General features: G+C 45.3%; 2 protein-coding genes and 1 long non-coding RNA gene across 24 annotated transcripts; 2 read left to right on the top strand and 1 right to left on the bottom strand.

Annotated features, from left to right (window-relative positions):
* The first annotated feature begins 27,613 nt into the window (after positions 1-27,613).
* LOC120842834 lies at positions 27,614-30,077 on the top strand. Its single transcript, XM_040214022.1, has one exon. The coding sequence runs from the start codon at positions 27,615-27,617 to the stop codon at positions 30,075-30,077; it is 2,463 nt and encodes an 820-aa protein (XP_040069956.1). The 5' UTR covers position 27,614.
* Positions 30,078-40,902: 10,825 nt separating this feature from the next.
* LOC115318937 lies at positions 40,903-107,684 on the bottom strand. Of its 11 annotated transcripts, none has more exons than XR_005716033.3 (6): positions 99,760-99,973; positions 77,140-77,772; positions 73,094-73,165; positions 71,051-71,289; positions 48,130-48,228; positions 40,903-41,134 (listed from the first exon to the last, which is right to left on the bottom strand). It is a non-coding gene; the product is annotated as an uncharacterized LOC115318937 (long non-coding RNA). The 11 variants fall into 11 exon arrangements; XR_006078370.1 differs by lacking the exon at positions 40,903-41,134 and adding an exon at positions 107,335-107,684 and having other exon boundaries at positions 47,522-48,228; positions 99,760-99,875; XR_005716032.2 differs by lacking the exon at positions 40,903-41,134 and having other exon boundaries at positions 47,522-48,228; positions 99,760-99,875; positions 99,940-99,965.
* Positions 101,558-115,897, top strand: LOC121837959. Of its 12 annotated transcripts, none has more exons than XM_042293894.1 (6): positions 101,571-101,812; positions 103,494-103,589; positions 105,540-105,734; positions 108,745-108,797; positions 109,735-109,857; positions 115,654-115,897. In XM_042293894.1, exons 2-6 carry the CDS (start codon positions 103,522-103,524, stop codon positions 115,740-115,742), a joined length of 528 nt encoding a protein of 175 aa, XP_042149828.1. In that variant the 5' UTR covers positions 101,571-101,812; positions 103,494-103,521; the 3' UTR covers positions 115,743-115,897. The 12 variants fall into 12 exon arrangements, 2 of the variants coding, with proteins under 2 accessions (XP_042149828.1, XP_042149827.1); XM_042293893.1 differs by having other exon boundaries at positions 101,576-101,812; positions 109,699-109,857; XR_006078366.1 differs by lacking the exon at positions 103,494-103,589 and having other exon boundaries at positions 101,575-101,812; positions 108,745-108,793; positions 109,699-109,857.
* Positions 115,898-144,179: the final 28,282 nt, after the last annotated feature.

Below are 144,179 nucleotides of genomic sequence, written 5' to 3'. Positions count from 1 at the left end.
TCTGTACGCTATGACTATACCAACCGCGGTCGCCGAGTGCGACTCACGCAGTCCCAAGCGGGCGGCGGGCGTCGAAGACGCGATCAACGGACTGTCGTGGGCGCCGCCATTTGCGGTATCCACGATATTTCCGAGAAATAACGGGCCCCAAAGCCCAAGGCCCAATGCTCGTTTTGGGTCTGCACATTCGCACTAGCGACGACTTTATTTATTCGAGATTGCGGACGTCATTCTAAAACTCCCTAATGTTCAAACTTCCACGCGTCTACAATAAACAAAGACCAAAGGCATGCTTACCAACTGTGTTCAGGTGCTCGCTAGACTGTCGCGTCGTGGGTCTTCCAAGCTCTTCTTGACCATAATCAACATAAGAGGAGACTTCACAGATAGGTAAACTTGAATAAATGAGCACATTTCCATGTCTAAATGCATTTTCGTCCCTTGACAGAAACACACCCGACGCACGACAAGACAATGTCGGGGGAAAAAAAAGTGTGGTGTCGCTAGCGATGGGGAGCTGTAACTAGTACGAGCTCGATAGGAATAGATAACTGGGCAAGTTGGTGAGAATTCATGTTGAGAGACAGCGCGAGCGGGACGAAGACAAAAAGACGGAGAGAACACAGGACGGGCGTTGTCCTGTGTTCTCTTCGTCTTTTTGTCCTCGTCCCAGCCGTGCTGTTTTTCAACAATATGAGCTCCTAACAAAATCGAAACAGAAACTGGCCGAATCGCGATGGAGGGATGCCATAAAAATGTCTTTACAAACTTAAGAATAAAAGAAGGTGAATACAACTATTGTTATAAGCGCATTAAATAAATGTGTAAATCATGACTAGTACCGACTTGCCATTTGTTTTGGGTGAAATGGAGTAGGAAGTAGATTTCTTCGTTTCAACCCATCAAGATATTTTCTTTATTTTTCGTGGAGATTACTTTTATTTACACTTTCCTTACAGTATTTTATGAGTAAATTATTTTGACGCACCATGCTCCCAAGTTTTATTTAGAATAATGCCCTAAAATTCATTCAGAAAAGCAAGCATTTTATTATGCAATTTTCCTCTAAATTGTGACTGTGTGTAAGTGTCTTATTCTAGCATATTATTTCAAGCTACAAAACTATATGAATTTTTATAACCCATTGATTTACAATGATGGTGTGTTATGTAACCTGGGCTTAAACCATTTTTGCCATTCGAAAATATTGAGGAAAAAAAGCGTAACATTGTCGCATAATTAACTTGACTGATGTACTTTTATGCATGCTGTTCTAGTGTGGACACATTTTGTGCATTTGGAATAGATATTTGCATTACACAGCTCAGGTTACATAACACATGCATCAAATGGGCCGGTGTATTTCTGACACGGACCATTCTGACAGACATATGTCTAATTTATTCCTATTGCTCAAATATAGACATGCACAATTGGTACATTCCTATTGAATGATTCAAGGTTTCCACTAGTCAAGGAAGCATTCCTATTTGGCGAACAAAACTTTTGATTTGACATGAAGATTCCTAACCGTCCGATAAAGTCCTTATGGAACCAGTCTAAGTTTCTACAATAGGAATGCCTATTGGACCGATCAAAATTTCTATATGCCCAATAGGCATTCCAATGGGACCAATACACACTCCTATGGGACCGATACACACTCTTATGGGACCGATACACACTCCTATGGGATTGATACACACTCCTATGGGACCGATACACAGTCCTATGGGACCGATACACACTCTTATGGGACTGATACACACTCCTATGGGACCGATACACATTCCTATGGGACCAATAAAACTTCCTATGGGACCGATACACACTCCTATGGGACCGATACGCACTCCTATGGGACCGATACACATTTCCTCTGGGACCAATAGAAATTCCTATCGGACCGATAGAAATTTCTATTGGTCTGATACAAATCTCTATCGCTCCTTGGGAGTGCGTAGCACCCATAATCAATTTTAGTCTGATCAAATATAATAAGCGGTAAACTCCTGTTGCTGCCCTGCAGCAGGAGTTTTCCCAGGTTGCTTATACGTCCAGTGACTGTAGGAGTTTCTTCACAGATAGTACTAAGAGTGACTCTGTTGTTGGTTGTGCTGTTATAAGCGAGACACGGAAGGTTGTTAAGCGTCTTGATGCCAGAGCCTCAATATTTACTGCAGAATTATATGCTTCAATTTTAGCTGTTGAATTCATCATAGAAAACGCTATCCAACATTCTGTTATCTACTCTGACTCTCGCAGCGCTTTAAAGGCACCTGCTTCTTTGGGAGTACCGAAGAATACCTTGGTTACTAGGCTCCGGAAAATTGTGCACACTGCAGCAAAATCAGATTTACACATCAGTTTCTGTTGGGGGCCTAGTCACGTCGGTATTCAGGGAAATGAGGATGCTGATAGAGCTGCCAGTACGTGCATTGAGAGGCAAGTGGATATCAAGTGCATTCCGTACACTGATTACAAACACAGTCTTAAAAGAGCAATCCAGAAAAAGTGGCCGTTAGAGTGGGACACGGAAATACACAACAAGCTTCATTGTGTGAAATCTACCCTGCGGGAATGGGCAAGTTGGCGACACAGGGAGCGCTTCTTTGAGGTTGTGCTCTGTCGTCTGAGACTGGGACACACCCATCTCACGCATGGGTTCCTCCTACGGGCAGAGGCAGCTCCGAAATGCGAACACTGTAACGAGTCTTTGAGTGTCTTACATATTCTTATCGTATGTCCTAAGTACCATCACGAACACACCACTTTTTTCTCTACCTTTTTCCGGAATCGCGTCCCGTTCCACCCGGCAATATTATTGGGTGACGAACCTCTTGTGCCGCACCGTCAAGTTTTTAAGTTTTTAGATAACATTGGCATCCTACATCGGCTATGAATTTTAGTTTGTTTTCTTTTCTATTACGTTTGCCTGAAAATTAGCGGTGGCAGAGAGCCGGCGATCTAGTATCATCAGCACATTTTCCATACTTCCTTGCGTGATTGAAATTCCTTTAGAGTGCCTCTGGTTAGTGGAGCATTGGTCAAAATTTCTGGAGGCCTTAATAGAACGTTCCATTAGGGTCATAGCAGAGAGGGTAAAAGAGAAAAAAATGCAATCCCCCTCTCACCCCGCGTGCCCTGCGCTCCGCCGAGTGGGCTGTAGCTAGCGTCCGGCTGGCGTGCAAACTCTGTTGAAAATCGCGTCAATTTGGAACTTTCTAGCGCAGATGCGCAGATTTTGGTATGCCAGTTGTCGTGTAACATTATGCTAGATAACGAGACTCACAGGGTCCGATTGCGCTGTTACCAGCGTGCAAATAAAAGAAAAAATAGGGAAAACTGTGTCAGATTGGCCGATCTCTTTGGCGAAAAGTAAATCCGGTTGCTGTATTTTTTTTTATTGCACAAAGTTCGTACTGGTGTAGGCCTTTAGCGACCATGAGTGGAAGTCTGAAATAATGAATAAAACGTGCTCTCCTGCCGCAATACACGCAATAGTTGAGGGTAATACTGCCGGCTGACTCAACTGCTATTTAAGTAACGGAAAAAAGATATGCTAGTTGATAATTTCGCAAAATATAACAACAGAGAGCTATAGGCTGATTTTGGAGTAGCCACAACTATTCTAAGAACGCGAACCACTTCACAACGGCAGCCACGAACGAGAGTTCGATGTTCGGTAGAGCCCGCCGATACAGCCCAAAGATGGAGAAAGGCAACATCCCGGTTTGTCGTCTGCTAGCGGAGTCTGGCGCGTGCCCTCTCTCTCGTTTTACCCCGCCGAACCCGCTGAACTTCCCGGATGTGTGGAGAGGGCGCTGCGGGCGAACAAAATGGTGCCGCCCAGAGAGCGCTAAATGGAATGGTCTATAGGCCTGTATCTTTTAAGGTTTTAATCATTCATTTTCTACAGTTTTAAGATGGAACTACCTACTATAGGTCTTTACAGTATTGCCTTCAACTTACCTTGTGTTTGGCACACTATGGCCTTAGTTGCCGCTGTGCCATTAAACACCTAAGTTTCTTCTTCTTCCAGAAAACCATCTTTGATAACATGTTTAGTGAAGTTAAAGTTATGTGAATCCAGCTCCTACCATTCGCTGACGCGAAGGTAGGGATGGAGCAGCTGTTGTTTAAAGCTGCCAAGTTATTAGTTCTAATTACAATAGCACATAACGGGTGCATTTTTGCAGCAAAAATAGTGTCATTAATTGAGCATTCCATAATATTATTATTGGTAGTATAGTAAGGTTCTTAAATTAGAAGGATGTCTGGTTGAAGATCGTAGACAACCTTGGAAAGATTATCCGCTGCTGCTTTTGAGTGAGCCAAGTTTATTTGTAAAATCTTTATATTTGATGCCATTTAAAATTAAAGGTTTTTTTAGGGGTATGCAGTTTGCATTCTACGTTTTTTATTTGTTGTTTGTAGAGAGGACAAGCTAAGTCATAAATAGTATGGTTGACTGGCAGAGATGTGTCTTGCCTTTTATTTGACTTACTACATGTCGCACATTTTTTGTCCCTGTTGCATCTGCCTTCATGTACTGAGCTGCATCGGCCACGCACTGCGCCATCTGCCTGACAGAACCGGGGTGTGTGACCGTCCTGGCAGCATTTAGAGCATCTCACTACATGGAAGAACTCGGAAATAGGGCATCGAGTCCAACCAAGTGTGAGGAAGGCCTCTTGTTCAAGTATTTTGTAAACTTCCTGATCCACCTCAAGAATGAACATCTGGGTCCCGCTGAATCTATCCTGAAAGATGGACTGGACGGTGAGCTGCTCCTCGGTGATTTCCATGCCATTCTGCTCTGTGACGGGTGACCGAAGGATCGACCCCCGTGACTCGAAACTGAGGCTTGAAACGCACCGGGAACTTCGGCGTCGGGATGTCCTTCACCGTTTCATCCCTCTCAATAGCCGATTTCAGCCTGTGGAGGCCTTCCTTGTTTGATGTCTGGACACTGACGCCATTTGAGGCGATGTTTCTCACCGACACATTTTGGATGTTTAAAGCAACGGGATTAAATCGCGTGGTCAGGGTTGCCCAGGTGTTCACATCCGGCTTGCCATAAACCAGAAGTGTTTCCCTGTGTTCCTGAACTGGTTCTGGAGGCATGCGCGTATCAGCCGCTCCCGGGGGGCGGGGCGGGGGGGGGGGAGGGGAGCTGCAGTGCCGGTGAGGGCGCCGGGGGCGGCGAGAACTGAGGCATATCTCGCCGGCCCTCCCGGTCCCCTCCGCTCCTGCAGCTCCTGCACCTGATTTACCTTTCTCTGGAGGTGGGCGACCTCTATGGAAACAAGGGTCAACGCATCTCCAATATCGTTCACGTTTTTTTTTTTGAGGTCAGTTCACGTTTCGTGCGGCAGGCTCTTGGCATGTCGCTTCATTAACGTGATTATGGAATCTTTTATCGCCGCGTAATGCTTCAGCGCGGACGCCACGACAGGATTTACATCCGGCGTGGCGTCCAACTGCGAAGGCACCGCCACCGACTCATTCTGGGATTCGCGCTCCGCTGGACCTGATGCTACTTCACTCGTTTCAAATCTTAAAATTAAAGTTTTCTCTTATTCTGAAGGTCACTCTATTTCTTTCGGTCAAAATATCAGCGAGGGGACGAGAGCGGCAGATCGAAATGTGCTCTTTTTCGGACGACACTCCCGTTCAGTGAGAAGAGAAAGACGAGGTGCACTATTTCAATGTAAATGTTTCATTCTAAGTTCCTTTTACGTTCTCAAATATAAACCACGATGGTATAAGCTCAAGAGTGTTGTCTTAATGTTGTTATTTATCCGAGTTTATGTTTTAGAGTCTAGTTTTTACATCAATGAAGTGATTGACACACGAAAGACACCCGTCGCGGGGCAATGATCAAAAATGTAAAATTACCAAATTATGTTGATTCTTTTCATGAAAGAAAGGTATCTCCGGAATCGCTAGCGATTCTGCTACCAGTTAGAGTAGCTTAAATAGATTTCAAGCCAAAATATTAGAATCTTCAGTTGGAAATTCGGACGAGCTCTTTTCTTACTCACTGTGGGTACGAACTTCTTCCTCCTTTTTCTTTTTTTTTCATGAAATTGTTAGAACAGGGTTGTACAAAATATCACAGCAGAACATGTTTGCACTCTCAACAACACGTGCCGTACACTAAACTTGTAAAAAAGCGTTGAGATCATTTCTCAATAAAAAAGGAACACAAAAGGTTTAAACATATCTCAGTTGCTTCCAATCTTTGGCTAGGGGAGGCTTTCCTCTGTAGGCACAGCTAAAGTTGCACTCATGCAATTCATGGTTTTGTGTAGTCCTTGTCTTTTGCAGCTTTAGGAGGGTTGGGGTCCGATCTCAGGAGTTGAGTATGCGTCCAAGGACAACTTGATCTTCCCAACAGAGCCTTCTCTTAGCCCTGTGATGCCACTCATTGACCGGTAAAAGAACTGGTCGATGAAGGTTGGGAGTTAAAAGCCCTTCTCGGCAAGCCACGCAAACCAGTCAGCCACATCGATGGCTGTAGGCATGCCAGACACCTCAACGTCTCTGGCTTAGCAAGGAGCTCTCCCTCGGCGTCAGCTTTCACTTGAGTACTTGCGAACGACGTGACAAATCCTGTCGATCGGTGCCTCACGAAAGGTAGCATGGCGGCGTTTGCAAAGATTTGATTAAAGTTGTTATCACTGAAGTGACGTGCATTCAGGGATCGCTCGGACAACAAAAGGCTGCCTACTGCATGGAGCCACTGGTGCACACGTAGATAGGACACAGCTGAGTAAGGCGACTTGTTCACAAGCCGCAAGTCTGCCAAATATGCGGAGTATGAAAACTCCTTTTCCAACTCTTCTGTCGGTCTCATCATTTCTATAGCTTCTTCGGCTACCTCTCTTACGATCATCCATCTGTACAAAGCTGAAACTGGAATGCCAGTGAGGGCGATGATCTGGCCGAGGGCTGTAAAAGCACCCCTTACACCTTCCAACACTCCCGAAGAGACATGTTGGAAGGTGTAAGAGGGCACGTGCCAGAAGGAGGGAGAGTGCATGCTCCAAAGCATGGCGGCAGACGACAAACGGAACGTTTGCCGTTAGCCCGCTTCAGCACTGCTATAATTTTTACTAAACGTTTTGCGGTTTAGAGAGCCTTGTCCGTTATGCTTAAGACTTTTCGAGTAATCACACATTGCTGGCAAGAATTAGAAGTAGAGCTGATTAAGTGAGCATGTTGAAATTTAGATACGTAAAATTGAAAGAATAAAATCACAAAGGACGAAAAAATACACTCATTTAGCTACAATGTCTAATTATGGAAATAAAAATTTGCGCTGTGCCCGAGATCACATAAGACTGTGAACATTATTTCCAGTTCTGGCCTGAGAAATTTCACTTCACGTCTTGATAGATTTAAGGATGTTGATGAGATATTGTTTTGCATTCTTGATGAGGAATGACTCTGATTTCGCGTCCATAGTGGTCTTGGTCTTGCTTCTTTATCTGTGCCGGTGGAGTCCGGTCGGCATCCGAAGCCCTTTTTTTGCGTGAACTGCAGTTGAATGAATTGGGTGCTCTGCTCTTGATGTGGCCTTGTTTTGATGTGCACAATGGATGGTCGTTTATCCACCTTCCCGTCTGTTTAATCTATTCGGCTTTGCACTTGAGGGGGACGGAGTAGACATTTTCGTGCCAGATGACCAGAATTGTGTGGCGTGCTTCTCGCATGGCAGCTTGGTCTCTTTCCTGTTGGTCATGTTGCAACTTGCTTGCCAATTTAAACCGGCAGGAAAAGAACTCGTGTCAAAGCAGGAGGCGATAAACCTGATGCAGTGGGATGCATTGTGGATGTAAGAAATGCAGGCGATCCTTCATCATGTGAAAGGTGGGTTTCTTGTAGTTTCGGGGGCGATGAGCTGGTGAAAACTTGATATGAGTGGTTTCACAGGAAATTCAGATTTTAGCGGTCGTTTGATGTCTAGACTACTTTATCCCATGCCTCGTTTGCTTTAACCTTCTCCGTCTATCATTTATCGAGCTGCATATGTTGATTTTGTTAACTACCCTCTTGGGAAGCACATATTTTGATTAGATACCTCTGCAGTTAAAAATAACCATTGGGTCCAATTAGCTATTTACAGTTAGAACAAATGGGGAATGTTATCTGATTTCAGAATCCTAGTAAGAAAAAAATCAATTGGTTCCAATTAGTGAAAAATTGGAATCATTGAAGAATCCAATCTGTGATATTGGACTCTTGGTTAGAAAAAAATCAATTGTTTCCAATTGTCGAAAACTAATTGAGCATCACCAATTGGAAACAATTGTTCACTGCCCATTGAATCGAGCCAATTAGGCATTGCCAATTAGATGCAACTAATTAGGCATGGCCAATTGGATGTAACCAATTAGGCATGGCCAATTTGATGTAACCGATTAGGCATGGCCAGTTGGATGTAACCAATTAGGCATGGCCAACTAGATGTAACCAATTGGTAAAATCTGTGTTTTCGGAATCCCACGGACTCCCAACTGGAAAAAAGCATTGGTCCTGACTGTTCAAATCTAATTGGCAGATACCAGCTGGGACATTCACTATACCAGTCTTTATATATCTCCAGCTAGAAAAAGTTGTAACTGGATCTAAAGGTAGATAATTATTACAGTTTTTATTTAACTAATCTAAAATCATTCAAAGCATTTAGGCATCTTCATCCAGGATTACAGCAGCTGCGGCTCTTCTAAAACAAATAAATACATAATTATATGTTAAATGACTTATGGGACTACATAAATGATAAAATTAAGCTTAGAGATGTATTAGAAAAACTTTTTTACTGCAAAGAGATTAGCTGTGATGGTAAAAACGTGCAGGCCTTGTGTTAAAAGAAAACATCCCTGGGCGGATGGAACAGTTTGGTAAGATATTATGAGACAGAGCTTTTACCCAGATTGGTAGCTTGCATGGGGGATGCTTTAAGGGTACCAAATTTCATTTGAGCCTTTGAGATATATTCTCTGCTACAAGGAGAAATGCTTAAAGTGTGCGCAAGCCAGCACTGAAAAAAGTTAATAGAAGGATGAACATAGATAATGAAACCAGAATGTGCCTTTGTGTTTCCAGCCTCCTCAAGTCGTCATTTCTTTTCATTAACAAGCTTTGTGACGTCCTTGGCCAAGGGCTTGGCAAATCTCATGGGCATGCCGCTGGAAGCAAGCCTGGCCATGTAAAAATCTAAAAATATGAGCTCTTTTACTCAAAACTGTCTACGAGCCCTGTCATCAACACGCATAGATGGGTGACTAACATGATTGAAGGTTGACTACATTGACGAAGTACATTACTATCAGATACATTCTAGCAAATATGCTCTGCACTGCAGACAGCAATCTGAATTGAAAAAGAATGTTGAACTGAAACTGAAAAAGGACCCTAAACTGACTGAAAAAGAAGAAAGGTGAACATCCATTGGAGATCAGTAGCCGAGTGGCTAGCACACCTTAGCTCGGAGCACGTGGAGTAAAAACTTGCACTGCAGAACCCGGGAATCGGATTCAATCACCACTTATGGCCCTGGTTCAATCTGTATGAGCTACATACTGGTGTGTGGTCGTGTATTACAACTGCATGTTAAATGTCACAGGGTTGTAGCCATACTGCACTTAGCAAATTTCTGATCTATATCGTAAAGCAGAGGTGCAAAACGTGGAGGTCGCAACCCCGAGGGGATTGCGGGGAAATGGCGGAGTCTTGGACAGCTCCCGAAAAAGTGTATATGCCAAACTAGCGCACGAATTGGGTGGCAAGGGATTGTCGGCTGGCATTCAGGTGGCTTTGGGGCTGCATACCGAAAACACTTCTGCACACGTCTTGCAGACATGTCACTTTTCCGGATGGCTGACAAATATGAAAGACTATTCTTTGAGAGAAGTCATCGTGCTGCAGTTAAGTCAGTCATACGGACACAATGATTCGCCACCAAGGACACAGGTTCAATCAGTCAGTAACGTGTAAAGTGTATAGGTATATTGGGCAAAAATGCCAAGTGGGGACAGATCACATTCGCCTTCATTGTTTATGAGAAATGTCAGATGTGATAATATCCTCGCCCCTCCTTCCTCTTCGAATGTCATTTCCATAAATATATATCACCCAATCCCAGCAAAAGCAAACAGCTGAGCAAGCAATAAAGAAATAGTAACTGAAAAGGTTCCTAAGCAAAAAAGGGCACCACATTCTGTCAGTGATGTTTACAGTGCATCAGCAGATTAGTATACACCTTTTCTATATGGGTACCACCATGCTGAATTTTTTAACTTCCAGTATGCAAGAAAACATTGATTTCTTCTCAATCACCAGTGGGACGTATTGTTTAAATTCCAATCGTCACTCATTCTTGTTATGCCGGCTTGTAATCGCTTCCTTATTTCGGCATATATGCCTGATATGGGGACAGTGTGGCTGGCTATGAGGCTAAGCGAACAGATGTATTGCAAAAATTACATTTAACTGTCACACTAAGTTGCAATGCATTTCACTACTTTTGTGCACCTGCTTAACTTAAAAAAAGCCGTCCAAACTCAATGCACAATAGAAACAAAAACTACTAACCTTTCAGTACACTGAACTTGAGGGGACAGAGGGGCTGCTGCTTCTCGTGGCCAGGAAACTTTGGGCAATGACGTCCTTGAAAAAATCAAAAACATCCAATGAGATTTTGTTACGTTACACATCTATATATATGTTTAATCACTAAGTAATGCAGTGCAATGTACTGTGAGCATTAAAAGCGTCTGTAGTTACATAGCACCGAGGTTTCCAAGAGGACCTTAGATCCGTGTATAGCCATGGCCACATCCTTCACGAATACTGTATCTCTCGCTTTTGCCTGCAGCCATGCGGTGCAGTCAATTAGGACTCCTTTTCCGATGTCCACCTGAAAATTAAGAGAGTTAAAGTCACGAGAGGAATATAATGACTAGATTAAAAATCGATAGTGTTAGATTACATCAGAGGTATGCCAACGTTTTGGCCTCGGGACCCTGAAAAAATAAAAAAAAAAAGTCAGGTGACCCTTACCCATGTGCCAGTTCCAGGCATATTTATTTTTTCGAAATTTTCAGGTTCTTAGTCATCACTCTGCAATACCTCGGAAGGCTGCGACACCAAGTTTGCGCATCTGTAGAGTAGATCACTGGCACTAAAAAACTACAAACTCCAACTTGACACCAGCAAGGACAAAGCTGTTAGGAAGAATGGGAAAAAGCTTCCTGGCCTTAGAGCAGCATGCCAGAGTTCCACCATGGCCTGAGCCAAGTGCCTTGGCAAAATGTAAATGGACTACTTTGATGCCTAGTGGAAGCTCCTTTTCCTTTACTTGCGAATTAGGCTAATATGCCTGTATGGGATGTCAGCAATAAGCATAATGCTATTCTATGAGCTTATTGCAATGATTAATCAGTTTCCTCTACAGTGATGAATACACACAGCCATGGGTGCCATTTATATTTCCATAAGCACTGCCGTACATTGGGATACCATGTGCTGTAGTAAATAGAAAAGACGCATCATGGAAAAGAGAGATCCACTACTGTGTACATTCCGTATGCCGGTAAGCTAAAGCAGTGGTTCTTAATCCGTGTAGTCATTTGTCAGGTCCACAAACCCCAACTCATTAGTAAAGCGTGGCAATAAGACTTCTATATAGCGGGTCAATAAAGTTTCTTTTGAAATATTATTTACATTTTTTATTTCTTTCGTAATAATGTGCCAGTCCAGAAGAGGGGTCCTCGATACGTAGTTGGCTGTGAACCACTGTGCCAGGGTTTAGTTTATATTGTAAAAGGAATTTTGCCTGTTGCAGCAGCACAAGGTTAGAGACTGTGAATGATGTTTGCTTGCACACCTAAAAAATACTGTTTTTTCACACATGTCGCAATTGTCTTTACATTTTAGTATAATTTTTTGTATTCGTCACAGCATACGTACCATCTCCTGAAAATTTTCTGACACTTCGGCATTCTACAAAACAGACAGTGCTGGAGTTTCAAGGTCAGCATCAGGGCATGGACAGCGGGGGAGGCGGGGCAAGTGGCAGGGGACGACCACAGGCCAGGGCAGGTGCAGCTGCCAGGGACAGCAGCCACCTTAGGAAGGACCGCGCCCAGGGGAGGAGCAGCAACCAGGGTAGGGCGGCCACGACTTGAGCGGCACCATGGGTAGGGGCAGCACCCAGGGCAAGTAAGGCATCGACATGGCACCTACAGTTCCTTTCATCAGCTGCAGAAGGCATCAAACAATGAATAAGCCCTTTGTTCTTATATAAGCGTATATAGCACCATAATGTGCTTCAGGAATTTCACTTTCTTTATGACTATCTCTTGTAGGTTGAGGTTCGTCTGCTTCAGTTGACGAGCTTCCTTTTCCAACAGCAACACTCGCCTCTGTGCATGCTCATACTTCTCTTGGACAAGTTCTAACTCGCTGTTCTCCGAGTGCTTTGCACTCATTTTCTTTTTTTTCATCTCCAGGATCTTCATCAGGTCGGGCTTGCTTGCTGTGGTTTTCCTCTCTTTGTTCATTATGAAATAAAACAGCATAAATATATAAAAAGGAAGAGACAAACCAGACAGGACAGACTGCTGACTCGCAACTAAAGCTTCTTTACTGAAAGAGAAAAAAATACACACCTTACTCCACGCAATCGCACGTGCACCTTTCACCCATAGTAGCGGACTACGGCATACGCTGGACCCTCATTGTCAACTTCAGGAATTCCACCTTCTTGCCAGACACTGCCACTGATGCTGCTGCACTGATACACTTTTTCCTCTACTCTGTATGTGGGAGGCCTCCAGCACTCCGCGTGTCACTTTTTCCCTGTGTCGTCCCAAGATGGTAGTGGCACTAAAAAACGGCTCGTACGGGCACTCTTTGCAGTGAACCGATCGGTGTCTTCCCACTGTCGCTCCGAGGGAGTACCGGTGTTCGCAAAGCCTTTCATTTAGGCAGTGTCCCGTTTGTCCCACGTAAGTGCGGCCGCACAAGAGGGGGATGCTATAGACTACTCCCTTGACACATGGGATGAACGCCCTGACATGTTTCTTACTACACTTGCTTCTTGCGATTCCCGCTGCTTTTGCATTAACTCTGGGGCAGGTCTGGCTTTTTTTGTTGTGCTGAGAAAATCACTGGGATTCCATATCGGTTTTCAACGTTTTTTGAATTGTGGGAAATCCTGTGTAAGTACGGGATAACTACAGGTCGCTTGCGTTCCTCATCCCGTTGTGTAGACTGGCTACCTTTCACTTTCTTCAGCAGTTTGCTTGCGATGTCTGAAAGTAGTGTCGTTGGATAGCCAGCATTCCACAGTCTGTCAGTCTGTAGCCTGAAGCTGTCCCCCCGAGTGTGGAGGCATGATTTTTGAGCGCTGAGCTCAGACACGATAGAACAACTTTCACAACTTTCGAGTGGGCCGACCTCCAGTCGTGGATGCTTCTTGGATCATGGACGGTAGGCCCAGCAGACATGCGAGTCTCCTAGGCACAAAGAAACGTCCAGGTACTGGAGTTCCTCGAACGTAAACCTAAGGCCTCCCCCACACTTCTTGAATACCGCCACAACTTTCTCGACCAGCTTTTCCAATAATCCAGATCTTCTGAAAAACACCAAAAAGTCGTCTATGTAGCAGATTATCTTAATAGCACTCATGCCACCTAGCTACCTTTCAGTAACACAGTCCACTTTGCCTAGGTAAATGTCACTTAAGATGGGGGCTATGCACGAGCCGATACACAAACCTGACTTTTCCCAGTAGCACCCTTCCTTCCACCCAACTACCATTGACTGCAGATAGAATAACAACAATTCCAATAAAGCTTTCCAGGTATACTCTATTAGAAATTCTGATAAGCCAGCTCTCGATTAGCCTCAATGCCGCTTTCACTGATTCCAGCAGTCTGTTGTGTGGCAAGGAGTAAAAAATATCTTCCATGTCTACACTGCAAGCGTCTCTTATCTATGGAGCCCTTCCCTGGAGGTACTCCACAAGCTCCAAAGATTTGAAAACCCTAAAAGGGTCCTTGATATTGAGTGATGACAACTCTTTTTTTAGGTAGGAGGCCAATTGCTTTTGCTACGATCCCTTTTTTGTGACTGGTTCGAAAAGGGCACCCTTCTTTATGCGTTGTGATGCTGAAATACACTTGGGAGATGTACATTCTCCGCTTTTCCTACTCTCCCCGCCAGCTGGGTTAAGGCCAGGCGATCACAAAGTGCTTTTGCCCTGTGTCGAAGTTTCTTAGATGCACATTGACTGGTCTAAAATTTTTTCAATGGCCGTGTTTGCCTTTTTATTGAACATGCACTTTGGTTACACAAAAAATTGATCCTCCTTGTCTTATAACGTGACACATAGTTCATTATACCTACCATAAAATCCACCAAAGTGGTAATTGGACAAACCTGTCTTCTTGGTGGTTGAAGGACGTCCACACACTGGGAGATCCACTTTGGCCTGTCCCTTCCACTACCTTTTCCGCTACGTTCTTGGCCACTGTCACCAACTCGGGAGGGCTTAGGACAGACTTTAAGCAGAACTTGGGACCCAGCTCTAAGGGCTTGCCGATTTCTGGAAGAATCTTGCCATCCCTTAATGTTGTATATCCGTCCGTGGACGGATACATCAGTTCTTCTTTGAAAGTTGCGGCCGGATCTGCTGCCACGGGAACTCCATGGCATCCCTCGCTCTCTTGTTCATCTCACGGTAGAGCCTTCGTGGATGGTCAGGGTTTTCCTTTGCAGAGGCACAGGCTACTCTCAGACACTCTCTGAAGAATCTCTCCTGGCGCCAGTATTTGAATCTTCAAACACGACACACCCTTTTTGCGTGTCCTTCCGACAGAGCTAGGAGGCCGAATATTTCTTTCAGTTCCACAGGAGACGTACCACGTCGAATGTGCCTAGACAAAACTCTTGCACTACACTTACACTGGGCTATCAAGCTAATGAGGACGCAAGGATTAGGAAAAGGAACGTTAGAGCTGACAAGAGAAGGGTCCGACGGAAAAGAAATAAACTGTAATAAGGTTGATAGTTGGGCTATTTGGTAATCCTTGTTCATAATAGAATAAAACAGTGCAAAAATACAAAAAGGAAGAGACAAACCAAGCAGGACAGAGCGCTGACTCGCAACTAAAGCTTCTTGACTCAAAGAAAAAAGAAGAAAGAAAAAACACACATTATGTTTCACCCATGGTAGCAGACTATGGCATGCACTGAACCCTCTTTGTCAACTTCAGGAATTCCAGCTTCTTGCCAGACATCGCCACTGATGCTGCACTTATACAGTTCTCTCCTCTACTCTGGATGTGGGAGGCCTGCAGCACTTCGCGTGTCACTTTGGCCCTGTGTTTCTGATGCATTTCTGAAATTGAGCAGCTGTTTCTCATTTGTTTCATACACGCATATTTGCATTGAGCAACATGGCAATATAGCTACCTTCTGCACCTGGACATTTTCCTCCTCTGTGGTTGAAGAGAGCTTCTCACAATAGTCGGATCCATCTATAACCTTCCGGACACGGAGCCGTCCCCCCTGTGGAGACCATGCAGGGCAAGAAGGTTCGTCTGAACACGGTTGTGCCAGAACCAGAAGTGACTTTATTCTTTAGAAAATAACATACGCAGCTGAGTCGCGGTGGCACAGGGTTGCCTGCGGCACTCACGCACCCAAGGGTTGCGCCCTCTACATCTCCCCCCTCAGAATCACACTAAAGGTTCAATTTCTTGGGACACACCACCCGTCTGCCACACCTGGTTCTTTGTACAGGTGAGTTATCCAAGTCGGGTTCGTTGCGCCGGAGGTTGTGCCTCGCAGGCGAAGGTGGCTGTTGAGGTTGAGCCGATCGTTGAGCTGCAGGCACAGGCGGTTGTCGAGGTGAAGCCCGTTTCTGCGCAGCAGGTGCCGCCAGCTCTTGAGAAGGAGCCTGTCCTTCAGCTGCAGGTGGTTGTTGAGGTGAAGCCTGTTCCTGCGCTGCAGGTGCCGCCGGCTCTTGAGAAGGAGCCAGTCCTTGAGCCTCTTCTCTCGCGTTTGGGTCTTCACTGCCTATTCTAAAAGGCACCAAGTTTCTCCGGTTGCGCTGCCAGATTGCTCCCTCGTCGGTTTCCACCACGTACGACCTGGGACGTTGCGCTGGACTGAGGACAGTGGCCTTTACTCGTTCTGGACGAACCCAGACGCGGGTACCGTCTTCCAGTGGCGAAAGGCTTCTAGCCCGATGACGGCGATCGAAGTCGGTGACTCGCCGATGTTAGAGCTTTGCGGCCTTGGTGGCCACCTCCTCCTGCGGCTTGCTACCTGGCACCAGCAATCTCCCCTCGGGAAGTCGAGTGCGGAGTCGGCGCCCCATCAACAATTGTGCTGGACTGAAACCCGAGGGTCCCGGGGTATCTCGGTAGTTAAGCAAAGCCAGGCACGGATTGTGCGCCTTGCGTAGCAAGTTCTTCACCGTGCGCACCATGCACTCTGCCTGCCCGTTGGACTGTGGGAAGTTGGGGCTGCTTGTCTGGTGTGAGATTCCGTAAGATGCCATGAACCGAGCGAACTCGTGGGACTGGAAGGGTGGTCTGTTGTCTGAACGCAGAGTGGATGAGATGCCGTGACGAGCGAAAATGCTCTTGAGTACCTGGATGACGTGCCCAGCTGTTGCAGAGTTGAGTTAGACCACTTCCGGGTAACTGGAATAATAGTCGATCACGAGGAGGTAAGTCTGTCGGTTCAGGTGAAACAAGTCAGCGCGCAGAAAGTCCCAAGGTAGACTTGGAAGCTGCGTGCTCTGAAGTGGCTCTGCTGGATTGTCTCTGTACGACGTGCACTGTTCACATTGTGCCACGAGTGCCGCTATATCAGCGTTGATACTTAGTTACATACTGATTCCCGTTCCCGACCCCGCAGGGGGCACCTGTGAAAACAGGTGTTTGGAGAGTGGCGTCTCCACGGACCCCGAGCCATGCGGGTTCGCCCGCCCACGTCTGGCTGTACGTGGCTTTCCCGTGTCCGGGGAAAAGGGCATCCTGGTGGTTGAGTCGAACCCGGGGTAGGTTTGGACCCTTCGGGGCCCCCCGGGTGAGGCATAAACCACTTCGGCCCCCGCTTCCCGTAGACGGGTGTCCTGGCTTGGCCCGACCAGGATGATTCAGTCAGTTGCCACTTCTACTATCCCCTCCCTTCTTTTACCTTTGTCTTCTCCTTCTTTTCACTCTTCTCATTTTCTCTTCTTTCCTTTTTTCATTTTCTTTGGCGGCAAGGGCTAACCTTGGGTGGCGACAGACTCCTCGTCCAAAACCACTCTTGGTTATAGTACCTGGGCAGTGCTAATAGTCTAACGGTTCCAGCAAACCCCTTTTTGTTATGGTCCGTTAACTATTCCCTTGTTGGGCTCCGTGGTGGGCGGCACACCACAGGTTCTGAACACGTTCCGCCTCTTATGGCTCCCTCTTTCTCTAAACCCGGTTCCAGGCAGGCATCCAAACGGCCCTGTCCGGAACAAGTCATCGCCAAAGCACCAGAAACAGAACACTTTGTTAAGTTTTTTGTAGTTCACTCTGAAGACAATCAACGCCCTGCCGCCAAGCTGTCTCCGTTCATTGTTGCCAAGGTTCTTGAGCATTTGATCGGACACTCCTACCAAGCAAAAAAGTTGCATTCTGGGGACCTCCTGGTTGAGGTCATCACACAAGAGCAAAGTGTGGCCATTCAGAAGATGAAGAGCATCGTGGAGACCTCAGTCACGGTAACACCGCACAGGACTTTGAACACTGTGCGTGGTGTCATCTCCGAAGAGGACCTGCTAGATGTAAGTGAGGATGAGATCCTTGAAGGCCTACGAAACTCGGGTGTCATTGCAGTAAAGCGGATTATACTTCGCCGCGAGGGTGAGGAGATTCCCTCAAAACATCTTATTCTTTCTTTTGAACGGCACTGTCTCCCAGCAACAGTAAAGGCAGGCTATCTGAATTGCCGTGTCCGTCCTTATGTGCTGAACCCCCAAAGGTGTTTCAGGTGCCAAAGGTTCGGGCATGGGTCCAGGAGCTGCCGTGGAAGAGAGATCTGCGCCAAGTGTGGCAGCAACGAACATGTCGCAGACGTCTGTGAAAGCACTGTGTGCTGCTCCAACTGCAAAGGCACCCATGCAGCGTACTCCCGTGCCTGTCCCCTGTGGAAGCAGGAAAAGGAGGTACTGAGTTTAAAGGCTAAAGAGAACATTACATACTTTGAGGCCAAGAAACGCTGGTCATTCCTTGCACAAGGCTCGTATGCCGACGTGGCGCGCCGGAGTCCTGCGCCGCGTATGGAGTCGAGGGCAACCCAGGTCTTGCTCGAAGACCTGGCTGCCGCCCTCAGGACCCCAAAGCCTACCCAGGGGCAGCAGGCTCCCTCTCTTCGCGGAGAGGGTTCGCGGGCTGCTCCCACATCCCAAGACAGGCCAGCGCCTGCTGCGCCTGTACAGTCTGCACGGTCTCCTACCAGGGAGAAAAAGCGAGGCCCTCGGCCTCACTCCCTGGAGAGACCGCCTGCAACCAAGGAGCTGCATGGCCCTCATGCAGCTTCTGTAACACAGAAGGAGGTGGAGAAGATGGACGGGGTTGAATCCCGCCCCAGTACATCTGCCACCCTCCCGTCAGGTTCTGGGCGTGGCCGCAGGTTAGGATCTCGCAGCTCCGACCCTCCCAAGTCGGCAGGCAAGCCTGCTTGCGGAGCTCAGGAGAGCGGTGCTCCTGCCCTATCCACCCCCCCCCCCCCCCCATCTACCCCTGAGTCTGACCAGGAGGAGATGGAGTGGCAGAATCCGAAAACCAAGCAAAAAACTAAAAAACCTGTGATACCTCCGAAGGGATGATTTTTTTTTACTGTTCATCCGTGTGCTCATAATTTCATATCTTAATAATGGTTTCAGTGCTAATGCAGTGGAACTGTCGAGGGCTACTACATAACCTGGACGATGTGGAGTTTTTGCTGGAGGAACACAAGCCACGTGTGCTTTGCTTACAGGAGACTCATCTAAATCCCAGCCATACCAACTTCCTCAGACGGTACCAGGTATTCCGAAAGGATCGTCCGTGCTCTGTCAGTTCTTCTGGAGGAGTTGCGGTGGTTCTCCCGAGAGAAGTGCCCTGCGTACAGGTCCCACTGTCCACCTCACTGGAAGCAGTGGCTGTACGGTTCATGCTTCACAAAGCTCTGACAGTGTGCTCTTTGTATCTACCACCATCCTTTACTTTGAAATCCTCAGATTTTAATTCGTTTTTAGACCAGCTTCCTGAGCCATTCCTTTTGATGGGTGATTTTAATTGTCACAACCCTCTATGGAGGAGTACACGTCGTGACATCCGAGGAAAAATTATTGAGTCTGTGTTATTCTCTCGAACACTTTGTCTTTTTTAACACTGGTGAGCCTACCTTTTTTAGCTGTCAACACCTTTCTTCATCATGCATTGATCTCTCCATTGGGACTGCCACACTTTTCCCTAACTTCTCATGGCATGTGCATCCTAACCCATATGGTAGCGACCATTTCCCCATTATTTTAAAGTGCACTGCTCCTTCATGCTCTCTCATGACACGTTCACCACGCTGGAAAGTAGACCAGGCAGACTGGGCCATGTTTGAAAGTGCATCTGAGATTAACCCTGAAACTTTAGTTGCCTTGGATGTAAATGATGCCTGCAAATGCCTTACTGCCTCTATAATTGAGGCAGCTCATAAAGCTATTCCGCAGTCTTCTACACGCCTTCCTGCTAAGCCAAAACCTTGGTGGACTAAGGAGTGCACTGAGACTCGAAAAAAACAAAATTGTTCATGGGATGTTCTACGCCGGTACCCGACCCCTCCAAATGTTTAGCCTTCAAACAGGCTCGGGCGAAGGCTCGATATGTCCGTCGTCAATCAAAAAAGACGACATGGAAGAAATACACCTCCTCCGTTAATAGTCACACCAGTGTAAAAGTTGTCTGGGAAAAAGTGCACAAGATTAATGGGGATTATCGAGCCTTCTCCATACCGCTTTTTGTTCTGCCAGGTGGTGTACTGCCTAGTCTTGAGCAGCTGGCCAATATTCTAGGGGAGCACTTCGCATCAGTTTCAGGTTCATCGCATTACTCGGCTGCATTTTTAAAGCATAAAAGTGTTATAGAGAAGAAGAGAATAAATTGCTCTGGAGGACTACGAGAACCATAATAGACCTTTTACTTTTCGAGAGTTACAGGCAGCATTAAATAAAAGTAAAAATACGTCTCCGGGACCAGATCGAATTCACTACTGTATGCTCAAGCATTTGCATTCCAATACCCTGCAGGCGCTTTTAAGCTTTTTTAACCAGATCTGGAGAGAAGGGGTCTTCCCAGATTCTTGGAAAAGAGCTGAGGTTATCCCGCTCCTCAAGCAAGGAAAAGATCCTTCATTACCCTCAAGTTACCGGCCCATAGCCCTCACAAGTTCCTTAGGGAAAACCTTTGAACGAATGGTAAACTCAAGATTGGTCCATTTTTTAGAGGAAAATAACCCCCTCGACAAGTTTCAGTGCGGTTCCCGTGCCCACAGATCAACGGTGGACCACCTCGTACGACTTGAGAAAACTATTCGTGAGGCTTTTGTTAATAGACAGCATTGTGTTTCTGTCTTTGATATAGAGAAGGCTTATGACACAACATGGAGGTATGGAAATTTGAACGATCTTGTCTCGTGCGGAATTCGTGGCCGAATGCTCTACTCATCAAAAGCTTTTTGGAAGACAGATGCTTTCATGTCAAGCTTAGTACAACCTTCTCTCGTAGTTTCGTCCAAGAGAATGGAGTTCCACAAGGTGGTGTTCTTAGCGTAACACTATTTTTAATAAAAATGAACTCTATTGGAAAGTATATCCCACAATCACTTTCCTATTCTGTTTACGTGGATGACTTGCAGATCTCTTGCTGTTCGTGTAACATTTCGGTCTGCGAGAGACAACTTCAGCTGGGAATTAATAGTCTGATGAGGTGGGCTGATGCCAATGGGTTTAGTTTTTCACCAGAGAAGTCAGTATGTGTCAACTTTTCTTTACGTAGGGGCATGATCCTAGAGCCTAGTCTGACCTTAAGGGGGCAGGCAATTCCTGTTCGTAATGAACACAAGTTTCTAGGAGTGATATTTGATAAAAAGTTGAATTTCCGCAGTCATGGACTTTACCTGAAACAGAAATGCTCAAGGTCAATGAACCTCCTAAAGGTGCTTTCACACAAGTCTTGGGGTAGCGATCGGGAATGTCTCCTTCGTCTCTATCGCTGCTTGGTTCTTTCAAAATTGGATTATGGATGCGTAGTGTATGGATCCGCACGTCAGTCTACCCTTCACGTGTTGGACCCGATCCACCATCAAGGTCTGAGGCTTTCCACTGGTGCTTTTCGGACGTCCCCTATTCCTAGCCTATATGCTGAGAGTAATGAATATTCACTTGAAAAAAGACGGTTTTATTTAGGCTTCCAGTATGCATTAAGAATTCGCTCTGTCCCTTCTCATCCGATCCAGGAAGCAATTCAGGATTTTCGCTATGAAACTACATTCCAGAACAAGCCATCTGTCGTACCCCCTTTTACGCAGAGAATTAAAACATATTCACAGGCTTACAGCCTTGACAGTTTCAGCCTAGTTGCCCAACTTTTACTGGCAGTGGCTCCTTGGGAGTGCGTAGCACCCATAATCAATTTTACTCTGATCAAATATAATAAGCGGCAAACTCCTGTTGCTGCCCTGCAGCAGGAGTTTTCCCAGGTTGCTTATACGTACAGTGTCTGTAGGAGTTTCTTCACAGATGGTACTAAGAGTGACTCTGCTGTTGGTTGTGCTGTTATAAGCGAGACATGGAAGGTTGCTAGGCGTCTTGATGCCAGAGCCTCAATATTTACTGCAGAATTATGTGCTTTAATTTTAGCTGTTGAATTCATTATAGAAAACGCTATCCAGCATTCTGTTATCTACTCTGATTCTCTCAGCGCTTTAAAGGCACTTGCTTCTTTGGAAGTACCAAAGAATACCTTCGTTACTAGGCTCCGGAACATTGTGCACACTGCAGCAAAATCAGATTTACACATCAATATCTGTTGGGTGCCTAGTCATGTCGGTATTCAGGGAAATGAGGATGCTGATAGAGCTGCCAGGACGTGCATTGAGAGGCAAGTGGATATCAAGGAGATTCCGTACACTGATTACAAACACAGTCTTAAAAAAGCAATCCAGAAAAAGTGGCAGTTAGAATGGGACACGGAAATACACAACAAGCTTCATTGTGTGAAACCTACCCTGCGGGAATGGGCAAGTTACCGACACAGGGAGCGCTTCTTTGAGGTTGTGCTCTGTCGTCTGAGACTGGGGCACACCCATCTCACGCATGGGTACCTCCTACGAGCAGAGGCAGCTCCGAAATGTGAACACTGTAGCGAGTCTTTGAGTGTCTTGCATATTCTTTTCGTATGTCCTAAGTACCATCACGAACGCACCACTTTTTTCTCTACCTTTTTCCGGAATCGCGTCCCGTTCCACCCTGCATTATTATTGGGTGACGAACCTCTTGTGCCGCACCGTCAAGTTTTTAAGTTTTTAGATCGCATTGGCATCCTACATCGGCTATGAAATTTAGTTTGTTTTCTTTTCTATTACGTTTACCTGAGAATTAGTGGTGGCAGAGAGCCGGCGATTTTGTATCGTCGGCACATTTTCCATACTTCCTTGCGTGAATGAAATTCCTTTAGAGTGCCTCTCGTTAGTGGAGCATTGGTCAAAATTTCTGGAGGCCTTAATAGGCCTGTATCTTGTAAGGTTTTAATCATTCATTTTCCATAGTTTTAAGATGGAACTACCTACTATAGGTCTTCAGTATTGCCTTTAACTTACCTTGTGTTTGGCACACTATGGCCTTAGTTGCCGCTGTGCCATTAAACACCTAAGTTTCTTCTTCTTCTATTCCCGTGCCCGAGCCTTGCATCAATTAATGCCTTGGTGACCTTAATGAATCAAAGTCAGCGCTGTCGCAGGTTGCAAAGTTGGTCCTACGATGCGAGTGCCTTTTAGAAGTAAACCATCACAAACCTAAAGTTCGTCCAACACGCTTGCATACTTCGTCAGGTGAAGTGGCAACTTTGACCTAGGAGGGAACTCGTTGTGGCACATTGACGTGAGTGGGCGACACTCCCCGTTGTTTGCCTGAGCAGTTCGAAGGTCCTCCAGCTGTAGGGATGCTGCTTCTGATGAGCTCTGAAGGGCTTGCGCAGCAAACACTTCGATTGTGTCTAGAGGACGAGACGAATCGGCAGGTTCCGTGGGGACGCGAGACAGGGTGTCCGCTGTTGCGAGAAGCTTCCCAGGGACGTACGACATTGTGAACTGGTACTGCATCACCTTCAGTCGAAGGCGCTGAATACGTGGAGGTACCACGTCCAAGTCCATCTTACCAAACAGTGAAACCAGTGGCACGTGATCTGTCTCTTCGTCAAATACCAGCCCACGGAGAGACTCGTCGAACCGTTGAATAGCCCACACAGCTGCCAGGGCTTTCTTCTCCGTCTGGCTATATCGTAGTTAGTCGCTGTAAGGGACCTCGACGCGAAAGCAACGGGTCCTCTTTCGCCGGAAGGCTGAGTTTGTAGAAGGACCGCCCCCAAGCCGAATGAACTGGCATCTGCTGAGACGACTGTTGGGTACACCGGATGACACTTCGCCATACTGCGGTCCGAGACGTGCATTAGCTTGAGCTTGGTGAATGCTGTTTCTTGTTTGTGGGACCAGTTCCACGCAGCATTCTTGCCGAGGAGCACTCTGATAGGAGCTGCAATGTCAGATACGCGCGGAACGAAACGCCTGAGGTGGTTCACCATGCCAAGGAGGCGTCTTACACCTGCTAGGTCAGTTAGCGCACTCATCTCCTTGATCGCTTGGAGCTTGCTTGGGTCCGGACGGATGCCCCTTGCAGATAAAATCACCCCCAGGAAGGAAACCTCGTTCTAGCGGAAGCAGCACTTCTCATTCAAGGTGATGCCTGCCCGAGATAGTCGCATCAGGACTTGCTGCAGGCGGGAGTTGTGTTCTTCGAGAGTGCATCCGAAGATCATGCACACAGTGCCTTCCAGGCCTTCCAAAATCCTGTACATCTGCTTCTGGAAAACTTCCGGCGCAGAGGTGATGCCGAAGGGCATCCGACGGAAGCAGTAGCGTCCGAAAAGCGTGATAAATGTGGTGAGTTCTTGCGAATCTTCCGCAAACTTCACCTGGTAGAAACCTGATTTAGCGTCCAACTTTGAGAACACCGGTGCGTCTCCCAGCAGGCCGAGGACCTGGTCGACCGTGGGAAGGACGTGGCGTTCTCGCAGGACCACCCGGTTTAACTTCGTAAGGTCCACACACAACCTGTGGCCCCCAGTGGCTTTCTGGACGACCACCAGTCCGCCGAACCATGGTGTTGGCGTGTTGCGTGTCAACTCGGCGAATGACACCTTCTTGTTTCATCTTCTGCAGTTCCTTGAGGACGACTTCACGCAACGGGATGGGGATGCGCCTTGCCACGCTAAGAAAAAATGGAACAGCGTCTGGCTGGAGGCGGATCTTGTATTCTTCAGAGAGAGATCCGAGGCCATTAAACAGCTTGTCACGAGTCTGAGAAGAGACTTTGACGGTAGGAAGGTCCTTTTCTTTCGATGAGACGCCGTCGATGAATTTGGCGACTTGAAGTGCCTGGATGACTGGAAAGCCCAAAAGGAACACGGAGAGGAAATTTACTACGTACAGTCTTTGCTAAGTTGACTTGCTGCCTCTCCACAGCAGAGTGGCCATGAAGGACCCGAGAACGTTGAGTGACTGCTGCCCTGGCCCAAAGAGAGTGTTGTCCACCTTGTCGAGGGACGGCGGCAGGTTGGGGAAGGTGTTCGAGACGGCTGATACTTCGGCTCTCGAGTCAATCTTGAATACTTCCGTGTAGTCTTTGACAGTGACTTCCACGAACTTGCCTTGGTCAGTGTTGCGAACGGCGTACAATCCCAGCGCTGCCACCTGGGTCGACCGTTTCTTTCGGGAAGGGCAGACATCCGCGAAATGACCTTTTTACTGGCAGTGGTTGCACAACGAGTTGCGGGCGGGGCATTCCGAGCGAGCGTGTGAAGCGCGGCCGCAGTAGCCGCACGAGCTAGAGCTTGAGGTGCGCTTGTCGCGTGCTGAGCTGTGTTTGACGTGTCCAGCTTGTGGCTGCCGAGACTTGGCAGCGTCGAGGCTCACCGGTCGAGACTGCGTGTCGTGGCCTGCGAGCTGGTCTCTCTGCCTTTGGGCGTGTTCTGCTTGTCTCGCCTGCACCCATGCTTCTTTGAGGGTCAACTTGCACACTTAACTTTTTTACACCCTTTTAGGGTGCTACAGCACCCTTTAGGGGTGCTGCAAAGGGTTTGCACCTTTCACTTAGCCGTCTAGCACACTTTTTTTTGCAGGGTTAGCACCCCTCACGACGAGCGCGAGGGTGCATTGGCGCGAGCACCCTTCCGATTCATTGTGAGGGGTGCTGAGTGCTGGAAGGGTGTTGGAAGGGTGCTCAGTTATTCGGACAAGGGTGAAGATATTTAGTTTTAACAGCATAATTTAGAAAAAAAAAGGAAGCGATAGATACCTGTATGTCGTCTTCAGTGTATATAAGTGGGCTCAGCGTACATCAGATGAATCGATAAACGCCACAGAATATTTTTCATTTATCTTATTTTTATTTTATTTTTATTTATGACTAATTAACCATAATTTGTTATTTTTTTATTATTTTAATGGCCGATATTGCAATTTCAGCTTCAAATGAAGCCATTATTAAAGTCTAACTCATTTGAAACAATGCGTGAAAATGGAACAAGTGTTGAAATAGCCATCGGCCTTTCCATCACAATTCAAAAACTGGAGCGTCTGATGTTGTGCTGATATACTTATGTGACGTAGTCGTTTCTGTCTCAGTGAAAACGAGCGGAATAAAAGTATAGTCAACATATACTTGTAGTGTACTGTATGGCAGGGAGTGTAATAGAATATTACAAAACGTGGAGTAGTAGTATATGGCATGCGGGAGCCCTTCCATGATCCAAGTATACTTGCCAGGTATATTTAGATCATATAACTACTAGCCTACTCGAAGTACGCTCTAAGCAACCGTAGACACTTCAAGTACAATTTAGGCGCGCCATTATTATTATTTAGGATTGTAGAAGTGGCGCACTCCCGGCAAACACGGAAGCGTCTTCAACGGACCTTCAAAGCATGAGGCATCTATACATTCTTAATCTTGTTCCACTCAGGTTCCAGTTAAATTTTGCATAAGGCTGGCGTTCCACAAATTTTGACTAAGCCGTGACAATTCTTTAGCGGATCAAAGGATTTTAAGTGGAACGCTTGTTTCTTTTTTTTTTCTTTTTAATAATTCGAGATACAATAGTAAGGGTGCAGGCGAGCTGGTGGATGTTAACCATGTTGAATATACCTGAGACTGGGGTAGAAAAACGTAAAAGTCGAAGAAACAGAACGGGACAGGACGACGTCTCAAACTCAGCTACCAGGTTTATTCAGTCCTCCTCCTTATATAGTCCACAAACAGCCCACCACCAACACAAAGGGGCAACTCTAACCAGTTCAACCGCCAAACCCTCCAGACAGTCACTACCAACACAAAGGGACAACCTCTAAACAGTCCAAACGCCAAACCCTGTAATTCCAAACTAGCGCTATGGACGGCCTTCATGCCGATTCACAAAGATAATTCAGCAATCTCCCCCAAAATATAACAAAAGGACCATTAGCGTTATGGACGGCCTTCATGCCGATTCACAAAGATAATTCAGCAATCTCCCCCAAAATATAACAAAAGGACCATCAGTCCTCCTCCTTATATAGTCCACAAACAGCCCACCACCAACACAAAGGGGCAACTCTAACCAGTTCAACCGCCAAACCCTCCAGACAGTCACTACCAACACAAAGGGACAACCTCTAAACAGTCCAAACGCCAAACCCTGTAATTCCAAACTAGCGCTATGGACGGCCTTCATGCCGATTCACAAAGATAATTCAGCGATCTCCCCCAAAATATAACAAAAGGACCACTAGCGCTATGGACGGCCTTCATGCCGATTCACAAAGATAATTCAGCAATCTCCCCCAAAATATAACAAAAGGACCATTACCTCTTCCAAAGTAACAAGGATCCACAAACACATTGTCTTTGTGAATCGGCATGAAGGCCGTCCATAACGCTAATGGTCCTTTTGTTATATTTTGGGGGAGATTGCTGAATTATCTTTGTGAATCGGCATGAAGGCCGTCCATAGCGCTAGTTTGGAATTACAGGGTTTGGCGTTTGGACTGTTTAGAGGTTGTCCCTTTGTGTTGGTAGTGACTGTCTGGAGGGTTTGGCGGTTGAACTGGTTAGAGTTGCCCCTTTGTGTTGGTGGTGGGCTGTTTGTGGATTATATAAGGAGGAGGACTGAATAAACCTGGTAGCTGAGTTTGAGACGTCGTCCTGTCCCGTTCTGTTTCTTCGACTTTTATGTTTTTCTACCCCAGTCTCAGGTATATTCAACATGGTTAACATCCACCAGCTCGCCTGCACCCTTACTATTGTATCTCTGATCATCCCAGAGGCAGGCTTAGTCGCCTTTTCTTATGGTTCAACATTCGCACCTCCACCCAACACGTTAATCCTCCAAGCTATTACGGTTTTGGACAAGCTGGGCCGTCGTTTGGCCGAGCTGGAAGCAGATGTGGCATTCTTCGGCATCTGTCTTCGAAAAAAGTTCGTGGACCCGGAAAACTTCAAGCATCTATCGTCAACCAGTGTTCCTTGGTACGCCAAGAAAAAGATCATCAAGGCCTACCGGGACGGAGCCAGCAAAAGGATCCAGGACATCAAAGGAGCCTGCGACAGACTTTGGACTCTTCTCCTGGGAGATGATTTCAAGTACCACCGGGAGTACCATCAATGGACCAGCAGCAAAATAACCCTGTTCGACCGACTATGGTATGTGAAGCGCAGACATGTTTTGGACAGTCTAAAAAACTCAAAAATTGTTAATAATGGGCCGCAAAAAACGTGGTTTGGGATTGATGCATGGCCTAAGTCTCGACAGTCTCCTATCAATCCATGTGGGGAAGCGTTAACACGCGAGACGGAGGAAGTGTTAGCTAAGGGACCGAAGTGTTGTTTAGATGTAAAACCCTCGAGACTTGACGTGTTGTCTACCATTCACACTGTGGCCAGAAAGGTCGTCCCGGAAGAAAAGGTCGCTTTTATAGATCACGCTATTAGTAGGATGGAGAAAGTCATGGGAGAGGCGTACCCGAAGGACAAAAGAAATTTCAGAGAAGTTAACGCGGTTAAGAAGGAGTTAGAAACGAAGTCCCTAAAACTATTGGAAACGGATAAGTCTGGAAAGTTTGCCGTCTTGCCAATGGCAGTATTCAAGAAAAAAACAGAAGTTGCAATGGAATCTTTGTTTTCTGAGTGGGCGGGCAATGTAGGAAAGTTGAGAGGGAACATTTGTGCAATCCTGAATGAAGACGACTTTAAGAATGTAGCAAAAAGTATCACGAGTGCTACAAAATCGACATTAAGTATCAAGTTCTTTCTCAAGGACCATAAGCCTGAAATGCCTCTTCGTGCGGTCATCAACGAGAACGGAACCTGGCAGAAAGTAGTTTCAAAGTTTCTCCAGCGAGGGTTGATGTATGCATGCCTAGATAATTCTTTGTCTCTAAAAAATTCAAATGAACTGATTGACATGTTGGAAAAATTTCATGGACAGCAATGTTCTGTTGTGTCCATGGATATTAAGGACCTGTATTACTCGCTAGAAAAGACTCGGTTGATGCAGAGAGTGAGAGAGGCATTGGAGTTGAATCTCGTAAAGTTCCAAGCAGGTTCAGGTATATCCGTAGAGAGTTTCCTAACGATCCTTGAGGTTTACCTGAAGTCGACGGTAATCGAGTACGAAGGAAGGAAGTATGTTCAAAAAGACGGGGTTTGTATAGGTTCGTCGGTCGCACCGATTTTGGCGGAAGTGTACTTAAACTCCTTGGATCGAGTAGTGCATAACAGACTAAAGGAGAAGTCCCCTGGTATGGCGTTAGTAAGAAGATATGTAGACGACATCATAATTTGCACGGCAACAAATGATCTAACGGGCAGTCTGGAACGCGAGATAAGGTCAGCGGCTCCGGAATTGAAGTTTACTACGGAAAAACCAGAAAGAGGGGTCCTAGAGTTCCTGGACTTACGTATACATGTAAATCAAGGGGTATGTTGGGAATACGGAAAAGAAAGTTCTAAACCGGTGTTGCCAAGGATTAGCTGTCATTCCAAGACCGTAAAGGCTGGGGTTGTAAAGTCGTTGGTCAGAAACGCGCTGGACAGATCGTGTGTTCATTTCATCGCGGATTCGGTTAAAAGACAATGCAAAAGGTTGATCAATGTAGGGTATAAAGACAGTTTTATCAAACGGCAGTTAGAAATAGTTATTAAAGGAAGGAGAGAAAAGGAACAGGGTAAAAGTACTGGATTCGCCGTGATCCCCTATTTTCATGAAATTTCGCACAACTTGAAGGCTTGTGCGAAAAAGTTTGGAGTAGACACGGTCTTCAGCTCAGATTTTAAACTTAGTAGATTGACGCCATTTCAGACAGGTGCGAACAATTGCAGAAAGAACCATCGAGAAAAATCGGTAGATTGCGAGAATGGTGTGGTGTATGAGATACCACTGGAATGCGGGTTTAAGTATGTAGGACAAACATCACGATGCATCAACGACAGATTAAGTGAACACAAAAGAAACGTGAAGAACAATGCACCGAACTCAGAAATCGCAAAACATGTCAACGAATGTAACAACTGCACTGCTATTTGGTCGGAGACAGAAATCATTCACAAGGAGAGGAATGATACAAAAAGGCTAGTAAGGGAGACGGTGCGAATAAAGTCTTTAGGTAATTGCATATGCCAGGCGTCGCTACAGTTCGGTAAAAATTCCAAAAGTTTTTTAAAAATATAGTTATAGTTATGTCTATATATATATGTATATATATATTTTTTTTTCTTTTTTCTTTTTTTTTGGTGTGGACAGAGGGAAAGCTGTACTGTTCAACTTTGCACCGTTTTACGTTAAGTGCGTGTCATCCTTTCGTCGAGGAGGAAAAAAAAACAATTTAAGTAAAAAAAAAAAATTTTTCTTTTTTTTTGTATGTGTTTGTGGATCCTTGTTACTTTGGAAGAGGTAATGGTCCTTTTGTTATATTTTGGGGGAGATTGCTGAATTATCTTTGTGAATCGGCATGAAGGCCGTCCATAGCGCTAGTGGTCCTTTTGTTATATTTTGGGGGAGATTGCTGAATTATCTTTGTGAATCGGCATGAAGGCCGTCCATAGCGCTAGTTTGGAAGTACAGGGTTTGGCGTTTGGACTGTTTAGAGGTTGTCCCTTTGTGTTGGTAGTGACTGTCTGGAGGGTTTGGCGGTTGAACTGGTTAGAGTTGCCCCTTTGTGTTGGTGGTGGGCTGTTTGTGGACTATATAAGGAGGAGGACTGAATAAACCTGGTAGCTGAGTTTGAGACGTCGTCCTGTCCCGTTCTGTTTCTTCGACTTTTATGTTTTTCTACCCCAGTCTCAGGAATATTCAACATGGTTTTTATAATTCATTTTTTTAGATGGAATACGTACATTTAAAGCATGCTTATCCCCTGTTCCGCCTAAATTTGTTCAATTTACTAAAAGCTTGTTCCACTTAAGCTTTTCGCAGTCTTTTTTTTTAATATGCGACTTTGTTTTATTTATGTGGTGAGTTGCGGAGGAACACACCAGAAGAGAAGGAAGCGTTGGTTTTTCAAAATTTACCACTTTGCTAAAGACCTGGACTGATGTACGAGTCCCTCCTCTGTCTAAAACAGTACTTCAGCTGTCCACTTTTAGTGCAAAAGATTTTTATTGAAAATCGCATCAGTTTCGTCATACCATATTAAAAAAAAATTATCTGGTTGTAGCAGAATTTGAACTGTACGTACTGTAAGTGAACTGACCATATTGGTAATCAAACTGCTGAAATGGCGACAATCAAGGCGTCGGACTTCTCGAGGTGCGTTTGGAGCGCAATATTTAGAAGGGCCACGGATGTTCGCCCCAATCGCGGAAGTCGCCGATTGACATCTGTCTCAAGTTACGACCAGCAAAAATAAAGCTCAATCAATCAATCAACTAGTGTTTACTGGAGAGTTAAGGAAGAACCACTGGACTTCACGTTGCATATTTGAATAATAACAATAAGAATAAAATCATTTAGTGTTTTTTACAGTGTCCAGGGACATCCAATTGGTTTTCTTGCTGGGGTAGTTCAATAGAACGTATAAACAGATATGCTTGCACGCGCGGAGACACACAAATACACGCGCGCAGGCGCGTACGCAAGCATGCACACGCGAAAACGCACGCAGACGCAGATGCACGCCTAAACAACCACGCGGACGTATCCACACGCGCATACGAACACGGGCGCATGCACGCACACACGCAGGGAAACGAATATGACGAACGAAACGTGCTAGAGCTATAGTTTCGGTTTCGTATTGAAAAAGAAAACCTAAAGTTTAGATAAAATCTAAGATAGACTCAATTTTTGTTAACTTTCTACAACATCATAGTGACACGTATTAATAGTAATATAATACTAATTTGCTGAATTTCGTTTTCAAAAAAAGAAAAAAGAAGAGCCTTTTGAAGACTGCGCAAGGACCATCGCTATTGCAATCGGCTTCGGTTTGCCGTTGGCACTGACCGTTGTGGTTACGCTGGCTTCGAGAATCGCTTCCTTTTTACGTTTTAGCCGTTTTAGCAGATATTTTAGATATCTTTCTTATGAATACCGTGTTCAAGAATAGCAAGCGAGGACTGAGAGTTGGGAGACGCTGCGTCTTACCAACGCAAGTTGCGGACTGTCCATCAACACTGCTGCAAGCACCGGTGAGCTATTTTGTTTCTGCGAAGTGCGTTGCTGTTTCAAACTGTGTCGTGTACGTGTACCGTGTGCTTGCTAAGCTATGCTTGATTCTAGCAATGTTTCTGGCCGGTGTTATTTCGTTATTTGAAAAGAGCGTACGTTTTCAAAACCTGTGGCTCGCTCCGCAGAGCGAGAAAGATTCGTGTGCGGCGGAGCCGAGAGGCTGCTCTGGGCGCCGTTCTACGACGTTCGTCCGACGACGCTTTTGCGGAGCGTTCAAGTGTAGTCTGACGGCAGTTCAAGTTATCACAGGTCATGCTAGTTCTGCCGTGTGGTCTCAACAGCCGCTCGCCACCGATTCGTTTCGTAAAGCGGGGCGAGAAAAAACGTTACAAGAGCGAGCAGCATGATTTCTTGCCTATCCTTATGCCTGTGCCGCAGAGACGCGCGGTGTCTTCGCGTATGCCGAAGCGGCACGCTTTCGAAATTTACGATTGTGTGATGTAAATAAAGTGAGTTTGGATGTCGCGTTTTTAAGTGGCAGCGAAAGCCGCTACAAAAAGCAGAGCAGCTAGAAAAAGCAAAAGTATAAAAAAAATGTGAAAAGATTCTGAATATTCGATGGTGTTGAAAGACTACCAACGTAGCGACTCGCCCAGTTATTCTTTCTGTCAAAAAATAATAGCCAGTAGTAATAAATGAGATAAATGCCAACTTTTCTTTGGTTATAAATTTCTAATTCATGCAGTACAGCCTTCCCTGCTCTGTTGCTTTCATGATATCAGGTAATGGGTAAATGCATAGAATAGTTCACAGGAACAATTTATGTCCGACCCATTATATTGTATATTTTTTCTAAATGCTCGAAGTTATATAAAGAAATGATCATCATGAATTAAGCCGCACCACTGAATGTACCATGGCTTGTGACTTTTATGTATTTTCCCAGCAAAATAAAAATATGTATTCAAAAAGGGCCAATTATTGCGTTTCCTCTCTGTTAGAGCTTTTTTTAGGTACACGCAAAACGTGGGTGTCTACGTCTAAGAGTGGAATTGGCATCCCCGGCAGGGCTGGCAGGCCTGACTCAGTTAGGCTGACAGCTTGCAACCTATGGGAACCTGGAGAACTGCACCACAAGAGTGAGAGTGACACCCACCCTGCACTTCTTCAACGCTGGCACCATAAGGAAGGGGGAGCTGCCCTAAAGTGAATGCAATAGCAGGTAGGTCGTTCTAGTGAACCCCTATACGGATGATACCAAACAGAAAACCATTAAAAATGAATTAATATTAAAAACAAAGAATAGGAGTCGCACAGACAAGGAGGAGGATAGGAACCCAGTGCTCTGTCGTGACCGTGTGCTCTGTTCCTATATTCTTCACAATTTCTTTTTAGTAATTGTCTACCAACTGGTCCAATCATCAGCACTAGCGAACAAGAGTATGCTGCTATTTCTTACTCTGCATTAACCCTGTGCTTACAGTTGAATCCTAATGTAATGAACAAACAAAAAAATGGGTGCAAGCCAGGCACGTAGCCAAAATTTTGAGTTGGCGGTGCCCATGACAAGATGCTGTATGAGGGGGATGGGGGAGAGGGCCCCCAGCAAAATGGAAGGCTTTGGGGGGAGAGAGAGAGAGAGAGAGAGATAGTAGAGAGGGGGATGGGCTTTCATTATCTTTTGAGTGGGACAGGCTCTGGCAATGCCTCTGTGCCACTGGGAAAGCTGAGGTTCATATTCTTCAAATTAATTGGTTTCAAAAATCTATGATATGTATTAGTGGCCGAGAAATTGCCCTGGAGGAATGCAGGCAGAGGATAACAAAATTGAATGCCAACACGACAGAACAATAATACAGAAAAACAAGACGGACAGAATAATCCACTACCCATGGGGTTGTTATGCAGTTGCCTTCATTTTGTGCGTTATGACGTCGTTGAGCTCCTGAAGCAATTAGCTAGACATGTCAGTTTGTACTGGGCAAAAGACAATGAAGGAGCATTTTTTTTGTTGCATTTTATGACCTTTCATTTCAGCTTCTTCACATAAAAGGAATCCTTAGAATCCCTTATTAGTGTTTTGGGCAACCTAGGCAATGAGGAGAGAATTATGTTACTAGTGCATTATGTTTTAATTGAACAAGGCAGAAACAGCTTGTGCTGCAGTGGCGTCACATGATGCCGAATGCACGTGACTTGCGACGCATTGGCGATGCCTCATGAAGCAACTGCGGTGGGTCAGACCCGCCAAGTCTTTTTTAAAGCAAAATGAATATTATTATCAGGGAGCTGCACCAGTTATTTATTAAGGTAGTTTTTATTTAATATTGCTGATAAGCAAAGACCATCTGATATTATAACTATAAAGTATGGAATCATTAAGCAGCGAAAACATCACATCATCAACACACCCATTATGAAGCGGTGGAACAGGGGGCGCGCCAGTGCACGGCTGGTGGCAGTAGCTCTCAGCAGTAAAAGCACCATTGAGCAGTTGTCAAAGCTGTGCAGTGGCTGCAATTATACCTGTGTGAGTGCAGGAAACATTGCTTAGAACCAAGCTCCTTAATTTTGTGCAACAGGTAGCTATGGGACTAACTAAAACAAATGCTCGCCAGTCTGTGCCTTCGACTCGCCGGGCGCTGTAAGTAGGCGTGCTAGGAACATCAGCATGGTCTTGGTCGTCTATTGCTGCCCCTGATACCAGCTGGAGCCAAGAGGCTTCGCCAGTGCGCTTTAGACGCTTACGAGGAGTATGCTTGTACAGCACTACATCCAGCTCCACACTCCTTTTAGTACCCGAAGCTCCAACTTTGATGGACCTTGCAAAATCATGTGGGCAAGCGCCGTGGAGGGCTCGCCCTCCACGGCGCCAAGGGCATTAAAACTGCAGAGAATTTCTTCTAATCTTATACTGGAGCGGTGCTACTATTTTTCAGACATCTTGGCAGTAGCGGCTACGATGATCGTGGTTTACAATGTCAAGGAAACCATGTCACTGTCACATCTGTTTACTGGAGAGGAGGTTAGCTTTCAACTATCTTTCCTAGCATAGGTTGCAGAATGTAACCTAGCACTTTTATTAATTCCCTTGCGCACAATCTTTCTAAACAAAGGTTTAGGCAACATTGGTGCACATATGCAATTCTGAATGTATCCATCTTATTGAAGTTTTTCATTTTCTTTTTTTTAATGGCAGCCAAGCATGCGGTACATTACAAACAAGCACCTTTCTTGCACAACAGATTGAGCCATGTTCCATGCTTGTACCTAGTTTAGCCTTCATCTAGATCAGAGTTTAGCAAAGTTATGCAGTTGGAGGTGATGTTTAGGAGTCGCTTGGTCTCAGGGGAGCCAATACGGTGCTGATGGCACTGCTTCACATGCTTGGCTACAACTTCGACAAGCAAGCTTTCTATTCACTGCATGGCACACATTTGTAGAAAGGTACTAAAGATCCAGTGGCTGTCTTTCCTGGCCCACTGATGGTTGGGAATATCATGGCCAAAAGTAGTTTCCTCGAAGATTTCTAACCATCTAAAGCAAAATATTTTGGCCCAGGTGTACAGGGGAGGTGAATTCATTGCAGATCAGGAGATCACAGAAGGAGAATATGGGCTGCTGTTGACTGATTCTGACTTTTTTGCGATGAGCAAGCCAAAGCAACGTTTACATCTCTATGTGGAACCAGACTTCTGGCTAGCATTGCCGAAATGTAACTAATCGCAGAGATAATGCAGGTGTCCCTGTTGCACTGATGATCTTGCATATTTTTCAGTGCTGGGAAAGCATGATTTACTGCCACTTGTCTAAGTTGCGTTCTGCACAAGTATAATTAGGCCTGCAGGGGGTGGGGGCATTACATATTACACATAGATAAGCAACTATAGCAAATAACACTGAACCAGCTCTCTGGTAGATAGTGATATGTTAACTGTGAGTATTCAGAGAAGACTATCACACATGGTTCCTGCATAACATTGCATTGATTTTGTTTGCTAACACAGGAGCAAGACATCCCGGCAATGCCGTGCGTAGTGTACTCTGGCAATGACGCCGAGGGGGCTGACTTTTTGTACTTCGCTGTCAATAGGCAGCGGTTCTTGTCCGTGAAGAATGCAGAGGACGGCATCGCTGCCATCATCGTGGCTTACTGGCTTTTTAATATAAAGTACTCGAAAAAGGCAGCAAACACAGTTGGTGTACTAGAACGGTTGTTTTTCGGCCTCAGCAGCGCTACTCCGAGGCCAGTTGGGACAAAATTACTGAACAAGGTCGCAAAAGAGTAAAATCAGTGAGGCCGCCGTTCTAGTACCAAAAAGATGCTGAACTGAGATTTGACTAGCACGAAACCAGGCAGGAGCACTAAATGGGATGCTGCAAACCTTAAAACATAACTCATATGACGGTATCTTGTACGGATGGCAGTAATTTTTGGAAAATATGAACATGATTGAACAAAGCTTGCGACATCTGTATTCTCCTAGCTCTTCCCTTTAAAATAGGGCCATCCTGTTGAGATACTTCTGCATGAGTGATGTTTTGGGGTCTGTAGCATCCCACTGTGTGCTTCTGATGCCTTGTTTTGTGAAGCCAAATTTCAGTACAGCACCCACTTAACTTTTAAGAGGGGCACTACCCAGAAAGAAGAATTTCTGCAAAAAAACAAAAGTTGATTTTGAAAAATGTCATATTCAAGTCCACCAACATCTAGAGAGTATCCCCAGAAATGTTCATTAGTTTACACTGCGTAGTTAATTTTTCATAAATTATTTCGTTCCACCGATGCTAAAGAAAAGGTACGAGTTGGAGAACTTTGAACGCATTTTTCTCCAATCCACTTTTTGGCAAAAATTTCCCTTTAGGAAAACTATCGTTTTGTTATTACATAACTTGGATTCATTTTTATAAGTTTTTCTGGGGTGAAATTTTAAGGGGAAGATAGCTATGAGCTTGAATTTTTTATTTTTGTCATTTTTCATGCTCAAGAACTAGCATTTTGGACAAACAATGGAAATCTAAAAAAAGGCTTTTGTGTTTAGTGGCATTTTTGTCATGAAAGATAGTATAATATAGAAAAATAGTTCCATACCTATTTGCTCTGAACTGTTCTAAAGCAATATAACATATGAAAACGACGAATTTGTAAGTAATTTCAAAACAATAGTTTTCCTATGCAGAGACGCCCACTTCCATCTTTGAACGTTTGCAATTCTTATTGTACTTTACCCAGGTTAACAAAATTTGGCACAAATGTTCTCAACATCAATAGAAACGAGCCCTGTAAATGTCATGTAAATCAGGCAAGTGGTTAAAGAATTCACTTTTTTGGGTAGTGTCCCCCCTTAACTTTCTAACTCTAAACTAAAATAAATGTACCATACTTTCCAGACTATAGTGCACAAACTATACATGTCTAAATGTTGATATTTTACACCGTACGGTCTATCTACAGTGTGGACTCTACAATTTTTGTTTCAAGATTGTTCAATATTACAAAACTGGTTAGGCCAGATTGCCGTGTTTTGGATATTTTATGCTGAGATAAAGTAATCGAGACAACCTCTTACCGTCAGTCTGTTGCCCAGGCTTTCGATACCCCGCATCTGACACGGTGTTTGCTTGGGAGCCCGCACGCAACCAACTTGGGTCATGCTTAAACTTGAGGAGCTCTGCAATTGGCTGACGAGCGGATCACGGAAAGCCCCCTGACATTCATCCGCAGATATCCCTTTTGTGGAGTTCTTCAGCCTGAAGTTTTCCCTGAGGACTATACCCCGAGTGCGAACTATCTAAGAAAATATTTTTTCTTTTTAGCCGAAATTTACCTTTGCACATTATACACCGAATTGTGGACTATAGTCTGGAAAATATGGTAGCTTGTTTTAATGTTTTAAGCCCTAAACTGAAAGAAGTGTAGCTTGATTTTTATGCAACTTTAGGGTCCTAAATGAAAGTCGTATGTGCTATGGAACAAAAAGTATACACTCGAACCGGAGGGCATCTAAATTGTTCATCTGTTCTATTCATTTTATCAAGAACCATTCTCATGCACTGAGGTAATCTGTATTGATTTTTTAAAATTTTTGCTAGCATCTGAAGCCTACGCTGTGATATTAAAAAAAAAATATATATATTTGGTTATTTGTATGGAGGACGTACCTGGTTATTTCGTTGTGCTCACATAATAGTTCAATAAATTATTATTCGTTTAGTTTGGCTTTTATTGACTCAAACCCCCCAATGTTTTCTCGATTTTTACTAGCATCTAGGGCTATATAGGCTGTGATAGTTGATAGAATGCCACAAGTATTGTATTTTGATATGTTTGTGGAGGACGTACCTCATTATTATTTTTGAGGTCATATAATATCTCAATAAATAGTTATTAATTTAGTTTTCCTTTCAATTTTTTTTCTCATTTTATAACAACTTTTATTTACTTGAAGCTTAATCACATGCTGTTTGTATGCAGCTGATGCCACTCGCCATGCCTTGGGCGAAAGTGTAAAGGCACTAGGGAATACTAAGTATGACGACTCATAACCACCTCATATGCAAGGCAAATGACCGACGACGCAGAGCAGGATGCAAGGACCAAGTATCGGGATTGAACAAGCTAAGCTCCTCGTTGTTTATGTTTGTACCATACACTTTCTCACATTGCATAGTTTGCATGAGCAAGTGCTCATTATGCATGTGATGCATATCACACTTCAGTGCTGGTAGTTTGACAATTGGACACTTTTAATGACACATTGAGATTGGTGGCAGACTTCTTTAAAATGTTGTTTGAGAATGTCTCCCACTGATCTACTCTAGTATACGAGTATTAAGACCATCGAGCAATTAATAGATTCAGAAGCTTTAGGCATGGAACAAATTCTGTGATTTTTTTTTTATTTTCCTTCCAAAATTTCTGGGAAGTAAAACTTGAATCACACAAGATTTTCCTGTAACTTCTGTTTGCACACAAGTTAAGCTTCACATCGAAATATTACCTTTTCTGCCATGCACATCTTGCCCTCATTATCTGACGATGCATCTATGCACAGCTGCTTCAAGTAGCATGTGTGCCGATGCATTGCACACATATCAAATAACGAATTTAGTTTCTGTAACGAGGTCCTATGCTGGGTACTTTATTTTTGCATCTCCTTATTTCTTCACTTAATCGGTCTGCATACTTCGTGGTTTTCTGGTTGCCATACCCGGTATACTGAACCCTTTTTGACAGGTGCTGAGATGCAGGTGTGACTCATTCTCATCGGAAGAGATTCTTGTAAAATAGAACTTCTGTTTTATGCAAATTATCTTTTTACAGTTGAGTTATAGTTGTCCTGGCAGACACTTTATACAGGCAAGATGGCAGCTAAAAGTGGCCTTATTGTTTAAAAGCCATGAATTAGCTTTTTAGTTACTGGTTTGATGGCACCCGCACATATTGTGAAAATGGAAGCAGTCACCTTAGACCAGCTTATTTTTCGTGAAATGAGCACTAAGCTCAGAAAAAACGACTGAGAAAGATTTTTGCACAGAAAACGGGTTGTGGGATACAATACTTTCTGGACCGCTACAATACGACTGCCTTTGGTGAATATTTTATCTTCTTTTTTTTGGTATGTGTGCTCATTTGAAGATTTATTAAAAATTGACTGGTGTAAGGAGGTGATTGTCTTCAATTTCGCAACATCTGCGAACCAGTAATTGAAAAAGTTAATCAAGTAATGTTAGATAATAGCCCACTTTTAGTGCCAACCAAAGTGTCGGCTTGGCTAAGTGCTCACTGTAACGAGATCATCTGTGTAAATAAGATAGGTTTTGTTTTACAAGAGCCTATTTCGATTAGAATGAATCATCCTCGAGCACGCATTAAAATCAGCATCAGCACCCTTAGATTGGGGTGCATTGCACCGTGCACCCTATGGTACTCTACACCCCTATAGGGTGCTTTGGCACAGGGGTGCTCGTTTGCACTCTCAAAGGGTGCTCGTCCTGGGACAAGTGCTTTACACCCCTAGGGGGGTGTAAAAAAGTTTAGTGTGTGGGGTTGCGGCAGAGCTGGTCGGCAAGGCGAGCGTCGCGTAAGCCTACGACGAAGCGGTCGCGGACAAGGCGTTCTACGACCTCGTGTGACGGGTAGTTGCATCTTTTGCAGAGCTTACGGAGTTCCGCATAGTAGCTGCCCAAGTAGCACGGGGAGCTCGGCCGAAGGATGGCCATATCCCCATGGCCGAGCCATTTTTCATCGGCCATTGCCCGGCCAAAGAGGTCGGTGCCGACCTCGTTATGGTCCCTCGGCATAAGAAAGGCCCACCTGCCCGGGCTTTGGGAGGGCCGGGCCCCATGGCCGAGCACCCCTGGCTCAGGCATCGGCTGGGCACCAATGGCCGGGCACCGGCAGAAGACTAAGGGCCAAGGGCGGTATTGGGTCGGCCACCGAGCTGGCATGGTGGCATTGGCAGAACACCAGTGGCCGAGGGCGGATTTGGGTCGGCCACCAACCTGAAATCGTGGCACCGGCAGAACACCAGTGGCCGAGGGTGGATTTGGGTCGGCCACCGAGATGATATCGATGGCACTGGCAAAACACCAGTGGCCGAGGGCGGTTTTGGGTCGGCCACCGAGATGATATCGTGGCACCGGCAGAACACCAGTGGCCGAGGGCGGATTTGGGTCGGCCACCGAGATGATATCGATGGCACTGGCAAAACACCAGTGGCCGAGGGCGGATTTGGGTCGGCCACCGAGATGATATCGATGGCACTGGCAAAACACCAGTGGCCGAGGGCGGTTTTGGGTCGGCCACCGAGATGATATCGATGGCACTGGCAAAACACCAGTGGCCGAGGGCGGATTTGGGTCGGCCACCGAGATGATATCGTGGCACTGGCAAAACACCAGTGGCCGAGGGCGGATTTGGGTCGGCCACCTACCTGAAATCCTGGCACCAGCAGGACCCCAATGGCCGATGGCGGCTTTGGGTCGGCCACCGAGATGATATCGTGGCACCGGCAGGACGCCAGTGGCCGAGGGTGGCTTTGGGTCGGCCACCGACCTGGGATCCTGGCACCGGCAGAACACCAGTGGCCGAGGGCGGTTTTGGGTTGGTCACCAACCTGAGATTGTGGTACCAGCAGAACGCCATTGGCCGAGGGCGGCTTTCGGTCGGCCGCCGAATTGACAGTGTGGCACCGGCAGGATGCCAGTGGCCGGCAATGGCATTGGGTTGACAGCCAAGCTGGTATGGTGTCCATAGAAAAAACTTGGCAAAGATGGTTAGCCCAATGACTCTCACTAGAGGCCACGCTCAAGGTCTGTTCATACTTGCAAGACGCAGTGGTTGCGTGACTGCATTTTGGTCACCGAGAGACGGTGATGATCGCAAAAGCGACTGGTTTGGAGTTGAAACCGCTCGCTTTTGCGACAAAAAAGCAGTCGCGCGACCACCAGATTTTGGAAGTGTGAATGCGCCTTTAGGGACTCCACTCCCCGATTGTCTTGTGGCACCGCCAGAAGATTGAGTGAGACCGCTCTGCCATGAACCACTTCAACATTTCTGGACGACGGAAAGCTGTCCTTGAAATTCTAAGTAAAGCTCCAAATAATTTGAATACAATAATTTTAATCCATAAGATGGCCTAAGTGTTGTTACTCTGGAGCATAGCTTATTTAGTGTCGCTCATGTTCCCCTAACCAGTGGATTGCAGGTTGCCTGTTGGCCTATTCAATTTCTTGTCATGCAGCTGGCCTCCTCTGTTTGGGGGGGGGGGGGCTACAGAAACACACCCTAATTCATGGCAGGAGCCAACAAAAATATGTAAATTTATTTCAAGTGAAAAATAAACAAGTGAACAGGGAATCCTATTTGGCAAGTACACATTAACAGTAAGCAAAGGACGGATATGTAATACTCTTTCAAGGAGCAATGACAGTCAAACTTCAGGGAATAACATTACCTAGCATTCCTTCATGTGTGCTTTGTTGAAAGTGATGAGATCTGATCATTTTGTTTCACACACTTGCTTCTGTTCTGTTGGGAATATGTGGAAGAGCGTCCTCCGGTACAAGCCCGTGCCATTGACTGCACTACGGTGCTATTTGGTAACCGGATGTGCCTATATGCATTTTTCTCATGAGCACATGCCGTTGGCATTAGATCCTACAAGAATGACATCACCCTCAGCAGCTCCTGCCATCTAAACACAGTAAATGTTTAAAGTTGGAAAGATTGTTTGCCCCGATTTCCAGCAACCAGGACCCTGGTTAGGAGCAAGAGTATAGGGCTAGACACATCTTTCGTTAGTCTTGCCTGGCAATAGGTTGTTCGAAAACACCATGAACTGTGCTGTCGAAGGCCGAAGCTGCTTTGTCCTGACCCTAGTTGACCTAAACCCGTTGTCACATCAAGAGAAATGTTTGCACATTATTCAGGAACTATGTTTTGTAGGTATGTGTGTACAGTCAAACCCAACTATATTGAACCCGTTTACTTGGAATTATTTCTTATATTGAAAAACTTTTGTGCACAGTAATGTTACAGCGATAATATATATCAACAATTACGGTTACATTGAACAAAAATAGCAGCCACTACCGATACATCGAACTGCCAAGAGTGCCGTTTTGCTCTGCAAGCTTGCTTTCCCCCAATGTTTGCGGCCGCATTGGGGGAAAGCCAGCTTGAAGAGCACGCTGGCTTCTTTTTTGTGGGCGGACGCATTGACTTAACACCTCTAAGAAAGAAGGCCGTAGCGCTCCGAGTGGTTACATCACAATGTCGGAGAAGGAAGGCCATGGTGCAACTACATAAAAAAAAAATATCACATCGTCGTGAAAAACATTTTTCTTGTCAAGCGGCACGGTGGGGTTTGTGCGCGTTTATCCGACATTAATATGTCTTAAAAGTGCTGTCTTGTACAATTTATTATATATATATAATATAAATGTAATATACAATGTGCTACCAAGGTTGAAAGTACCAATTTTATATTCATGATTACCCCTATAACCGCGGGACTATGTGCAGTCCCGCAGCTCCCCACAACTTTCGAATGAACCAGTTCGGTGAGACATTTTCATCTTCCCTCCAACGGCTCCGATTCTGGTAAATGTATGTTGTGTGCGAGCTGCAGACTGTCTGAAAAGGAACGCTGGGACTTTCAGAAGGGAAGAGAATGGAAAAAAATCAAGTCATCGCCACGGGGAGCGCACACGAGCAAGAGATGGGCCGACAACGTTAAGCCTCCCACACTGCTCCGCTGCTCTCGTGTGAGGTTCTTTTGATCCTTGTTCCCGACGTTTTTCTGTCGTCACCGCAGTCTCGGGTAGTTTTTGTGTTCGCTTGATACTACGGCATTTACGTGGATTCGCGGAACAAGTCCTGCTACTGTTTGAGTGACGTGTGTGGAAACTAGCCAACAATGACACTGGTTGATTATCGATAGACCTCTCGAGATCTCGACTAAGAGGGACTTCTTGGAGCTTGTCTTCAAATGTTTTCGTGCCAGATATTGTGGGACATATGGATACGATCGACAGGTGAGAAACAACTTATTTACGGGCTTTCTTGGTCATGTGGGACGCAAGTAAGTGCTGCAGTCTTTCTTTTAAAATTTTGTGATAGAGTGGAATTTTGTTCTTTGTCGCTATCCGTGTACAGTGGCGTCGACATTTGTAAATATGCGTTGTAACATTCTAGTTTTCACTGGAAGGTGAATGACAAGTTTGTGCGATCATACAAAATGCATTTTTTGTGGTTTCGTGTTTGCTGATACTAATGTCATTTTATTGCCTTTACCGCATTTATACCAGGACCTTAACTGTATTACGGCAATAGTATTATTGTATACAAAAGAAGTTATATTTTGTTTACATGATTGTAAGTGACCCTTCTCTAGCTGTGTCCACGTTGACTACGTCCACCTGATCTTTAACTGATCTGTTTTGCTGTGTCCACTCACTGCGTGTCTCACAATTTTGTTGAAGCGTTTCTGTATAAATTATGCATTCCTACAACAATTGCGTGACTCAATGTTTTCAACTTAAAACAATCACTTTGTATAGGCGTCTTATACGCATACTTCGTGCCATTTTGTACCGATTATTTAGCGATGTAATGCTTTGCCCGTGAAATACAATGTTTTCTAGACCCATTGTTATGGGCAGCTTTCATTTTAGCTAACAAATCACGCTTATGTGACTAAAACCGCGTTACAACAATCGACCCACGCGCGTTGCCTTCGCTTCGACGTGCGCCCCCGATGGCCTTCATTTGAGACGTCACGAGAGGAGCGCTACGGCCTTCTCTTCTGGAAGGTGTTGGTCGACCGCCCGGAACAAAAAAAAAAATCTCTTTTGCGCAGGGAGCAGGGGGAGGGCGCTCCATGGTTCCTCTTCCCACTCCGTCCACAAAAGAGAATACTGCCTTTTCTTCCAAGAAGGTTGAGGCGGCCGCCCGGAAAAAAAAAAAGCCAGCTTGCTCTGCTAGCTGGCTTTCCCCCAACGCAGCTGCCTGCCTTAGGGGAAAGCCAACTTGCAAAGCGAAACGGAAGCTCTGCAGGTGCTACTGCTCGGACGTGCTCCGTGCTCTCGGCATAGTTCGGCCCTAATGTGCGAATATAGAAGGCAGCGGCCTCAATTTCGGAGTCCATCGATAGCGTAGAAAAATATTGTTATTGCGGATGCAATGAAGAAAAAGCAGCAGAAGATGCAAGACTATTTCATTGTGTAATATTTCAGCAGAAAGTGGATTTTTGAGAGTCAAATTCATTAATACTTCTAATTGAATAACCCGCTATATCGAACTGGCAGACGTTTTCTTGCGAGTTTGATGTAAACGAGTTTGACGTATAGTGGATTTTGAGTTCAAAACGAATTTAAAGTGAATATTTTTTTCTGTTGAATAGTTTTGAATTTAATATTGTTATAGTTTTTACAAGCCTTCCACTACTGTACGATACTTAAATAGAAACCCTGCAGGTTGCTGCCGAGATTTCACTTGTACTCTCCTAAGTCCTTATTTTAATACGTACCTCATATTTATAAACTGCGGCATCTGAACAAGAAAGTTGTTGCAGATATTCTAGTCAAGAGGATTTTTAAATCTGCTCGTTATAGGCAAATATTTTGTATTCAATATAAAGTATGAAAAAAAAAAAAGGAGCATGAATGATGAACGTATGTTCTCAAGGCCTCTTTTGCCTAACCCAGACATTGTTTCTCAAAATTAATGAACTTCTAATTGCAAGTTTTAGAATGTGTCCAAATTTGTGCGTTTCAAAGAAATGGCATCGTCGTAATGCGCCAATCCAGACAAGGTCTAGGCTTGGCACATGCGCACTGGTGACGACGCTATTTTTGCTTCCGCAAGGCTTTTGGGTACTCTAGCCTATAATTGCCTAAAACTATTACTTAAGGTATTCACATCAAACTTGATCACATCAGTCATGCTCGTGAATGCAAGTGACAACCTAGCTTTTCATAATCTACACCTTTTTGTGTCTAGAAATTTAGTTTTTTATCCAAAAGTGTTTTTTGTATTCCTTCATACACAAACTCATCTCTGTTACGTCACAGTGCGGTGGTGGCGCTTCGGGCACAATTCCGGTCTGGGGCTGTGGGCGGAAGTCCCCGTGCGAGACGTGTATTCCTGCGTTGTTTTGAAAGGAACCTGACAAAAACCCGCTTTCTCGTCAAAACATCACGACTGGGGCTGTACTAAAAGAGTCTAGAAAGGTTTGAAGGTTAGTTTTCATGTGCTCGGTTCGTCCGAGAACGTGGATATGTGCCGTGAAAAGGGAAAACCAGATGCCGTCGGACCACATCTGCTTGGGCGGGAAGCACTTCGGGTTGAATTCACGAATACTGGTGGTCATCAATTTATTCTTTTGTTCCCACATGAATGCCAAAAAACCGTCATGTTGTACCGACCATTGTATAATGACTATGTTCAGTGCGTCTTCAAGTTCAAACGGCCGCCTGATCATTCGAACTATCGTCTGCTGTCTCAGACAATTCTGCTTGTCTGCTCTTTTAGAAGACACCGGCCCGAACATCAAATGTTGATGCCGTACTTGCGATAAGAAGTAAGTGCAGCCCTCAAAAGACTTAAATTTGAAACTTGGTAAGCAGGCTTCATGTAAACAGTAGATACAAAAAGATGTTCATCATTGTTACCAGTGGCCATCACCAACTTGTTATGCCTAATTCACTTGGTCCGATTCTGCTTGCGATTTTCAGTATCGGCGTCGACCATCTCAGCTACGGTTCACGCTGTTGCAGCCCGAGTGACTTCGCGACTGAAAATTGCGAGCGAAATCTCATCATGCGAATCAGGCTTTAGCGTACATTCTGCGGCGTCCACGCGGAATGAATCGCCGCATGCCACATTATTCACGCAAAGTTTTGCGGTGTAACGAGCCTCGGTAATCTCCCTGAGGCCGCTCAAGTAGTCAGGCATCGCAAAAACGACGTAGAATCACCAATTCGAACGCCAAAAAGGGCAGGGGGACTCACACCGACAACGACAACATCGCATTCCAATGGTTTGTTTATGGGCGACGGCGAGCTTCTCGCCCACACTCCATCGCGCATGCGCGGCGCCAGTGGCGCTACAGTTTGTAAATATGAACTGGTGTAAACTATAATTTAGGGAATGACATATAAAATATCAAGCAAATAAAAAAATGTCAACCATTTACCTACTACTCAGTTTCATCTGAAATGACCCAATACCATGGTGTTAAGAGAGTTCAGCCTTCAGTTGTGTGGTGTAAACATCAGCCAGTGTGCAACGGTATTACAAATACCAGAGTCACCACTTGCGCGAAGGCATGATGTTGCTCCAATGACACTGCCTAGCTTTCTGCTTCTTCGTCCATTTATCATTTTCTTTTTAGACACAGCCTGCTATTGTTTTACCCTCGCCATGCCCGCCATCAATTGGGGCATAAAATTCATAATGTTTCCTGTTCATATGTTCGTTATACCTTACAATACAACACAGACCATGCTACAGGCCACACAAGTCAACTCAATGTAGTGACCTCGGAGAGAGGCGCTGTGATGCGTTGTCACTTGATGCGCTAAGTTGCCCGAGACAGCTGGCAACGGCCGCTACAATCCATTGCACTTACAAACGGAGTATAGTGACTTCTAGATAAATTATTTGAATCATTTTGTCAACTCCCTACATGCACTAAAATACTACTTCGAGAAATTAGCACAGTTGAGAGCAACCAACCAAGCACAGCACCCCGAGGACTGATGCACCACAAAGTTCAGTTTCCATAGGCACTACCAGACACATCACAGATAAAAAAAAATATAAATAAAAAAACATTTTTTTGTATGATGCTTTGTGGTGCCTGGGAGATAATGCGACCAACTATGGCCACTGTGGATACGGTGCTCGAGTAACCACTAGTTGTTGAGACACAGCACCTCCAACAGAAATTGACTGCAACAGACTCGGCAAAACCGTTGTTTCTTTATTTTAAGACAATAGAATACAACAGGTCTTGGTGGTGGATTCTGAATTACATGTTTCTAAGTGTTCAATAACGAAAATGAAAAAAAAAAATTGAGGATGACAATATCTTTGAATTCTCACAAAAAAATTGTTTGACTTTTTCTATATTTAAAAAAAACTTCTGAGCATGCATAAAAATATTTACGTTTCGGGATGTTTTATTACCCTGTGGAGCTCAAAGATATGTTAATGCGCAATTGGGAAAATCATATTTCCACCTCCTCAGACGCAATTTATTTTAACAAAAACATTGAAGGTCTTTTTGTAAAAGTAGGTCTATTCCATTGCAAGGACATATTTTGCTAGCTCCTATAAAATCTTAATTGAAAACAAAAAATAGGCACGACATTATTGTCCTATCTTAACATGTTGCCCCATTTGTTTTTATCGCCTTCCTTGTTTCTGTTAGACTCTACACATTGGCCGGTTCCCCAATTCCCCATTCTTGGGTCAGGCTCTGTTGATGCACTGTTTAGTTAAATTAAACTATTATTGCTACATGAAAGTTTTATGAGTCTGTGCTTTGTCGGACACATGTCTATATTTCCTGTTTACAGTGTAACAGTTACACTTGCGGCTCACCCGGACCGTGTCGCTTGCTCCAGTGCCGCTACAAGTCATGCCTTCATAGTGCCTTGTTTGGAAGACTTCAATGTCATGGGTGCCTTGCGACCACGGCTTCTAGAAAAAAACAAAAAAACACACAATTAATTGCCTGCACGCAGAACACCAAAGAAAAAAATCAAACCTCTGGGTATCTAATGCCTGTCAAGAATATCAATGTAACCTGTGCTTTAGTGCACATTCTATATACTCTGTGCATTAGTTGTAATATGGGGAAGAGAGCAGATGCTGTACAGAGATGTTGTCCACCTAAAGTAGGTTTAAAGTATGTCCCTTACATCTATCACTTGCTTCATGCAGTTAAGCATGTTATGTACGAACCAAGATTGAATATGATATTCAGTCAATTTCCGTGCAAACGACATAAACAATCACGTGCCTCTGTCAAGTGGCAAATTTGAATGCAAGCTCTGCTAGGTACATATATATGTCTCGTCTGGTTGAAATTAATCACAGGAGCTCACTCTTAAGAGACATTGCACAATTTCAGGTTGTCCGAGCCACGCAGCTTGCTCCACCTTACGTATCATTGCGCAGCATGTTAGTAACATGACAGCCTCCTTGTCAACGCTAAAGTCATTTTCCTCGTTTGAGGTTTTTTGGCAATGCTTATTCCACAGCCTACAGCCCTAAAACTTGAATCTCTATCATATTGAGGGCTATATCACTCAGCTTGCATCCACCCCCTTCTACAGGCTGCAACCACAGAGGCATAACATAAACAGATCCAGTCCCTATAACACCAAAAAATATTGAACGGTTCCAATTGCATTGCTGCATCAATAGACCCATTTTCTGAAAGTCCACACAAGGCACACTAGATCTTGTAAAGAGGTACAGTAGCACAGCCAAAAATAATTTACGTCCCCACTCACCCCTCCCAATATTAATTAGCACAGTACGCTGTGTAATAATACGCTACTTTCCACTTACAGTATGGGTGCATGTTCTGGTGTAAGTCATCGCACCAGTAATAGGCAAAATAAAATTGCCCATGAAACTGCATATCGCGTGGAACCTTGATTATGCATTTCCAGTTTATTCAACGTCCTGCATTTTACTATAATTTAGCGCAGGTTTGTCAAAGTGCTGTAATTATTGTCGTTTTGGGTAATACGACTCCGGGTTCATTATTTGACACTTTCGCGCGTTCCCATAAATGTTGTATAATGAATGTTCCACTGCATACGGTCTAAACTTCCAAGGGGGAGGGGGGGGGTACTGAAGTTTCATGAGTAAAGCACTGCGGATGCGCCAAATGCCCAAGAACTACCCACGGTTATGCCCAGTGAACTGGCAGGTGCGGATAAAAATAAATTAGATTTGGCGGATTGTGAATTGGATGCAGATGTCATGGGCTACAGGCGCGGATATCCGTGGGTCCGGATCTATATTTTTGTCGAGGGGGCTCTCAAGCGTGAGTTATCGCAGAGCGAAGGGAATAAGTGAGTAATTCTACAAAGTGCATTATGGAATGTTTGGCAGGAAAAAAATTACTCTCTCAGAAAAGGAGTGCCAATTTGGGAGAAAATATTTCTTTACACTAAGACCTGAGTCTTATCAGAGATTGGTTTAGAGTGTTCTGCGTCACCAAACCTGCTGTCCCTACAAAAAATAAAGAATGTAGGGGCATCAATTGCCTTGGGAAAGTGTGTTCTTGTCTGGCACGAAAAGAGTGGAAAACATTCTTTGGGCAAAGGAAACTCAAAACGTACAAGCCACAAAAAAGTAGAAGCCCCAGTCGTGTAATCGCGTCTTACCACGCATATACCAGTGCTTCCCTGCAAAGAGTGACCGCCTTTCCTCGCACACTTTTTTTTATTTTTTAAAGGGACACTGACAGGGTATTTATGCTCGCCAAGGTTTTTAGTTGTACGTGACATATGAGAGCTCAACTACCCAGGACAGAATTTGCGGCTCAAAATTCGGTTTCTTTCCGCCCAAAAACCGCCGATCAAGAACTGGCCGGTTCGAGTCTCGCTCACTCTCCTTTCCGCGGTCACGGGCCGTTTTCTAAGGTATCGATGCGACCACCAAATTTAATCAAAGTCGTGGGTCACTGAAGGCACACACTCAATATTAAAAATAGAAAAAAAATATGAAACCCATTTTTTGTGGCTTCTAAAAAGCTGTAAATACGTTGATTGATAAAAAAAGTTCCACAGACAACCGGAAGCATTCTGTGCGTTCGTCGTTTCGCGTATCGTGGGACTCGCGGGGACGGCGATGGCAGCGGACGACGGGCATGGGACCTCTATTTCAGAACTGTCGTTTGCGGTACCGGCGAATTCTGTCTACCGTTAAAAGAGAAATTTGGGACTGATCAAAAGAATTGGTATTCATCCCGTACGACACGCCCGGCCACCAAGCAGATTTGCACGAAGACGTCGCCGAGCCGTCGCTCCCTTCTCGTGGCTGAAGACATCGCTCGCGCAAACGTCAAGCACGACGTGTCTACTTCGAGTTGAATATGCACGCGTACGATTTCTTTACTACGTGCGAATGTCCCCAAAGCGTGGTGCTTCCCGACTTCGACCCGGGAGTGCTTTTGCTAGAGAAAAATCGACAGCAAACTTTCCAACTTACAGTTTACCGGCTGAATTATTACTAAGAAAAGAGATCCACCAGAAGTGAGATGTGCCAGTAGCTCAGTGGGAAAGACGTCCGGTTCACACGCGTTAGGTCTGGGATCGATCCCTCGTGTAGCTCTATTTTTTTTTTTTTTTACATTTTCCGATGTTTACATATCTTTTTCTTTTTTTTTTACAATCATCACTGAAGAAACAAACAAAAGTTGTGGACGATACTTCGCTTAATTAAATGGTATGGGATTTCCGTTTTGACACCTGCGAACTCAATGTAATCACTTTCCACAAAATACGAGGAGCATATAAATCAGGTAGCGTCCGCTTTCCGAGGTGCCCGTATATGTTCTACAGGAATTTCAGCCAGCCATTGGTCCCGATCCCGTTGATCTTTCGGAAACTCTGTCGCACAATGCCACTTTTTTTCGGATGCAGGACATGTGAGCCAGCTCTTCACGCAACATCTTGGGTGTATTCTTTTCGGAGCCGATCATGGAAATTCACCACGGGCACCTACTACTCATCCTCCAACTCCTCAATGTACAAAACAACTCATCTTGGAGTACAAAACAACGAGCGGAACAAACATAACTGCAAAAGAATCGCACGGCGAGCAGTTCCCGCACGCCGCATAGCACACCGCATGTCGTGTCGTCTGCTATGGAGAGGAGAAAACAAAAACAAAAACGCACGGTCGGGTGTAGCCACGTGACTTCCGCCACTCACTCTCTTCTCTCCACTTCTCCGACCTCCGTCGGGTTTCGGTTTCGATTTCGAGCAGTTGCGTCTTTTGGCTACATTAAACAAATACGCTACTCTGTTGCAAAATATTAATTGGGTAGTCCTCCGACACCATAATGAAGTGCCTGGCAAAAAATAAAAAAAAATTTTGGGGGCTGTCAGTGTCCCTTTAACTTAAAAGGGACCTTCAAAAAAGAAAATGTAGGAGGGACACGCAGGTAAAAAACAAATTTAACATGAACAAAAAAAATTTTTTTTAGAGGCTGGTACACATGTACAGCACAGAGCTGATGAACCTAATTTAGCACTAATTCACCACTGTATCACTGGTGTAGGACAAATGTAAGACTGCATAAACAAGATCAGCATTACAGTATAGACTACTTATAACGTAACCACTTATAGTGCAGGACCGGGTATAACGCGACTTTTTTATTTAAACCACCGGTTCGCCTCCCATAGAACTCCATGTAATTACATACCACTTAAAATGCAGGCGCGAAGGGAAATACTGGTTATAGTGCGGTTTCTGGAACAGCGCGCCGATTGCCCTGCGCAGCCAGCACGCTTCCCTGTGCGACACTAGATAATGGCGCTAGCCTGGCTAGCCGCAAGCGGCACTCGCGGGGCAAAGAGGTTGCTCGAAGTCGTGGCTCCAAGAAGCGAAGAGAGAGGCTTCAGTTGCCATACCGACGAAGGGATGCACGCACGTGTCGCTCACGTGCGTGCGTTGGAAACAACCGCAACGACAGACCAATTGCAGGTTGGGGAGAACTGTTAGAGCGCGTTGCATGTCAGTCGCGGGCCGGCATCTATCCGCAAACATGGCGTCGGTTGCGATCGTTCCACGCAAAAGCACTATCCTTTACTGTGAATTTTTGTTGTGTGCCGCTATGATAACCCAGCACGTACTAGAAGGGGAGATCCACCTACTCGTGCGGCAATGTCGTGGCGGCACTCTCAAGACGGCAGAAACGCCCGTGTCGTTGTGTTTGTTTACTTCGACTACAGTGGTGCTTTCTAAGCATTTGTGTTTTTGAACATCGCCCGGATTTCTTATCTGGAGCATTTCACGCCTGTGCTAAAGTTGAAGGTATTACTGGCGCGTACCGTATAAAGGATGCTAATTTTCACGCGTCTTCATCACCGGAAAAAAGTGATTAGGGTTAGCAATTCTAACGCTTGCAACGTCCGTCCGCAACCAGCGACGCCGTTAAAAGGCTGCGCCAGGCAAAAGTCGCTCATTTCTTTCAAAATTGACACACTTAAAAGAGAAGTGTACTAGTCTGGTGAAATAAAGACTCCTCTTCGACTAACATAAAATAAATTTTTTTTTTTTAAGGTAAGTTGTCTTATGGCATGTATTTTGGCCTGAAAAATTGATGTTTTCGTTATAACGCGGTACCGCTTATAGTGCAGATTTTCGCGACTCCCGCGTTTTACGTTATATGCGGTCTACACTGTATTCCCAGGTCTTGACTAATAGCCCTAATGTAGAGCTGTGGTTGTATGTGTAAACAGGCCTTACATAATATCTTTTTTTCACTATTACCTTGAAGGTTTCACAACTGCGGTGATGCGATTGGCCTAACCCGTTTTGGAGCACCTTTCGGAGCAGCCAAAACAGTGTTTTGGAGCAGCAAAAGTGGCCTTTGCAGCAGCCAAGACAGTGTTTTGGAGCAGCAAAAGTGGCTTTTGGAGCAGCCAAAACAGTGTTTTGGAGCAGCAGAGGTGACTTTTGGAGCAGGTATTCTTAGAAAAAAAATATTTGTTTTAAGTGCTGGACAAACGAAGGGCACTTTGCTCGCCGCAATAAGCAAACTATGGTCAAGCTAGACCACCTGGGAGTCTCAACGTGTAACTGAAATGCCAATGACATGACAGATTTTGCAGTGCTTCAGGTAAATTATACACACATATGTAACTGCTGAAGATAAATAAGAACCAAACTGCACATAATAAAATTTATTTGAAAATGATCAGCTTACAAGTAAATATCACAGCAGTAGGTTGACTAGTTATATAATATAATGAAAGGAAGCAGTCTCCGACTGATGAAACGCGTAACTACTGCAGAGCAATGCGAAATTGTACACAAGACAAACGTTCATTACGAGTCTTAGCGCATGCTTTTCTTTTCGCTTTTTGAAACTTTCTGAAAGGCTGCTCCAAGCCTCGCTTTGCCTTCGGCTAGAAATGAATGTCAACTTTCAATGTCTCCAAAGAGACATTGAGACATCCCATAAGTGTACAATGCTGTAGGCGTTGCCGAGCGATTCCGAAAAACCGCTTGCCGCCGTTTCACTGGTTCCCGACGAGCCAGATTTTCGTCAAAAGTAAGCAAACGTAAAACAATGAATTGCAAGCGTCCCAGCAGGTGCTTCTCTTGTACAATCATATTCGCATGCACCTGAGGGCAACTTCGGCAAGCTTGCAGTTGCACGTGCTTCGTCGCGTGAGCGGAGATAGCTGTTCGACCGAAACCATGCTACTCCGCTTCAGTGCCAACTGGTTCCCAAAACTGTATGCAAGATGCAACTGTCCAGGATACAACAAAAACGTCCAGCGGCACGTGCTTGATAGGCAGGCAAACAAGGTACGTACTAAACACACACAAAAAAAGAGAACCTGAGCGCATCGATGCAAGACATCGCGAGTAAGGGTCAAAAAGCTTTTGGAGCGCTTTGTGCAACGACTGAACTCGAGACAAACAGGCACGCTCTGTGAGTTCAGCGTGCATACATTGCCTTCTTTGCTTTAGATCACTTCTCTCCACCCACTTTCTTCCGTGGGAGATTTTTTACGTATCAGGGTCCCTCTCGAAAAAAAACCTACCAAGAGAAACCTAAATAATCATTACTTCGACAGAGCAAACTGAGTAAAAGAGGGATTTTTGTAGTAGCGTAAGATTTAAAAATGCAAAGGAATTTCGGTGAACACGCCGCGAACATGCGGCAGTCCTTAAATTTCAGTTTAGAAAGCGCCACATCTGCAGCGACGTGCGGATGGCAACGCCCGACGTTGCGCCACCACGGTGACTGGCAGGCAGACACAAAATATAGTTTTCCATCAGCCGTTCTTTTGAGGAGCGAGTGCTTCAGCTCACAAAGTAACTCCTCCCACCGCGCAAAAACGTGCTTTCGTTTCACAGTATGACGGCATGGCTGGCCTGGTACCCGGTACGCTACTGTCGGAGCATCCACACATGCCCGCGTTTATCTTTGAAAAAAAAAGTCAGCCGCGTGAACCGCAGCGCGTGCAGCGTCATTCGCTCCCTAACACACAACACTTTGTGTGTTGGGGAGCGAATGACGCTGCACGCGCTGCGGTTCACGCGGCTGACCGAAGTTGTTTTGTTTTCTTCTTTTACCCTAAACCACCGATGTATCAAGATCGGCCGCGCCGAAAAATAAGGCAAAACGACGACGACGACGAATAAACGCTCAGTCTTGTGACAACCAGCTAGGCTGACATGACTCCTTCATTTTGTCTTCCGAATTTACTTCACTCCTGCATGCTCAATTATGGTACTCAGTTTAGTTTCGGTTTCGAAAAGCCACCAAAATTGGTCCTTTGGCGCAGATTACTTTTATTTTGGCGAAATATAGCAGGATGTAGCAGGGTTAGTCCCTTGGCGCAGTTTGGCGTAATTGGCGCAGCAATCACATCACTGCAACTGGGCATTACACAAGGGATAGGCTGCTGATATTTGCGATAGCAAATAAGTGACCATTACACTCAAGAACAAGAAAAGTCATGTAGGTAGTGTTCTAAGACATAAGAACTCAGGAGCTACATTATAAAGAATGGTCACCATCTTTTGGTTTTATTTTACATCCACTTCCTTCCCTTCTTCTCATACTTCAGTCCTTGTCTTCTTCGGTCTCCCTACATTTCCACACTTTGAGACTCATACCTCCTGGGATGATAAAGTAAAATATTGCCAATTGTGGCAAACTTGAGTTGGCATCACTATTTCGATATCCAATGGTCTTCAAAATGCCTTGCTGGCTGGACATCTTGACAACGCGAAAGGGCCAAGGAGGTTGGAGTTTGTCCCTAGGAGGTCTTTACGAACTAAGACCAAGTCATTCAGCTGCACGTTGGGTATCTGGCTGCCGTGGCGAGCCCTGAAGTTTTTCTTCATGCTGCCTCGATACTTGAACCTTTTGTCTGCTATTTTCCTTCATTCCCTCAGCTCCAGTTTCTCCGAAATTCCCAGCTGCTGGTCCCCTGGCAATTTAGGAGCGTCTTCAAAGACAGCATAGTATTGCACCCAGGAGCGGCAGTACGCGAACGTTGTGATGAGCCAATTCTGCCGTGAGGCAACGTTTCCATACGCCTTTGAAGGTTGGATACATCATTGCGTGTTGTTGGAGGTCTTGGATGACCCTCTCTGCCATGCCATTAGCTGCTGGATGGTATGAAGATGACCATTGCAAAGTGATTCGGCGCTGTAGACCCCAGTCCCAGAGGCGTTCGCTTACAAAGGCAGGTAGGTCCGTTGTCAAAAATGACGGTCCTCCCATTTTTAATACATCCCACTCCAAAAGACGTATTACACTATTTGCATCTTCCTTTCCAGGACGGACGGCGACCCTTCGTGTGCCCTGGTCGATGCAGATCAAATGTGCTTGAGTTTTCTGAATGCGTGGGCTCTTTTTTATATCAGCGAAATCCAGATGAACAGTCTTGAAGGGTTTTCCGGGGTGTTTTGGAAGAACCATTTCGTTAGTTCGCGGACGGTACTCGGCTTGATGGAGTTGGCATTGGTAGCAAGTTGTAACATACTTCCAGATGTCCTCCTTCATGTGGTTCCATCTGAACTTTTGTACCAGTTTGTTGTAAGTGCACCAAAAACCACAATGTATGCCTGCATCTCCAGTATCTTGATACAGCTGCAGCACTTTATGGACGAGTGTGCCAGGAATGGTGTATTTGGCGTCTTCGAATTGGAAATCTTCTGTTCCTTCAGATACCTTTTGAAGATTAGTCTCCTCGAATGGGAGGTCTACAGCCAGCCGGGACAATGCATTTGCGTCAGCCAGAATGCTTCCAGGACGATGGTTTACGTAAAACTCAAACTGTCGCAGTTTGTTTATCCATCTCGCCAGCTTCACTTTTGCTTCCATCAAACCAAGAAGGTAGGTCAGCACTTGATGGTCCGTGTAAACATTGAAATTCTTTTCATTGAGGTAAGTATGAAAATATTAAATCGCCATCAACAAAGCCAGTGCTTTTTTCTCAGTGGGTGTGTAGTTGATCTGTGTTTCCGAGAAGGTGAAAGAGTAGTATCCGATAACCTTGATTTGTTGATTCAGGGGTAGAGTGGTGTCTATGATACAGCACAGCTCCTGTTACATAGTGCGAGGCGTCGGTATTCAGTTTAAATGGTAATTTGATACCTGGCAGGGTCAGCACAGGATCACTGGAAACACCAGTGATCAGATATTGGTATGCAATCTTGCACTGGTTAGTCCATTCAAATGGTCTTTCTATCTTCGCGAGCCCCATGAGGCATTTCTTTTCTCTAAAATAGCCCTTTATGAACGCCCGAAATCGACCAGCCAAGCCGAGGAAACCTCGCAGAGAATGAACGTTATATGGCCTCACAAACATGGATATCCAATCGACGGATTCTTGCTTCGTCGTCTTTGTGAAGCCATCAAGCGTACGATTCAGGAAGATGACCTTGACTCGCTTTCCTTAGCATAAATTTTTAAATACGCAGTCAAAGCTTTAAGAACACTTGTGAGCTGTTCGATGTCTTCTTCGGCGGTCCTCAGGCAGACGATAACGTCGTCAATGTACACTGGAGAACACTACTATGAAGTGCTTCAAGACCCAATTGATCATTTGCTGAAACAAGACTGGAGAATCTTTCCACGCGAACTACAGCCGGCTGCACTCGTATATGTCGAATGGAGTCACAAAGGTGTGTACTTGTATTCTTCCTGTAATGAGACTTGCCAGAAGCCTTTGCATAAGTCGATGCGCGAAAACATCTTACAGCCACCAGTCTCGTCGATGATGGCTTCAATTCGTGGCATAGGAGACGAAAATAGATGTTTGTTAGCTGATAATCCTGTAATCCGTGTACAGATGAAACGACCCATCCTCTTTCGGAACAACAGTAATTGGTGATGTGAAACTTGAAGTAGATGGGTTTTTTTTTTCGCGTCTAGCATCTTCTGCAGCTCCGACTTTGGCCACACCTTCCTCCCTCTTGACATGTTGTAGGGTTTCCTCATGACAACCATTATGACCCTTAGCTTAAAAGGTACCTCGATTGCTGTAGTCATTTCTGGAAAATCTCCAAGACATTCGAGTTCCCGGTACATCTGTGTGACGTCCTTTGCTGATTTGTGTTTTCGGAGAGCTCTTTCTGGAGTCGGCTGTGCATCTCTGAAGACTTGTGCTTTGTCAATGCTGACCTCTCCAGTCCAGTAGATGTTCAAACAAAGCTGCTCAATGAGTGGTCAAGGCAACAGGAGTTGATAGCCTTCACAGTGTTTTGGGCATGCAATAAATACCAAATACCAATACCAATAGGCAACATTCTGCCTCATCAGTGCATTGACTTTGGCGTGGTTTTTTTGATAGATGATAATTTCTGCCCATTTTCAATGCACCAGCTTTTCACCATCGTAGCCCTTCACCTCAATGTGTTCATCAGATATGTTGGCATCCTTGACATGGTCCACGTTAATTACAGCGACAGTTGCTCGACTGTCGACTAAAGCTTGAAGCTTGTTTCTATTTACATTGACCAAGATATAAAGGTTATGATTGTTCAAAGAAACACTCTCCCTTGGCGTCATTGGTCAGATACCGAAACCCTCTTTTATTAGTTTTTTGCATTGCAATCTTCCCCCTGGCCTCTTTGACGTTGCCCTCTTGGGCCACGTTGACGGTGTTGGGAGTGGTCTACTTTTGTATCCAATCATTGGGGGCAGTACTTCATTCAAATGGTCCAGTGGACCTGGTGACAGAGCTTCCAGTGCTTTTGTGTGTCGGCACGCTGGGCTTCAGTGGAACTGAGCAGTTAAAAAAACTTTCCGCTGCTTGTGTGTGTTGGCTAATTCAGACAGTTGTTGCATACATCTTGGCAGTTATGCCAAGATGTATGCACACAACTGGTCCTTCGTCATCCCATGAATGATTAAAGGAACCAGTGAAGAATCTGGTAGCTTTGAATCTGCAAGCTGCACAAGTATCCTCTTCTAAAAATGTATTGCATTGCAGTCCCCTCTTTGTACTTCTAGGCTATTGCTCGTTGCCATGCTTGTAGCTTCTGACCAAAAGAGGAAAGAAAATTGTCTTGTCATTCCTGCCATGACTCATACTCATGCAAAAGCACGCACAGCTCGTAGTACTTTTTGGCCATGCCATCAAGAAAGAGACACAAGTTCTTCTTAACTTTGTCGTGAACTGTCTGCCAGTTGTTAGGCCCACAAGCATGCTCATAGAAATTAATCCAGCATTCTGGGTTGCTAAAAGCTCCATCAAAGATGTCGGGCTTCACCATCTTAAAACGTGGTTTGTTCGCCGCTTGCAATGTGAAAGCAATTGTCTGAAGTAGTTTGAATTGATGGACCATCTGTTGTAATCCAAGCATCCTTGCAAGTAGAAGGCCTGCATCTTCAGAGTGCAGGTTTGTTGGCTTCGGTCAAGTAGTTTCCAAGATGAACTTCTGATAATCTGACAGTTTCATGTTTATCTTGACCTTGACTTTTTCTAAAACATGTTCAAGGCTTCGGCCTGGCTTGTCAACTAGATATTGAATGAAGGTGCTGGTGCTTACCGCAAGCGGTAACGCCATAGGCTCTTCATGCAGCTGACATTTCATGGAATGTATAACTCCCCTGTCGCCGCTTTCAACTTCGAAGGTCACCCCTTCAACTTACTGCAATCCAGTCGGCTGTGCCGTTTTGTAGTGTTCCAAAACATTAAAACTCGGGAGCCACATTATAAAAGAATGGTCACCATCTTTTAGATTTTATATCTTCTTCCTTCTCTTCTTCTCGTACTGCACTCCTCGTCTTCTTCGGTCTCCTTACAACTCATAAACTCAAGAATAGTATACACAGATAAAAAAGTAAGGGGAGACATGGCCTAGGAAGGTCAACTTTTGAACCATTCTCTCAAATTTATTTAAACTTTCAGGGTGAATTGAACCCCATTAGGCTTGATGACATCTAAAGTTTAAGTCTTATAGGCCAGTTCTACAACCCCCCCCCCCATACTATGCTTAACAAACTCCAGAAAAAAGTCACTTTATTAGAAAATGTATTTAAAAAAATTGCATCCCACAAAATGTTTGGTTTAATGTGAAGAAAAATACCCATAGTGCAAGTTAAGGTAGACATTAATTGTAGAAAATGGAATTCCAGAGAAAAACAATAACACACATAAAAGCAAGCGATTTTAACAAATTTCTGTGTTTTAAAGTATTCAGTTTCGTCATGAATTTATCTTTTTCAGATTATAAGTACCTTAACGTGTCCATCAGAAATTTCAGTCCAGAACACCCTGAATGAAATCTTCACCCTTTCAATATGTCAAATGATACATTTCCTAATACCATATTTCCTGCCAAAAAGTGAAACTGAGAAAAATTCATTTGGAGTTTCAACTTTAGGTTTCTTTCTTTTATATGACTTTGAGGTAGGCAAAATTCCCCTGGAGCATTTTTAGCACCTTCCTTTGAGGCTTTGTTGTTCCCCAGGCAATAGCTACCAGTTTGTGTCACTTGCAGGTGAGCTAACTTTTGTAGCAGGCATTCCTTGACAGATAAACTGGCAAGAACTAAGAGGCAAACATACTAAGGAAGAGCAGCAAAGCAGGAATAGGATCTGAAGTGGAACATACTGTGAAAGGGTGTTACCAAAGATAACAGAATATCACTTCACCGGACAGGACCAATGATAAACCCTGTTTCGGGTCTCAACCAATAAGATTGCTCTCACCAAATTTTCTGGATTTTTTGTTTGGATGTATAGGCTTCTCCTGGCCATTGATACTTTTAAACTTGGAAAACTTCTACGGGCTAAACCTAGAATAAATAGCACTTACAACGAAAGTGGTGAGATGTTCTGGGATTGTTAAACAAGCATTAAGCCGTGCTAAATAAAATGCGCAAAAAACTTGTTTCCCATTCACTCGGATATGTCGAAAATAATTTATTGTGAGATAAATCTTGCATGTTTATGAATAAAAGTTTCTGAAACCACTCTTTTGAAGTTAATAAACATAAACATAATCTTTTTTAAGAAAAAAACTTTTTTCCTGAATTTTTTTTAGTCTGAGGCATTATCACCCTTTAGCAAAAGTTATACATACAAAAATTAACAAGGGACATCTTATCACTTGAGTGGTATTGTTAGAACCATTGATTCCAAATATTGTTAGCAGTGACTATGTGGTCGGGCAAAGCGTTTCCTTCTGTTATTGTTAAGGGTGTCAAAGAGTTTGCACAGTGGACACGAAGAAGGCCTGATTGTTGCAGGTAATGTCTCGTCTTGGAAAAAAAATGAAAGGGGAGATGGAAACAATGTGTTCCTAAGTGCTGGATTATGTAGTAAAATTTGTAAAACAGTGTCCGCCGACATATTTCTCGTCTTTATGGTTAGCTCTGGGCAACGTTATTAGAACACTCAATTGGGCAACTAACCCTTGAAACCCGGACCGCGTGCGTCCACCAAGACCAAACTTTTTTATTTATTTACTTATTCATATACCCTTAAAAGCCCTCATGAGAGCATTACATAAGGGGGTGGGGGCCTGCGTGGATAAGTTTCATACAATAATTACCTGAACAAGGTAAAATAAATATACACGCATTAACACGAGTTCCCATAAAAGCACAAAAAAAAAAACATTAGGCACAATAAACACATTTCAAGATTAAACCTCGCTGTTTAATCAAATAATCTCAATAATTCACTTCTGAATGCTTCAGAGTTTTCAATTGTTACTATGGCATCAGGCAAGTTGTTCCAGTCGACAATTGTCTGGGGAAAGAAACAGTGGTTGAATGCGTTCGTGCAACCAGATAAACGGGCGATTGTTCGAGAATTCCCTTGTCGGGTCGATGATCGGAGGAGAGAACGCAGTAGGGCGTCGCGAGGCGTAGGATGATAATAGTTAATTTTGTGAAGGGCTGAAAGGGGTGCAATTTTACGGTGGACTTGTAATGGTGGGAGGTTCAGTTGATTCTTTAGAGCAGATACGCTGGTGGTGCGGTCATACTCGAACAAGGTAAATCTTGCTGCCCGGTTCTGAACTGATTCCAGATTGTTGATAAGGTAGATCTGATGAGGGTTTCAAACCGATGCTGCATATTCTAATTTTGACCTTATGTATGTGTTACATGCCACGTTCTTTACATGCGAGGGAGAGGCTTTTAGGTTGCGTCTAATGTAACCCACAGTTCAGGATGCTTTAGCTTTAATGTTTTTAATGTGGTCAGACCAGGTAAGGTTAGCTGTCATTGTTACACTGAGATATTTATATGAGTCTACAGCCTCTATCAGACCGCTTCCTATTGAGTATGAGAATACTGATAATGATTATTTTCGAGTAAAGCAATTTAATTTACATTTTGATTTATTCAGTGACATAAGCCAGTTATTATACCATGTGCTAACTTTGTTTAAATCGCTTTGTAGCACATAGTGGTCATTCTGATTAACAATTTGTATAGTATAGTACACAGTCGTCGGCAAAAAGCCGAATGGTAGAAACGACAAATACAGGGAGATCATTAATGAATATTAAAAAAAGTAAAGCTCCAAGCACTGATCCCTGGAGAACTCCTGATGTCACTCGTTCTGTGTTAGATTCACGATTGTTAACGGATGTAAATTGCGAGCGTGAAGAAAGGAATTCTTGAATCCAAGACAGAACCAGTGAGTCAATATTAAGGCATGAGAGTTTGGCGATGAGACAATTGTGAGGAACCCTGTCAAATGCTTTTGCAAAATCCAGAAATACGGCATCAGTCTGGATGCATGCTTGAAGGTTAATATGATGATCATGGGTGAATTCCAGAAGTTATGTCTCACAGGAGTACCCTTTCCGAAATCCATGTTGATGGTTATAAAATATATTGCTAAATTCCAGATGCGATGCAATGTGCAAGAATAAAACATGTTCTAAAGGTTTTGATGCTATGCAGGTTAATGATATTTGGCGATAGTTCGAAACCAAGGAGTGAATGGCAGCTTTAAAAACGGTAACAACTCTGCCTAATTTCCAATCTGCCGGAAGACGTGATTGGGACAATGATTGCGCAAATAGTAAGTGGAGGTACGAGCTTAAAATAACTTTTGTGTTAGCAAACATTTTTGAGCAGATATAACCTCGCCCACAAGAAGAAGTGGGTTTAAGTCTTTCGATGAGCTTTGAAATTCCAGCAGGGGAAATTTCAATAGGTGTCATAGGCTCTAAATCCAAATGACATAACAGGGGAAAGTTATTTTCTGTTTCAACAGTAAAAACAGACGAAAAATACTCATTCACTGCACTCGAAACGTTAGCTTCACAGACAGGACTTCCATTTTCATCCATCAGGTAGACAGACCGATCATTGTTTTGGGAGAATATGAATTTCCAAAACTCTTTGGGGTTATCTCGTAACATCGATGGAAGGTCCTCAAAGAAAAACTTTTTTTTTTTTTTTTTTTGATGAGCGAAGAGCACTTTTATACGTCTTCAACTAGATACGATTACAGTGCCGCCTCTTAGCGGCGAGTCAAAATATCAAAGTTGCTTTATATAGCTACTTCGAGATGGCACTGCGAGATGGCGCCACCGGCCCTTGTGCAACTCCGCTGATCTGGTACGTGCAACCATGCAGTTCCCAGAGTGGGCGCTACGAGAGAAATGGCAGCAATACAATCTTGTCTAGTTCGGTTCTCAAGTACAGATCATAGCCAATTTTTCAAAGCAGGCTCCTAAGGCAGTTTCCCGACTGAGTTGCTCTAGTAACGTTGGCTCTGGGGGATTCACTCTCTAATGCAATTCAGAGATGCTAGTACAGTGATGCGATTGGCCTAAGCCGTTTCGGAGCACCTTTCGGAGCAGCCGAAACAGTGTTTTGGAGCAGCAAAAGTCGCCTTCGGAGCAGCCAAGACAGTGTTTTGGAGCAGAAAAAGTGGCTTTTGGAGCAGAAAAGGTGTTTTTTGGAGCAGATATTCCTAGAAATATAAAAATATTCCTTTTAAGTGCTGGACAAACGAAGGGTGCTTTGCTCGCTGCAATAAACAAATTACGGCCAAGTTAGACCATCTGGGAGTCTTTGAACATGTAACTGAAATGCCAATGACATGACCAATTTCACAATGCTTCAATTAAATTATACATATATATGTACCCATCATAAATAAATATAAACGAAACTGGACATATTAAACCTTATTTGAAAATGACCAGCTTAGTAGTCAATATTGACAGCATTAGGTTGACCAGTCATATAATATATGGAAGCAGTCTTAGGCTGATGAAACACGTAACTACTGCAGTGAAATGCGAAATTGTACACAAGACAAGAGTGCATTACGACTAGCGGGTGTTTTTTTTTGTTTTTTTTTGCTTTTCGTAATTCTTAGCAAGGCTGCTGCAAGCCTCGCTTTGCCTTTGGCTAGTAATGAATGTCCACATGCAATGCCTCCAAAGAGACATTGAGACATCTCACAAGTGTATACATACATTGCTAAGGCCATTGCCGAGCAATTCCGAAAAACCGCTCGCCAACGTTTTACTGGATCCCGACGTGCCAGATTTTCGTCAAAAGTAAGCAAACGTAAAACAATGAATTGCAAGCATCCCAGAGGGTGTCTCTGCCGTGCATTCATGTCCGCATGCACATGAGGGCAACTTCTGCAAGCTTGCAGCTGCACGTGCTTCGTCGCGCGAGCGGAGATGGCTGTTCGATCGAAAAAAAAACATGACTCTATGCTCCGTCACCAACTGGTTTCCGAAATTGTATGCAAAGTAAAATGTAACTGTCCAGCATATATACGACAAAAAACGCACCCGTATTCACCAGGCGCGAGTAGCGCCTGTTTAACCACTGACTAGTGACGTCATCGACTAAAATTATCACGTGGCAAGCGATAGTCGCCGCTAGGTGAGCGCTTGGTTTTCACCGGTCGTGTTTAGGGCATAGTCGCCCCGCGCGACTGAGGAGTCGACTGACAAATCTTAGTGATAGGGTAGGGCTAGTTTAGCCCGTGTTTAGCGGGTGACTAGCGACTCAGTGCCATGGCCAACGCGTATAGCACCGCTGACCGCCAGCGCTAACGAACCCCTTACTCTCTCGGAACCCTGGGGGCACATCTAGAAAGAATTGGAGAAGCAAATAATGCGTAAATAGCCATGTTCAGTGGACCGAGATGCCGCTAAAGAGATCTCAGCAGGGCGCTGGACGACAAGAAAAAACATGTTTACCGGCGCTTTCATATTTGTTTATGTCGCTGGCAATGCGGCTTCCGTGTTTCTCCCTGGTGTTGTTTTTAAATTTTTCTTTGTAAAACTGTCTCGGACAACATGTCTCTCATTGTAACTTTTTTTTTTCCTGATAAACATTTAAAGTTTAGTTTTTATACGAAACAATACCCATTTACGCAGTTGCGTTGAAATATGCACATCCGTGTCCTATCTTTTTACGTATCTTCCGCTTGTTAGTTCTGAATAGATAGTCACCCGCTCGCTTCGCGCTCGTGAATATTGCAGAACATAATCTGCACGTTAGACGCGTATTTCTCGTTTAGCTCGCGACTACTTAGTCGTGCTACTAACCTTAGAATGGCGCTGGTTAGTCGTGCCTGGTGAATACAGGTGACAGAAGCTAAACAAGCTAAACACACGGGAAAGAAGAACCTGAGCGCATCGATGCACAACATCGCGAGCCATGGGGTCAAAAATTTCTTGGAGCGCTTTGTGCAACGGCTGAACTCAAGACAAGCAAGCGTGCTGTGCGGGTTCAGCGTGCAGACATTGCATTCTTTGCTTTAGCTCAGCTCTCTTCAACTTTCTTTTGCGGCAGATTTTTCACGTACCGGGGTCTTTCTGAAAAGAAAGCCCACCGAGAGAAACCTAGGTAATCACTACTTCGACACAGCAGTATTTGAGTTAAGAAAAATTTTTGTAGTAGAGTATGATTTAAACAACAGGAATGTTGATGAACATGCGGCGGTCTTTACGTTACAGTTTAGAAACCGCCATACCTTCAGTGACGTGGGGACGGCAACACTCGAGTTCGCGCGACCACGGTGACTGGCAGACAGGGACAAAATATAGTTTTCCCACGGCCTTTGATTTCAGGAGCGAGTGCTTCAGCTCATAAAGTAACTCGCACCGCGCAAAAACGTGGTTTCGTTTCACAGCATGACGGCATGGCTGGTATCCGGCACACTTGCGTCGGAGCGTACGCACAAGCCAGCGTCTACAGTTGAAACAATTTTAAAAAGCCGACGGACGAAACCCACGAGACGACGAGCGCGCGAAACGAGAGACGGCGGGAAAAACCATGTAAGACCGGACGGACAATTGATGCAGAGTACTTTCTGTCGGGCGGACGCTTGCGCCACCTAGCTCACGCATGCTCAATTACAGCATTCAGTTTAGTTTCGGTTTTGAAATGCGACCGAAATTGGTCCTTTGGTGCAGGCTTGGCGCAGATCACCCATATTTCGGCAAAATGTAGCAGCATGTAGCAGGGTTGGGCCCTTGGCGCAGCAATCACATCACTGTAGTATAAGAAGAGTAGACAGAATAACTAAATTGTAAAACTTTTTTGGAGAAGTTTTAATTCTTCAGCAAGATAGTTCTGCCATGGAGACCATACAGATGATGAATGTTCTAACTTAGGGCATACAAAGGTAAGGTATGCAACGCATTTATTATTAGGAGGGGCTAGTATTAAATTGTCCAGGAGAAAGTCAAGTGCGCTGTCTTCCTTACCGATAGTAGGTCTAATGCGGGTGATCCGTGTAAAATTTCTTGTTATATAAAGAAAAACATATTTATAAAACAAGAATGTGCTGATGATGGTATCGTTAATACTGTAGACATAAAAAGATGGTAATGAAAGCTGAGCAAATGTAAGCAATTTGCATTTCTTTATCCTCGAGGACAACAGCCACTATCACACCAACCCGCTATGGATAATAAGGCAGTTTGCAAGGATAAGTGATGATCGCCATCTGTGACAGGAGTAAATTAGTCATCTGTGAAAAGTCAGATAGTGGACGCAACACGAAAAGGATGATCATTGATACAGATTAGGAAAAGAAGCGGTCTGAGCATGTTTTCTAAAGGAATGCCCAATGTTAAGTTGGACTTGGATCACATGAAGTTATTTATAACAGTGCATTGAACCTGATTGGAAAAAAAGTCAGTCAAATTTAGGGGTTTTACGTGCCAAACCTACGACGGGCATCTGGCACGCCCCAGCGGAGGACTGAGGAATAATTTTGACCACCTGGGGATCTTTTGACGTGCAACCGAAAGCTCGGTTACACGGCGCCTTCTCCGCAATAAGCCTCCGTCATATTGTGGGGGCACCTCGGTCGGGATTCGAACCCGCCACCTGGGGATCTGTAGGCCGGCGCTGTCGTCCCAGAGCCACCGAGGCGGCTAACTTGATTGGAAACAAATTAGAAAATCCAGGCAACAATAAAGGGATCAATTGTGACATTGCACGATAAGGTGGTTATGAGACACCAGGGCCGTAACCAGGGGGGGAGATAGGGGGTTCTGACCCCCCCCCCGAAATTTTTTTCTGGGTACGGCCCTGGTCGGTGCACTTGCAGCCAGCCGATTTTAATCTCCACCTCTGCGCACGCGCAGTGGCGCGGTCGGCTACCGGATACCAAACCGGGACCGGTTCTCCGGTTTGCTGCAACTCTCCATTATATACCACCGATGCACATGATTCATAGGTGAAAATAAGACAATAGACACTTTCAAAATGGCCGCCGTTGTCGCCAAAAACCCCCCCCGAAATTTTTTTCTGGGTACGGCCCTGTGAGACACCCTGTCAAATGCTTTTGAGAAGTCTAGGAATATACAGTGGTGAAACTGACAAGAGGTGATTTGGAGCAGCTCTTGTAACAGGAAAAAATCGGTTTTGGAGCAGACAATTTTGAGCTTTCATGTCAGAAAGTTTTATACAATCTCTTCGAAAGTTAGCCCATAGAAAAGACTGTAGCTGTTGGAGCATTGGGAGACTGAAGTGTTATGCCCACAGAGGACCTGGCCTTTACAGATATTTATTTATTTATTTATTGAACAGTCATACGTCAGCAATTTTGTAGAAGTCTCAATTAACCTATTATTAGTACCGATGGCATCTTCAGTCTGTGTTTAACGTAAAAAGATATTTTCGGCTACTTTGTAGCGGGTTTTATTACAGTGACGTAATTGTCACAAATTTAACATCAAACGGACACTTATGGTTGAAAGTGCCTCACATTGCCCTCCCTCGTATTCAACTTGCTGCTGTTCATAGAACAGCTAAGCGGAGCACATAGCTACTCTAACCGATCACGAGTAGCGGTAGCTATTCATTGCGATCGATGTGAGCACCGTTCGCAAAAAAAAAGAAAAAGACGACAACTCTTCATTTGGCATGAGCAAAAATAGATGTTGGGTTTCAAGCAAATTCAAAGTGAATAGTAATAGTTCTTTCGGTCGAATATTTTTTAATTGAATATTGAAGACTTTTTGCACCTTTCTCCATGCCTTTTACTACTGTTCCACCATGCTTAAACAAAAATTCAGCTGGACTCACGAAGGTTGTTCCTAATTGCCCACTTATGAGTAGTTAAATTTAATCTAGCTATATTTATAGACTGTAGCCTCAGAACGTCCAGTACCTACAGTGGGATGGCAAGTAAATGACAAATTTGACATAAAATTAAGCCTATAAAGGAGCCTAGCCATACATAATAGAGGGGATTTTAAAAATTTTGTGCCTATATAAAAATATTTTTGTTGATTCTGAATTAAAAAAAAGCACAAACAATAAACAGAGGTTTTTTGAACTATGCTGCCTACAGCCTGTTGTAACTCAAGAAGGTAGGGTGAGGGTAAGACGGGCCAGGAAAGAGGAAGCAGATGGAATGCTGGAGAAGAGAGGGGGAAATCTCTCTTAAGTGTTCCGTCTGCTTCCTCTGCCCCGGCCCGTCTTACCTTCACCCTACCTCCTTGACTTGCAACGGACTCTAACATATACCCTTGAATAATAGTCACAGTTAAATTTTGAAGATTTTACTGCAATGTAATAATAACGATCCCAAAACTTTTATGTTTTTTTGTTTTGTTTTTTTCTTTTAATATACATTAGGCCTGCGCGTGCACCATACTAGTTTGAAGATGTGCTTTTCGCATAAGCGCGCGAATGAGCTGCGGCGAAGCGGGTAGCGAGATCACTGTGTCAGCTTCATGGGTATTGCTTCTCCGCAGTGCAACTGTGTTTGAGGAGAAGCGCACTCAAGGGAGCTAACCCACCGCAATCAACACTTCGAAATGTATGAATATTGCAGTTAATTTTTTAAGCGAATATCACCATATTATTTCAAACTACTATTAGAAAATTAAAATATTCGCGTAGCTCTATTCTTCGCACATACTACTTAGGCATCAAGAAAAAAAAACTACTTTCTTAACTTTCAGTGGCATCGCTTGTCCCGTGCCAGACACTTTCAGTTTCCTTTTCGAGAACTGCTCCCTTTCGGCGCAGACATGACGCAAATTGCGCGCAAATACAGCCTTTAGAGCAGCATGTAGCAGGTTATTCATTCTGGCACAGTTTGGCGCAATTAGCGCAGCAGTTTTACCACTGAATATAGCAACGGTTTGTTGTTTACGTTGCAAATTTAATTGAATGTCATGTATAAATCACAAAAGTTGTATTTTGCATGATAATGTCTTTCTAAATCTGTGCTTATTTTTGTTTAGGAGCATATTAGGCTCAGTGTATCTAATGATGTTTGAAGATATCATGCTGAGTGATATAGAACAATAGTGAGGTGAATTTCTATCTCCGAACCTATGTACCTACTTTTTGTATAACATGTATTAAGTTATGTTAATCGTTTAGTTAACGCGTTTTCTGTATACATTTATTACCCTGATTGTTTTTCCTGCATCTCCGTCACCATCTGCCAAGCTCTCGGGGCCCGGACCTAGTAAGCCAACAAAGATTGGCTTTTTTGTCCGTGGTTTCGACATCTGTACTTGCAGATGCAATAAATGATTTGATTTAATGTACAGGGATTACATGGCTGATTTTTAAAAAGGCCCTGCAAGGACTTTTGTACTGGTTTTTAATTTGCACCGAACCTGAGTGCACTGAATGTCGTATCTTAATGAAACTGTTCTTTTCACGAATTTTACTTTATTTTAAAAGATATAGGCAAATTAAAAATACAAAAACAAGCACAAAAACCCTCTTTCATGACGTCCTCGTCGCTTGAGTGGTCGTGAACTAGAGCAGGATTAGTGAGCTCAACAAGCACACACGGCTGCCGCACTCCGTGTCGATGGCTCGAGAGGGCGCCACTAAAGCATGTTCCGGCTAGGCTGTATGAAGCGGGCGGCCAGGGTGGCTCGCACTGCACTTGCTGCACGATTAAACACTGATTCGGCATGACACTTCATTGGCCACCAACGATAGCAAACACGAGTTAAAAATCAGTTCAGAAAGGCAGCCACTTCGCGCTACCATACCACCAAACGGCCAAATCGCAAGCCAAATCTGCTCGCCAAAGGCCTTCGAAACGCTCGGAACCAGTCGGATCCTCGAACCGTATACGACCGCAGCGCCGCCACGTACATCGGAGACCTTTCTACACTCGCCGCTCATCGGTGCCTGACCCCACTACCCCTCTAGTATGCGCCGCCTTTTCCACCGATTGGTGGTGGATATGTCGACGAGTCATTTCTTGTTTCCGTCTTTATAAACTGCATTTGTTTATTTTCTGATCTAAAATACTGAACAAAAAGTACTTTCATAAATATCTGAAACAGTTCGCGCCACTTATATTTTGTATTTCGACTAAAAAGAAGCTTTTAGCGGGTCTGACCAGTAGACTACACAAATTGCGCGCTTTCGGCACCGCAGGTCGCCCCCGTAGGTGGAGGAGGTTTCCACATCGTCCGGTTAAAATATAACGCACTGGTATTTAGTTACTCTCTCCGTGCCCGCTGCCTTGCCCGAACCCCAATAGATTTGGAAACCGCAAAGAAGGTAGACGCTTAAATATGATTGCAGAGCCCCTTTAAGTCAAGAGGTATGCTACCAGAGGAGTGATTCTCGATAGATGTCAGTTAGAACCAGAAATTCTATATGGCTTGGTGTTTTCCATGACTGCAATTTTATGTGGTTGCCACCAGAACTTGTGGAAAGTTCCAGATCTTCAATGGCTAAGGATGTATATCTAACAATTATATTCTGCAGATATTAAACAGGGAATTGCCATTATTACACAAATAATTACAATGCTCCAAGAAGTAATTCCACTAAAGAATAAAACTGAACATACCAACAGCCTCCTGTCAGCAGCTTCCATGAGTCTTGGTAGTTTCAAACTGCAACATGTCCTCTAGAAGTGGAGCATAAATGGCTCTGGTCTGTGCCTGGTCTGGTGCTCTAGCTGTCTGAGGGCCATGAGTCCACAGTCACTTGAGCCTTGGTTTCACCCCTCTATTCTTCTACACGGGCCACAAGCTGTAGTACCAGGCTTGCAGTAGAAAAGAAACTGAAGGTGTTAAAGATGCACTGCTGAAAAGACAAGGCACAAAAAAAACCATTAACTACTTAGCTTGAAAGGTGCTAAAAAAGAAAATCATACAGATTTAATTAGAACAAAACTTTGAAGATTCATCTCAACCACCCAGGTATTGTGAACCTAGACTGATCTTGCAGCACAATAAGCCTCAGTCAAATTGCAGGAACCTCAGTCTGGTTTACAACCTAATAACTCGGCATCTTGCCTCAAAGCCAACTTTCAATTAACAGCTAATACATTAAACTCTGAAGATACAGCACCAATAAGAGATGAGCATGGTCATGACAGCCTGCTTGACTTACAGTGTCAAGTTAAGGGTTAATCAATGAAACTATTCTCCTATGCCCTTGAAAACTGTGGTCGAGACAAACGTTACAACCAAAAAGATACTTCAAGTAGCTGTCAGCATGCGCTGTACAAGCAGAAGTGTCAAGGGAAGGTTGAAAGGGCCACAGGAAAGCACTGGCTTCCCAAACCTTAGATCCGCCACCCGAAAAACACCCTACTTTCACAGGGAGGAGGGAGCTAGCCTTGTGGCTACAATTTCAGCTATCTGCTCACGTGATAGGGACAGTATACCCAACCTCAACATCAGATTGGACATAGACTGAAGGTTCAGTTGACCGACTGCTTACAAAGCAAATTGCACGGACCAGAGGAGCCTGCTTTAGTATGTTGGTCAGCGACTGTGTGCTGAAAAATTAACAAATAGGGAAGAGTCATGCTAATGCAGTGCTTATATCTGTAGTGAGTTTGAAAGAAAAAGATTATGCACGTAAAATGCTTTCAACAGGCTTGTGAATGTGCATTAAAAATTTGCATAAAGATGTTGGCCTGAACTAGGTTTCGGTCGGTGCTGCTTCAATTGCTCACAACTGATCTCATTCCAGGGGTAGTGATTAACAGAAATAAAACAGGCACAAAGGCTGTTTCACACACTTGCGACTGCTTCTGGCTGGAGAGGTTAAAAGACTGGCTTTAAACCTCTATAAATGCTTATGACTGCCGTGCCGGTTGTAGGCAGTTGCAAGTGTGTGAACCATGCCTGCTTTCTTCTGCAGTAATACACTGCACAAGGAAACTTATTGTATGTTTCTATAGTTGCAACACAAGAATGCGGTGAGACTGGAGTATTCAAGTTCTAGTGCGGTGAATCACAGTTTGCTCTTCTATTTAGGCCTGCAAGAATGATGTCCTGGGAATAATAACAACATCAAGCCTATACAAACAAAAACACCTACCTGCTTCCAATCATACTTTGAAAAGACGTTTTTTAAGGCATGGCCAATAAAAGAAAAAGCTGATGGCCATAGAGAATCTTCAGTCACAGAAATAACACTATATACTGCCATATATGTCAGGATAGACCATATCCCAAATTAACCATGCACAAAAGAGAATGCTGAGAATGTATGAACATACACTGCATGTGCTGGTGTCTGCAAGCGAATCTGTTCAAAGGTAAAAATCTAAAATAAATAGCACATTGCACACACATTCCTCGAAACCCTATTTTGGTTTTTTGCCTCGAATCCTTTATGCAGAGAAGGCAAGCGTGTGCAGCATGTGTACCTACGTTTCCAGCATTCCCCTTGGTGCTTGGGTAATTAGCAAAAAGTCTATTGCTGAAGTTGTGTCAAATGTGTGTCCAAGCAACACACTGTGGTCGTTGCAGACAACGTGCTTGCAACGGATGCTGTCAAAGCTACAGCTCCTGATGCAAATTTCTGAAAGGGCCATTAGAGGCAAGCACACATGTCAAAACGTCGGTGAGGGGGGGGGGGGGGGGCAACTTACCGGTGAAATTCCGCTGCCTCAAAGAATCATGACCACCTGTGACATCTTCGGGCGATAGTAGCTCCTGGGGTGCTATTAGAAAATAAGATGGATTGTTAGGTACAAATCTTCTAATACTCAGAATTTAAAAAATAACTATCAATTGAGTACAGAACCCTCAGATGCATCTGCTATATAAATGCTTGTGCAGCGAGAGCACATTCGAAAAATGCGACCTCCTGCTGAAAATAACAATGTATGTATGCTTTACATGCAGCATTTCTTTCCAGAGCTGGTGGTTGCATATTATCACTGTTCTCGAACTTCCACTTCTATGGTGCACAACCATGTGTTCTATGTTGAAATAGAACACAGGGCTCTCAAACCAATAAGTGTTTTCACGACAATGTCATACCTACAAGTGTTCATTCTGTTGTTTGTTTGTTTTTTCCTGTTTTTATCTCTTGAAACATATGATAGTTATCTCTTCGCTGTTTTTGTAGCTCGCTTTGTCAAGAAGATGAAAGAGAATACCTTGTCAAGCAAACAACTGTTGGCTTTTTGTCTGCCTCCCAGCATTTGTACTTGTACAGGTGCAAATAAAATGATTAATTGATTGATTGAACTAACACAAAATGGAAGTGCAACAATCTAATTCATTCCCTATAATCAAACAACAGAATTCACGTTTGAAAACAATACAGGTGCCTTCACTAAGGGAAGAAAAAGGTAAAATGTAGGCTTCAAAAAGCAAACATATTGTAGCCAATGGCGTCATGTCACTTGACACTCAGCAGACTACTTCCCGCTGCATATGCTTAGCTGTTGGCATAGGCACATAGCCCCCTGCTTCTCTCATTCACCGTCCTCTCCCCCTCCCTCTTTGTGTCACACCCTCATGGAGCTTTGGGAAGCAACTTGAAGCCAATATATATTTTGTTGCAAGTTAAAAGCCTGGGTCATCTGTATTATATTTTATGTCCCTCTTTTCTTGCCCAGTTTTCTCGCTAGACTGGCCAGGCAACAATCAAATGCAGGCGCACTTACTGCTCCCTCTCTTAAATCTAGGCTCTCTCCGTCATCTCCGCCGGCATGTTGTCGTTAGCGCTCCGAACGCCTCTATCGGCATGCCACAACGGCTTCTCCGCGTGCAATGCGGTAAAGCTGCTTCCCAGATAAGGAGCGGAGAGCAGACGACGGCCTTTCCCGCATCTTCTACTGCCTGTTTTGGGTGCCTTCTTGGTCGTGACAGTAAGGTGCGGCGGTCTGAGACTTAGGGCCAGTTGCACCAATGCAGCTTAACGCAAATCAGAGCTTAGCAGGGAACCTAAGCCGAGTTTTGGTTTTGTTCTGTTGCACCAAAATCACTTATCGCTAAACCTAGCACTAAACCATGCCTATCGTGAGCGCTCAACATCGGGTACTTTACTTGGTCGTTTCTTAATCCTGGATTTAAAACATGCCGGCTGGTTTGTGGCGGTCTACACGGTGGACGAAATTGGTTGTACAAAGTGTTTTAGGCTACAGCAGCGTGAGAGCCTCAACAGAATGACCTTCGATTGCGACAGATGCAAAATATTATGTGAAGTGTTTATCGACCCGTTTTCAAGTTGACTTTCCAGTCTCAGTGTGTGTTAGCCCTAACCAGGGAAGGTATGCAGATGTGGGGCTCACGCACGTCTCACGTCCATCTTCCCATTGGTTTTTATTTCAGCGTGCTTATTCGTATGCAGTTATTTGCGCATATCTGTAACGTATTGCTATTTACAACCTTGTTTATCTTAGAGCGCAGCTCTTAGGCACCCGCTTCCGGCTTGAGTGGAGTCGGCGTAACCGCACGGTGCATTATGGAACACTACCCATGATGCAATGCGCAGGGAGGAGGATGAGGGGGAGGGAAGGAAGGAGGAGGAGGGGGAAGAGAAGGAAGGAGGGGAGGAGAGAGGAGCTTGAAGGATGAGGTGAGGGGGAGGTGAAGGAAGATGAGGAGGAGGGGAGGAGTAGCAGGGAGGATGAGTGGGTGAGGAGGAGCAGGGAGAGGGGGTATACCCTCCCCTCAGTACCCTTCCCTCGTCTTCTTTAAGAGCTGTGCTCTAATTCGGCGTTACAGGGTGTTGTAAACGTCAGATTTTTACTTTCAACGCATTTCCTTTTTTCCAATCAGCGCGTTGAATAGCGGCAGTGCACGATCTCGGCGATCAGCCGATTGTAGCCCCATTCTTCCGTTGTCATTAAATTGCGGTGAACAACGCATTTAAACAATAATGCAACGAAAAGGCTATTTTTTTTTTTTTTTTAGTGTTAGGACAATTTTTAAGAGAAGTTTCTTTGTCTCCCGAGTAAAATCTTAGCTTCGGAAAACTGTGTCGTTCTACAGTCGAAACTTATCTGGTGACCGCACTTTGTAGCGGCGACAAGAAATCATAACAACTAAGATGCGAGATTTGCTCAGCACTGTATTAGGGCAGGCTGTGGCGGGTGGTGCGAAGAGATGACTGTTCTCATAGACACAATGTGATGACCTAGTGTGAGTTTTCATACTTCAAAGACAGCCACCGCCTTACGTTCAACTAGGGAGACAGGCAGTGTACTGTGCCACAGCTCACACGCCATGCCCCTCTGGGTAAGATGTTACAACATGTTCTGCAGTACCGTAGAAGCTAATAATCGTTCAGTAATTGTATTTGCACTTCGATATATTTAAATTGTTGTCAAAATTGAATACAATATTTACTTTTATTTTTGGGGTGCACTTTGTTGCAATGCACATAAGTTGTGTTGTGAAGTACGCATCATGAAAATACCCAGTATTTCTGTTTTCTGGCTGCACTTGGAAATTTTTTATACAAATATGTATGGTTAAATTATCCTTGGCAAGCAACTGGACCCCAGCCCTAGACTCAAGCCTTGCTTATTCCAGCATCTGCTCATCTATTTTCTTAAGGAAATAATTCAGGTACTAACAAAAACATGAAATGGTTATGAAGGCTGATCGGGAATCTGAATGGTTTATTTTGGAAAATCATGTAGGTCATAAATGACCTAAGCTTAATGTGATAATCCTAGTGTTGGTTTTCATGATTGAGATCTGAGGCAGAGCAGGTGAAATAGAAAAGAAACTTTGTACAATGTCTAGGTCTAAGGCACAGCTTGTATTTGTTTGCTAAAAGACAGAACTAACAGACACTTAGAAAAACCCTCAACACCTAGGCATAGAAATTAGAACAGCATAATAGAACCAGAGGAATGAAATGCACGACTGCCACAGAAAGATGGAACTTTACCAATCTGGGGAAACTTTACGTAACACTGACTATTTAAAATAAGTGAGAAACCAGACCGTAATGCAGCTTGCTTTTTGAACTAACCTAAAATTAACTATCTTCAATTTTATGAGCTAACAAAATAATGACTGATGCAGCACAAAGAAAGTCAGAGGTTCAAGTTACAAGGTTACATGTAAAGACCCCAAGTTAGCAGTCATGCTGCATATGGTAAGTTTTCTTTCTGCAGTGGAGACACAAACAGTCTAATTTCATAGCTGACTGATTCATCACTCTCTGAAGGCTAACAACCCATTTAATTTTGACTTTTATGACCATAATAAGGTCAAAGTAGGAAAGTTTTAACCTACACAAAGATATACCAGGTGTTTCTTTCAAAACTTAACAGATTTGTTTAAAAAGCCGTGAAAGTTACACTTATGCGGTTTGTGCAGATGAGTTATACAGCCAGGGGGATAGAGTTTTGGGGCTAATTGTAACGATCAGTCAGCTAATTATTTAAAATTCGTTAATTAACTTTTTAAATAATTAAAAATCGACACATAGTTCCAATTAGAAACTTGCTAAGCGCCATTGAAAACCACTAAATCAACTCTTTTTAGAACATAAAGCATGGGCAGCATTTTACGTCGTTCTAATGAAGCGCTCAATTTGGATGTGTTTCTAGGTTTCGCTTACTTATCCGAGCACATCTCTGCGCCCGCAATCCTGTCCCCTCCCCCTCCCCTCCCTCCTCCTCCTCCTCCTCCTGTAGTCGCGGCGCAAAGCCACTCCCTCGCTTACCTTGTAGCATAGAGGGAAGTTGGGCGCAACTGTGTTGCACATCTCAGCCACTGTCGAGCAGGACCGTGGGAGCAGAGATGCACTGCAATAACAAATCGAAACCTAGAAACGCGTCCACATTGAGCGTTTTCATGGAACGCTGTAATATACAGCCCCTGCGTTATATCTTTCGAAAAAGAGTTGATATAGTGGCCTTAGGTGACGCTGAACAAGTTTCTAATTGGAACCACATGTCTATTTTCATTTATTAAAAAGTTAATTAACGAATTTTACTTAATTAGCCAACTGATCGTTACAATTAGCCCCCTATACTATGTTCCCTTGGCCGTATACCTCACCTGCGCAAAACCGCTTTAATGTAACTTTCATTTTTTAAAACAAAGCCACAAAGAGTGTCTTGGTGTAAATGCTATATGTATTCCGTTACTAAGATTGGCTCATGAAGTAAACTAAACAATGAATAAGTATGGTTGGAGCCAGAACGCAGACGTTACGAAGGATCCATGTCGTACGAGGGTGATTAAAAACTTATTTCACTTTGGTCAACTTACACCTTCTGTTGGCTGCACTGTCTTATCGGCACTTTTCATACAAGGTTGCTGTATCTCCAGTCACTGCTGTGCAGGCTTGAATCTGTTAAATCAGTTCAGTTGGGACTGAGGTGCTAGGAAGAATGGCTGTCCCATGCTTAATTTGTACAAGTGAATCAGTCATCGTTCTCGTGATATGAAGGGGTGTCCAGTAATTCCATATATATGAATATACCGATATCCATAAAAAAAACTTTGTACACAGTATTATGGAAATGTAAATGTTTTCTCGCAAAGAAATGCGTTTGAATGGATACAGAAGTTCTATGAAGAATGCACGAGTGGCAGTCATAAAGGAGCCAATGCCCATCCATTTCGACGACTGAGAATGACGTTGAGACACATCCGCGAGAGGTGTTGAGACACTTCTGCAAGGCAATGAGGGATCTCCAGAGAAAACTCAAATGCTGAAGATAATCAGAGTATTGTCATCGTCCCCATATCATAGTCAATCATTGGTCTTGAATGGTGCTATTATATTCGAGTTCTCTATTTTGTGACCACACTTGCCTCCAGATGGCTCCAACGTACTGAGAACTACCCCGAGATAGTCATCGGCCTCCGATTGAAGTCAATAATTGGTCTTGAATGGTGCTATGACAACAAAGTTTCCTTTCTGGTGAGCCAACTTGCCTCCAGACATCTCTGCAATGATGAAAACTACCTCGGAATGGTCGTAGTCCTCCTATTGTAGCCAATAATTGGTCTTAGACGGTGCTATGACAACGAAGTTTCCTTTCCGGTGAGCCAACCTGCCTCCAGATGTCTCTGAAATGATGAAAACTACCTCGGAATGGTCGTCGTCCTTCAATTGTAGACAATAATTGATCTTAGATGGTGCTATGACAACAAAGTTCCCTTTCCGGTGAGCCAACCTGCCTCCAGACGTCTCTGAAATGATGAAAACAACCTCGGAATGGTCGTCGTCCTCCAATTGTAGCCAATAATTGGTCTTGAACGGTGCTATGACAACGAATTTTGCTATCTGGTGAGCCAACTTGCCTCCAGACGTCTCTAAAGTGCTGAAAACTACCACTGGATGGTCGCTGTCCCTAAAGTGTAAACTGAACTTTGAAAAAAAAATGTGGTCGTTAAAATTATTAAAAATCATTTGACAATTTTGTAATCCTGACATGTTGCAAAGGGACAGATGCTTAAGGAACTATATCATGTAAAATTTACTGAAAGGACAGATATAAGGGCACTGCCATTCTGATTTCAAATGCAGCACTGATAATAGGCACATTCAAGTCCCACTAAGTTTGTACTTAGGTCTTGCACTTAGGTGTTTGCTGCTCCAAAACAGTGTTTTGGAGCAGCAAATGTGGCCTTTGGAGCGGCCAAGATAGTGTGTTTTGGAGCAGCAAAAGTGGCTTTTGGAGCAGCGAAAACAGTGTTTCGGAGCAGAAAAAGTGACTTTTGGAGCACACATTCTTAGAAATATAAATATTTGTTTTAAATGCTGGAAAAACGAAGGGCACTTTGTGTTGTGTTGTGATGCGACGTGTTTGGGCGGAATTCGCTGCTTGTGTTTTTGCTGCTGAGACATCCCACAAGTATACAGTGCTGTAAGCGTTGCCAAGCAATTCTGAAAAAAAAAAACAAAAAAAAACACTTGCTTTCGTTTTACTGGTTTTCAACGTGGCAGATCTTCATAAAAAGTAAGCAAACGCAAGACATTAGATTGCAAGCGTCGTGGATGGTGCCTCTCGTGCAATCATGTTCACATGCACGTGAGGGCAACTTCGGCAGGCTTGCACCTAGACGTGCTTCGTCGCATGAGCAGAGACAACGGCTGTTCAACCGAAACCGAAACCATGCCACTCCGCTTTGTCGCCAACTGGTTCCCAAAATAATATACATGTACAAAATGTAACTGTCCAGCATACGACAAACAGTCCAGCGGTGCGTGCTTGCCAGGCCGGTGGGCGAGGTACAAGCTAAACACACAAAAAAAAAGGACCTGAGCGTATCGATGCAAGACATTGCGAGCCAGGGTCAAGAAGTTTTTGGAGCGCTTTGTGCAACGACTGAACTCGAGACAAACAAGCGTGCTGTGCAGGTTCAGCGTGCAGGCATTGCCTTCTTTGCTTTAGGTCACTTCTCATCATCAACATTCTTTCGCGGCAGATTTTTCACGTACCGGGGTCCCTCTCGGGAGAAAGCCCACCGAGAGAAACCTAGGTAATTATTATTTCGACACAGCAGTCATTGAGTTAAAGAGGGATTTTTATAGCAGCGTATGATTTAAACAAGAGCAGGAATGTCGATGCGTTTCAGTTTAGAAAGCATTATATCTGCAGCAAAGTGGGGACGGCAACACACGACGTCGCGCGACGAGAGTTACTTTGTGAGCTTTGTGAGCACAAAGTAACTCTTGCCACGTAAAAACGTGGTTTTGTTTCACAGCATGACGGCAAGTCTGGAACCCGACACACTAACGTCGGAGTGTCCGCGCACACGGCCGCGTCTATCACTAAAATATTAAAAAAAAGAAAAAAAGACGCGAGATGAGATTCCCGAGACGACGAGAGTGCGAAACGCGAGACGGCGGGAAAAATCATGCAAGACTGCATAGATGATTGATGCAGGGTACTTTGTGTCGGGCAGCGTCTTGTGCCACCTAGCCAACGCATGCTCAATTACGGTTCTCAGTTTAGTTTCGTTTTTGAAAGGCGACCAAGATTGGTCCTTTTGCGCAGGTTTGGCACAGATTAGCCATATTCAGGGGTGGAAGCGGGCTAGAGCCTTTTGTAGCAGGGCTGGGAGCAGCAAAAGTCCCAATTTGGAGCAGTTTTGGAGCAGTAAAACGCTCGCTTTAGAGCAGCTCGGGAGCAGCAAAAATAAGTTTTGTAGCCGTAGAAGTAGGTTTTGGAGCAGGTCACGGAGGTCAAACAGGTGACTAAAAGTGATTTGTTGTTGCTAAATGTGAAAATGAAGCAAAAATATATGCATGCACATCCCAGAATAATTTTCAAGCAACATACATACACATTTTTCTATTTCTATTGCATTGAAATAGGGAATATTGGCAATTTATGCAAAGGAAAGGCTTTGAGAACCATTCCGGCAGCAGGCAGAGTCATGATAGACTTTATATGGGAGGCCCCGACAATAAAAGCCTAACTTGAGCCACGCCAGTACAAAACCGTCTACTTAATAGACCAATTGTAAACATGTATCCAGAAAATTAAACCACTGCAAGGTGTCAGATAAACTACCTTCGCTGACTACAGCTTTTGTTTAATAAAGAATACACATGCTCAATCACTACTTAAAAAGCCCTCCCTATTGGAAAACCCCAATATAAACAGCGTATTATGGATATTGGTAAACAATATCTTTTTATTGTATTGCAATACAATATAGACAGTGTATTGGAAAACATTACATTTATTGTATTGTATTACAATAAGGATTTGTTATGGGATTCCAATATCCATAATACGCTGAAAACATTGGAATCCAATACCGTATAAACCCTTATTGGATCCCCATGTGTCGTATGGGGATCCAATAAGGGTTTACGATTCCAATATACTCAGCGTATTATGGATATTGGAATCCAATATATTATATCGGCTACCAATAAAACTATATGCGAGTTGGAATATCACGTTCAGCACGACATTTCTTTGCAACGCAGTCTCTTCTTGTGTGTATTTCTGAGTGATAAAAGAAAAAGTGTTGTTGTTGTCAAATGATGAATAAAGAAGCAAAACACTGGGCTTATCCATACCAAATATATTTAACATATTCCTGAACTGGAAGATCTGGCATTTACTGCAAAAGAAAGTTAATTGTTTAGGACCCTCATTCAAAAACTTGCTGTTTGAAAACAGAATGTGAAATCCTCACCTTTTAATGAAAGCAGCACCTGCTAGCTGTAGCCATATAGAAACTGCAAAATAAAAATTTGTGATTAGTTCGCAACAAGTAGCAATCCTTCACTAAGCTGGATAGATTCAAAATTATGTCTGCGTTTGATTGTGAAAAAATAAGCTTCCATTCCACTGCCACAGATCATTCTGAGCTCCGTCAATTAAATAAACCTATCGGCTCGTCTGGCTTTACAGTTCCTGCTTTGCACCTAACCACGGTGAAAGATACACTCTTTAGGTGAGGACACGCCGGGGCTGAACGCGCGGCACGAGGAATCAAATAGTGTTCGTTCGACGGGCATCCGAAAGACTGCATCATTCGACTGCCACCGTGCCCGCGACTGACAGTGTCACCGGCGGCCAAACGGCGGAACTGTGTGACAGCAAAAAATCATTATCTCGTTGTCATGACACCCCGGTACACCATGGTCTTTCTGCATGTGTGACAACCTCGCTGGAGCTCTGCGCGTGTGGTACATAAGGCGGCACGAGCCGTCTTGAACGTGCCCACGGGTCGACGAGTCACCTGCTGGCGTTGCTTGAAACCAAAGTGAGAGAGTGTGAAGGGCGAACTTCATCGGGCCGTGGCCAAGAGCGCGCTGTCCTCACCTGAAGAGTATTATCTTACACCGTGCACCTAATTAAAGTATCTGGAATGCTCACCTTTGAGGAAAAACGAACTGGTGCTTGCTTGCTTGTAGGCCGTGGAAACTGGGACAAACTGGGAGAGAGATTTGCGATTAGTTGCGTTCAAGTAGCAATTACATTGAGTAGCCCCGTAAAGTACACTAAGTCGATAGGATGGAAGCTTGGGCGAGTTGGTGAACCATACTTGGCGGTGACAGCGCAGCAAAATTAATCTCACACCAGACACTCAGGAAGACAAGCACACGCGCTGAACTTACAACTCTTGTGTATTCGACTGCTTCATTTTTCTCTTCAACGTCTGGGTTGACTTTTCAGAACGTGATAAGTAGAAGAAGTAGCACGAAATACAAAGGAAAATTCTAAAGAGAAGGCAAAAGAACAGTAAAAGAGAAGACAAATGAAGAAACGGAAAAAATATCTAAACGAAACACTTTTCCAAATTGTCCCTCTCCCTCATCGCTATCATTTAGATAGAAATTGGGAGCTCTTTGGTCGACAGCGCTATAGAAGGACTACTTACAGACTTGTCCTTCAGCTGTGCTATCCTTTCCGCTTCCATTATTTCTCTAGTCAATGCGTCTCTACTCCTACCTATTACAGAACAATTTTCAAAATGTGCTATACAGCCACAATCGCGACAATGGATTCCCAAGTGTCCAGCTACGACTCGGTGGGTGTTATAAAAATGCTCTCTTAAACGATCATTCAAACACCTTCCAGTCTAGCGTACATACTCTCTACCACATGAGAGTGGGACAGAATATACGACTCCTTCAGTACAATTTACAAAGCTCTTTTGGTGTTTTTTCAAACAACCAACTTCCCGGTGTGCCGTCATTTACCTTCCTGCACAGGCTTAGAAGCTTATTTGGTGCTGAAAAAGCAACATTAATGTTAATGCAGTTACCTATCTTTTTTAGACCGTGCTAAACTTTATGTATATATGGAACAATGGCCATCCTTTTCTTTTCTGTATTGCGTTTAGGTCGTTCACCCCCATCTTATTCTCTTTAATAAATCCTCTGCAACGACTGTAAGTAATGCACTAGGATATCCTGTTGACTTTAACCTGGCGATTTGAGCATCAAAGCTAACCTTAAGTGAATGAATACAAGACTTATTAAGCACACTGGTGAGACATAATTTAACAATGCCTCGCTTAACAAGCTTGGAGTGTGCTGACTGAAAATTAAGAGGTTTCTTCCCTCTCGGTTTGTATGACCAACATACATGATGCTCCGAAAAAATTAATCTGAGGTCCAAGAACTGTAAGGAACCTTCTGTGGAGAGCTCATGAGTGATTTCTGGTGGATCTATACAGGATTTACAACAGGAAAGAACATTAGAGACTAATATTTGAAAGTCCTTAGCTGCACAATCTAGCACAATTAAAAAATCATCTACAAAGCGAAACACCTTCACAACAGAAGAAGCATCTAAGCTACGTGAAAGGATCCGGCCCCGATGCGCGAGGTAAAGGTTACTCAAAACTGGTACTATGCATGAACCAATGCATACCCCTGCTTTTTGGAGAAAGGTGTTACCCTCCCAATACGCAAACATAGATTTAAAATATACGGTGAGCAGTTCAAGGAAACCACCTTGCAAAAATCCTGACGCGGTCTGAAAAGCAATAAGTCATGTATTCATTCAACTAAGGTTAGCTTTGATGCTCAAATCGCCAGGTTAAAGTCAACAGGATATCCTAGTGCATTACTTACAGCCGTGGCAGAGGATTTATTAAAGAGAATAAGATGGGGTGAACGACCTAAACGCAATACAGAAAAGAAAAGGACGGCCGTTGTTCCATATATACATAAAGTTTAGCACGGTCTAAAAAAGATAGGTAACTGCATTAACATTAATGTTGCTTTTTCAGCACCAAATAAGCTTCTAAGCCTGTGCAGGAAGGTAAACGGATCGGCACACCGGGAAGTTGGTAGTTCGAAAAAGCACCAAAAGAGCTTTGTAAATTGTACTGAAGGAGTTGTATATTTAGAGTATGTAGGCCAGACTGGAACGTGTTTGAATGATCGTTTAAGAGAGCATTTTTATAACACCCACCGAGTCGTAGCTGGACACTTGGGAATCCATTGTCGCGATTGTGGCTGTATAGCACATTTTGAAAATTGTTCTGTAATAGGTAGGAGTAGAGACGCATTGACTAGAGAAATAATGGAAGCGGAAAGGATAGCACAGCTGAAGGACAAGTGTGTAAGTAGTCCTTCTATAGCGCTGTCGACCAAAGAGCAGCAATTTCTATCTAAATGATAGCGATGAGGGAGAGGGACGATTTGTAAATGTGTTTCGTATAGATATTTCTTCCGTTTCTTTATTTGTCTTCTCTTTTACTGTTCTTTTGCCTTCTCTTTAGAATTTTCCTTTGTATTTCGTGCTACTTCTTCTACTTATCACGTTCTGAAAAGTCAACCCAGACGCTGAAGAGAAAAATGAAGCAGTCGAATACACAAGAGTTGTAAGTTCAGCGCGTGTGCTTGTCTTCCTGAGTGTCTGGTGTGAGTTCGATTTTTTCTGCGCTGTCACGTTCAAGTACACTAAGTCGGAAAGATTTAAAAAATTACATGCGCGGGACATAGATAACCTCTTGCGACGTAACTAGGCATACGTCAATAGCGCTCGCGTGTATTACAGAAAAATAAGCTTCAATGAAGGAGCCCCCAGTCGTTCTGAGCTTCGTCAATTAAAAATGCTGTACCGGTCGTCTGGCTTCAGTATTCCTGCTTCGGGAATCTGGGATTTTCACCTCTGAGGAAAAGCAAACTGGGACCTGCTGGCTCTTAGGCCTTGGAAACTGCCAGAAAGATTTGCGATTAGTTGCGTCCAAGTACCAATTTCTTTGACCAGCCACCTACAGCACACTAAGCCGGATAAAATCAAAATTACATGTGCGTGACATAATATGCCTCTTGTGACAAAACTTGGCACATGTTTTGTCGCCTACAGCAACACTGAAGCCAGACAGACAAGCGATACGGCATATTTAATTGACGGAGCTCAGAACGACTGGGGACGCTTTCACTGAAGCTTGTTTTGCTGCAATACAAGCGTGTATTGCAGCAAAACAAGCTTCAGTGAAAGCGTCCCCAGTCGTTCTGGGCTCCGTCAATTAAATATGCCGTACCGCTTGTCTGGCTTCAGTATTGCTGCTTCAGAGCAATCCAGAAAATCTAGAATCCTCACCTTTGAACAAGAATGAACTGGCGCCTGCAGGCTTGTGGGCCGTGGAAACTGCAAGAGATTTGCGATTAGTTACGTTTAAGTAACAATTTTTTTGAGTAGCCAACTACAGCACACTCAAAATTATATGCACTGGACATAGATGCCTCATGCGACGAACTTCCTTCATCCTTGTTTTCTGTTAACTCTGCCCACCTTCACCCCCCGCCTCCAATTTCTGTGCTACTTTTTAAATCTCGATTCCCTGGTTCCCAAAGGCCATGCCATGGCTTGTGCCACTCACAGGTCTGTCAGCTCTGCAACCGGCGCCATTGTGGCAAAGACGCCAAAGCACCTGGCGCTTATGTGCTCTTTTAATATTTTGAGCATGGCTCAAAACAGGTGTATGGGTGTCTGGTATGCCCTTTGCTTATTTGCGGATCGTTTCGAATCAGAGGGTAGGCGCTTCTGCGATCTGAGCGCATGCTCGGTTTTTTACAATAGTTGAAATTGAACTCTGCAGGAATTTTCAATCATAACAAACAGAATGTGCATGCCAAAAGGCATAGCAAATGAAACATCCACCGTCTATCTATTTTCGGTTCTTGTCCGCAAGAAGCTGTCGTATATGTAGCCTTCCTTGCTTAAGCCACTCATCCCTAATGTCCCGGTTGGGTCTCGTCCTGATGAATTGTCGGTGGAGACCTGAGGTGCAGTCAACATCAGATTAGACCTTTTGAGACAGAACCATATACTTGCTGGAAGGAAGTACACCCAAACGAATTTTAGACATGTCATTTATAGTGAGTTTTAAAATGAGAGGCCTGATGTAAAATGAGACGTCAATAATGATGCACCAATTTTGCGAACCTAAAATTTTGAAGGCCTTGTCCCCCTAAGGCACATGAATCCCGGCATGTGGATGAAATTTTTACCTTAAGATCCTGACTCAATGCCCATCCCCGAATATTTGACCACCACACTTTTAGAAAAAGATAACTTTTTAGAAAACACCGAGTCATCGACCACCCCTACAAAAGCCTGAACCAAGCCTACTAGTACCGTGGCTTGTTTGCTCCGTGCCGCCTTGAGTTAATTCGGGCTGACAATTTTTTTTTCAAATGGAACCCACATTCTTAGTTTCGGTTTCACTTGTAGAGGCAGGTGGATACTTTTGTAAAGCTTCCTCCCTATGCGCTTCCGAGTCAACATTTTTGCAATGGCCAACCCCCGGGCTTTGATTTTTGCGCTCCTTGACAAATGCTGAAACTCATATAGCAGTGATGTGATTGGCCTAAGCCGTGTTGGAGCACCTTTCGGAGCAGCCAAAACAGTGTTTTGGAGCAGCAAAAGTAGCTTTTAAAGCAGATATTCTAATAAAAATAAAAATATTTGTTTTAAATGCTGGACACGCGAAGGGAATCTTGCTCGTCGAAATAAACCAATTATGGTCAAGTTTGGCCACCTGGGAGTCTTTCAAGATGTAACTGAAATGCCAATGACATGACACATTTCTTTTTGGTTTTCGAAACATTCTGCAAAGCTGGAGCAAGCTTTGCTTTAGCTTAGGGTAGTATTGAATGTCCAATTTTAATGTCCCCAAAGAGACATTGCGACATCCCACAAGTGTACAGTGCTGTAGGCATTGCCAAGCAATTCCGAAAAACCGCTTGCCACCGTTTTACTGATTGCCGACGTGCCAGATTTTCGTCAAAAGTAATTAAATGTAAAACACTAAATTGCAAGCGTCCCGGCTGGTGCCTCTGTCGTGCAATTATGTTTGCATCGTTGGTTTGCATGCACGTGAGGGCAACTCCGGCAGGCTTGCAGGTGCATGTGCTTTGTCGCGCGAGCGAAACGGCTGTTTAATCGAAACCGAAAGCATGCCTCTCCGCTCCGTCCCAACTGGTTGCCAAAAATCTATGCAAAATGTAACTGCCCAGCATGCGACAAAAAAAGAGTCCAGCGCCGCGTGCTTGCAAGGCCGGCAGGCGAGGTACGAGCTAAACACAGAAAAAAAGAACCTGAGCGCATTGATACAAGACATCGCGAGCCAGGGTCGCTTTGTGCAACGACTGAACTCGAGACAAACAAGCGTTCTCTGCGGGTTCAGCGTGCGGACATTCCCTTCCTTGCTTTAGCTCACTTCAACTTTTCTTCAGAACACATTTTGCACGTACCGGGGTCCCTCTCGAAAGAAAGCCCACCAAGAGAAACCTAGGTAATCAATACTTCGACACAGCAGTCTTTGAGTTAGAGAGGGATTTTTGTAGCAGCGTATATTTTAAACAAGAACATGAATGTTGATGAACATGCGGCGGTCCTTATGTTTCAGTTTAGGAAGCTCCATATCTGCAATGTCGTGTGGCCGTTGATTTCAGGAGCGAGAGCTTCAGCTCAAAAAGCAACTCCCGCCGCGCCAAAACATAGTTTCGTTTCACAGCGCCACGTCATGGCTGGTACCCAGCACGCTAGCGTTGCAGCACACACGCACGCCAACATCTATCGTTAAAAAAAAAAAATCGCGAGACGAGATTATTGCTTACGAGACGACGAGAGCATGAAAGAAGAGACGGCATGGCGGGAAAAGACCATTAAAAAAAACCATGGACGATTGATGCAGGATATTTTGTGTCGGGCGGCCGTTTGCGCCGCCTAGCTCATGCATGCTCAGTTACGGTACTTAGTTTAGTTTCGGTTTTGAAAGGCGACCAAAATTGGCCCTTTGGCGCAGGCTCGGCGCAGATTACCCATATTTCGACAAAATGTAGCAGGGTTAGCCCCTTGGTGCAGTTTGGCGCAATTGGCGCAGCCATCACATATATAGGCGGGCAATAGCTCGCCTTGAAAATACTTGCTCTTGGTGGCCGAGAACAAACTCGTGTTTCTGATTGGCAGCCATTTGCTGCGAAGGATACCTGCACATGTCCTAAAGAACCCAGTCTTAGTCTAATACAGATGCTTTGGCCAGACAGACACAAAAGCCTGACACAAGACCACTATAAAGACCGGAAATGGAGTGTCTGTGAGGAATAAAACACACAACCCAGATAGGCATCAATCACTCACCTTGAAAACACTTGCGATGAGCGGCAAAGAGCAAACTTCTGGCCTTGATTGGCTGGTGCTTGCCACCAAGACCTGCATGTATAAGAAAGAACCCGGTCTTAATTAAACTTGGGTGTTTTTGCAGAAGGGAGACAAAAAATACTAATGCAAGACCACTACACATAGGAAATGGCATCCAAGGAGAATGAAACACTAAACGCAGTGTGTTAGTGTTGACTGTTTTTTCCCCCCCGAGTCACCCGTTTTCTCGGACGAGCCCCTGGGCTCGGTCCTTGGGCCACTTTTGTTTTCAATTTTTATTAACGATTCAAAGATACACCACCCCAATGTACAAAGCCGATTTTTTGCTGACGATTGTGTTTTATTTGCCAAGGTAAACAACCCGTCTGATCAAGAAGAATTAAATTAATGTCTATCTTTGGTTCATGCATTGTGCATAAAATGGAATATGGTTCTAAACTCTAAAAGGCGTGTTCAAATGGCCTTGACGCGGAAGAACAACCCTTTGTTTTTTTACATATTCTATCAAATGAGTACCACTCGATACTGCTAACCAATATCAATACCTCGGAGCTTTAATTACCTCTGATTTGTCATGAAGTGCACATATTGAGTTTATAGCTCGTAAAGCAATGCGGAAGCTCTGGTTTTTAAGACGAAATATTAACCTGTGTTCACCTGAAACTAAACTGACTGCTTATAAAACCATCATAAGACCAATGCTAGAATATGCATGTATTGTATGGGACCCTCATACAAAGCTGTCAATCGATATGTTACAGACTGTGCAAAAAAAAAAAAAACATTGCAGTTTGTGTACAACCATTATGGTTTTATGTCATCAGTTTCAGATTTGTACCCAAGATCGGGATTGAGTGATTTGGCAACCCAGAGAAAAACGGACGGCTGAAGTTTCTTTATAATATGATATAGGGTAATTTGCGACTGCGTCTCTGTGATTACACTTCATTTAACGAAACAAGGCCCATGAGAGGCAAACACCAATTAACACTTGTCGAACCATTTTGTGGAACCACTTTGTTCAAAGCATCCTTTTTTCCTAGAACCACATGTGAGTGGAATAAGCTTCTTGAAAGTGTTTTGATTTGAGATCATTAGATGCTTTTATTGAAGCACTACTCTCGCACTTTGTTGAGCAGTGGCGCTGTCTGCTTGTTTGTACTACTTCCGCTTGTCTTTGAATATTGTTTTTGTACACCTCCTGCCTGGGCGTTCCACAGAATGCTGGCAGTATCACCAAATAAATAAATAAATAAAATATAGGCAGGCAATAGCTCACCTTGAAAATACTTGCTCTTGGTGGCCGAGAACAAACTCGTGTTCATGATTGGCAGCCATTTGCTGCGAAGAATACCTGCACATATCCTAAAGAAACCAGTCTGAGTCTAACACAGATGCTTTGGCCGGTCAGAGACACAAAAGTCTGATACAAACCACAAAAACCAGGAAATAGTGTCTGCGAAAGATGGAAACAGACCCAGGTGGAAAGGCTCGTTCTGTTTCACCTTAGTCAAATAGTGTAGCTCATTTTGCTAAAACAATGCATATTTGCTAAAAAATGTATAATATATATTTTGCCCCATTTAGCAGAGTTTACTGCCAAGGGTACCTGCACACCAGAATAAGTCAGACTTAGTTTTTTTTTCTTTTGATGAGCGACAACAGAATCCTAAACGGGTGATGAAACAAAATATAAGCCTACCAAGCCAGGCTAGTTTGCCTTGATGCAAGCACAGTGCCTCGGCCGACAAATGACGTTCTATTCTTGGTCACTTGCCATATTTGGTGGGAATAGTAAAGTAAATGAAAATAAGGCTATCTCTCTTGCAGCCCACAGCTGCAAACGAAATTCATATACCTCGATAAACGACCTAAAAATAAAATTGGGTGGTGGCCAAGCGGTTTATGGTGTCAAATTTCAAATTTACAGACTGTGTTGTTCTGGTTGAAGTCCTCCTGGTGTATATGTTTATCCTTATTAATTATACTTAAATTGTTTTTTTTTTATTTTTGAGGCACTAGCACATAATTTATACGCTAATTCAGCTTTAGAAGCGTTTTAAGAATACTCCACGGCTTCCTAGTGCTTGTAATAAATTCTCAATAAGAGCGGGTTTCAATTTTTTTTCTTGCTCTCGCTGCTGCTTGCTTCCTCACCCTTAAAATGCTGACAACTCGACACAAAAGTAATAAAAAATGTGCTTCAAATGTGATGAAGATGAGCATTTCCAAGTTGTACCCCTGCTTCATGCCCTGACCATGCCACCATACCACAGCTGAATGCAGCGACGAATGGTCCCAGGTGCTGTGACCCGACCGTATATAGCCTTACGGTGTGGCGCGACTCATGCAGCCCCTATGCTTGATGATGGAGCCAGTGTGCGAGGTGCGACCTGCTAGAGCTGTGCAAGCCACAGCTTTACAGCCTGCAAAGGGTGGGAAGATGCCCCTCCCTTTGCAGAGCTTGCAATAGCTTAGCAAGAAGCTATTGCAAGCACAAGGGAGCCACAGTGTGTGAATAAAGGCACTTCTGAATGTGAATTAGTGTGTAAATTATGCGTCTATACGTTAAAACTTAAAAAAAAGTATTATTTATAAATATATATATACTGTATACTAAAAAAAAGGCAAAAAGAAAAGAAACGTCTCCAGGTGGGTTTGAACCCAGAGCTCCACTGCCCTTGATTTCAGTTCCCTAAAACCCGCTTCAGATGGGGCAACTTTTCTAGCAATTTTGAGGTTGCTGGCGGGTAATTCCCTAGGTTTTCCCAGATCAGCACGAATTTCTGAGATCAGGTTCGGCTTAAAACAGACACGCAACTCGAACAAACTGGAAAAGTTTGAAGCGGCAGCAGCCAATCAGGGACGCAATATTTTCACGTGACACCCCTGTGGTGGTGAGGATGACAGCTGAAGACTTGGTCCTGGTTTCAAATGGATCGTTTTTAGAAATAAACTTTTTCAGAAACATGAGTGAGTATTAATGCCAGTCAAAGATATAAAAACATGTTTTTAGCACATAGTTGTGCGTCTATATAATGCAAGAAAAATCAAATTTCATGATGATGATGGCAAGTCGTAGCAATTTGGTTGCAGCGTCTGAACGCAGGCGGCCTGTGTTGCTGGTGTTGCGACGTTAAGTTGCTGGGGGAAATTGCCCCGTCTGAAGTGGGGCTTAGGCTTGCTTCCACCGTTCACGCTCGGCGAGCAAGCCCGCTTCAACCGTTCACACCTCAAGGCAAGCTGGACAGCTACAAGCCACCTAAATGTCTACCGCCGCATCCCCGGCCAGGCCGTGACGCGACATAACTTATTAAAAGTCTTGCTGTCAGTGCCACGACCGGCCAGAGAGAAGTCGAGAAAGAATCATCTAAATCAACTCGTAGCTTTCTTGGAACGACCCCCCTCAAGGGAGAGTCGTCCCTCCGCCTTTCGTCGACTGTTGGACTGACGCGAAGAAACTAGCCGTCTTGGCCCAGCAGTTACAAATCATAGTGCTCATTAACTCGCCTGCCAGCGTTCCAGGTGCCAACCGCAATTTCCGCCAGTTTACCCGACACCCGCTGACAATCTCGTCTGCCAGTGTTCCCGGTGTCAACTGCCATTTCCGCAATCTTTCCAACACCCACTGTCAAAAACCCATCTGCACTCCAGGCCTCGACAAGCGCTTACTTGCCTACCGCATCACCCCAAGCCTAAATCCTAAATCTGCAATGAGTCCTGGCTGTTTCCCCTCCTGCCACTCGTTATCCTGCCTTCCAGCGAACATGCCGTGACTCTCCTCTGCCTCTGGAGACGACTTTCTCACATCTTAACCGCGCTCCCAGTCTCCTGCCAACCACTATTCTAGGGTACCCGAGAAAGCGTGTATTCAACCTCGTTCTTCAAGCCCTTTAGGTACTTGATTCGAGGAGACACCTGCTGAGGTCTGCCGTGAGACAAGTCGCCAAAATTCCAACATATTTGTCTCAACGGGCATCGTTAGCATTAGTGAACAACCCGCTCAACGAATCCGTACGACTCCCTGGGGACGACTAGAAGCAGAGGCATACCGAATGAGCCTCACGTTGGATGTGCCATTTTAATACTGGTTTCTTTATGGAGTTCGCTTAGCTACTAATAATCACCGCCCAATCGGTATGCGCTCCGCCCGTCACCCAGGGAGTGACATACAGCACCGAGAAGACAGCGAATAAGTTTACTACCTCACGGTTGCCCGTCGTTCAGAGCCAGCAGTCCAGGCACGCCGACCCTTGTTGTCGTCCGTCGATCAGAGCTCACAGTCAGAGTCAGTGTCCAGGCCTGCGGATCGTCCTTCCCATGCCAGCGCTGCGTAGGCTGGCTGTCCCGGGCTATCACTGCCCGAGTCTCGCTGCGGAACCACCCCGGGATCGTCGTGGCCTAGGCTAGATGGCCAGGACTCGCCGCTTCTACCGGTCCGGTTTGAACCTCGCTGGTGGACCGCTCCAAGCCAGGCAGCCCGGCTCCGATGTTCCTGCCCAGCTCCAGCCTCGCTCAGCACGCACTGTCTCGCGCCAGCTCGTGACTTCTTTCTCCGCCGACCGCCTGTCACGTGCCCTCTGCGTCGTCTTTCACCCTTGGCTCCCACAAAGTTAAGGAAAGGGAATGTACCATTATGCTCAGTGAAGTTCGGTGAGAAGACCCGGGACTCGAGCAGGAATGCCGTTATCCTTGGTGTGACCCTACGAGACTCTCTTGCTGCTTTTGCTGGGGTTTATCTAACTGAAGTACCTGTCTGAAAAGTAGAAGAAACATATGTGCATAACACTCATTATTCACAAGAAAATTTGTCAACATCCAAAATGACCCATGGAGAAAACTATGTGAGGAATTTGTTGGCCACGTTGGCCGAGTCACCTCTCGTGGCCAATGTTTCATTGCAACTTTAATTGTAGTAAACAGTCAAAGGGTATATTACAAGGTGCAATTTGGTTTTGTGCGAACCTACAACGCACAAAACAGCACTCTAACACAGTATGTAGAGGTACCTCTAAACAAATTCCAGGGTTTCATGGAGCCTCCTTCAGATAACTGATGTTGAACATAAAATGTGTGCACCAAGGAGTGAGCAAACAGTGACTTTCAATTAGTCTCAAGCACCAGCGACATGTCGACGAGGAGTGCAATGCGTAGAATGTCGTCTAGAGGTGTGCAGCCAAGATAAAAAGGCGAGATATAACGATATCAGAATAAGATCACACCAAAAAGGTTCCGTTACAATCTAGGCACAATAATGAGTCAACCGACGTACAGCCGCGATTCACTCTGTGTTGAGGTGAAACATGGCCAACAAAATATAAAAAACGCGTCTTTTTTTTTTTTTTTTTTTTTCTGTACATTATTTGCTCTGCGCCGTTGATAGAAGGACAGTTGGGCGGCGTCACAAAGTCACTCGCTAGCGCTTTTTCAAATTCGTTCATCGGCACTCATGGTATACCCGGGAGGAGAAAAGTACGAGCTCAGAGCCGAGCCGCCGAGCGTCGATTGCGGCTTTCCTAAAGAGAAGCTCCGGTACGCTTCGGCGACTCGTCAGCTTCAGACGCCTCTTCGAACGAGCCTGACGTGCCCGCGAATCCAATGAGCCGAACGGGCGCGGCAGAAAGCACGCCGGAAGGAAGGGGGCTGGAGGCTGAGTATCCGAAAGAGACGCGGCGCTGGTTTCTATGTCTATTTCGTACATGAGATAACAAACTGGCAAAGCTAGCCGAGTGTGAACAGTGACCGACGTTACATTGGAGCACACGCAGTCGAAATGACGCCTGCAACAGAGCACAGCTAGGTGCTTTCAACAGGGGACACAGGCGTTCAAAAAGGCCTCGATTTAAAAACTTCACTTATCCTTTCTGTCCTTCGGTGTTTACTTTGATCCGCGTACGCCAAAGCACTCAATGCTGCAAGTAATAGAGTCGTGTATACATACCTTTCGAAGCAATTGAAAGTGTGTAGGTTTCGCTCGATGCCCACGACATCGAGCGACATCGAACGACATCGAGTGCGACGAACGCCAATCACGCCGGCTGGCCAGGCTGGCCGGGTCGCGCAACACACAGTCGTTGACACAGACATAGTGGTGACAGTGGCGCAACCGACGCCCGCCCGCTGCGCGCTGCGCACTGCGCATGCTCGTCTTGGCGGCTCGCCAGCACGCCGGCGACGCCGGCATCGCGCCGGGCCAGCCGGGCTCGCTCCCTTCGAAGTTCGAACAGTTCGAAGTCCAAACTGTGGCCCAAACTGCTTGCGCGCGCGCGCGTGTTGGCGATGGAAACTGTCTTCTCAAAAAACGAGGCTGTAACGTATCGTTTGATGGCGCAAGTGCACGTATTTTTCACGTCGTTTTTTGGACAGTGTGTGTATCTCGCGAAACAGGCGACGAAAAGTGGTGGGTGAAATGTGCTCGCATGTCGTCGTGGATTTTGTGTACCACGTAGGATTACCCAGAAAGGTGGGTCAATATCGAGCCGAATCTCAAGCGATTCGGAAAAGTTCGGAAATATTCAAAGCGTTGCCATGGTTGCCAGATCACGTTGATGAGTGTTTCAACTTTTCGTGATACTAAATTCACTAAATTCTACAAAGTGCACAAAATAATGTTGTAATATAATATCATAGTAATTAATAAAATGCTCCGCTTTGTTTATAATATTTTGGATGTTTGTCGAGAATGGAAACCAGGCATCGCGGGAACATTGGTTTCGGTTTCGGATTACGACCAAAATAGGCATGCTTGGTGCACGCCGAAATACAAGCATACAAGCGCATGTTTTCATCGCCCGAGTGGCTTGGGCGGTTCGGCGACAGCCGGTTGTGGACCAGGGACCTCCGGCGTTGTCGGCGGGGCCATGGCAGTGACAACCGCGGCTGCCCTTCCAGCGAAACGCAAGCATGAAAAGTTCCCCGTGGATCTCGTCAGGCTGGGCGTGGCCGCCCCAGCCCGGCGGGATTCAGCAGACGTGCAGCCAGTGCAGCGGCGGGTCGACGGAGCGAGCCGATGTTTACGTGAAGATCAAGTTCTCATACTCCGGGGTTACCAGAGACGTCGACCGCGCTCGTCCGAGGTTCGCAGCAGTCCCCCCCCCCCCCTCACAAGAGATTGATGCCGTATGTGCAGTTCGGCAGGAACACATCTCGTGCCCATAATTACGGTCATAGTAGCACCAGTAGCACACACCACACATATGTAAGTATGTTCGATTCGATTATCTTTAACGTGTGTCCACTGCGGTATTGTTATCGAAACACGGGAAACAATCTAAAAGTCTTTGCGCCATACTATGTACGGCGGAAGGAGTATTTGTACCTTTCTAGTTAATGATATCTTAATTAGTGTTTGTTCCTGAACAATAAAGTTGCGCTAGACACCCCTATGTTGTTTCTTTTTCATCAAATAAAGTTCTAGTATACAATACTTGCTGCCGAGACGAAGAAACGACAGTGCCAGTGTGACGTTTTTCTTCGCCGGTGCCGTACGCGGTCGAAGCTGGGACGAGCAACACTTTTCATCGCTCTCGCGTCTTACGCAGCTAGCTCTAGAAAAGGAGACGAATCATTTCCTTGCCTGAATATATTTATTGAGCGTTGCGCCACATTATGTATAATAGACAGCATTTCGCTACATTTTACCGATCCCCTCGAAACCGCACAGAAACCAAAACCGTGCATTTGTTAGGCCTACGCCAACCACACCGATCAGCTCAGCTGGACCTGGGCGCGTGCCAGGATTTAGAATGACAGTACAGTACATACCATAAGTTGAAGTAAGCAAGACGAAATCTGGAACACAACTGACCGCATTCGCGAGGTTTACGACAAGGTTCATAGTGCCGTCTGCAACCAGCAACGAACCTGACGAATCTCCGAATCTGCCGAATATTCGTCACGGGAAGTTCGGAAATTTCCGAATCCGACCGAATCCGAATCTCCAGTGATTCGTCCCATCACTACTTAGATTGGAAAGCCGAAACACCAGTTAGCGTTGCGGGAAAGGTTTGCTCCATGCATACCGCCTAAAAACGAATTGACGTGCAATTGAACAACGGTGCGCCGGTATCGGCGTGCTTCCGTCTCGCTGCGAGACAGAACCGACGGAACCAGGGAATCTGACAAATTTGGGGGTTTCCTGCGTCGACGAGCCGGTTCAAGAATGTTTTCTTTAATTGAAATCGTAACAGCATGCATGGTCAATAGGGAGTATTCACTGGACGCCATATTTGAGGGCGATGTTTAGAGCGCATGCTCGGAACGAGCTCACGTTAATAGGCTCCTAAGACCGGCAATCTTGGTGGTGCGAAACGCACGTGGCGAAAGAACTATGGAAGCACGCCGTCAGCACAGGCTCAGCAGTCGCGCACATAGCTATGGCCGCCAGTAAATACGCCCTATAAATACAGGGTGAAACAAGGAGACACCAGGCTCTTTAAATCGACCGGAAAATTCGGTTTCTTAACCTATCGCGCCACGACTTTGTGCAGCGTTGCCCACAGATGGTGCACTTTTTTTGTAAAATTTGCAAAGAGCGAACTTACCTGAGGAAAAAGTAAAGAAAGAAAAAGGCTTAGCTCCTATGGAAACGCAGCGACGCCACCGGTCTTCAAACAACACGGCGCCGTTTCGCACGGGTCACAAGAGATGGCGCAACGAACGCCGCCAACGAACGAGCAAACGGCGCCGAGAGCCAGCGCCTCAAGCAGACAATCTTTTCGACTCAAAAGCGGAGCGCGTTCCGCGGGCGGCGACAATCGCAGAAACAAAAACAAGTGCGGTAACAACAAGGAACTGCAGTTCCTGTCTGCGTCGTCTGCTCGTTCGTTGGCGGCAGTTGGCGTCACGACCGCTTGCGCCATCTCTTGTGGCCCGTGCGAAACGGCACCGTGTTGTTTGAAGACCGGTGGCTACGCTGCGTTTCCATAGGAGCTAAGCCTTTTTCTTTCTTTACTTTTTCTTCAGGTAAGTTCGCTCTTTTCAAATTTTACAAAAAAAATGCACCATCTGTGGGCAACGCTGCACAAAGTCGTAGCGCGATAGGTTAATAGCGAGTTCGTTTCACAACACTCGTGCCCACGCGTGCCCACTCGCAGCAAGGAACGGGTTCGTTTCGGCCGGCGCTCCACGAGTGGTTGCACTCTCCGAGTTCGTTTCATCGCTGACACCCCACGCGTGCATGCGCTCGCTGCACCGAGAAAATCGGGAGTGCGCCAAAATGCAATCCCGTCATGCCTCGCTCCGGCGGGGCCGGCGAGGAGCGGGAGCAGACGACGAGGGTTCGTCTCCTACGATATGTGGCGGAACCGAACGGAAAAAAAAGAGGCGAGAAACAGACGCACAGTGCTGTCTGTTTCTCGCCTCTTTGTCCCCGTTTTTTGAGCGCTAAAATGTATTCCAAAAGCGCACTGTGCTGTCTGTTTCTCGCCTCTTTGTCCCTGTTTTTTGAGCGCTAAAATGTATTCCAAATTCTAAAACCAACTAGCCCAACAATCTACTCTACGGAAAAAAAAAAAGTAGATTTTCTGATAGAAATCATGTCCCGCGGGCAACGAAATCAAACGCGAACTTGAATTGTGAGCGCCTGCTATTTCACGAAGGAAGCAATTGACAACCCGTGATTCATTTGCAGGTTTTAAATCACTCTGTTGCCGTAAAAACGCTGAAATATACCAGTGTGTAAAGAAATGCTCAGAACAAACGCAACAGCGGCCCTCGAGATTTCTATCACCATCCGTGTGCGGGTGAAAAATTGAACATTTGTCGATAAAACTCCCCCTCTGACTACCCAATAAGCATCAAAGAAAGCTAAAGATGGTGACTTTACCCGAGGATTGGGCAACATCATCATGTTTAACATTTACCTAAGCAGCTAACTTGCCCCGTCGTATTTTGTTCGAGAAAGCTCTCGTTCTCGACGCCCTCACCAAAGCTAATATCTAATCCACCTATAGTGACGATTTAAATCGAAAATCCCAGTTTTGCTGGATATTCTAACAGGCTAGTTTTAAGCCGTACCCTTTCAGTGGTTCACGCATAATACCATGCTCAAACGGATCAAGCTTCTGCTCGGACAGCATCATTAGTTTTCTTCAGTGTAAACGGTTATAAGAATTGAAAGATCGCAACCAGCTGCTTTGTAGACAGCTGGTTGCGGAAATTTACGCCGTCTGTAACTAGCTCTACGGCAGCCGAGCTGCTTGAAGGCATTGCAACTATAAACTACAGGCTGCAGTTGCCAACGTTAGTAGATAAACGTTGGTAGCAACTGCATTCTCGCATTCCCACGCATCGCTCGGAACCTCTATGCTCGGAACAGAAAGGCGCTAGTTTCGGTTTGAAGTCGGTGCCTTTTCTACAACATAGATGGCGGCAGCATCAGTCTTCTGCACTCGGTGCATTTGGCAAGTTCGTTTGAGTCCAGTTTTCCGTGCAACACTCTGTGAGTGCGATGCCTTCTGTTAGAGAACTCGAACGGTGCCAGTGTGTGCGAAACGAACTCGCTATAAGAGACCGAATTTTTCAATTAATTTGAAGAGCCTGGCGTCTCCTTGTTTCACCCTGTAGATCGGCCATGGTAACCTTCCAGATATGTGCACGAAACGGGTCTTAAAACCTTTCAGGAATATTAAAACGTTCGTAGAAACTTCATACGTTGCAGTCTCTTTTGCTTTAGAGTCTGCGGCTCCACACGGGCCTAATTATTTATCTTCGAAATATTTTCGGCTTCTGCCACCCGTATTCACGGTCGGAAGGAGCTTACTCGATCTACCGATCTAACTCTAGGGTAAAGGTGGTTATCGAAAACCTAACCGCGTCCAGCGTTTCTCTATTTTTGTTGTCACGTGACATAATCGGCCAGTGTAACTCGGATCCATTCGAGTAGGTTTGGAACGCAGCCTCGGTGTATCGCGCTCTTGTACGCTATGCGCCGTTTAGTTGCTGCGCTCGGAGTATGAAACTCGGAGCGTCGGAGTAGAAGTAAAGAAGCGCCGACTTAACGCGCCCACTATCCGCACTCGGAGTGCGAATAGGGACAGCCTGGATGGACTGGCTCGACAGTTATCTATTCGGACGTGACACGCCCGGCGGCGATGCTCTAAGCTCGTCTCTGTCATTTCGGCATGCGTCTCACTTCAAACTTTGAATCTACAACGAAAACTAGCTGGATATCCCTTCAAATATGTTCAATCAACACGCTATCGAATCAATTTAAAAGAGAAACACTTGCTTACCGGCGGTTAGCGTTTCCCGAAGGTGCTCCGGCAGCCGTGCACAACCTACGGTCGTTGACTAGACGCAGCGTCCATCAGCGTCTCCCAGATATCGTTTGTTACTCTTGACAAAGTACCTGTAAAAGAAAAAAGAAAAAAAAACCTAAAGGAATCGGTTTAAAGGTAGAAATGAACGCAAACCACAGAGCGACGTCGACGACGGCGCGCTTCCCATTCGTATGCCAGACTGTGCCAGACCATCTGGAACTACGGAGCAAGTGGTGGTCACAAACGCAAAACTTTAAATGCTCTTTTTTTTCTTTTTTTACTTTTTCTTTTACACGTCGTATAAACAACGGCTTTTTTTTAACGCGCCTGCGACAATATTTTTGGAGTGACCGCTTTTGTGCAAAATTGTTTTGGTGCTACTGTAAATTCTGAATACTTTTGGTTTCGGTTTCGGAAACCAGGTGGAGAAAAAAAAAAAAAAAAAATAACGCTTTCGGAAACACTAGTAGCATCTCTGGAATCGTGATTTGAAAGGGAGATTGGAAATGACGCTTTCTTTTGTTTTAGTACAAACTCTGCCTTTATTTTTTTATTTGTGCTTTTTTTAACAATTGTGCTATCCCTTCGTCGCGTAGTACAAACTGTGCCTGCATTTATTTATTTTTTGTGCATTTTTGTGCAAAATTTATTGTTTTTTTATGCTATGGCTTCGTCACATTTTCCAAAATAAATATTTGTAGCACTTCAACAACCAATATAAATGAATTAATGAAAATGAATAAATATAAAGACGAGCTACTCTAATTCACAGTATGCCCGAAGTACAATGTGTGCCCTTAAAGATATTTTTAAATGCAAAGGATATTTATTTTCATAAATGCTTTCAGTATAGAAATAGCTAGGGATTTCGTGAGCATGGCTTGCAGCCAAGATGACGTCACAGTATTTCGGGACACTGATGCTATCATCCCAAAGGCGCTGGAAATTCTAACTATACTCCATCTTAGAAATGTCTGCAGTAAAGACAAAGGCGCAGAGAGGCGCGTGAGCATCGCTCAGTAGTGTGCTTTTGTTTGTACGAGCACTCGTTCATAAGAGGCACTTTCAAAAGCCACGCGCTCGTGCCGGTGCCTTTGTCTTCACTGCAAAAATTTAAAAGTTCTTTTTTTTTTTTTTTCACTTTTTGAAGTAGGTTGGCCGTAGTTTGTTCCCAAAATGACTTTTTGTTTTCTTTTTACACCCTATTTTTAAACGAAGTTTGAAAGTCTCCGCAGGCACACCTGACCGCTACTGTTAATATTCTGCCGCTTTTTAGCTACACAAATTACATTTTGTTTTACATCCAGGGCCAGTGGCGTAGCCAGGGGAATCCCCCCAATACCCCCCAAAAATGTGGCGGTAGGTTGCGGCATACGGACCCCCCCCCCCCCCCCCCCCCCTTTCTAAAAAAAAATTATGTCACCAATGTCCAGGGCTAACAAAATGAAACGCACACAGACACAGACGCACGCACACGCGAGCGCGCAAGCACACACACAGACGCACATTCATGCAGACATGCACACGCACGCACACATACACGCACGCGCACAGGGACGTGGCATACACGCGCGCGCTCCCGCGCACACATGCACACAGACGCATGCACGCCTGCACACACCAGTGTTGCACACGCAATCGCATCCGCAGAGGCACGCACACGGACTCTCGCGTTCACACCTACACACACACACAACGCACGTAAAAAATGCATTTAATTTTTTTAACGTAATCTAAACCCTGAGACAAGGAGAAATAAAATAACGGAGAGGGCAAGTTGTTTTGTCTGTTATTTTGTTTATCATTGTCTCAGGGTTTACTTTCGTTCCTTGATCTTTCAAACCTGCCGGAATCTATACCGAAACTACCTCAAGTATAGTTTCGGTTTCTTTGCATGGGCAGCGCTTTGAAGTAAAACCGGTAAAACCGTTAAACCGGCCGGCCAAGACAATCCATCTTTTCAAAGGCGTCGCAGACTCGCAGTTTCATCTGGACGTGTCGTTTGGACGTGTTGACGGATTTAAAGGTGAGATATTATCTGCAACATTCTTTCGAACACTTGTTATTTGTTCGGGAACCTGGTAAGTGAATATAGAAACCTTTTATTGTTTACATTTGATGGGAGCGACCACATATGTCTGACTGTCTCTTTCGTGGTTTCGCGGATTGCTTTCGCTCTTTAAAAATACCCTGTGCCCAGAGTGCCCTCATTCAATTGCATTCTCACGGCGATATTTTGGGGTTCTTATGGTATCCGCGAGTTTATCGTTAATATTTCATTTTGAAGTTCTGCCGTGGTACTAGCGACATGATAACGGGGTGATCTGCTTTCAACTTCTCAACCTGTACTATCGCGGACAAAATGAGCTGAAACAGCGCTCCGACCTGCGCCGCCCGTCGCCTTGCTCCGCACGCACGGCGCACCCTGAGGCCGAGATAAATTCTCTCTTGCGCTCGCTGCGCCACTGCGCTCTTCCGTCCGTCTGCTAGCGAGACGGCTTGTGCGACAGCGGGCGTGTGCGTGGTAGGGCGGCAAGGGGGGGTGGGGGTGGGGGGGGGGGGGGATGTGCATTGTTGAGGTTGTTCAGGCCACAGTTCAGGCGTTCCGCTCTAGGCAAGGGGTTTTGCGATTCGGCAAAGTCCCTCTCACGCCACGAGGCGGCGTTTTGTTGCCTCCGTCGGATGATTCATGTCCCCATGTGGCGTGTAATTTTTACGGTCACTGTCGTCGTCGCTGCCCTCCTCGGCCTCTTCTCCGTAGCCAAGGGCCTGTGCTATACCGCACTACAACGCGCTTTGCCCTTTATGGTCGATGCTACTGCGTTGTCCCAAGATGTGTTCGACAGTCTCCTCGTCGCCGCCACAGAGCTCGCAGTTTGGATCTTCTCCATAGAGCTCAAATCTGCGTCTCTGGGTCAGTAGGGAGCCCGTTCGAGCCTGGAACAGCAGCGCGCTGGCTCGGTCTCCCTGCTAGTGTGGATAGGGCGCTGGTTCCTTCTTGTGTTTCCTGTACAGTTGGAGGCTGAGTATCCTCTGCATTGTCCTTCTCCAGTCCTCTATTCCGGCCCGTGTCACCACTGCCCGTATTGTCCTCGCCCACTCCTGTTCCGTCGTCACCAGATGTCTTGTTGTGCCCCCACCGTACTTAGAATCTATGGTCTTTATTCTCTTCATCCAGCCTGTCTTGGGCCCCTGATATCGGATGTGGTAGTACATCCTTCTGGCGTAGCTCTCCTGGGGAAGGAACTTTAGTCTGCCCATGTATGCAAGCTTCGACCTGTCCTCTCGTATCTCGTGGGTAGACATCCCATTTCCCCGGTTACCGCTGCGTTTGCTGTGCAGCTCAGCAGCCATCTCCCCAGTCTGTATTGATGTCGATCCAGACACTTTACCACTGTCTCGCTGTATGTAAGCGCATCATTCGCGTAAGTCACTGCTCGGACTGCAAGGGATTTCCATAGTAGCCTCCCAATAGAGTGTCTATTGTATGAGTGCCTGGCGAGATGCCACACCACCCCCTTCAGTTTGTTTGACTTTTTAATTACGTTTTTTTCCTCTTTGGTCAGGTAGTCCTTGCTGTGCGTTATTGTTACACCAAGGTAATTGTAGGCTGTTGTTTTCTGTACTGTTTAGTTTTGTAGGTAAAAGCTGGTGTCCAAATTCACGTTGGAGCCCATCCACTGCGTTCTTCCTGCATTAAATTTCAGGTTGTCCCTCGCTGCCACCCCTGTGCAGATGTCAATCATGTGCTGCATATCGGTTGAGGACTCTGCGAGGAGCACCACATCATTCGCAAAGGCCAGGCATGGGATGCGCGTGTATTCTTCCTGTCTGTCCTTGGTCGTAGTGCTCAAGCCCAACCCTGCCCCTTCCTCCTCCAGATGTTTGAGATGTTTGAGAAGGTCGTTTGTGTACACATTAAACAGTGTTGGCGATAGGGGACGCTCCTGTCTCAGTCCAATACTTATTGGTACTGGTTTTGATTTGTAGTTTTCTAATGTGTACCAGGCCTCGCAACCCCTGTACAAGCTCTTCAGGTGTTCGACACTTTCCTTTTCGAGTCCGCTTTTCTACATCTTATCCCATAATCTTTGGTGTGGTACTGCATCATATGCTTTCTCTAGGTCTAGGAATCCCAGGAACAACTGGTAGTTTTGGATGTTTTTCATTTCTATGGCTTGGGATTAACGTAAATAGGTTATCGCTTGTTCTTCTGTTTTGCCGAAAGCCATTTTGAGCTTCTACGAAAAAGTTGTTTTTATCATACAAGATCTGTAGCCTGTGGTTTATTATGCTTGCAAATAATTTGCAGACTGCTGATTATTGCGATTGGTCAATAGGCATTGAGGTCTTTTGGGTCTGCTTGTTTCCCTTTATATAGGAGCTTTACTCTTGCCTGTTTCCACACTTACGGTATTTCTGTTGACACCAGGCGTTCATTAAAACATGTTCTGAGGTTGTTTGCTGCTTCTTTTTTAATTGCCTTCAGGAACTCGTTCGGAATATCATCTATACCGGTTGCCTTCTTGTTTTTCAGTCGTCTTATTTGCCTCTTCATTTCCCCCGTGGTTATAGGATCTAGTATGGAATGCTTCTGTATTTTGCGTTTTCCCAAAGTTTCTTTTTGACTGTATGTCTCTTCCGGGGTTTGCTTCAGTTTTTTGTTGTTGCTGTAAGAAGTACTCAGTCATCCATTCTTCTATTTCGCATTTTTCTTTCAGGTCTTTGCCCCCTCTTTGCAGCATACGTGTCTGTTCTTTCTTTTTTTCTGCATGCATTGTAGTAATTTGTCTCCAGAATGTCTCGTTAGATTTTTTCCCCTTTTTCAGTATGTCTTCCTCTGTCTTTCTGCAGAACTGTTGAATTTTTGTGGCCACTATACTTTGTTTCACCTTGTGTTGTACCGCAGGAAAGGCTACAAGCGCGAGCTCCTTGCTCAATGGCACACCTCGGCGGCACAAGCTCTCGTGCACCAAGGGCAGCTGCCAACGCTATGAGCTCACACTTCTAGCCTTCGCTGCGGTACAACATGAGGTGAAACGGGGTATAGTGCCTTCACTCGAACTCTTTGTTCTTCAAAACATTCCCACAGGTAGTCTTGGGTGTAGCCTTTTCGTTGTGCCCACCTGTGCTGCCTGTTGATCTCTCGTCTTCCCAATTTCCTCCTTTACCTCCTGTCGAACCAGGGCCTTCGGTTTTATTGTTTCCCTTTCCTGGTTTTTTCCACTTGTTCTTTGGCTGTTTGGGTAATTAGGCTCATTAGTTCTTCATATGTGTTGTCTTTTGTAATTTTTTTCTCCAATTCTGATGCAAATTTTTCTATTTTATGTTCTGCTCCTAGCTTCCAGTGGTTTTCCTGGATGTTTTTATTTTTTTCTGTCTTTGGTTGTTGGTGTTTAGTTTTAGCAGTATTCTGTTATAATTGCTTGCACAGCTGCTTACCTTGCTCTCGTCTATGTGTATAGCATCTAGATGTTTTCTTTGCCTGCCTCGTCGTTTATGAGGATATAGTCAATTGTTGATTTTTGGTTGTTGCGGCTCCAGGTTGTTTTTCCCTTGCATTGTGGCTCCAGGTTAACTATAGTTAAAGGAGGGGGGTTCAACAATTTTATGGTTAAAAGAATTTGCATCTCCTCATTTTTACGCTGTTTATCGTGCCCCGGGGGATAGAGAAACCATTTCCTTCCTTCAAAATGTTGCGATTCCGCTGCATAATTGCAAAGCAAAAGCCGAGCTTTTTCCCCCACTTGCAGCCGCAAGTGGCAGCCGGAGGAACTACGGCTAGAAGATTACGTGACTTCGCTCGGCTCTAAGCTGCAGCCTAACGCCCGCTATTGTCAGCAGAGAGAGGGAGAGGAAGTGTCCTCCGAGACAGCACACGGGAACCCACACGGCACTCCGAAGGACGTCACTAGGAGGGGGACCCGGTGTGACCCTGAAGACTGGAAGTGAGTTGAGGGGTGCCCGAAATGCCAATATTTATCTTTTTTTATGCAACAACTAGGGCACGCTGGAGAAATCGGTTTTCTGTTTGTTACTTCAGAAGTGTCAGAGGGCAACTTCCACAAATTTTTGACCGAAGTCCGGAAATCGTTGCACCCCCCCCCCCCCCTTTATGCTGTGTTTTTTACTAGTTTCCTGAGTTCTGCTGCTTTGCTTTCCCTACCATCCAGTTCTAATATATGGCAGTTAAAGTCACCCACAATCATTATCGGTTCATTTTGGAAGGTTGAGCCAATGTCTTTTGAGATGCAGTCGTAAATTGATTTGTTCCATGCCGGATCTTCATTTGCCGTTGCCGAGTAGGTTGTGCAGATGGCGCCACTTGCCCTCGAGGCTTCCAGCGCTCCCTCAATGGTCTAACCCGAGCGACTGGCAGCAAAGTTACAATACCTGACAAAAGTATTGTATCCTTGTCCCCAACTTTGTCGGTTCTTTATAGAAGGAAATAAAACTAACTGAAAAACCTAAAATTGTAGTCACTTGAATTTTTTTTTTTTCTGTGAAAAGGCATTTTGATAAGTACCGAAGCAGACATCATCTGCTTCTGTCCTCGCGAATGCCAACAGTCGTTTACATGCACTTGCATTAATTGCTTATGTTCAATTTTATTTTATAACCAACTAGCGTTCCTTAAACTGCAGTTAACGCGTGAACAACATAGTCTGGGCCCGTTTGCTCAAAGCGCTAACAGCGGCTAAAGTTTGCCGCAGTACCTAGGAGAGGGATTATTATATCACGTGACTGGCTCGGTAAAGATGCGGGGAAACATGGCGGTGCCCCGGTGAGTGAGTGCCGCTCGCTTTGGAACTAATATGTCGTTGTAGCTTTAATATCGGGCGCGTTAGTCAGCAACAAATGGTGCGGGAGGCTTTCACTTTGCCTTACCTTACTTAAATCGCAAAGCATGAGCAATGACCTCGCCGCATTTTCTTATAGTCTTTTGATTCTGGCCATTACTAAGCCTAAATGAATGCAATAATTGTCGGCATGGCAACGTCTTTGGAGAGCGGATTGCCTTGACTGAATCGGCCGGGTATTGATAGCACACAAAAGCAGACAGCGTCCCATTAGACCTTTTTCTAAACTACCCAAGCATCGAGAACAACGCTGGAAGTGTAATTCTACGGTCCGCGCGCGCTGGCCTTTCTCTTATAAAAGATTCAAAGTAAATAAACATAATAAGGCTTTGACGAACGTGCGTGCAAGGCAAAATTTGTTTTAGACTTTTTGCTTTTGAACAATTACTACTGCAGACGCCAGCACGTGCAATGCCTGTAACTGCACTCGGTGCTTGGGAAATTTAGAAAAAGGTCTATTGGGACGCTGTACAAGCTTGCACAGCGTCTTTGCGGAGCAGAGCCGCTGAGCTGCTTCGCCTAACTACACTTAGCCGCCTAACTCCACAAACAATTTTGTTCTTAATGTCCCTCAAGTCGGGTAAGCAAATGGCAAAATTAAAAGTGTCCTAATGTCACTCTTATTTATTTTGCTTGGGGTACATGTGAACGAATAAAAAAAAATACACCCGTTATGTGGCACACTTACCTTTGGTAATGGAGCATTTCGCATCATTGGTGATTTCCTTCTCTTGCGATTAGAACGTGCAAACACTGTTGAAATGGCAGTCTTCTGCTTCAGCTTCATCCAGCCATCTGCGCGATTTTGCTCAAACTGGGATTCTTGAAAGTGCCTAGAAAAATATAATTTATTTTACCTTATAATGCCCTATAATTAATGTTTACATGCTTAGTTGCTTTATGTACATTAAATCCAGGACACTTATAACTTTCAATTTACTTAGCAGTCACTAGTTTAAACAGGGCTGTCATAACCAGGGCCCCTTAGATGTTGCAGATAGTGAACATGAGAAATGCACATAATTAAAATTAACTTTGCCGTTTTGTTTCATTTAAATTCCATGTGCTCGTATATCTTTATGCAACAAACAAAGATCATAGCTTTAGTGATCGCACCATGCTTATCTTGATTGCAACGAACTAATTATGTCTCACTTTTCTTGAGTTGAGCCAAAGTTTGAACTGCATATATGACCAGATCAATGCTATTGACAGTAATTTATAAATTCATACCGTCTGTAATCGTAGCTATAGATGCGATCACGCAAGGCACAAGTGATCATTTCCATAGTGGAAAGTTTTTGGAATAAATGAAAAGATTCTTACCTCAGAAAGTCGGGAACCAGCTGTTGGCGTCCACGTGTCGCGCTTTATTTTTATTAGCCAGAGTTTCCCTCATTTTTTTCTTTCGGAATAATAAACAACTGAAAGCCGTCATGGCTGCTGTTAGAGCACCCGATGGCGCAGCAACAAATCATTTTTGTCTTTGAAAATAAAAGCTCAGAAAATCAAGGAGCCGGTAAACCTCCAGAGTAGCCTATGCACGCGTACGGGGAATAAGAACAAAAATGGTGGTCAGGAGCGTGTCATGTGCAGCGGGTTCATCGTTGCCACGTGGTTGCTAGGGCCAACGTCAATGCCGTTGGGAGGAGTCAAGGGTCCGCATGGGTTCACCGAGGACAATGGATGGCCAAACTCTCCCCTATCTATGGCTCTGACCCTTGGCAGGTGGAGGCACCATCTGTGAGATGCTGTCACAAACAGCGGCATTCTGTCTGCTGCTTCTCAGGGACGGCGTCTTATAGTCAAAAACAGTTTTCCACCTCTAACTTTTTATTCTGGTAATGATATGCGTTAAAACTTGAGCATCTCGCTTGAATGGCTGCGGCTATGTTCTAACGGAGTTTGAGCTTTCTCCAAAGTCTAGTTTATTTTTGCGGTACAAAAACCAGGGTTCGATTTTTTTCATAGACGTTCTGTACAATAAGCTATTGCACCCTCCTCCTTGCTAAAAGTTCTAGTTAAGGTTGTTTTACTTATTATATGGTGTGTCTCTCTTCATGACATAAACTAAAGTGAAGTCTGAATTTTGTAATAGGTGCCACCCTGACCAGGCTGAAGCTGACATGATTAGCAAGCATCGTAGCGTGAGTTGAGTGAAATGACAGCATATATTGACTACTGTGTGGATGTCCGTGCTTCGTGGCAGTCATACGATAACAGTTGTCTTGACGTCACTTGTGTTGATGGAAGGTTGCCCTATTATGTCATTACGAACTATTATTTATTTTTATTCATTTGGGGAGCTCGTGGGCCATTACAGGGAGTAACTTTGTACAGCATCCTTGTCTAAGGGCTATACCATATTAATTTGCTGTTGTGTTTCCTGTTGGAGGATAATGACTTATTTGCATTGCATTCCAAATCTCACTTTTTAATTACTTCAATAATACTTAGTAGCTGGCATTTGATGTCAGCTTCTGCCACATCAACCCATGACCTTTGATTGTGTGCCAAACACACCACTAAATAAAAATGGCTTCATTATTACGTTTCGTTCCTCCATTGCATAGGATATGGGAATCCCAGCAATTACATTCTCCAACTGTATTTTGTAATACTCACAATTTCAAATTATGTTAACAATTTTATAAACCTCCGAGTCACTCGTTAACTGATCAATTATTTAAATAAATGTCAACTGTTAACCGGTTGCAAGTTTGTAATTAATGCACAGCCCCACACTGCATTACTGTTTGTGTATAATATAAGGAAATGTTGAGTAAACATACAGGTTATTTAAATAACTTTTATGTCTGACCCATTATATTCAGTGTTTTCTAGATAAGTTTGAAGTTATATAAGAGAGTGCTCATCTTAAAATTAAGCCATACCACTGGATGTACACTAGTGTGTGACCTATACATATGTTCCCAGCGAAATGAAAGAAGTCATTTAAGAAGGACTAACCACTTGCTTTGCTGTTTGTCTTGTCTTCTTTTAGGTGCATGGGTGTTTACGTCTAAAAGTGTTAAAGTGAAATTTGCTGCAGGACTGGTTTTCCTGACTCAGCTGGCTTGTCTGGCAGCTTGCAACCTATGGGAACCTGAGGAACTGCATCACAAGAGTGAAAGGGACGCCCACCTAGCACTTCTTCGAGGATGGTGCCTTGAAGAAGGGAGGACTGCGCCTAAAGTGAATGCTATGGCAGGTGGGTCATTACAGTGAACCCCTAGCACAAATAATCCCAAACAAAAAATTATTAACAAATGGGTTAGAAGCAAAGAATGGAAATATGTAAAAAGAGGTGGAGGTGAACACACCATAGCACTGTGCTTTATGTGTCTGTTCTCTTGTGACATTTGCACCGTTTTTTGTTTTTGTCTTAAATGATGGTTTATCATTTAGTCAGTATCAACACTAGTGAACAAAAGTATGCTCTCATCATTCCTATGAATTAACTGTGTGCTTGCAACTTAATCACAAAAATTGTTTATGCTTGTGTCTAGAAATGTAACTCGTAATCTATTAAAGGGACATTGATATGGTGTTTATGCTTGGTGAGGTTTTTGTTTAAACATGACCTACGATATTCCAACTACCCAGAACATTACTTGCGGATCCAAATTTGTTTGTTTCTGCTCAAAAACAGCCATTCTTGAATTGGTTGCTTGCTATCACATTCACTGTCTTTTTCATGGTTATCTGGGGTTTAAACTGTATGTACCAAATATATTCAAAGTTTTGCATCATCTAAGGCACACACGCAACATTAAAAAAAAAAAGAATATGGACCCCATTTTTGTGGTCTCCAAAAGCCAGCAAAACTGCTGATTGAAAAAAAAAATCTTACACAGATCACAGGAAGTACGTATGCATATCATATTCAATACAGTGACGTACTGCGGGCGATGGTGACGCATGATGCACCAACGTTGCGACGGATGAGGGGTCTTTACTTCGGAACGGTCATTTGTGATACCAGCCAATTGATCTTCAAGCGCAGACATTGAGCGTTTGTCGTGCGAAATAATCGCACGACAAACGGTGCACGCAAATTCGTCGTCATCGTCTTTTCGGTTTCGAACTGCAGAGTTTTTTGGCTTTATTAAATATATACGTGGCTGTGTAGTAAAATATTTCCTGGCTAGTCTCTTGACACAAATTAAATCGCTTGGGCGTGTTAGTGTCTCTTTTAGGGCGTGTTAGTGTCTCTTTAAAGAACAAAACCGAGGTGCAAGCTGGCACAGGTTAAACAAGGTGAATCACCCAATACAGTAGTAGGGATTCATGAAGGATGATGCAAACACTGAAGTCTAAAAGAATGGGCTAAAAATAAATAGGCAACCCTGAAGAGGGAGACACAAAGGCACTCTTTACAAATATTATTTTCCTGCTTACAACCACCCTACAAAGGGAATTCGTTCCCGGATATTGCAGCCTTCTACTGTACGCAACCCCGAAGTTCCCCAAGACAACAAATGAAACGAAGCAACCTACGAACCTCTGAATAAATGTGGTTGAAAGAAGAATAGCTTGAGTTTTTAACCTAGGAAGTACAAAAACATCATACACAAGGTCAAGTTTCCAAAAACGGGTGGACATCGAACTTGTTTCTAACGAAAAAATACAGGCAAAAAGCAGTAGCATAGCCAAGAATTTTTTTTTTTTTCTTTTTAGGGGGGGTGGCTGGGATGTCCTTTACTTCGGGTTCGGAGAGGGGTAAGGGGTCAAAATGTTTGTGTATAATATTATAGGGTCGGCTGGATTTCGGGGTGGGGCTGAAGCCCCATAAGCACCCCTCCCCCTCCCTGGCTACGTCCCTGTACGCCTGTTCCACTCAGAGTCGAAACACAGAAAGGGCTTAGTCAACGCATTTCTATGCTTTATCAATATTATTATTATTGATTCTTGCAGTATATGCTTGTAGTCATTCCCTTCGGTCAAAACTATTTCAGCAGGATCCCATAAGGGCGCACAAATATTACATTTATTCAAGTGGTTTTTTTTTGTTGCTTTTCTTGCAGAATTTGTTGCAAAGATTGCATAAAAACAGGGGTCAGTATTTGGAACTGTGAAAACATTTGAGGGAATAATTGTGACCCTTTATGGATCTGTCCTGAAAACGTTTTGACCCAAGAGAATGTCCACAAATTTATACTGAAAGAATCAGTAACAAAATTGAAGCTTGTAACTGTGGTGAATAAGTCTCTCCTATGCTTTGACTGTGAGTGGAAGAACTTTTTTAGCCTATATCTTTTTCCCTAGAACCAGGCTTGATGTCCCTCTCTTTTAGGAAGTTAATGTTGTGTATGGTGCTTTTCTATTTTCTAGGCTATAAGCTCGAGGGTATTCCCTGTTTCTTTGATCACATTTACACAGAGGTTAGTAGGTTGCTTCTTTGTATCTCTGTCCTTGAGTATGTTGGGGGTCGTGCTGAGTCCTGGACAGTGCAAGCTGAAATGTTAGTGCAATGACCGAAATCCACTGCTTGCTGGGCTTCTACAAGAGATGCTGAAATAGCAATAAGAGGCGGTTTGAGGACAAGAGTGCATGGCCACTGCTATGCCACTCTGCCTGTTTCTCATCGTTTAGGAGCACCTCGATTTGAGTCATCTTTATGTTTTGCTATCGCCTAGCCGTGCTTGTTGGCGCCTCAATTATCTGGGCCGGTGGCCTTTGTCCCAGCCCAATAACTTTGTCCTATGACTCAGCAGGCAAACATAATGGTGACTATAAACAATGCCAGGAGCAGCACATCTGCAGCAAGGTGTGCTGTTCTCAACCATGATCAAGCCGAGTCAGGCATCATGCCACTGCAATCTCTTCTGAACGTTATCTTTTATCGCTAGTTGAAGTTTTCTTGTTAAGGCAGTGCCACTGTTGTCAGTCGTCGCTTGGTCATTTCAGCTTCTAGCAACAATGACTGGACTGTAGGGCTGAGCATTGATTATAATTTAAGCCTCATTATAATTGCCATCCCTTAACCGATTATTAATAGATTAATCATTCTCATTCCTTTCCATGCATACTCAAAATTATATATATTTTTGTTTGCCTTCGCTGAATGTTTGATAAACAGTATACAAAATTGATTATGAATCAACTTCAATACATAGTTGACAACAGTTTGAGGACACACTCGCAGTTTATTACTTGAGTTGCATGAGGCAAAGAGGTTTGTTGATATTCATCGGCAAGAGCGGCTTCCTTTGATTGTTCTCGCTGTTCTAAACAGACACTCAATATATGTTAAAGTGGCCAGAGCACATGTAACCCTCTGCACCTTGTCTGGAGTTACAAATCTTGCCCTTACAGTTTATTTTAGGTTAAAATTTCACCTAAACTTTGCCCTTCATATGCATGTACTCGGCCATTTCTTTATGGTAAAAGCATTTAATTTTGATTTTCTTTTGGTTCGTCAAAGTTTTACCGGTTGACCGGATAAACAGAATAATCCAGATTAAAGCAATATTTGATTAATTGGTCGGTTATTCTATCCATTGCCCAGCCGTACTCTTCTATAGAAGGCACTAAAGTCCAGCAAAATATTTTTCTTTTGGAGATGGTTGTAAGTGGAAGTGCACCCATGGAAAGGGTTTCTTAAAATCTCCCTTTATATGTTCTGTTGTGTGCCGCTTAATTAAGAACCTTTCTCTCCATTTAAATTTAGCTGAGGCCCAGTCTTCGGTACATTCATCATAAGAAATTTCTTTTAGAGTGAAACTTCAAGGCAATGTCAAAATTATTGCAAGTTGAAGCAAACCAAAATCACAGAATGAAGTGATGGTTTCCTCTTTTGTTTAGAGAGATCTAATGTTTATCAATATTTTGTTTGAAGGTGCTTTTATGACAAAAGGTGTCGCCAACCTCTGCTCAAGACCATGTGGCTTGCGGCTTTAAAACCCATCACATTCAAGTGTTATTTAAATTTTTATCTTCATCATCATCATTTTCTTGAACCACAACATTATTTAGAGCACCAGTTTTACTAAAAAAACTTCCATTGCCAGAGACTCATGCTCTTATTAATTGTGCAATGACAGTGCAGCCACCAACTGCCATTTCTAGTGAAATAGCGGTCTCTGGTGTAACAAATTAACAATGAACAGTGTGGAATAATGAAAAACAGTCCACTGCTGTTTTTCCAAAATCCAGTGACTTGCTTCTGCAGGCATTTATGGTTTTCCAATGCAGTGTAAATGTGATCAAACCAAAACAGAAGATAGAGATGTGCTGCGTTAATGGTCCCTAGACCTTCCGAGTGGTGATGCTCCTCCTCACCTTTTCCTAGGCAACGAGCGAGAGGACTCTTCACTAACGTAATCCATCTTGGGCTTCTGGTATAACGAAGGCCACTGGGAGGGGCTTGAGGGCAGTCTGCCTCGAGGGGAAGTTGACTTTTTGATTGCTGCTACTTGGGGACTCCAAGATAGATGGACGAGGCTTTTCAGCAGACCTAGGCTATCCAGGAGTTTGGGGTGGGCATGCCCCTCTGTGTTAGGGACGTTTGCGAGTTGCGTTACTTTCCTACATGGCGACAGCCGCCTCCTGTGCATAAGTTACCTGGTGCTCATCTTTTGTGTAAGGTTGCTATTCATGTCACTGAAGGAAGCTTTACACTTCTGGTGTGGCATGTTACTTATTTGGCAGCTAGAAAAGCTGTTGCTTGAAGTCAATGTTCAGGTTCTTGGTTTTTGGAGGACCGGAAATATTTTCTAATACACTCGACTCTCAGTAACTCAAACTCCTGAAAGCCACAGACTTTAATTTGAAATATGAGAAGTTTGAATTATCGGAAATTTATGGAAAAGTGATATGAGGCAAAGTATGAAATTGCTATAGCAATAACTACATATACCAAGCAGTTTTTTATACTATCCTCTGCACAGGCCTATTTAAAAAAGGGCACACATAAAACAATGGTGAGGCTTAAAGCAAATATTAATATTGGCCGAATATTTTCTAATTGAATATAGAATAGTTTCTCAAAGCCTTTTACTACTGTTGTGCCGTGCTTAAACAAAAATTCAGCTTAACTTGTGAAGGTTGTTCCCAACCTTCCCCTTGTCCACTTCTAAGCTCAGTTAGTTTTAATATAACTACATATATGAACTGTGGCCTCTGTAAGTCCAATGCCTACATTGGGGTGGCATGTAAATGACAGATTTCACATAAAATTAAACCTAAACAAACGGCCAGCTATCCTAATCGAAGGAATTTATAAATCTGCTTGCTATATGCAAATATTCTTTCTTTCATCTGGAATTTAATCCCCCTTAGAAAAATCAAAGCACAAATAATGAAAGCAGATTGTCAGAACAGTGCTCCTTGCATAATCGGGATGGGTTAGTCCCATCGAGCATGCTTCTCACCTAGCACCCGTATACTGCGGCAAAGCAATGACCACGAGCTTCGCGTGTATTGCTTTTCCGGAGTACACAGGTGCTCGATGAGAAGCGCACTCAACGGGGCTAACCCTCCGCAATGAACAAATAGTGTGAATGGAGCGAAAACATTGTTTGAATTAAACAGCTTATAGATGCATTAAAATTTAGGGAAAAAACTAAATTTGTAAATTTGTTTGAATTAATGGCAGTACGAAATATCAGAGTTTGAATTATTGCGAGTCCACTGTACTTTTTGTAGTTCAGACAAAACAGTATTTAGTGGCAGCTCTCAATGCAAATAGTAGTGGTTGTATACTTCATATACTTTTTTTCAGGTGCCGTAGTTTCACAGTTTTAGAGGATTTTAAACGATCACATGAAATTGGTAATACAGCACATCATTATGCTGTAACTCGCCTCTGGCAAGCACATTCCAGTGTTACAAGCAGATTATACTTTTTCATGCAGCCATATGAGTGGCAACTCTTCGATTTTCTGCTTGTCTAGTTTGGTAGAAACATTGTTCCAAAATGGTGACATGAAAAGAAGCTATTAGTCTAAATTAAATTTTGTTTGTCTTGATCCTATAAGTGAATTGCTCTCATATCATTTTGCAGGCAATGTGCTGAGGCTTGGGCCATGTGGAACTGGAGGCAGCCAAGTCATCAAAGAAGATAGGACTTCGGCTCATTCAGAAACCATGTGAACTACGGCACAAGAGGCCCAGGGCACCGGAACAGCTGGCTGAATAAACAGCTAAGCCTTTCAAACATTGAAGTGTGTGCTATCCCAAGGGGAGTAGTTTGAAGGGGATTAGAGTTTTAGACCTCAAGGCAAATAAATGTATTTTTTCCTTCCAAAGGTTGGATACTTCTTGAACAGCCCTGATTCAAAAATACGAAAGAGTTATACAAAGAAGGCGGACAGGACAAACATATTTCGAATTTCAACACATTGGTGTCTTTTTTTGCTGGTATAAATTGACTAACCTGGGGACATGCACTTTTAATCTGACAGTGAATCGAACTGATGACCCTTTCTTCCAGTGTCCGTTGAATTCATGATCAGTTAACCAACAGCCTGGCCACCAACACCTTTGAAATTTTTGGACTAGGCAATATATATATCCTTCGGAGACTATATTCTTGTGAAATCGGTAAACTGTTTCTTTGTTGTTTGTTTGCCTAGTAGATAACATACACTGTAAATGACACCAATTTTTTTTGTACGGGGAGACAAGAAACATTGCACATCATTTGTGCCAGACTTCGGAGGTGGTTGTTGGAAAGCTAGTGCAACTGCAATTTAGCCTAGACTTTGATTATCATGAGCAATTGCAACTAGGTAGGTTTTTGTCAATCTTTTTTCTTTTTGCACAGCGAAGCAGCAGGTGCTGTAACATGAAGGTTCAATAAGAATGGGTGCGTCATATGATGTTCAGATCACAAAGACCTCTATCTGGATGCCTCCTAGCTGATCCACCCCAGTGCCTTGAGTGCATTACAGTGATGCCTAGAGCTTGAGTATTGTTGCCTGCAACATGATGAACCTACAAACACAAACATCTGTTCTCGCATGTTATTTTGCCTTTAGATTGGGGAGAAAACTGCCGTCTGCTATACCTTTAGTGGCAATGAAAATGCCACAGCTAGCATTATTTGCCCCATGGCCGAGGTGAAAATGACCTTCGGCTATGCCTTTTCTGGCCAGGCAAATGTCACATTGTTTTTTGCTCAATGGCCGAGGTGAAAACAAAGCCAGGCTAATGCCGCGTCGGTAATTTCTCCATGGCCAGGCTGAAAACGACCCTCGGATATACCTTTGTGGCCTAGCAGATGCCGGCCCTCATTCTTTGCTCAATAGCCGAGAAGAAATCAAGGCCTCGGTGGCCTAGCAAATGCCGGCCCTCGGTCTTTGCTTAATGGCCGAGGTGAAATCAAGGCCTCGGTGGCCTAGCACATGCCGGCCCTTGTTTTTTGCCCAATGGCCGAGGTGAAAACGAGACCTCGGTTATACATCTGTGGCCAGGCTAATGCCGCGTCGGTATTTGCTCCGTGGCCAGGCTGAAAACGACGCTCGGATATACCTTTGTGGCCTAGCAGATGCCGGCCCTCGTTCTTTGCTCAATGGCCGAGATGAAATCAAGGCCTCGGTGGCCTAGCAAATGCCGGCCCTCGGTCTTTGCTTAATGGCCGAGGTGAAATCAAGGCCTCGGTGGCCTAGCACATGCCGGCCCTTGTGTTTTGCCCAATGGCCGAGGTGAAAACGAGACCTCGGTTATACATCTGTGGCCAGGCTAATGCCGCGTCGGTATTTGCTCCATGGCCAGGCTGAAAACGACCCTTGGATACACCTTTGTGGCCTAGCAGATGCCGGCCCTCGTTCTTTGCTCAATGGCCGAGGTGAAAACGAGGCCTCGGTGGCCTAGCAAATGCCGGCCCTCGGTCTTTGCTTAATGGCCGAGGTGAAATCAAGGCCTCGGTGGCCTAGCAAATGCCGGTCCTTGTTTTTTGCCCAATGGCCGAGGTGAAAACGAGACCTCGGTGGCCTGGCAAATGCCGGCCCTCGTGTTTTTGCCCTGTGGCCGAGGTGAAAACAAGGCCTTGGCAACTGGGCAAATGCCGGGCTAGGCCCTTCCTTGGTGGCCAACATGTAAAAAAATACCTTGGATGGCCGAGAGTTTGCCGAGCACTGCCCTTTGCCAATGGCCGAGCTGAATTCGAGGCATCGGTGGCCTGGCTTTTGCCGACCATGGTTTTTGGTTGTCCACCGAGGATTTGCCGGTGGCCGACCAAATTGATCGTTGGCCTAGCAATGGCCGAGGCATGGCCGATGATTTTAGAAAATTCTGTGCTACTTGGGTGTCCACCGTTTCCCCCGGCTGCTGGACGCGCCGGTGAAACTGCGCCGACTCGTACACCTCGTTCAGGGGGTGGACGAAATGGGCCGTAAACTTCCCTACGACCACCTTGTAGTCATTAGGAGCGTCGCCGAGGCCGAAAGTCGCAAGAAGAGGACGAGCTTCCGGCCCCATGCAATAAAGAAGTGTGCGGACCTGAACTTCTCCCGACGCCTGTCGAAGCCCGGAAGCGAAGGCGTAGTCCTCGAAAAGGCTTAGCCACGTCGGTCAGGAACCGGCGTTTTCGAAGTCGAAGCGGTCTGGCTGATGCAGAGAAAGGCCCTGCCATGAAGGCTTGACACCGTCCCCTTCGCCGTCAGGCATGGCAGCGAGCAGGACGGCGGCGAGCAGGAACACGGCGGTCGAAAGCCGGGCGACGGGCGAGCGAACTACGCAGTTACGGCGGAGACGATTCATGCCAAGGCGATGCATACTTCGTTAGGCATAACTTTAGGCACTGCAAACACCATGTGGAGACCATGCAGGGTAAGAAGAAGGTTCGTCTGAACACGTTCGTGCCAGAACCAGAAGTGACTTTATTCTTTCGTAAATAACGGCAATCACGTACGCGAGGGTTGCGCCCTCTACACCTCCTTCAACTTGGATTTCAGATTCGCTTCGGAGGCTAAGTATGGTGAAATACCGTATTTACGCGATTGTACGTTAACTCCGTTGTAAGTCGACCTCCCCCCCCCCCCCCCAATTGCACATAAAAATAAATAAATTTAGATGCGCATTTTACTGAGAGCACGTGAGAACGGCAAAGTATCTGTTTGGGATGCCGAGCCTGCAACACGCGATCGATGCCTTCTGGCGTGCTGCTCACATGCACGCGCGAGATGCATGAGATGCCCAGGCGTTATCGAAACTAGGAAGTTCATGCTGGAGGCGGGACAACTGAATCAGCTCCCTGTCGTTCTCACTCCATCCGTGACTAGACTATGACTCGTCCGCACTGGTGATGTCAGTACCGTCATCGTCACTGCTACGTTCTCGAAGCACGTCATCGGCGTCATCTAACGAAATCTTGCACTTCGCAAATGATCAACCGCATCTTCCGCGCTTGCTCGGTGATCACGTTGGACGTCACGGGTAGGGACTGATTGCACACTTTTGCGCCGTATGTTCAAGCCTGACCTCCAACTCCGGAAGGCATCCCTCACCTATCGAGACTTTGGACTGCGGAAGCCTCTTTGTTTGCCGTCACATCCCGTGCCACTGCAGACTCTACTGGAGCATCACCCGCTCCGACGGGCCGAACTTGCGTCCACCAGCGCACTTGGTTGCTTCTGAGTGCAAAATGGCTATAAACGAGCACCGAAACCCTAAACTCCCCGGATCAAGCGTGTCAATACAAACTAAACATAGCGCTCCAGCATGATCTCGACACTATCAAACGATGTGCGACCGTGAATCGCTCGAAAAACTGCGAAGGGAAGCCGCGGGGTGAATGGGCCGTGAGGCTGTTCCAGCGGCCTTCGGAGTTGCCAGAGTGGCTCTTACAAGAAGTGCCACCACCCCCTGGGAGTCGGGCACGCTATGCGCGGTTCGCCGTATATTCGGGTTATTTGCTAATCGCTATCAATCATACTCGTTCGCGCAAATAAAACAATAATTAATTTCTTAAATGAGCGCACAGACTAGTGCAGTGCTAGAGGTACAACCGGCTGAACTCGTAACAAGCCGAGGTGTTCATGATATCGCGATTGTTTCGTTTTTGCGGGCGGTGGAATGCTTTGGTTCGAATATAAGTCGACTCCCCCACTCCAGATTTTTAAAAATTGAAAAAAAGGGTCGACCTACATTCGTGTAAATATGATATATCGGCGTGAAATAAAGCAGAGCACTTCTAAAAGCTTCCACTGTTTATAATAACTAATGAAACAGCTGTTAAAAACCTTACTGATAGGGTTCTTAAAAGATTCCACAAAAGTATTAGTGTTTCAAATGGCGAAGTTTTGTTTGTGTGGACAACTGTTTATATTAATTTTGAGAAGATATCTTGTTTGTTTAGAAAGCCCCCTGTCGAAACCTTTTGGCTTTGTCTCTCTACCAACATTTGGTTTTCACGAAGTCACGCTACTCAGTGGTTCTCAAAGGTGGGTCTGCAGAACCCTTGGACTGCACGAAGGCATTTTGGGCTTCCACGAAGCTCTGGCATGCAATGTTTAGCCTTGGCTCATTCACAATTCCGGAAACCTCAAAACCTGCAGAAGTGCACCTGCTTTCACTCTTCCCCCGATTTTCTTCTTCACAGACGTGGTCCTGTTACCCCTACCCCCCGCTGCATGGGCTCCTCATTGCCTCCGCCAGTCCAAAAGGGGTCCGCGATCACTGATCTCTATTGTAGTAGGGTGGATCGCACATCAGGTGCCCATCGGCGGCACCACCAGCGGCTCTTGCTTGACACCAGGCAATACACGCAAGTCCATGGAAAAACACGAAAGTAGGAATACTGAAGCTTGTATCCGGTGCTCGAAGGCGAGTATTTGTCAAGTGTTCGAACGCCGATTAAAATAATAAAACATGCTGTAGCACCACCTACTATGCCGGCGTCGCCGCTTGCTTCAGTTGCCAAATAAATGACTCGTTCATCACATGAAGGGCACGGTCATTTTAGTTTGTCGCCGGAGCCCTCCCCCCACTGCAGTTCAAAGCAAAAACTTGCTTGACAAGTACGCAGTACAAGCGCTTGAAACAATGTGAATGTCCCCAGTAAAAACCTTGTGACTTACCGTCTGTTAAGCTCTGATGACTTCGAGATCACAAACAACTCAACATTGACTTTAGGCAACCCTTAGGTCAATGAATCGCATCGCAGTTTACGCCCAACAAAGTCGCAACCCTTGACCTTCAACCACAGAACGTTTGTTTAAAAAAGATTGGTATTCTAATGCATATCCCTAGCAAAAAAGCCGCCTCGGTGGCTCTGGGGCGAGAGCGCTGGCCTACGGATCCCCATGTGCCGGGTTCGAATCCCGACCGAGGTGCCCGCAATCTGACAGAGGCTTATTGCGGAGAAGGCGCCGTGGTGACCGAGCTTTCGGTTGCACGTCAAAAGATCTCCAGGTGGTCCAAATTAATCCTCAGTCCTCCGCTGGGGCGTGCCAGATGCCCGTCGTTGGTTTGGCACGTAAAACCCCTAAATTTGACTTTTTCCCTAGCAAAAATTCCGATAGAAATTTGTATCGGACCAATAGAGATTCGTATCGGTCCGAAAGGAATTTCTATTTATTGTATAGGAATCTGTATCAGTCCCATAAAAAGTTGTATTCGTCCTATAGGAAATGTGTATCGGTCTCATAGGAGCGCGTATCGGTCCCATAGGAGTGTGTATCGGTCCATAGGAAGTTTTATTGGTCCCATAGAAATGTGTACCGCTTCCATTGGAGTGTGTATGAGTCCCATAAGTGTGTGTATCGGTCCCACAGGAGTGTGTACCGGTCCCATAGGAATGCCTATTGGGCCTATAGAAATTTCTATCGGTCCAATAGGCATTCTATTGGTCCCATAGAAAATTAGACTGGTCCCATAAGGACTTTATCGGACCATTAGGAATCCTTATCAGTCAAAAAAAAAGTTGGCCTAACAGGAACGCTTCCTTGACTAGTGGGAACTTCGGATCATTCAATAGGAATGTCTAAACCAATTGTGCATGGCTATATTTGAGCAATAGGAATGAATTAGACATATGTTGTCAGAATAGTCCGTGTCAGAAATACACCAGTCCATTTGATGTATGTGTTATGTAACGTGGGCTGTGTGATGCAAATACCTATTCCACATGCAATACATGTGTCCACATAGAACAGCAGGCATAAAAGTACATTAGTCGAGTTAATTATATGATATTTGCACCCAGAATATTAACTGTCACTCTTGGTATACACAATAAAAGTTTCATCGTCCACAAATACATACTAAGGTCAGAAGTGTCAGAAGTGGCAGTTTTTCCAGTTTCTCCCGTAGCGTCCCATGCATTAGCTGGTGTCAAGGGACGGCTGCTGGTTGTGGCGCTCAACCTTGGCAAGACAATCTATGATCCAGCCCACAACCCTTATGGACGTCCAGGAACAAAAAAAAAAAAAATCACTACTTCACCATACAGTGTCCCCGCAGGGGGCACCTGTAAAAGCAGGTGTTTGGAGAGTGGCGTCTCCACGGACCCCGAGCCATGCGGGTTCGCCCGCCCACGTCTGGCTGTGCGTGGCTTTCCCGTGTCTGGGGAAAAGGGCATCCTGGTGGTTGAGCCGAGCCCGGGGTAGGTTTGGACCCTTCGGGCCCCCCCGGGCGAGATACACCACTTCGGCCCCTGCTTCTCATAGACGGAGTCCTGGTAAGGCCCGGCCAGGATGATTCAGTCTAGTCGCCAGTCCTTCTACTATCCCCTCCCTTCTTTCACCTTCGTCTTCTCCTTCTTTTCACTCTTCTCATTTCTCTTCTTTCCTTTTCAACTTCTTTGGCGGCAAGGGCTAACCTTGGGTGACAGTAGATTCTCTTGTCTTGAACCACACTTGGTTATAGCGCCTTGGTAGTACTGGAAGAGCACATTCTCAGACAAGCCCTGACTGTTATGAGGTGCTGCCTGTCCCCTTGTTGGGCTCCGTGGTGGGCGGTACGCCACGGGTTCCGAATTTTCTCTGCCTTCTATGGCGTCCTCTACCAAAACCTCTTCAGGACAAGCGTCCAAGCGGCCTTATCCTGAACTAACCAAAGTAAAAGATGTTGAACCTGCAACCTTCACAAGATTCTTTGTTATTCATTCTGAAGATGAACAGCGCCCCGTGGGAAAAATGTCTTCTTTCGTTGTGGCAAAAGTTCTTGAGAATTTGATTGGATATCATTACAAAGCAAAGATGCACTCCGGTGATCTCCTCGTCGAAGTGAACACTAAAGATCAAAGCATGGCGCTCCAGAAACTGTCCCGCATCGTAGATGTCCGAGTAGTAGCTGCCCCACACCGCACACCGAATACCATTCGAGGGGTGATCTCCGAGGACGACCTCCTACACTCTAGTGAGGAGGAAATTCTCGAAGGCCTCCGACCCTCGGGTGTCGTTGCTGTAAAGCGGATCATTTTAAAAGGAGATGGTGTTGAAACTCCAAGCAAACATGTTACTCTCACGTTCGAAAGACACACTCTTCCAGCATTCGTGAAGGTGGGATACCTCCACCGCCGTGTCCGACCGTACGTACCGAATCCACTGCGGTGTTTTCGGTGCCAGCGGTTCGGTCATGGCGCTCGGAGTTGTCGAGGCAAGGACATCTGCGCAAAGTGTGGAAGCACTGATCACGTTGCTGATATCTGCGAGAGTCAAGTGAAGTGTGCTAAGTGCGATGGTGCACATCCCGCCTACACGCGCGTATGCCCCAAATGGAAACAGGAGAAAGAGATCTTTTCGTTGAAAGCCAAGGACAACCTGTCTTACCCCGAGGTCAAGAAGCGCTATGCTTTCTTGGCAAAGGGGGGCTTCCTTGAGGTGGTGCGTAGGGGGCTTGCACCACCTTCCGTGCCTCGACCCTTCCAGGTTCCGTCTGGGAACCGAGGGGCCGTCGCTCAGCCCCCACCTACCAAGAAACCAGAGGTGGCGGCATGCCCTCCACCTCAGGGAGGTGGCACTGGTGCCCCTCCCACTCAGAGGGACAGGCTGTCAAACGACATGCCTGCCCTGATTACTCGGTCTCCTCCTAGGAGGAAGGAGCGAGCCCCTTGCCCCAAGCCTCCCGAGGAGCCGTCCACATCTAAGGAGCAGCAGGCCCTTCCTGCTGGCTCCACCGTCTCACCTGAAGAGGAGCGGATGGATGTGAGTGAGTCCCCTCCCATCCGTTTGGCTCCTCCTGATGACTCAAAACTAAAGAAGTCATCCCAGAAGAAACCGATACCACGGGTAACCCTGCCCAAGCCGCCTGAGGGCGTCTAGGCAGGAACCTCTTCTAACATTTCCACCATAAATAGTTACAGTTTCATGCAATTGAACTGCCGAGGACTGCTTCACAACATTGACGATGTGCACTTTTTTCTTGATGAGCTGCGAACTCTAGCAGTCGCTCTGCAGGAGACTCATCTCAATAGCACTCATATGAACATGTTTCGTCGTCACCACGTTTTTCGAAAAGACCGTACATCATCTCATTCTTCGGGTGGAGTGGCTGTTATGGTACGAGGCGATATTGCATGCACGGCAGTTCCTCTTTGCTCACCTTTGAAAGCTGTTGCAGCGCGTATTCTTGCAGATCGTCTCATTACTCTTGTCTCCCTTTACCTTCCTCAAGATGTTCCTATTGACTTTTACGATTTGCAGGACCTGCTGAACCAGCTGCCGAAGCCCTTTTTAATCTTAGGGGATTTTTAATGCACACAACCCCTTATGGGGAAGTGCTCGATTGGACAATCATGGAAAGGTCATTGAACGTTTTTTACTTTCATCTTCACTATGCCTTTTAAACAGCAAACAACCAACATTTTGTATTGCGAGCCATAACACTTTTACATGTATAGACTTGTCTATATCATCACCTACATTATTTCCTTGTTTTTCATGGAAGGTTTTAGATGATCCTCTTGGCAGTGATCACTTTCCCATCGTTTTAGAAAGTCATATTCCATTACCCACTATTTTAACGTGAATTTCCCGATGGAAACTTGATAAGGCTGACTGGGGACTGTTTCAACTGGAGGCCACACTTGACCCGTTAATGCTTGAGAGTATGACACCAGAGGATGCTACTTTATATGTTACCGATCAAATCATAAATGCGGCACATAACTCTATTCTCAAGACATCCACAAACCTCCCAAAACGGTGCAAGCCGTGGTGGACCCAGGAGTGCAGCACAACTAGGCGAAACCAGAAAAAGGCATGGAACACCTTTCGAAGGTATCCAATTCCCAGAAACTTGGTGGAGTTTAGAAAAAGAAAGGCGAAGGCTCGGTGGACACGAAAGCAGGCAAAACTGACGTCCTGGAAGAAGTATGTCTCTTCCCTGAGCAGCGCTGCCTCCGCAAAAGAGGTGTGGGACCGCTAGCGTAAAATTAGGGGTGACTACCGTGGCTTTATTGTTGCTCCTCTCTTCACCCCGTCTCCTGCATCGTTAAAGGATATAGGAAATGCCCTCGGCATGCACTTTCAGGGTGTGTCTTCCTGTGATAACTACAATGCTGCTTTTAAGCTGTTCAAGAGGAATGCAGAATGTGAGCGACTGAAGTTATCAGGTGCAGATTCTGAACCTTACAACAAACCTTTTACGGTTTGTTAGCTAAGACTGGCTCTTGACACCAAGAAACAATAATCACCAGGTCCCGATTCTATCAACTATGAAATGCTTCGTCGACTCTCCTTGGAATCGTCTGAACAGTTGCTTAAATTCTTTAACCGCCTCTAAGAAGACTCCTACTTTCCCGACGCATGGAAATGTGCACATGTCATACCCTTCCTAAAACCAGGAAAGGACCCCTCATGTCCATCAAGTTACCGCCCATTTGCACTCACTAGCTGCCTGGGTAAGACATATGAGAGACTCATTAACAGTCGACTTGTATATTTTCTTGGAAGTAACAATATTTTGGATAAGTATCAGTGTGGTTTCCGACAGGGTCGGTCCACTTTGGATCACCTGGTATGCCTTGAAACCTTAATTAGGGAAGCATTTGTAAACAGACAGCACTGCGTTTCTGTATTTTTTGATTTAGAGAAAGCATATGACACTACTTGGAGGCATGGCATTCTTCAGGATCTCCTTGCCTATGGAGTACGAGGTCGCATGCTCCGTTGCATTAAAGCTTACTTAACGGGACGAACTTTTCAGGTTCGGTTAGGCAGCACTCTGTCCGATATCTTTGTACAAGAAAATGGGGTCCCGCAGGGAGGCGTCCTTAGGGTCACACTGTTTGCCGTCAAGATCAATACGATCGCTAAAGTGATACCACGTTCCATTGCATATTCGCTCTATGTCGACGACCTGCAGATCTCTTCTTCCTCTTGCAATCCTTCTAGTTGTGAGCGCCAGCTGCAGCTAGCAACACATAAAATCAGCAAATGGGCAGATGAAAATGGATTCCGGTTTTCAGCTGAAAAAACTGTTTGCGTACCCTTCTCTCTCCGGCGTGGGATATCACTAGATCCCGGCTTAGAAATAAACCGAACTCCTATAGCTGTTAAAGGTGAACATAAGTTCTTGGGCATTATTTTCGACAAAAAGTTAAATTTTAATTCCCATTTACGGCAACTAAAACAGAAATGCTTAAGATCCCTTAATATTCTCAAAGTTTGGTCTCATAAAACATGGGGTTCAGACAGAAAGGTTTTGTTACGCTTGTATAACTCTCTGGTGCGGTCCCGTCTTGACTACGGTGCCACAGTCTATAACTCAGCGCGACCATCCTCGCGGAAAATGCTGGAGCCTGTGCACCATCTTGGCTTGCGGCTCGCCACGGGCGCCTTCGGTACGTCTCCTGTACTTAGCTTGTATATGGAATCTCACCAGATGTCCCTTGCCAAGCGACGGCAGTATTTAGGCCTGAGTTATGCTTCCCGGATTTTGTCTGACCTCGACCTTCCAACCTTTACTACTTTGCAGCGATCTCGGTACACCCGTCTTTTCGGGAACAAGCCGAGGACGGTTAGACCTTTAAGTTTTCGTGTGGGAAGTGATCAGGAATCTCTTGAACTCGACCTTAATGGGATAGAACTCCTTAAGAAGCCTCTACGTATTGCACCTTCGGAGCTGCTTCCAGTTTTTTTGCGACTGGACGTTCACACGATTCAGCAAACATAGTATTTCGCCACTTATAATTCAGCAAGAATTTGTTGAGCTACAAAGGAAATACAGCAACTATGTTCACTTTTATACTGATGGATCCAAGAACTCCTCCTCCGTAGGAACTGCCGTTTACTCTGAAGAATTTACAAAGGCCCAACGACTCGAAAGCATGGCTAGTATTTTCACCGCAGAGCTCTATAGCGTATTTATGGCTATTGAATACATTATGGCAAGCAAAACTATGAAAGCTGTTCTCTTTGTGGACTCACAGAGTGTTGTTTCAGCTCTCTGCTCAGTAAAAGATACAAAAAAAAGCTAGCCCAATTAGTGCGATTTAAAATCAATAGTTCCTTAGGTCATGGCCACGATATAAAGTTTTGCTGGATCCCCAGTCATATTGGACTTTTGGGCAATGAAAAAGCAGACCAGTTGGCTACCTCCACAAAAAATCTCACGGTGACCTCTACTGGCCTACCCTATCAAGATGTGAAGCCCCTCATTAAAAAAGCACTCCTTCGAACATGGCAGTCTGAATGGGACCAAGAAAGTGAAAATAAGCTCCATGTGGTAAAACCAGGTTTAGGACTGTGAAAGAGTGCATCTCATGAGAATCGCTTTATAGAAGTACTTCACTGCCGCCTTAGAATTGGACACAGCTTCTTGACACATGGGCATCTCCTTTGTGGAGGGGATGCTCCAGTCTGTGAGCACTCTGGCGAATCACTAACGGTGCTTCATATTCTATGGCTGTGTTCGAATCTTGAAGAGAATCGACGTGCTTGCTTCCCGGAATTTTTCGCATACAATATTCCTTTCCATCCTGCACTCTTAGTGGGTGAGCATCCCATCATTCCCTTTAATCGCGTAATTTCACACTTAGAAAAAAGTGGTTTTTTATGTCGATTTTAACTTCCATATCCCTTTTTTCATCTTCTACCAATAACAAAACTTTTGTTGCAAAGCTGATTTCATAGTGAGCCTTCCAAGACTATTACTCTGAGCAACATTATTACATCTGTTTGGCGTGGTATGGCCTTCGTCGCTTTTGCGCCAGTAAAGGACCAATACTGCTACCATACAGTGTGAGCGGAGTTCATAAATAGAGTGTTATACAAAACACCAATGAAAGGAGAGTTCCCCCTACAATGTAGGGATCGCGCCCGAATGCTTGTCCTCTAGTGGCGAGTGAACTCTCGGACATCCTCCGTCGTAGTGATGTGTAAAGAGCGTCCGCTATTGTTGTGGATTGTAAGTGTTCCCACTCGCGCAGCACCGCTTCCCACAGACAGTCCGCACTGGCGCTGTGGAAGGTCTGATGGGCCATTTGTTTTTCATTATTCCCCAGACGTTTTCTATGGGATTCATGTCGGCCCCTTTAGGCGGCCTGTCCAGCTCTATTATACATCTGTCATCCAGAAGTTCTCGAACAACCCGAGACGTGTGTATGAGGCTCCAGTTCTGCTGAAAGGTGAAGCACTCGCCAGCGAAAGGTCCTTCAAGGATATACGGGAGCGGGACTTGATCGATGATCTCTGGGTAGGCGCGATATGCCAGGCTCTCGTATGTCCTTGCAAAGGGACCTAGTCTCTGACGAGTTAGCACACCCCAAACGTTAACAGCGCAGTGCCCACTCGCAGCGACGTGCTGCATGTAGTTAGGGCTGTGCCAGCAAATAAAGGCCGCATATTTGATGGTCACACTCAGTTGAGAAGTGAGGACAACAACACCAGCTAGAAACCACAAGTCGCACACAACTTGGAACTCGCACCGGGACCTATACATTTCTACATCTCGGTCTGCAAAATGCTTATAATAAAATTACCGTAGCTCCTAAGCGTAAAGCCTGATGCACTAGTTGTGGCGGTGCTCCATAATATTGGCATACCCCACCTCCTGTATCTTACACGCAACTACGCTTTACAGTCGTCGATCTCAATATCTTTTGCAGTCATGTTTCGAATATTTCACTGGGCAGAACCATTGTGGCTGCACAAGAAATACAATTCTTTCATTTAAGAATCTAGAAAGTAATCATGAATGTTCCCTCTTATCTACACCAATAGGGTGTCTTGACGATCGCAGTCCAAAGTGTAATACCGCTCTTGTCGTATTGAAGCGACTGAAGATTATAATCCGAGCTCACGCCTTGGAGCGGCAAAAGCTACCTTGCGCTTACATGCGCAGAAAGATACCAACAAAAAACGCTTCGAATCGCACCAAATCGACCAATGAAATATCCGGATAAGATCCAACGCCAGGAAATGCAGAAATACACGGTAACTTTTTATATTAAATCGAGATATTTTTAAAATAACTTTTTTTCTGTGTTCAACAGTTAAAATTATTGTTGGCGTCTTCAATTCAGACCCCTGATGCGTTTTGCGGTACAAGCCGTGACTAGTTAGCCCTTGCATAAGAAGCCTGTTTTGCGCTGCCATATGAGGAAAATGACTGTGCAGTGCAGCGGTCAGCTTCCAGAATACCGGGATTTTTTTTTCTAGCACACCCTCGTGTGTGTTCCGCCGCGTCTAGTCTTTATGCTTCCCAAAAAAAAACTTCCAACACTGCACCAAAATGCTTGAAAAACTTTCATACCAGGTCTTGCAAGGCTGCCAGACCCTCTTCTGCTGATTCCATTGTGTCGAAAAAGTACATTCATCACTAAAAGCGACCTCGCCCCAGTGACTTTCCCAGGTTTCATGGTCCTGAGCGAACGCCAGCCGCTGCTGCTTGTGCCTCGCCGTGAATAACGGCTTCTGCGCGGCGATGTGGCTATGAAGACTGGCCTTGCACCGTCGTCGCTGGATGGTCTTTGTATACACAAATAGGCCAAGTTCCTTCCTGATGTCAAATGAAGTTCGAAAGGCATTATCGCTGGCTGCCGCCACGATGCGGAAGTCGTCGTCCTCGTCGGTGACTTTTTACCGAGGTGCACCGATTGCGTCAGCCAGGCATCTCTCGTTCCTGTATACCTGGTACACAGTGTTGGCCTGCTGGAATGAAAATGTCTCGGCCATACCACCTAAGGTTGGGAGGACTTGAGACTGTAGCAGGGTGGGATTGACTGCAGTGAGCTGTGCTGCCATGGGCTGGGCTCTGGGATCTTCAGGTTGCAGCTGGGTGACCTGGGCCGCAGTGGGTAGGGCCCTGGCAGCTTGAAATAGCGGGATGGGCAAGGCTGCCGTAAGCTGGGTTCTGGAGATTCTGTGGCAAGGCTGCCACAGGCTGGGCTCTGGAGGCTTGAGGTTGTTGCGGGGTTGCCACGGGCTGGGCTCTGGTGGCTTGAGCCAGCGGGGTAGGTGGGGCTGCCACGGACTGGGCTCTGGTAGCTTGAGGTTGCAGTGGGGTTGGCAGGGCTGTTGTGGGCTGGGCTCTGACAGCTTGAGGTTGTAGCATGATGGGTAGGGCTGCCGTGGGCTGGGCTCGGGCTTCAGGTAGCAAATGGGGGGGGGGGGGGGGGGCTGCAGTGGCCTGGAGAAAGTGGTTCCAGGGTATACCTGGCTGGCTCAGGCACTGCTGTTGATGCAGCACAGTCCTCCGGAATGCAGCACTGCCCTGTGGTGTCGGCTGCAGCTGTCCATTTTTTCAGGTCCTTTGGGATAAACAGCCGAAGCAATTTCCAAAAATCCCAGCAATGGGTCCTTCCCTCTTAAGAGAATATCTCAGTAGAATTTCATCTCCGATAGGAACTTTTTCAGAATCCAGATGACTCTGGGGAGGACGCCTTTCCACTCAACTGCTTATGCGATGTAGTGTTGCTTCCAAAGAAAAATAGAGAAAAAAACTCGACTTTTGGGTCCGGTTCTCAGCGGACGGCTTGACCCTGGAAGCCCCCACCCCACCCATCCCGTCCCACCACCCTGCGAGCTGCGAGAATGGCTTTGTTTTTTGTTCGTTCAAAAAGAGAATAGCGTGGAGTGTTGTGGGCCTCCAAGGCCATCGCCAAGGGGGCCCTTTGTCCCATTCTTAGCGGATTAGGAAGAAAAAAAAATAAACGTGGTTAGAGAACGCCTCATTGAGCTGCCTGATACTTTGGATTCATTTGGCTCGGTTCTTCGCGTTCCGATATTTTTCTTACGATACGATTTCCGAATAGCATGGAGACTTGATATCGTCATTACAAAACGAAATACGCCATGTTTCGTGTCATAATGTTGCGAAATAGTCTACCACAAGTCAGAATGGCGTTGCGTCCTAAGTAGCGGCCCCTCAGAGCCCCATTTTCATTCCCGCGAAGCAGTGCTTAGAAAAATAAAACTACTTACTCTAAAAAGTGTCTGAGCTCCTTGTGCGAAAAAAGAAACGAAATGAACCAGTTCCCGATACCATCAGCAACCATTAGAGTCCCAACGTTTTTTCAAGAGCACCGGATTTCAACGGTCACCTTGATTCCTAAATCGGTGTGCATTTTCGAAGTGGCACGGTATCAGAACTATCTCTTGTACTGCCAAAATTTCAAAAAAATCAACCACAAGTTTAGATAGTGTTGTGTCTTATACGCGTACTGATCAAAGCGTAGTTCTGTTGTCACAAAGCTATGCTTTAAAAAAATATTTAAAAAATAACTTCCATGATTACGTGTTCCGATTAGAATTGCCACTAAGGCTCTAGCATGTTTTACCGAGCACCGCATTCGATTTTGCTTTGTTTTCTTTGCCTGGAGAAAACGCCGCCACCGCAAATCACTCAAATAAGTAAACGCTGTTGCACATAGGGAAAGAGTGAAAATGCGCTGGTTGATTTTCGGGGCGTGATTATATTTTTTTTTTACAAAACTATAAATGTCTTTTTTTTCGAAATGAGCCAATTCTATGTCAAGCGAAACTGAGATAAAGTCGAATGTTTGCGTATCGGTAAGCCATGTACTGCGGCCACCTCCACAGTGGTCTTCGTCGCATACTATAACCGATTCAAGTACCATATTTACACGCACAATGAACGCACCCCCCCAGTCGGCTCTCAAAATTTCGACTTTTTTTTTGTTTCACTCGCGTAATAAACGCACCCCAACTTGGAAGTCAAAATTTTTACCCCCTCTCCCCACGCGCGCGAAATGAACGCACTTTTTTGCCTTGTGCAGCTAGGTCGCGAATGCATCGCGAATGGATGGGCAGCGTGGTCGAACAAAACGCATTGCAAAAGGCGTTAAAAAAATTTGCAAAGGTCCAACAGAAGCAAAAAAAAAAAAAAAAAAACATGCGAGAGGAACTTTTTTTTTTTTCACAGCGCAGTCTGGACTTTGGGTTCGCACGCCGCCGCGCGCAAGGAGGTAAAGGGCCATAAGCACATTCGCGTTTGAACGCGTTTGAGTGCGTTGCGGAGTCCTTGCGGCCAGGCGCGGTCGCTTGCAGAGCGACGCGCGCCTTCCCGCAACGCTCGGTAGCGCGACGCAAGCGAGTAGAGACTCGCTCAACTTTCCGAAGCGTTGCGGTGCGTTCGGGTGCGTTCGACCAATCAGAAGTCGAAAGAGGAGGGGGGATGACGTGTTCGCTCGCCCCACCCGGCCGACTCGGCGAGACGTATCCGGTTCGCCGTTCGCAGTGCTTGCTTTTTCGTTTTGGGGAGCGGTGGGGACTGTATTTTCCAAGGCTGCGATGGTTCAAGCCTGACAAAACGTCGGGGAAGCCGACGAGATTGTCCCAAGATCGAACACCGACGCCGTCGCCGTGCGCCGCCATGTTGCCTTGGATTTCGCTTACTATTGGTGAGCCACTAGCGACGATAGCGCGTTCTTATTGGCTCTTGACTGCGGTTGACTGCGTGTCAACGCAACTGTGCGTACAAGCTTGGCGCAAGCGGTCTTCGCAACGCAACGCGTCCGCTTGCCGCTACGGAACGCACCGCGCTCAAACGCGAATGTGCGTATGGGCCTTGAGAAAGAGAAGCGCTCTAAGCGAACTAAACAGCTTCCGAAAGGCGGCAAAAAGAAAGAAAAGAAACCCACGGAACTAAGAGAAAACAAAAACAAAGAGGAGCTTCTTTTTTCTTATTTTTTTTGCACAGCGCAGTTTGGTTACGGGGGGTCGCGCGCCGCGCGCAAGGAGGGAAAAAAGGGAAGCGGAGAAGCCCTCTAAGCAAACGAAACAGCTTGCGAAAGGCGGCAAAAAAAAAAAAAAACAACCCACCGAACTGAGAAAAAAAAAAAAAAAAAAAGGAGCTTTTTTTTTCGTCTTTTTTGCACAGCGCAGTTTGGTTACGGGGTCTAAGGGGGGTCGCGCGCCGCGCGCAAGGAGATAAGAAAGATAAGCGGAGAGCCCTCGCCTAGGCAACGCCTAAGCAAACAAAACAGCTCGTGAAAGGCGGCAAAAAAACCCCCAAAAAACCTAGAAACTAAGAGAAAAAAAACAGGATTTTTTTTTTGCACAGCTTAGTTTGGTTACGGGGTCGGGCGCCGCTCGCAGAGAGATAAGAAGTTACTTCGATTTTTCAGGATAAAAGATCCGTTCATTATGCGAGAAAATAACCGACGCAAAAATTTTACTTCGCGTAATGAACGCCCCTCCTAACTTTGCATCGATTTTTCGCAAAAAAAAGTGCGTTCATTCTGCGAGTAAATACGGTATAAAAACATGAGATCGGTGCACCGACGGGTATATTCCTTATTTCAGCAGAGAATACCTTATTTCGGTTCCTAGATTCACCCAATTTAGAAAAAAAAAGCTTTTTGAGGAGTTTTAGAGTAGTTTCCTATATAGACACACCAAATACATGGTAAGAAACTTTCGTGACACCTGAGTGCCACTAACTGGTGACAGAATGTAAACACGCCGTGCTGCCACGTAGTGGTAGACTCGACAAAAGCCGCTTTTCTTATACCTACAAGCAATGTCGGTCAGTTCTGAAATGTCTCGAAAGCTGCCGTAGAAAAGAAGAAAAATGGGTCCACAAAATATGCAACATTTGTCTAATCCAATCTTTATTTCATATGTAGATAGATTGTGCACTCATCCCTGGGAACCTGGAAATGGAGTGAATAGGTTGTGAGAGAAATGATACACGAAATTCTGTTGGAATCTTCAGTCATTTTAGAGGTTGGAAATATCGATGCAACTGCCGCGCGGAGCGCGTTACAATTACTTTGGCATTATCTCTGCATCATGCCAGGACCGCTGAGGCTCGGCACTGATCGCTTTAGATATCGCATTAGTCCTAAGGGCGTTATGAAAACACAGCGAGCGAAATCAGAGTTGTTAAAGATAATTTCAAATCGCAGTCGTACATGTAAAGATCAAAACTGCCGGTCGCGAGGACCTCGCTGTGGTCCACGACAACACCGTGTCAACAGTCAGACGTCTCGAGCGGACGGGCATTCGTAGGTTTGGCTGCGCACTGCTACACTAAAATGGAAATTCTTGCGGCTAACGTTCTCGACAAATTTTAAAAACTAACTTTGCATGGTGTTGCGACTAAATTTTTTTCGTGATTAGCGTATTTTGTCGTAAGAAATATTCAAGACCCAGAAAATCAGTTACTGTAGTACGGCAAGTAACAGCTGTTGAAAATATTAGCAAAGGCAAGTCCTCCTCATAAGCCCTATTCTTGTAACCCTCACAGCCCCAATCCTTCCTGGTTCAGCAGATAATAGGAGGGCGAACCTTCTCATTGCAAATACACAATCTCAATCAATCAGTCATGCCAAAGGTCTAAATGAGTAAAACCAGGCAGAGTGGCAACACATATATGCTCAGGAAAATGCTTACATCTCGAACGCTATACCCAGCTTTCATCCGGGAAGTTGTGCGCCTGCCGGTCCGGGCCCGTCCAGCGGCCCCTTTTAGCCGCGTACCTCGGCTGAAAAAGAGGGCGGGCGTGTCCTGGAGTAGAGGGATGCCATGCCATAGCACAGGAGGAGTCCAGAGCATGGAACTTTTGGTTCCCTTCCTGCATGCGGTCAAGGCACCCCTCTCCTAACAGCTGGGGCCCTTCGTCCGGTGAAGCAACTCCCGCCCTTCCCCTTCAGCCTAGGCGCTAGTCGCTCCAGGACCAGCTCCCGCCGCTGGTTCCGAACAAGGCTGTCGGTATGCGACAGCATGGATGTGGCAGCCCCTACATGGCGGGCGATCGCTTCCTTGTCTACTGGTCCCTCAGTGTAGAGGGACTTCAGGATGCCCGCCAGAGGACCAATGACGGCGGTGTTCGCCATTTGAACGCCTTTCAGCGCCCTGTCGCCGGCAAAGTTAAGGCTCGCGTTCTGGGACCTTGCGTGCCGGAGGACGTCGTCGTCGATGGTGAGGATGACAAACATCGCCCCTTCAGTCCTTCCATAGTTTTTGGCCTGCCGACACCACTCTTCCCTCCCCTCCGACTTCCATTTTTTTCTAGAAACGTCTCCAGGAGAGGCTCAGATTGCATTGTCCTATCAGCCGCCTCAAGCCACGGCTGCTGGGGGTCACCCCTGACCTCGTTGACGGCGGGGCGAGGCAGCCCCGCCAGAGGCTGCAGAGTCGCCAATATGTCCTCAATTGCAGCCAGTCGCTCTTCCATCTGCATACAAAAAGAACTTAATCAAAAGCTCATTGAGAAACGTATTCCATATCCTTCTACATGAGCTACCGCGATGCAATGCCGAAAAAATGTCATAAATTGCTCATAGTGCATCACCATTCTAAGCGAGCGTGTAACACGCAAAATGTAACATTTTAACCACTCAAGTCAAGTTTATATGCCAACCCTCACAGTATTTTATTTCTGCGATTTCGTTTTCAGAACCTAAGCGATTCGGTCTAGACGAACACCCATAGCAGTGCTTACGGCGAAATAAGAATCCTCACATGTTACTTTCGAAATAGCCAAACTTGACTAAAATTTTAGGTTCACTGGTGTTGACAGCATATATCGGTATCATTGCATGACGGTGATTATTACTTTGTATTGCGTAAATCATAATATTCTCAATCTGGTTATGTTAGGTATATTTTGCTTTAGTGCGGCAGTTGGACTTACTACAGGAGAGAAATATCAGCCCGATTGAAACAAAGTTGGAACTATCGCCTCTGAAGAACATACTGTAAACAACTTAATTTTCGCGAATTCCGCGAACAATCCCGATAAACCTCAAACACATTAGAATCTCTATTGAGATCCCACCACGTCGCGAAAGTTAGAACTCTCGAATTATTCCAAAACTTCAGCTTTTACCTAAAAGGGAAATATTGAGCCCACGAAAAATAAGTTTTTAGAGTGTATACCTTACCACTTCACAGCCGGGTCCAGTGGGAGGTGTCAACATGATCTTCAGAGAGTCCTAACAGCAGTGAGGAAAGACTACGACCTGCGTTTCTTTTATACTGCCCTGGGAGTTCTCAACAAACCGCATACCCGCAGGGGGCACCTGTGAAAGCAGGTGTTTGGAGAGTGGCGTCTCCCCGGACCCCGAGCCCCGCAGGGGGCGCCTGCACCTTAGGTGCTAGGTGCTTGGTGAGTAGCGTCACCACGGACCCCAGCCACGTGGGCCACCATACCCGCACGCAGGGGGCATGCCTACTTTTGTACGTGCTTGGTGAGTGGCGTCACTACGAACCCCGAGCCATGTGGGTTCGCCCACCCACGTCTGGCTGTGCGTGGCGTATCCGTGTCCAGGGAAAAGGGGACCCTAGTGGTTGAGCTGAGCCCGGGGTTTGTTTGGACCCTTCGGGGCCCCCCGGGCGAGGCAATACACTGCTTCGACCCCTGCTTCTCGTAGACGGGTGTCCTGGCTTGGCCCGACCAGGATGATTCAGTCAGTCGCCTCTTTTACCCTCTTCTTCCTTCTTTCACTTTTCCTTCCACCTCTTTCTCTTTTCTTCTGCACCCTCTTCCTTCCTTTTTCACCTTTTTAGGCGGCAAGGGCTAACCTTGAGTGGAAACAGGTACTGTCCCTGCATCCACACTCGGTTATAGTGCCCGGGCAGCACTGGTTGAGTAATGGTGTCAGCCAAGCCTTTCATGTTATGGCACATTACCTACCGCCTCGTTGGGCTCCGTGGTGGGCGTTGCACCCGGGCACTGAAATTCCTTCCCATCTTTATGGGTTCCAAAACTAAACCAACTGATCGGGCCCTGAAAAGGACCCGCACCGAATTCATTGACATTTCCACTAAGACCCCTGATCTTTTCAAATTTCCTAAGTTTCTTGTACTGCACTCTGAGAACGAAAAGCTACTGGCTAAACTTTCTCCTTTTTTAGTTTTCAAAGTGCTTGAAGGTGTTATCGGCGCAAACTTTAGCTCCAAAAATATGGCATCAGGCGACCTCCTTGTGGAGGTAAATACAAAAAAACAAAGTGACTCACTTTTAGCCCTGAACTTTGTCTCAGATTACAAGGTCAGTGTGACCCCTCATCGAAAGTTGAACACCGTCCAAGGGGTCATCTCTGAAGATGACTTGCTCGACTTGACAGATACAAAGCTAGTTGAGGGTCTCTCGGGACAGGGAGTGGTTGCAGCTCGACGCATCACCATCCGTCGCGACGGCATAGAACGCTAAACAAGGCATGTTATTCTCACTTTCGACTCTACGACTCCACCCACTAATGTAAAGGCATTTTACTTTCAGTGCCGTGTCCGGCCTTATGTGCCGAACCCTCAGCGCTGCTTTAAGTGCCAGAGGTTCGGCCATGGTTCGCGGAGCTGTCGAGGTAGCGAGACCTGCGCCAAATGCTCCAGTAAAGAGCACGTCGCTGATGTGTTTGAGAACGAAGCTCAGTGCACTAACTGTAATGGAAAACATCCAGCATACTCCCGATCTTACCCGTTATGGAGACAAGAAAAAGAAATTCTCACCTTGAAGGTTAAAGAAAACAATTCCTACATTGATGCAAAAAAGCGTTTTGCCTTTCTCTTCAAAGGCTCTTATGCCCAGGCCATACATAGGGGACCTGTACGGCCAATGGTTTCGACTGGAACACATACGTCTACGGACGATCTGGGCCTCCCGTCGAGGTCTCCGGCGTCCTCGGGAGCGGTGCCAGTGACACCGCTTTCCAATCGCAAGGTGGATGCTGCCTCCTCAGCATCCACCTCAGGGCAGGGGCTGACCTCCCCGGCTCCACCTAGCCCTTTGGCCCCTAAGGCCCGGTTCAAACATACCCGGACTGCAAACCCGGACGCCGGAACCCGTAGTGACGTCAGCGCTCTCTCCGTACGGGCGGTGACGTAAATACGGCTTCCGGCACCCGGATTGAAGAGTTGAAATTTTTTCAACTTTCTCCTGCCCGGGTCGTGACGTAGGTTTCCGTATTTTCTCCGCGGCCAATCAGCGCGGCGCGCTTCCCTCCTCGGCCCTCCTTGCCACCGTCGTTCACGTGGTTCCGCGTGCGAATGCCTCAGTCGCTCCGTGCTTGCTTGCAAGAAAAGCTCCGGCGATGAACTTCCCGCCCGTCTCCGACGTGAGGAAAGCAGCTCAGGCTGCAAAGAAGAGTGCCGCTGCGTTTGACGTACCCGAGAAAGCCTATGGACTAATTAGCTAGTTGAGCGGTACCCCTGGATCTACGACAGGTATCGTAGCGACCACAAGGACCGGGACAAGTGAAAGAACTCGATACTGCTTTTAATAATTTATTGACACGGTTTTGGAGACACGGGAGGTGGTTGCAACCCGATGAAACGGCATCTTCAATGCAAATATCAGTAGCGTTTAGAAAGGCCGTTTGTAGAAGCAGGCAGTGGTTGGCTTGCTGGCTGCAGAGAGACCAGAAAGGCAGTGGGATGTTATTAATAAGCAAATGTGCTAAGCTTCTAGCTTTGAGGGCATGCTTGGTCACTACAATTGTAATGAAGCAACTCATTTGTTCATTTTTTTTTATACACAATGTTTTACCAGCCTCGGGCACTCTGCGACCGACAAAATCTCCTCCCCCCGATACAAAATCCTGGCTACGTGCCTAGCTGAAACCATTGTGCGTGCGAGCTACATCTGACACTTAAAAGGTTAAAAAGGTCAACGACACTGGTACGCGCTGTAGACCAGTTTTTAGGCAGAACTGTACAACCGCTAACCTAGGGTCTTTAACACCCGTCACGTAGTAGTGAAACACGAACGTCTGCTGGTACGATGCTCATCCAGATCGAAACGGGCAGGGGTGGGGATGGAACCCAAGATCCCTGGGTTCTGCAGCGCGAGCTTCCGTGCAGAATTCACTCATAAGCAGCTTGCAAGCACACATTCTAGCTAGCACAAAGAACAAGGAAGCACAACGGGCTTCCCTCATACATGCACTCAAAGGAGCACAACACCGTGACCAGATTTAGTGGACCGAAAGAGTGTGTCGTACGAGCTGCACATGTGCATGCCATTGCTATTTTTTTTTAGATGCGGAGCATCTCTTGCTCGGGCTATGTCCCGCGGCGTCGTAGTCCGCACTCACACTACGCATGCGCTACTCTCCTCGCTGCGCGTGCGTTCTCTCTCTCCAACAGCTGCGCGAAGTGCACGCAGCTACCAGCTGCGTCCCTCTCTCCAACAGCTGCGCGTGCGTTCTCTCTCTCTTCAACAGCTGCGCGAAGTGCACGCAGTTACCAGCTGCGTGCACTTCACGTGCGTTCGCTTTTACTCACACCGCGCGCGCAGGCGCAACTCTCCTCTTCTAGTTTCCTCTCCTTCAAGTTTGAATATAAGCAGCGGTAGCGCGCTGCGCGCGTTCAAGGGGAGGAAGTGGCCGAGTGGGCTAACGCGTCTCAGCTCGGAGCGTGGAGCGAAAGCTTGCGCTAGGAACCTCCTGGGTTCGAGTCCCCGCCACCCCCGCCCGTTTCGATCCGGATGAGTTTCGTACCGGCACGCGTTCGTGTGATGACTACTGCGTTATGCACGTTAAGAATCCCAGGTTAGCGGTTGTACTGCACTGGCTAAATTTCTCATCTACAGCTAAGAGACTGATTACCCGTTGAGGCGCATCTCCATCAAAGCGCTATAAACATAAAGAGCAAACCAATTTCTGCGCGCGTTCAGTTCACCGCTGTTGACTCTACTTCACTCCGTTCTTCCGATGAAGTGTGATGGAACGATGCTCCGCATCACCCCATGGTTCCCCTCGAAAAGATGGTGTAATTTTTTATAGCACAGACGCAGTAAATTTTGACAAGCATGTGACTGTTACGAAAGCTGCTCTCGTGATCCTGCCGCGTTAAAAATGATATAAACGTGCTTTCACTGCGGGAGCGCACGCTCCAGGTGAGTATTCCTGCGAGCGACGCGCGGGCCCATGTGGAACGCCACTTGATATATAACATGAAAATAATCCAAAATAACAAGCAGCACACCCTACCTGGCTCGTGACATTCGGAAGCACTCGAAGAATTCCCGGCCGTCGGGGTCTTCGAACATCTGTCTCACGATGGTGGCATACGGGCGTTTTTTGAGGCTTCAGGAGCTCGCGGACGGCCTTTCGCTTCTTCTTTTTCTTCACGCTCCGTAGGTACTGCTCACACGCAGCCGCGAAAGTAGTCAGCCGACGCCAGTTGTTAGTTCTTGCATTTGTGACGCACCTCACTACACAAAGGTTCATAAGTGAGGCAATTCGAGCTTCGTAGCCGGGATCCTGCCGAGACGACGCCATCACGTTGCCGCGCGCCCGGGCTGCCCGGGGCACTGTGGCCCGGGCGACGACCCGGCTTGACGACAGCCGCTGATTGGTTGCCTGGGGAGCCGCCGTGACGTCAGCTCCCACGTATACGGGGGCCCGTGCCGCGCGCCGGGCGCGTCGTTCAAATCAAACCGTGACTTCAGCTCCCGTATACGGGAGCCGGAAGTGATTACGTCAGTACGGGTTCCGGCTCCCGGGTTCCGTATTCCGGGTCTGTTTGAACCGCCCTTAAGGGCCGAGGCCTACCCCCTCGCACCTCTGCTCCACAGAGGAAGCCCGGGGAGCCGCCAAAGCAGTCTATCTCCAGCGGTCAACTTCCGGCGGCAACAGAAGAGACCATGGACGTAAGTGGGCCCAGGTCCGAGGAGGATGCTCCCCTCTCAGGATCGGAGTCGTCTCTTTCTGTCGCCAGTGACCCCACTTGGAAAGAGAAAGATCCTCCTAAAAAGCAGAGTGCCCCAGGCGTAAAAATCGATTTTAAACCTTAACGGATCTCCCTTTTAGGTGATTTTTATATATTTTTTTCGTCTCTAAATGGCAAAGAACTATATTATTATGCAGTGGAATTGCCGTGGTCTTTTCCCTAATATTGATGACATAAATTGTTTTCTTGATGAGCTTCGACCTGTCGCTATATGCCTACAGGAGACTCATCTCAAGGACACACAAACAAATGTTCTACGTCGTCATCAGGTTTTTAGAAAGGACCGTGCATCCCATAGCAACTCCTCTGGTGGAGTGGCTGTGGTTGTGCAGAGTGGTATTGCCTGTGCTTCTGTTCCTCTCACAACCTCTCTAGAAGCAGCGGCAGTTCGTATTCTTCTTGACCGCCTTATTACGCTTGTTTCACTTTACTTGCCACCAAATATTCCACTGCATTTACATGACCTGCATGGACTTGTAGCGAAACTTCCGCAACCTTTTTTAATCTTGGGGGATTTTAACGCCCACCACCCCATGTGGGGCAGTGCTCGCCAAGACTCCCGTGGTGGTGTCATTGAAAGATATTTATTGTCATGCGGCCTTTGCCTTTTCAATGGACATGATCGTACATTTTTAGTGCAGCTCATAATACTTTCATTACCATCGATTTGTCTCTTTCATCCCCAACTTTACTTCCCTCTTTTTCTTGGAATGTTTTAAAAAACCCTTTTGGCAGCGACCGTTTTCCTGTTTTTTTAGAAAGTACTGCAGCACTTCCTTCACTTTCAACACGTATCCCCAGGTGGAAATTAGACAAAGCTGACTGGGCTCTTTTTGCATTGGAAGCAGTGCTTGACCCAGCTAAGCTTTTAGCTATGACTCCGGAAAATGCCACCTTGTACATTACTGACCGTATCATAAATGCTGCTTCTGCCTCCATTCCACAAACATCTGAAAATCTTCCTAAGCGTTGCAAGCCTTGGTGGACCTGAGACTGTTCTGTTACGCTTAAACGTCAGAACAGGGCCGGGGCACTTTCTGCCACTACCCAACGGTCTGGAACAAGATAGAGTTTAAAAAATGCAAAGCAAAGGCTCGTTGGACAAGGAAACGAGCTAAGAAAAGCTTATGGATGAAATGTGTTTCCAGGGTGAACAGTTTTGTCACTACTAAGAAGGTGTGGGACCGAATAAGGAAAATTCGGGGTAACTACCTCTCTTTTAGGATGCCTCTTTTTCCCTCGGCTTCGCCAACCTTGAAAGGCCAGGCAAATGTTCTTGCGGAACATTTTTGTGAAGTGTCTAGCTCATCTAATTATTCGGCAAAATTTAAAAAGTTCAAAGCTGTAGCAGAAAAGCAGCCAATTGCTATGACAGGATCAGACACTCTTGTATACAACCAGCCTTTCACAATGTGCGAACTCGAGGTGGCCCTTGGGTCAAAAAAGCAGTCGGCACCTGGTCCTGACAAAATTCCCTATGAAATATTGCGGCGCTTGTCTCCTGAATCTCTAGGCCATTTGTTCACCTTTTTTAATCATTTCTGGATGGCTTCTGCCTTTCCTCAGTGATGGAAGCGGGCACATATAATTCCTCTCGTAAAACCGGGTAAAGACTCTGCTCTACCAGCAAGTTATTGTCCCATTGCAGTGACCAGTTGCCTTGGGAAAACTTATGAAAAACTAATAAATAGGCGATTAGTACACTTTTTAGAGACGGAGGAAATTTTAGATCTTAATCAGTGTGGGTTTAGAATGCGGCGATCAACATTGGATCATCTTGTTCGCCTGGAAACTTTCATACGTGAAGCGTTTGTTCATCGACAGCACTGCGTTTTGGTGTTTTTTGACCTGGAGAAGGCATATGATACTACTTGGCGTTACGGGATTTTAAAGGACTTATACACACATGGTGTCCGTGGCCGCATATGGCGCTGCATAAGGGAGTTTTTGACTGACCAAACTTTTCAGGTTAGGTTTGGTTCCACACTTTCGTATGTTTTTCCTCAGGAAAATGGCGTCCCTCAAGGGGCTGTATTGAGCGTCACTTTGTTTGTGGTGAAGATAAACAGCTTTCTGCAGTCATACCTCAATCAGTTTTATATTCATTATATGTAGACGATGTGCAGATTTCCTTTTCGTCCTGCAATCTCTCAAGTTGCGAGCGCCAGCTTCAACTCTCAATAAACAAAATGAGCAATTGGGCCGATGAAAATGGTTCTAAGTTTTCATCTGAAAAAACAGTGTGTGCCCTTTTCACTATGTCGTGGTCTGTTGCTTGATCCTTGTTTGCAGCTCAATAGCGCTGCAATACCTGTGAAATACGAGCACAAATTTTTAGGGGTTATTTTCGACAAGAAACCTACCTTTCTGTCTCACGTCAAGGAGCTGAAGCAGAAATGCTTGCGGTCGTCTAACATTCTCAAAGTGCTTTCACACACATCCTGGGGGTCTGACAGACGGTGCCTCTTACGACTGGTCCCGTCTGGACTATGGCGCGATTGTTTATGGGTCGGCACGTCCGTCTGCCCTAAAAATGTTGGACCCCGTCCATCATCTGGGGCTCAGGCTCGCCGCGGGAGCATTTCGAACATCACCTGTGCTTAGCTTGTACGCTGATACACATCGAATGTCCTTGGAAAGACGAAGGCAGTATTTGAGTCTTTGTTATGCTTTACAAGACATACTTTTGATGCACTTCAATCTTCTACGTCCTTCCGACTCTTTGAAAACAAGTCGAGCATTGTTCGGCCTCGGAGTTTCAGAGTGCAGAGCCTGGCAACATCGCTCCATCTCCCCTTAAGTGAGGCTGCTGTGCTGAGGGGCAATGAGAGAGTTGTGCCTTGGGGCCTTCTTCCAATTTCTTGTGACTAGTCACTGTCTAAGTAAAAAAAAGGAGCTGTTTCTCCACTCGTTCTTCAGCAGGAGTTTGCCTATTTAGAACAGAAATATAAGGACTACTCGCATTTTTACACTAATGGATCGAAAACGTCAACTTTTGTGGGGTGTGCAGTTTATTCCATTACCTTCAGGAAAGTTCCACAACTCCACACTGTATAAAATATTTTACTGCCGAATTGTACGGTATTTTAATGGCTGTGGAGTACTTATTAGAGAACAATATCATGAAAGCAATTCTGTTTGTCGACTCCCAAAGCGTTCTTCTAGCCGTTTCGTTCTTAGTAGACAGCAAGATCCTTCTCGTGCAATGTCTTCGGGTACGGCTTAACGGAGCACTTCAACTAGGACACCAGATCAAACTATGCTGGGTCCCAAGACACGTGGGTATTTCTGGCAACTAAAAGGCAGACTTGCTTCCTGCCTCTGCAAAGGAATGCCCCAAACTGCCTCTTGGCCTGCCACACCAAGACCTGAAACCGATCATACAGAAATCGATTATGAAGTCATGGCAGTTGGATTGGGATTTTGAAAAAGAGAACAAGCTTCACAATATCAAGCCCCAACTGGGGGTATGGGAAAGTTCCTTCCATAAAGTCCGTCGGGT

Source organism: Ixodes scapularis, unplaced genomic scaffold (assembly GCF_016920785.2).
Source record: "Ixodes scapularis isolate PalLabHiFi unplaced genomic scaffold, ASM1692078v2 PGA_scaffold5__190_contigs__length_132052651, whole genome shotgun sequence".
Taxonomy (NCBI): Eukaryota; Metazoa; Arthropoda; class Arachnida; order Ixodida; family Ixodidae; genus Ixodes; species Ixodes scapularis.
This window is presented reverse-complemented; position numbering and strand designations above follow the sequence as displayed.

Coding starts and splice junctions, on each gene's coding strand:
- LOC120842834 (XM_040214022.1), top strand. CDS start 27,615: ATGGTTAACATCCACCAGCTCGCCTGCACCCTTACTATTGTATCTCTG.
- LOC121837959 (XM_042293893.1), top strand. CDS start 103,522: ATGTCAATCATGTGCTGCATATCGGTTGAGGACTCTGCGAGGAGCACC. Junction 108,798..109,698: donor TAGCAAGCATCGTAGCGTGA/GTTGAGTGAAAT, acceptor AATTTGCTGCAG/GACTGGTTTTCCTGACTCAG. Junction 109,858..115,653: donor TAAAGTGAATGCTATGGCAG/GTGGGTCATTAC, acceptor ATCATTTTGCAG/GCAATGTGCTGAGGCTTGGG.